Consider the following 132,593-nt stretch of genomic DNA (forward strand, 5'->3'; position numbering starts at 1 on the left):
CTGCCTACCATCCTGGAGTTCGGGGAGAGCCAGGCCGGCGCGGGGGACGACGGGACCTGTGTTGAGAGCCTGGACGAGCTGGCTTCAGACGCCGAGCGAGAGTCACGGGGCCTGGGGGCGGAAGAGCCGGTCCACCCGGGGAACTACGAGACTCCGGGAGGAGGGGAGAAAGAGATGGAGAAGGAGGATGGGGCGTGGGGAGAGAGGGAGCGATGGGGGGCGGAGGGAGAAGAAAGTGGGGGCGGCGATGGTGATGATGTGCCAGGAAAGAGAAATGGGGAGAGGGAGGAGGAAGTGGCAGAGGGAAAGGAAGAAATCCCAACATGCTCTTTTCAACCCCCCTGTACTGTCCAATCGCAGGAGTCCACTGGGCACACTCAGCCAGTAGGGGGACAGCAGGTGTCTGATTGGGGAACAAGCAATCAGACCTGAAACAGCTTTTTTTGAGGTTGTGTTTGTTCGGTCAGATTCCTGGCTGAGAAAAGGAGAAAGAAAGGGAGGACGAGGAATGGTAATAATGGCAATGTCCCTTTATAACCAACCCAAGCCATGGACTTCACCAAAGGAATGGTAGATTATGATAAATGAAATCCCTCCCATTCCATAATATATACACAACGTGGATATAAGGTAGTGGAGTCAGGAGGGGAATCAGACAAATCATTATTATTGTTACTACCATATTACTAAAACAGGATTGTGAATTGTATTCTTAAAAGTGTATTATAAATATAGTATGAGAATATATTAAAAATATGTATTTTTAGATAGGATTATATGCATCCACTATTGCATCGAAGATGTGGAACTTTCTGGAAGGTGTTAATTCCTGTTGTTTGACCCTGTGTTAATTCACCTGTGCTAAGGAGAGCATATGTGCCTGCTGTTCTGGTTACCTGCATGTCTGAGGGATAGTCAGTCTGGGGTCACGGTGGGCTGCCCAGCCTAGTGTTTGGTGACTGGATGGTGGGGCTCAGTGTCGGCTGGTGGACTGTATTCTGCAGGGGGGGGCTGCTCTTCCTGACTGTCAGGCCTTGGCTCCTCACCCGTGCAGCAAGAGGCAGTCCCACAGTCTCATAAAGACCAGGGGTAAGATCCGGCTCTGCCCCCCCACTCCTTTGGGGTAGGAATGTGCGTTGGGCGTGAGGCCAGGGGGACGGGGGGATGGGGGGAACGGGGGGAGAACGGTGTCCACAGACCGCGGCGACATGGCTGCAGCTCACCAGATCCTGTATGAGATGTTTCCCTCGTGTCATCTTATTATGGCATTGTGAAGGCTCATGTCATGTATGAATCATCCTGTCTTCATGTGCCCTGTTTCCTTCGTGTGTTTTCTTTTTAGGTCAATTGTGACATTGGAATTTAGGAGAGGCACGCTGTAAGTGTTTTAATTGTTCTTGTGGGAATTTTTTTGTGTCAGTCTGTTGTCATTTGTCTGCCGTAAAACCGGCACTGGGATATGGGATTGTTCGTTCATGTGAAGCAAACGGATTCTTTACACTTTACAATACATTTTCACATCCTCTGAGTGGTCTCCGATATACCCTCAGTGATCACTTTATTAGGTAGACCTGTACAACAGCTTATTAGTGCAAATATTTAATCAGCCAATCATGTGGCAGCAACTAAATGCAGAAAAACATGCAGACTTGGTCAATATGTTCAGCTGTTTTTCAGACCAAATGTCAAAATGGGGAGGAAATTAAGAAATAAGTGACTTTGACGGTGGAATGATTGTTGATTCCAGACAGGGTGGTTTGAGTATCTCAAAAACTGCTGATCTCCTGGGATTTTCACGCACAACAGTCTCTAGAGTTTGCAGAGAATTGTGCAAAAAGCAAAAACCATCCAGTGAGCAGCAGTTATGTGGGCAGAAACACCTTGTTAATGAGAGACGTCATAGGAGAAGGGCCAAACTGGACAAAGCTGACAGGAAGGACCGTGTAAAACCGTAGCTTTACAACCGTGGTATGCAGAAGAGCATCTCTGAAGACTTAATAAGTATAATAAATACCTAATAATGTGCTCACTGAGTGTATGTATATACATACAGTATAAATATACATAGAAGCATGACAGGCATATCCTTATCGTAAATCTTGAAATGTTTACAACAACCCACCACAATAAAGGTAAAATATGTATGTAAATTGTGCCTGGGAATAAGTTAAACAGAACCAAATAGCGATTTTGATTAGGGAATTACATGTAGCTACATGTTAATGTGTGAATTATTGTTTTTTTTAAAACGCATAACTCTGGACAGTGCAGTGTGTGCTCATGAATTGATAGTAATGTATTTGGCTCTGTGTCCAAGGAAACAGTCACACCTGGTCAGCTGGACTAGAATGATGACCCCCCACCCCAAATTGGAAGAGTCTGTACTGTGGAGGAGTGATGATGACAGAGAACTGTCAGGAGGGAAGCCAAGCGTGCTGAAGTAGCTGAGTGAGCTGAGACTGTCTCAAAGACCTCAGAAAAATCTTTCTTTAAAAGACCAAAAATTATACATACACTAAACATCTATTGCATTGTTTTACTGTGTTATTGTTGGCAGTGAATCATAAAACTGATAAAACTGTGCATTTACAATTTTTTACAAACTCTATTTAGTAACAGTGGCATCAAGAAGTCTCTATGGAGACATTGGTGGATTGGGGAGGAAGCAGAAACTGCCTGAACAACAGAATACAAATGACAGAATCCATCATTTTCAAAACTGGCTAAAGAAATGTGTGTGCTGTTGTGTGTGTCTGTGTGTGTGTGCATGCGTGCGTGCCGGCATGTGTGTGTATGTGTGTGTGCGTGTGTGTGTGTGTGTGTGTATGCATGCCTGTGTGCGTGCATGCATGTGTATGTATGTGTGTGTGTGTGTGTTTGTGTGTATGCATGTGTGTGTATGTGTGTGTGCTGTTGTGTGGTTGCTGAAGGGAGTTTGTGCCTCGCTCAGTGGCAGCAGTAGAGCCATTCCAGAAGGAAATGTGTCTTCGAAATTAATTAAGCAGGAAAGGCAAATAGATGCTATCAGTTTATCAGTAAATGTAAAAATGCCCTGACTTGCTCTCGTGTGGTGAGTGAATAAATGGCAAACAAGGCTGACAGTGTGTGGTGCTTGTGTCAGTTATCCTGTCCATCACTGTTCTTATCACCATTTTCTTTGTTTACTGTCACATTCTAGATGGGGCTTGGGGGGCTGGAGGATCCCATTTTTGTTTTTGGAGTGTGTCTGCAAATGTCCCCAATTACACTAAAGGGCATCCCTGCAGCTGGGTTATGAAGTTAATCATGTACTGACTGAGTCATCTAACAGACAGGCAGGCAGAGCTACACGGTGGGGGAATTAAACTGCTTGTACAGTATATTGCTGTAATTAACCCTTACTTCAATTAAAGAGGCTGCAGTCATTAAAAGAATGGAGGAAGACCAAGAGGCATGACTGGTGTAAGCTAAAGCTAGAGTGTGTGTGTGTGTGTGTGCATGTGTGTGTATGTGTGCATGCGTGTGTGTGTGTGTGTGTATGTGTGTGCCTGCGTGCATGTGTGTATGCGTGTGTGCATGCATGTGTGTCTGTGTGTGTGTGTATATGTGTGTGCATGCGTGTGTGTATGTGTGTGTGTGTGCGTGCCTGTGTGTGTGTGTGTGTGTGTGCATGTGTGTGTGTGTGTGTGTATGTGTGTGCCAGCGTGCATGTGTGTATGCGTGTGTGCATGCGTGTGTGTATGTGTGTGTGTGTGTGTGTGTGTGTGCATGTGCGTGTCTGTGTGTGTGTGTGTGTGTGTGTGTGTGTGTGCATGTGCATGTCTGTGTGTGTGGATGGTGGGGGGAATTCCAGACAAGGACAGCCACCCCCCAGATAATATGAGAACAGCCTTATGGAGTTGAGGGGGGAAGCCAAAAAATGCAGAAATGGGAAAGACAGACCCTCTGGCAGACATGTGAAACACCAAAGGAAAAGATGAACAAATTCATTTACATTATGCCTGTCTGCTTTAGGGAATATATCATGCTCCCCGTCATTTGTTTACCTGCCTCTAACTGTGCGTTTTCGATAGTTTATGTAATTTATGTTCTGGCACTCACCCTTGGCAAGACTGTCGGAAAAATACAGTCCGGATAACACTAATCTGAGGAGCGCAGTAGACACCGTAAATAATCCCTCTATACGTCTTTTGCAAAGCAGAGCAGTTGGCTTAGCCTAGAAAAAAGAAAAAAAAACCTTCAGACTCATGATTCAGGATTTCACTAATCCATTTCCTCTGCAAATAAGTGTTCGGAGATGCACACTGCTGAGACACACAGAGCTTATGCAGTCAGATAAGGTTTCCCTCTCATACAACATCCTCCCCGCCGCACGCATTGATAACACATAATCAGTGCAGAAAACAACAATCATGCCCACAATGACATGCACAACAGCAGAACATCCACCTCAGTCAACCCAGAGCAAACAGTACGCCAGCGTACGTGTAAGGAAATACGACTGAAAGCACACAGGATCAAAAATGTCACGGTGATTAAAGAGGTGCAGGTGTGGAGTGGGTGGACGGGGGGGTGATGTAATTTTCAATATTAAATATTAGAGTAGGATAACATTGGTTTATGCTTTAAAGACTTTCAGTTCATTTATCAGAAAAGTCAGTGGTAAAGAATGTGTTGTTTTCTGTATACTGTCGGACCTCATATTGTAGCCATTGATGTACTGTTTTAATGCTTCTGGGTCAATTTTGGGTAATTAAAAAGCTCAGTAATGTAGACTGTTCTGAAACTTACATGATTCAGGGCCAATGCATCAGTGCTTCCTCTGGATCTCTTCTATATTTTGCTTTTGTAAAAACCAGTAGGCTGTGTCAAATGAAATAACAAAGTGTTTATGGGGACATACTTGTTATATGAAGAAACCATTGTAATTGCAAATATGTGGTAGTTGTTGCCAACATATCTGAAAATATATACATGTATAGCAAGGCGTGTTTAAAAAAGAACATCTCAGATCTCCAGGTCATCTTTGCTGACTGAGAGAGAGCCTGGTTGTCAAGGCCACAGGGGAGAGGGAGGTTACCAAGCGAGACAGTTGCTGTGGAAACAAAAAGGACTTGCTTTATTCCTGTTGTAAATGAGCTGAAGTTTTCATTAGAGTGGGCAATGCTGGCATGCCTCAATGAGGGGGGGATTGGAAACAGAAATCAAAGTTCTGTAATGTGTACAGTGTATGTCATCAATGTGGTTCCCCAGAAGAGCCAAAAGACAAGCCAATAATGTACATCCCATGTTCTGCAACACAGATATTTTGTGAATAATAATAATAATAATAATAATAATAATAATAATAATAATAATAATAGCTTTATTTGTATAACACCTTTCATGTAGACCACAGTGCAAAGAGCTTAACTGGAAAGATATAAACAAAAGGCAAAAAACAGGGAAAAGCACTTCAATAATAGTCAGTTATAAAGGTTTAAAAAATGTGAAAACATTCATCCCAAAATAAATGTTCAATACATTCAATGTTTTCCATTTGCTGTTTTATTTTTTTAATATAAATTCACAATTCAAAATGTGTACTGGTAATGTGGGGAAAGACTAGCTTAGACAAAAGCATCTTCAAGCCTGATTTGAGAAATATTTGCAAAATTGGCTAAATATAAACCGATCAGCCACAACATTACAACCACCTGCTTAAGCCATTTCTTTCATGATTGAAAATGCTTTAAACTGTATAAACTTGATAAACACTTAATATGTATTTATATGACATGTGTACTTATATAAGCAGATAATTATAAGTGAAATCTTTTTTCTTCTTCTTGAAAAGCTTGTTTTGTTATTTAAATATCTTGGTATGTACTGGTGTTCATGATGACGTCTATCTTAACAGATGCTCCAGGACCTGTACAATTTTTCATATTTAAAAAAAATAAAGACCAACTGCCATATTTAAAATTGCATGGGATCTATTCCTACACAAATTTCACAACATGCAGTACCATGTAATTCCAATGGAAGGACAAAGGGTGAAACTGATATAATATTAGATGCTAATGAGGTAAGAAAACATGCTTGATATGATTCTAATATAAATTGAATCAAACCAATCTTATTGGTAAAATACTGGTAATAAAATGAATCTTACATAAGCAATTAATCTATAAAAACAGAAGCTATTATCTCAGTTTCATTTTATTACCCATTAAGATTTCAGGAGTATTATAAAATGACTGTGTAATAACAAACATTCTAAGACTCTTTTCCCGAAGAACAACTGAAAATATTGTAAAAACTTTTTAGAAATCACAGTGGATTTGGCCATTTAATTGCTTTGGAAAAACATTGATTCTGATGATTCTTCCCCTGTCTGACCCCTCAGCAGCTGCGGCCATGTTGTCTCCTGTCTTTCAGGCAGCGTGCGTGGGTGGGGACTGGAGGCACGTCTGATGTTGCAGCTCCTCTGTGTTCAGGTGTCTCACAGAGACTCTCACAGAGACTATGTTGTCACATAAATGATTTGCCATGTACCTTGATGAGAATTTAAACTCTTAAAGAAAAAAACTTTTGAAAAATTACTTCCTGACAATTGGTTTTAACATTTATACGATTCTCTTCATACAATCAATCAGTCTATATAGCTGGATATTTACTTAAGCTATTCAGGTTAAGTTCCTCTCTCAAAGGTTTAATGGGAATTTTCAACCTGTAAATCCACCCTACAGTCACACACACACTTGTCCTTTTCTGTTCAAAAACAACATTTTAATTTCAGCAGGACTTGGTTGCATAACAATTCAGTAACAATCAAATAACATTAGCATAACAAGTCCTCATTTCAAGTTAGCATTTTCAAAAAAAGAGCTCAATCCTATTCATACCTCTTAGCAAGAGGTTCCTATGGCAAGAATGCAACACCGCTCAGTTTTTGCCATTAAGTGTAGGACAATGATTATTTTTCCTGCCAGTCAGTTCGAATGGGTAAAGAGAAATTACCAGTGGTTTTATGTGTGAATGAGTTTACACATAAATGCACTGCTTTCAGAACAGGAACTACACAGACATTCTTTATTATAAACATATTTTGTGGTAAAAAAGTATATTAAAAAATGATATATCTCCGAGACCCAAACGGACAAGAACAGCAACACAATGAGGGGTAGGGGTAGAATGTCTGTATACAGATTAACAAACAAAAAACTACATATTAAAGCAAAGAATATTAGATATGACATTACACTGCTTAACTGGCGACCTGTCCAGGGTGTATTCCTGCCTTTCGCCCAATGTATGCTTGGATAGGCTCCAGCCCCCCTGCGACCCTGTTCAGGATAAGCGAGTTAAGATAATGGATGGATGGATGGATGGATTACACTGCTTAACAAATATACACTCGGTGAGCACTTTATTAAGTAGACCTGTAGGCTACACCAGCTTGTTAATGAATGCATGTGTATTCTGCTAAAAACATCCTGAATTGCTAGGCAAATGAAATTAACTAGATCAAAATGTATGAAGGCCATGATGCCCTTTATACTGTGATTCAGGTTACTTGCTTGGCTCACAAGGTTCAGGTTGCGAGGGAGTATTTGTGCAAAATTAGAAGGATAATCATTTGTCACAGTGCTGCTGCACTCAATCTATCCATTTCTGGCCCATTATTTTACCAAAGCTAATGAAGCCCACATCATGATATTATGGAGAGAACAGTATTTATGCATTGTATTTATTCACATCAGGTTATTTTGCACCAACACAGTCAGTTTGTCTAAATATCGTTATCTAAATGTATTTTATTGATTTAATTCGCAATTACGAAATTGCTTGATTTCTGTTTTATACCCGATAATAGGCCCAAGCTACGACAAAAACAGACGTGAACTTCTGTGACTGATAGCCACTTCGGTGAATTACGTTTGACTGACATCTGGCGATAAATGAATGTAACTACACTTCTATATAAACGTGATGACATTAGTTGCGCAAAAAATCACAGTTCTTGCCCGGCTATTGTGTTTGTGTGAGGGTGTGTGTACGCGTGTAGGTACGAGTGGGCGTGTAGTCGGCAAAACATGAAAGTACATTGTAGAATTTTTCGGAAACTTCGGACACTACTGTTATATGTTAGCTATCTACTCTGTGTATTTGGTACGCAATAATGGTTTATATTTTAGAAAAACGCACGACCATGCACTATTTACGACCTTCTCATCATGGGTGCGCCGATAGACCACTCCTACATTCATTTTGACTAACCCACTTACATCATATCCGGTGGATGAGGTCAATTTTTCTCCCAGCTCCGCCATTTCAGTTTTTTTGAAGTTTCTGTTAGAACTTCAGAGATTGTATTTTAAATACCTGATATATATACATTTAGTATTTGATTTGTTATTTTCTCTTCTGTCTGAGGTCAACTATTTTTATTTGTCAGGGGATCCCGCGAATTAAGTTTTAAGAAACGGCGGTGTGGATGTCGTGCATTTTCTGAGCGTGTTCCACAAGGAGCCAAAGTTTTTTGTATGAGTTGAATCCTGGTTGCGGATAGGGAGAGGCGAAGGAAGGCCTTGAAGCCTCGGTGTTGGAGTGGCAGCCATGGCCGGTAATTTTGACGCCGAGGACCGCGGGAGTTGGTACTGGGGGAGACTAAGCCGCCAGGAAGCGGTCTCCCTTCTCCAGGGACAGAGACACGGCGTATTCTTGGTCAGGGACTCGATCACTTGTCCTGGCGACTATGTGTTGTCCGTCTCCGAGAATTCTAAAGTCTCCCATTATATAATCAACAGCATCAGCAACAACCGGCAATCTGGATCAGGTAAGGAGGTGCGGGTTGTGGGAAAGTTCGAATTTGGTTTTGAGTACAGATCAATAGCTAAGCTGAAGATGAATGAGAATCTGGTAACTCGTATTAGGCTCACCAGGACGGCTAGCGTTAGCCAACTAACGTTAGTAAACTTGGCTAGTATAATCGAATGATTATAATGTTAGCTAGTCTACATTACTGCCTATCGACCACTTTACTGGCTAGCTAACCAGTGAGTTAGCTTGCTATTCCCAATACATTTTAGCCATTGTTTCATTTTTTCTTCAATTCTTCTTCCAATCGGTACGGGCAAGGTAACGTTAACGGAGTTACCTAGACTAAATCACTAGCCATGGTTTTGGTAAACTTTTTATTAGCTAACTAATGTAAGCTAGCTAGATAGCCATCTAACTGTCTACCTGACGTTGGAAACTAGCCAGCGTTAGCTAGCTGGATAGCTAACGCTAGTGAATCTCAGGTATTCGACAAGTTGTCGAATTGTGTGAATCTGATAGAACAACGTTAACTTGGTTGTCCCTCGTTTTCAGTACCGGGGGCACAGGCCAGAAATGTGTGCCTGCAGCATATAGCTAGCTAATACATGATTTGCTACCGAGTTAGCTAGCTTCCTGTGCGAATGAGCGAATGTTTGCCAAGTTAACGAACGTTAGATACAATTATTGGTTCTAGCTCGGATGCACTGAACCCAGGAGAGGGCAAGGCTGCGCGATTTGTTGTTGGCTAGCAGCGGGGCCAGACATGCTAGGTAAATTGGTATGGGCGTTGCACTAATGGCCCGGCACGTTAGCAAGACCAGAACAATTTTGGGATCTCTGGCTAGCAACGTAGCCGGCTAATAGTAACCGATTTGCAGTCTGAACCTGAATTGTGACATCTTTGGAAAAGAACGCGGCATTGGTTGGTGTCTTGGGCTAATGCTACCTTACTTCCGATTCAAGTAATGAATGGGTGCACTCCCTTTTATGTGCCCTAAGGCAGTTTTAGTGCTATGCTAGATAAGCTGCTGAAGCATTCCTTTTTTTCTCAGGCTAGAAAAGCTGTTTTTATTTTGGAATGGAATCTCAATTATCTCGTTAATGACAATTGTTTCTGTTGTCTCACATGAATTGTATTATTATTATCATCATCCCATACTTTTCTCTTTTAATTTCACATACTAAATGTTCAACTGTTCTATTGTAACCCGAGCAATCTGACAGTAGCGTCTTTATTATTCTTAAAGAATAATACAAAAATATCTGTCCTGGAAATATATTTTCTTGACTTCAGTCGAGACAAATTGAACATGTGGGTGTGTGCAACAGGTGGGTTGCGCTGTTCAATATGAGTGATCAGATTATGGGATTCACAATAGACCATAACGACGTCATTCTGCCTGTGGTACGTAAAAACTAAGAGCAGTTGGTAAGAAGAGTAAGTTACGTTACTGCATGAATTGAATCCCAACTAAGTTCAGTTTTGTTCTCCCTTTGTGGCCCTTTTGTAGTCCTGGCTAGCCTAAAAAACATATTCTCCAGCCTATGCTCTTGAGCTGGCGTTTGGTGACTAAGATTCTATGTGCCGTGGAGTAGCCGTGCACTAGTAGCTCTTCTCCCTAGTCCCTAGTTTCATTCATGAGTGTCGATACGACTGTCTTCAGGTGAGTCATTCACACACCCAGTTACGCCTAGACCGATCTGTGCTAAGAGAACAAGCGGTCGTGTCTAACTGATTTTACGGTTCATTTTATAACTGCCGTTGTAAAAATAGGAAGCGCAGATGAAAGTCGTACAGCTCTGGGAATGTCTGCCTGAGACGTCGCCGTGTGGGGCCCACGGTACTGCTTTTCCGCCTTCAGGTAAATCCTTAGATAAACAGAGGGGGAGGGTGTGGAGAGTCTACAGACTTCATGAATGGGCTGGTTGGCACTATAGAAGGGTGACTGCTCACAATGGCGTTTGTGGAATGCGTGTCATCCGTGCTCGTTCCCCCCTCGCCGCTAGCCCCTGAGTCAGAGCAGCATCCGTGCTATGGAAAAAAGACGCCTTTGTACAGAGCAGACCGGAGGTCTATCCTCCACCGCTAGTCATAACTCCCCTTTGAGTTGGCTGCATTGCACCTTGAACGTCCTGTTGATACCACTTGATTCCTCACTATAGTGGCTGCTGGGGTGTGTTTCGTGGTTTTGGGATTAATTGAAAAAGCAGTGCAGACTGCTTCTGCCCTTTTGTTTGGCCCTTCCAGGTTTAACAGCTAGCAAGAGTCAACTTTCCGTTGGCAACAGATTCATACATGGAACTCGAAGATGGTAGATATCCAATGCAAATAGCAGAATATATGTTTTAAGTTGTATGTATTCATGCAAAAAAAAGGTCAAATGGATAGTTCAGTAATAGTCAGCAAGGTTATAAAAAGGAACATCCTGTAGGTGCTTGTATAGAAGAATGACTATTCCATGAACATAAACAGTTGAAAATATAACCAAACTGAATAACACATTGAGGGCGACATGGCTCAGGCAGTAAGAGCAGTCGTCTGACAGTTGGGTTGCCAGTTCGATCCCCCGCCCGGGCTGTGTCGAAGTGTCCCTGACCAAGACACGTAACCCCCAAATGCTCCTACGAGCTGGTCGGCGCCTTGCATGGCAGCCAATTGCCGTCGGTGTGTGAGTGTGTGTATGAATGGGTGAATGAGAAGCATCAATTGTACAGCGCTTTGGATAAAGGCGCTATATAAATTCCAACCATTTACCATTGATTGTAAATATCGGCTGTTCAGCCATTAAAAACACAATTTCAAGCTGCTGTAGTTGGCCTAAATGCTATTGAAATTCATGAGGTACAACATTGGTGCTATGTGTTATCCAGGAACAGCAAGTTGTGTGATGCAGTCTGTAGCGCAGCCAACTGTCAAGCGTTGTACAAATCATGATGTTTGAGCTTTGAATCGCCTACCATGGCACTTTCTGTACTGTGGTCCCTTTGGTTATCCTCTCTGCTTTCTCCATTGGAATGAAGTGAAACATATCAGTTAAGACCTAAAAAGAAAAGCTCACACCTGCCCCGGTCCTTCTCAGATTAGAAACCCCCGAGGTACAAAGCTCAGGTAGTGTTGATGTTGCTCTTCAGAGGTCTCGCTTTTTTCTCAGAAGGTTGTGTTGGACAGACTTTACTCAGTCAAAAGCCTCCTCCACTTCTTGGCAGATTAGAGGCCATGTTATCACCGCTATGCGTTTGTCTGTCTCAACAAAAATTGCAGATATATTTGTAATAAGCCATGTGAAATTATTGGTTTTGGGGGATAGACTGTTCTTTGATTAAAAAAAAATTCTTTTTCAGAATCCATGTCAGTTATGAACACTGGTAGATTTTAGTTTGTTGCTATTCACATCAACTAATTCATTCATTTGAAAAGCCTGTTGTAATATTAGGATACATTATGTAATTGCTGAAGCAGACAGTACAAAGTGAGCTGGCCTGAATGAGTTGTTGAACATTTTCAGTTCAGCCAGTCTGCCCTGGTATACAAAGAGCCACGACAGTCCCATTGTTGACTGAGAACTGTAGCTTTATCCTGCGTAAATGCGTTCAATTCAGTTATTCTTTAGCTCCATTGTAGCAGTTGTCCATATCCAGGGGCCTTTTACATAAACACACTGTCCATTGATACAAATGGATTGCTGCTGAATTAACGTCGGTCTAGTACTTTGCTTAGCGGCAATGTCAACCGGAGGCCCAAGCTTGGTGGAAAGTGTACCCTCAGTAATTGTTTTACAAATCACGTTCCTTAACTATTGCATACTACCTCCTCCAAAGCCTCTTGTCTCACTGTGTTGAAAGTAAATGCAGATTGGAAACAAAATGGAATCTGGTATGTAGCCTCGATATGTAAGCCTATTCTGAGATAAATGCGATGTGTGCTTTATCACAGTGTTTAATGGGTTGAAATGGCAGTTCCAGTCCAAAGCAGGTGGAGCCATTGCAGGTTTGGTTAGAAGTCTGCTATTGTGCTCAGTTGAATGAATATGAGCAGCTTGCTGAAATGTGAAAGCTGAATGTAGTCCCACATGCAGCCTGTAGCATAGTGGTTAAGGTAAATGACTGGGAGACACAAGGTCGGTGGTTCTAATCCCGGTGTAGCCACAATAAGATCCGCACAGCTGTTGGGCCTTGAGCAAGGCCCTTAACCCTGCATTGGTCCAGGGGAGGATTGTCTCCTGCTTAGTCTAATCAACTGTACGTCGCTCTGGATAAGAGCGTTTGCCAAATGCCAATAATGTAATGTAATGTAACATGCTGTGTGATGCAAGCAAGTATTACGCTGCTATTGTTATAGGTAGACATTGTTTCTCCTACAATAAAAATCTAGTTAACATGCTGATTGCTTTCAGTTTGTGTTGTGTACAGTGTGGAACAGCTGAAATTCCCATGCTTTTGGAGCACTGTTACCATCTCTGCCCTTCCTCATTGCAAACTGTCCTGTGTCGAGCAAAATGTAAGGAGCGATAATGGTGTGGAGATGATCCAGCCTTCAATATCCCGTTGCTCTCTGTCCTGCCTTTCCCTCCCAGGCCTGGCTCCTCCACGTTTCCGCATCGGGGACCAGGAGTTCGAAGCCCTCCCCGCACTGCTGGAGTTCTACAAGATCCACTACCTGGACACCACGACTCTGATCGAGCCCATCAGCAAGGCCAAGAACTCTGGGTTCGTCAGCACAGCCGCCGGCGGCCCCCAGCGGCTGGAGGAGGCCGAGTACGTGCGCGCCCTCTTCGACTTCCCGGGCAACGACGACGAGGACCTGCCCTTCCGGAAGGGCGACATCCTGCGGGTGCTGGAGAAGCCGGAGGAGCAGTGGTGGAACGCGCAGAACTTGGACGGCCGCGCCGGGATGATCCCCGTGCCCTACGTGGAGAAGTACCGGCCGGCCTCCCCGACCTCGGGGGGCTCCTCTGCCCCGGCCGGCGGGCCAGGGACCCCGGGGGCAGGGGGGAACGCGGACGGACCCGGGGGTCAGCCGCCGTCGCTGGTGGGAGAGCCGGGCCAGTATGCCCAGCCCAGCGTCAACACGCCCCTGCCCAACCTGCAGAACGGACCCGTCTACGCCCGGGCCATCCAGAAGAGGGTCCCCAACGCTTACGACAAGACCGCCCTAGCTCTGGAGGTACCCCATTTCTCTCTGCTTTCTGCTCCTTTCGTCTCAACCACTTCTCTTCCTAACCTTTCACCATAGCAGTGCAGAACTCTCTTTTATGATGCATACAAGGTCAGAATCAACAGAAATATCAACTAACTTCTGGTTTGTTCATTTGAACGTGAAGGTTTGTGTGCTTTTTGCTTCCTTTTGTGAGTTTTAGATCCGTGAAAGGGTGCCTCAGGCTGGCCGCTGCTCTGAGCTTCTGCAGAGCTGCAGCGGTCTGCCCCATGCCAGTGGAAGACAGGGCGGCTCTATTGATTTAAACGGCCTTGTCCCTGAAAAACTGCTGCGTAGGTGCAGGAGCAGGCAGGGCAGTTTATATTAAAGGCCGTACGAGTTGCACGTAGCGACCTAGGAGGGTGTCAGCCATCTCGGGAGAGTGATTGCGCAAGTCGCCAGTCGGTGCGACTAGCCTTCACTGTTCCAATGTGCCCTTCCGGCGACTTCTCTTTCAGAATTGAAAATCTTTCACTTCTTTCACTGTTGTCAGTGGTGTGTTCACAACTGCCAATTATTCCTGAGCAAATTCAGAATCTGTAGGACGTGCCTCTGAAAGAATGCAGTAATGGGGCTTAACATTTTTATCACGAGTGTAGCCAATCCGTGAGCAACTTTTTAAGGGATGAAATTTAAAGCGGTGCTGAGTTGAGCTGTTATAAGTTGGACCTAAGCTGGTCTGGTAGGAGCTGCTGAAGCCTCAGACCTGATTGGGCCTGTGCCAGACTGCAGCCCCCCTCGCTGACCTCCAGCCGACAGCAGGATGCACATTCCTGTAACAAACAGCTCGGGGAAGACTGCGAGAAGCAGCTCTGTCTGCCTGTTCTCAGGCCCTGTGTCCCACGCACGTTCTCCCTGGCAGACTGCCTCAGTGTGTACAGACACGGACACACAGACGGACCCACAGGCGGACACACAGACACACACAAGCGGCGTTTCCAACACAAAGGATCAGCGATACTTGGAATACGGGAAGGCGAAATAGAAGCATTTTTCTTCACTGTAGGTTTGGAACAATGTTTTTTTTTTTTTTTTTTTTTCTTTCTGCTGATCGATTGAACCAGCCATTTCAATCACTTCTGTCACTTTAGCCCTGAAGGTCAGATGAATAGTGCTCGTATTTGGCTGCTGCACTAGAACAAGTGAAGGCACTCCTTCTCTTTGCTGGGTGAGCTGTATTCATGTATGTTCCAGGTTCTCCATGACTCACAGGAGAATGGTGCTGTTAGTTTCAGACTTTCCCGTGTGAAGTGGAAAGGGGGGGGGGTGGGGGCTCCTGGGGGGAGGCGGCTGTGGAGAGGAAATGCTTTGTGTGGCAGTAAGTTTCCTAACAGAGAGTGCTACACCCAGCCTTAAGTGCTACTGTTCACCCAGCTAGGACTGCTCCTCACCCAAGAGTTACTGTTTGAGCTGAAACTGCTGCTCACCCCAGAGTTAATGTTTCTGAGCTAAAACTGTTCCCCACCCCAGAGTTAATGTTTCTGAGCTAAAACTGTTCCCCACCTGAGAGTTACTGTTTCTGAGCTAAAACTGTTCCTCACCCCAGAGTTACTGTTTCTGGGCTAAAACTGTTCCTCACCCCAGAGTTACTGTTTCTGAGCTAAAACTGTTCCTCACCCCAGAGTTACTGTTTCTGGGCTAAAACTGTTCCTCACCCCAGAGTTACTGTTTCTTAGCTAAAACTGTTCCTCACCCCAGAGTTACTGTTTCTGAGCTAAAACTGAACTCTCAAACTCCAGTTTTGCTCAAATTTTGTGCAAATGTTCTGCAGAAAAGAGCATGCAAAACATTAGCCTCAGTGGATTTGTCATTAAAAGGCTTCTAAAAACTCACAAGTGAAATTTGTGTTTGTAGTGTCATATCTTTGGCATGAAGGCAGGGAAAAATCCAAAAATGTGTGCTCTGACACAATTTTCTGTCTATTTTAAGATTATGAACACTCGCAAGCAACCTTTTTGTCCCCCCCCCCCCCCCCCCCCAAATATCTCTAGAACGACAGATCCAAGGAGGCTGATGTTTTGCATTGCATTTGTTCTCTGTTGGATATATAAAGACTGAATTCTACTGTATATCAAGAAAGGTTGGGTATTCACCCCCCACACCTCTGGTTGATTTTTCACAGAATGACCTTGTATAACTTTGTTTATACCCGTTTACATCCAGAGAATTAGTCTCTTAAATTCAGGCTTGGCTCAATTAAGTAATCTTTCCAATAAATTATTAAAATTAAAAAATTAAAAATGTTCGACTTCATGACCAACATTTTTCAAGGGTTCATATCTTTTTTTTTTTTTTTTTTTTTAAAGAAGTTCTTCCTAATCGATTACATTCCAAAATCTCATACTTAGTTTATTCTGAATATGATACTTTGTCTTGCATACTTAGCTGTACAATGTCAGTAAGACAGTAAGTAGTTTAGCTTAGTAGGTTTTTACCTTCTTCCCAACTGGGCAAGTATGAAGTAGCTTCAAGTTGAAGGAATCAAAATTGTCCTTAAATTAAGATTGCTGTTATGAGTCAGCAAATCTTTTCTACAGATGACGTGCAGTGATGCAGAACAGACAGAAAGAGGTAATGAAGGTCAGTGAGCTGCAGTTAAAATGCGGTGGCATTTAAGGAGATGAGCCAGCAGCACAAATAACGCCGCAGTTGAGAGCATACAGTCACGGAAGGAGTTACAGCCGGGCATAAGGCAGCCGAGTAGCCTTAGCGCGAAATCCACCAAGGCCGAGTAATTTACCAGAGCAGTCTGAGGACGCAACCTCGGGTGTCCACATCGAATGAAGCAGCGAGTGCAGCTAACCGAACGACCGAATCCGGCCCGCAACTGTACAGTCACCGGTTTTGTTTTTTGTTTTTTTACACTTCGTGTTCAACACATTAGCGATGGGCTTCCCAATCAGAATCGCAGTCAGTTTGTTTTTAGTGGCCTGTCGGCGTCCGCTCCATGCCATGTAAGTGGTGACAGCGAGCTCCTTCGCCACAGATAGCGTTTCCCCATCCCGCTCGTGTAACGACACGTTCCAGATTAGAGCCCTTTATTCAGCAGCGTACATGTGACCGTGTTTATGAAACTGAAGGATCTTTTTGTCTTTTGTGGGATCGAGCGATGATTAATTGGCTTTAATGTGCTGATGGAAACTGGCCGGATGGGCTGGATTGTTTGCAGATCGTTTATTGTTATCCTATGATAACTTCATGTGTTACATACTACCATTTGATATCTCATTATTCTTTTTTTTTTTTTTACGCACAGTAAAATGGGCGTGGGAACAGTTCCAGTACAGTTCACGCGCAGCTCGGCCCAAGCAGTCTGCCGTCACCCATCAGGGCTCCCGGCCAAAATGGCCACCGTCCCGGTTAGGTTTTTTTTTATTTTTGGCTAACAGGGGAGCATCCCTCCTGCTGAGGACCAGTGCTTTAGCTGAACCTGCCCCGCGGGACTCATGGCTGCATTCCATTTAAGACGAATCAAAGCGGGATTAATCTTTAAAGGGATTTAAGATGACTTTAAATTTAAGTTTATTTTATTTTTTTGCCTTCAGTGGTTCTACAGCGGTGGCTTGCACACTTGTGCCAACACAGGAAAAAAAATCTGGGTTATACACCTCCTCTAACAGTGAGTGAAGACTTGAGATTTGCTTTGTTGCATCAAGAGTTGAGCAAGGAGGATTGGCAATTTCTGTATTGCAGCACATTGAGACAGGTCCAGATATGACCGGCTTTAATGGGCTAGTAGTGAATCACGTCACCTCATTTTAGGAACAAGAAAATGAGGGCAGTGAATCTAACATTACTGGCTAATCCTCGCTGGCCTCATTGGCCAGTGGCGCCCTCTGGTGGATCAGGTGGTGACGTGTAGTTGGAATTTGTGTCTGCGGAGCGGGGTAATGTCTTAACCAGACTACTTTCATCTGGAATGTTGGGGTAAAGCCCACCCACCCAACTCGCAGAGGGCTCTAAGCATGTAATTTATGCTGCCTACCCCACCCACCTAAAATGGGGGAAAAACCAATGTTAACTCCAGATGTGTCCTAGGGAGTTCTCAGACTTTGGCTGGAACGTGAGGGGGAACTTACATTCAGCAAAACTTGGACTGACGTTGACGTGCATGCTAGTCTTGACAACTTTGAATGATAATGTCTTTCCAGAGGAGGTATTCTGAAGGTCACTGATCTTGTGCATAGCGTTATTAAATCACATACAGCTGTTGGCAATAATGTTTAACTAACTAACTTGCACATGGCCGCCATGGAAAGCCAGCCCCTAATTCTTCCACTGAAGCCTAGTTTCAGCTAGGCTGTCGCAGGGCTTAACTGGTCAGAAAATACTAAGGCAGTATATTGATATGTATGCATGAATCTGCTCAGTACATGTATGTATATTACAATGTGCTTGTGTTTGACACTGAATAACGTGTGTGTGGGTGCGTGCATGCACGCACGCCAGAGCAACAAATGTTTTTAATGTATTGAAAAGGCCATTGAAGATTTGACACAGAGGGAAATGTCAGTGGGCTGCGTTAATGTTGTGTTGAAACCCTGATGTGGCGCTGTCTCCGCAGGTGGGCGACATGGTGAAGGTGACCAAAATCAACGTGAACGGGCAGTGGGAGGGAGAGTGCAAGGGCAAGCGCGGCCATTTCCCCTTCACACACGTACGGCTACTGGACCAGCACAACCCCGAGGATGAGCTCAGCTGAGATCGGCCTGCATGGACTCCCCCGTCCTCCCTGCTGCACACACGTACACACACACACACACACACACACACACACACACATGCACACGCACGCACACACAAACGCGCACCCTCTTCAGTGCCAGGTTCCTTTACATACCCGTTAGCTGTTAGCGTCTTCTCGAAGTGCGCCTTTATCCTGGTCGTACCCTGCTCTTGGCTTTCTCTCTTGCTGACGCTGAATTGTCTGACTGTGGGACCCGCCCCCTTTTAAAACGTGCCATTCCAGTATTCAGTCCCTGTAGCCACCAGGTGTTTAGCACGCAACAGACAGAACAAACAAAAATGTGGTCTTTTTCCTCTTTCTCTCTATTTCTCGCTCATACATACATACATACATACATACATACATACATAGATACATACATGCACATGCACACACACACACACACACACACACACACACACACACCAATATGGAGCTTCATCTGTAAATTGTCTGTGCCCAACCCCTCATGTGCATATACATTCTCTATCTCTCTCTCTCTCTCTCTCTCTCTCTCTCATACACTCACAAACACACACACACAGACATCCACCCTCATGCTAACCTCCTGCTTCATCTGCCAACATTCCCCAAACGTCTCATGTACAAACACTTTCTCTTACACTAAACACACCAGTCTGCTGCTTCCCTGATGCTGTTCATTCATACTCCGTCTCCCACACTCTCTTACACACACTCACACACTCAATAGTGAGGTTGACCGTAGTGTATATTTCCCTCCTAGCCCTGTCCTCTCACGCGCCAGTTTACGTCCCTCCCACCCTCCTCCAAACACCAAACTGCTGCGAGAACTTTTAGTGCAAACGTTTCGTTTACGTACACACCCACAGAGACCGGTCAGCAGACGGCCTATCACACAGCAGCTCTCCTCACAGGAGGACACACATCCCTAAAGCAGCCCCAGTGAGGCTGCCACCTCCTGACTTCATTGCGCTTTTGCCCAGTGCACCACAGGATCCACCAATGCCACAGGGGGGCGCCTCTCAGAGCTACAATCAACACTACAGTCTCCCAAGAAGTTTTAGAAACCAAGTTGAATCAAGTCAAGTTCTCTTTTTGTAATTACGTGGAATAGAAAATACTATGATACAAATATGATAGAAATATATATTTACCATTACATACCATTTTTTTTTTTTTTTTTTGTGCACATGTGCTTTTTAACCCGTCGTTTTACGTGCGGTCTCTGGAACACTCCGGGCAGGCTTCACCCCCCCCCGTTCAATCCATCTGAGCAAGATTACAAATGGGAGCATATAGGCCACCAGGTTGGACCTCCTCCGGGTGAACTGTGGAATTCTGGGAGTGTTCGGGAGGGGGCTGGTTTCTCGCAGTCGCAGGTTGAGAGCCGAGGAGAAAGGCAAAAGAGGACGCCCCACAGATCCTCCCTCCTCACCTTCTCTCCTTGCACCAGCGGCAGGTTAATATCACCCACCTCTGCTACCCTCTGGGCTGAACTCAACACAGGAGAGCCAGAGAAGTTGCATGCAGTGTGTATGCTAACACACCGGGAAACTGCAGTGCATATGCTAACACACCGGGAACCTGCAGTGCATATGCTAACACACCGGGAACCTGCAGTGCGTATGCTAACACACCGGGAAACTGCAGTGCATATGCTAACACACCGGGAACCTGCAGTGCATATGCTAACACACCGGGAACCTGCAGTGCGTATGCTAACACACCGGGAACCTGCAGTGCGTATGCTAACACACCGGGAACCTGCACTGCGTATGCTAACACACCGGGCACCTGCAGTGCGTATGCTAACACACCCGGAACCAGCAGTGTGTACGCTAACACACCCGGAACCAGCAGTGTGTATGCTAACACACCGGGAACCTGCAATGCGTATGCTAACACACCGGGAACCTGCAATGCGTATGCTAGCACACCAGGAACCTGCAGTGCGTATGCTAACACACCCGGAATCTGCAGTGCGTATGGCAACACACCCGGAACCTGCAGTGCGTATGGCAACACACCCGGAACCTGCAGTGCGTATGGCAACACACCCGGAACCTGCAGTGCGTATGGCAACACACCCGGAACCTGCAGTGCGTATGGCAACACACCCGGAACCTGCAGTGCGTATGGCAACACACCCGGAACCTGCAGTGCGTATGGCAACACACCCGGAACCTGCAGTGCGTATGGCAACACACCCGGAACCTGCAGTGCGTATGGCAACACACCCGGAACCTGCAGTGCGTATGGCAACACACCCGGAACCTGCAGTGCGTATGGCAACACACCCGGAACCTGCAGTGCGTATGGCAACACACCCGGAACCTGCAGTGCGTATGGCAACACACCCGGAACCTGCAGTGCGTATGGCAACACACCCGGAACCTGCAGTGCGTATGGCAACACACCCGGAAACTGCAGTGCGTATGGCAACACACCCGGAACGTGCAATGTGTATGCTAACACACCCGGAACCAGCAGTGCGTATGCTAACACCGGGAACCAGCAGTGCGTATGCTAACACACCCGGAACCTGCAGTACATCGACAGTTAAAACAATGCCGGCTTCCCAGGCTCACTGTGACCGTGTTGAGAGCTTAAGTATTGGATCACTGTCCACTATCCCACCACCCCATATTAGCTTTGTATTTTAAATGTAACTTTTTATATATATATTTGTGTGTATCAAAATGAGAAACATCGCCAGCCTTCAACAGACAGCCCTGTGTTCGGTTAATGAGTTCGTAGTTGTATTTCTGCCATCATGTCTGGCTGTGTGTTGCAGTCAGTCCCTCTGTGTACTGCTTATCTTTATTCACTCTCCCTCTCTTCTCGTGCTCTCTCTCCTCTTGCACCTTCTCTCTTATGTTCTCTGTCTCTTGCCGTTTCCCTCTCACGGCACGCCCCGGGTAGCTCGTTTATCACCGTCGGTTCTCCTCCGCTCTGACGCACAGGGGAGTTCTGTCTCTGCTTCCTCCTCATCCTCCCCACCTGCTCCCCTTTGTTCTGCCCCCCTCCCTCCTCCCCCTTCCAGAGGAAGCATGCTGCCCCTGATGATGTCACAGGGGAGGCGGGCCTTCCTCTGCCTGTTTGCCCCTTACCCCGCCCTCTTGCCTTTTGCAGTAAGTCAGACTGTTTGCACTAAGCAGTGTTCCACTTAAATCTTTGCAGCCAGAACACTCTTCAGATGCACGGTGGCGCTGTGTCTGCTTGTGGGATGCGATTACCTATTACCTGTAAAAAGAGTGGGGACACTGCAATCTGCATCCCACATGACTGGTCTGGACCAATCAGGCCCTGCTCTTAAGAGTAGAAAGTCACCAGTTTGGCCTCCAGAAGATCTTTCTTTATGGACTGAATTCACTACTGGTGGGGCTTGCAGTTATCCACAGGGAAAACTACTACCATATAGACTTGATTTCTACATCTGTTTTGAGGAACTGCAAATAGTTTTGCTTGCTAAAGATTTAAAAAAAGAAATCTAGCAGCTGAAGCAAATGTTGTCACTGCTGTTAAAGGCTCTAAATCTAGCAACAGAATTGCACAGTTGGCCAAAATTGCTAAGTTGCCAATGAAACGGACAAGTGTTTGAAAGGAAGAATGACACTAGTTGTGTACCCCCCAGCCCTCCTCAAAATGTTCCTTCAACAAACCACCATGCTTCATGCTTCGTGCATTTTGCTGTCAGACGAGCGTTCACCAATCCGCTTTCAATCACAAAACTCCAGTTCGCCATTAGTGCACCGCCTGTATTCCCAGTTTTGTCCATTTTTTTATTTAATTATTTCAGTGAGAAAACAAGGCACCTGATATTTTAGGTGTAAATCGGATGCTGGTTGAATGTTAATTTTAGTATCTTGTCGGGCCCAATTTTTAATATGGGGTATACACTCAGTGAACACTTTATAAGGCATTTATTAGATTTATTGGTCTTCTGCTGCTGTAGCCTATCCACTTAAGAGGTTTGACGCCTTGCGTGTTCAGAGATGCTCTTTTGAATACCACTTGTAATGCATATCCATTTGTGTTACTATCACCTTCCTGTTAGCTCGACCGGTCTGGCCATTCTCTGACGTCTCATTAACGAGGCATTTCTGTCTGCTGAACTGCTGCTCACTGGATTTCCCCGTTTAGTTTTTTGCACCGTTCTTTGCAAACTCCAGAGACTAGTGTGTGTGAAAATCCCAGGAGATCAGCAGTTTCTGAGATACTCAAGCCACACTGTCTGGCATCAACAATCATTCCACAGTCAGACTCTTAGATCACATTTCTTCCCCTTTCTGAAATTTGGTCTGAACAACAACTGAACCTCTTGGCCACATCTGCATGCTTTTATGCATTTAGTTGCTGCCACATGATTGGCTGATTAAATATTTGCATGAACATGTAATGGTCTGCCTAATTAAGTGCTCAGTGAGTGTATATTAGTATATACACCAATACGTATAATGTATGGATACTCACTACTATTTACAGAATGTGCATTGTTTATCGTGTAATTCGTATGTGACTAACCAGGGATGAGCTTTGGGGAAAACATTTTTTTTTCCTTTTCCTTTTAATACATTTGTGCTGTCCAAGGTATAGTCTAATAAACCAAGTTACACAATTACACATTCAACATTTATTGAGAATACCATGGAGAACAAGATTTTAAGTAAAAAAATAAAAATCATATATATAAGGTGGATGTGCTTCCGGTCTTTGAAGACTGGAGTTTAGCCCAACCCCCCCCCCCCCCCCCCCTTCTTAAACTGAATTTTATAATGATCTGTAAATACATTTGTAAATGATTGAACGCTGACTGAGACTATTCATTGGCTGCAATATGAAGATGTTAGTATCAACCATTTCTGGGGCTGGATTTTACAGAATGGGGCTGAATGGGGGGGAAGAACCTGTGGCTCGGACCTGCTGGCCCATCTGGTGCAGCCTGCCTGGCTGTGTGTGTGTGTGTGTGTGTGTGTGTGCGCGTGTGTGTGTGTGTCCGGAAATGGAACCGTACAGAACCGTGCTGCTGGTGTAAGAGATGCGTCGCCCGTGGTCAATTGCCGTGTGTGTAGTCCCACACTGGGTTTAGATGTACAACTTGATCATCGTTTCTGATTATGTTTTAATATTGCTTGTTGTGTTGTGTATATGGTGTCCTGTGTTAAAAATGAAAGGAGAAAAAAAAACAAAAAATACCCGAAATCACATTTTAGGTGCCGCGTGTAATTCTACCTGAGAACAGAACTGTACCTTACTGGAAGAGATGGTCCAATAGAATCTCCTAAAAATCAGTGGTCTAATTGCTTATTGCACAACAACTTTTTTTAATTTTTTTTAATTTTTTTTTTATATATCATTGTGATCCAGGCAATTACCCTTGGAGTAGGCCATTGACTAACAGTGGTCCATTCTGAGTGTCGTGTTTTTTTTGTTTTTTTAAATGAAATCCTGAATTATGCAAATTGATGTACGTTTCCTGACTATTGCAATCTTACACAATCATGTGCTTATGGTGATTCCATTAGTTCTTCATTGGTTACGATGACTTGGTTCTAAGCAAGGTTCCCTCTGATTTCTGCACACTACTAGTACATTTTAAGTTTGGATCAAAATAAAATCTTTGCTGGAAAAACAAACCCGCAACCCCCCCCCCATCTGAATAAAATGGATATAACTACACTGTATATAGTGTGTGCTCTGCCTCTGTGTTGCATTTTGCGACAGTACAGTAAAGCGGCCTGATTTGCCATGGCAATAGAGAAATGCCTCCCCCTGGACCTCCTGTTTATATTTTTGTTTTCATAAGTGACACTCATTTCATTTGACTTTGCACTTGAACAACAATACGAGTTGTTATACAGTCTCATGAATTTTCAATTATTCTGATGAATATATATATGTATATAATATATATTATATATTATACATATATATATATATACGTACATACTCCTTGACATTTCAACTTCCAGTGACTATTGTATTAAGGTAAATGACGTAAGGGAGAAACGGTGTGTGTTTGCTATACATTGCTGTGCTGCACGTATACCCATAAAGACAACCCTCTAAGCAGTACGCAAGGAAATGGCTACTAAACAACTGAGATTGAGGTTGGCAGAGGTTAACATGGTGGCCCCATGTATTAACTCTTACGGCCAGTGTGAAAATTTGGTTAAACCACGTTCCAAATCGGCTATGATACATAGTATAAATGTTAGTGTATTTAGCTGGTCTAACCCATTCAGTGCTAAGCAGAATCCTGCACACTGGATCTACTGTTAGACATGCTACTTTGCAAATTAGATGCCTGTGTCATTGGTAAGACACCAAGCATTTGCCTATTTTGAAGTGCTAAACACCTTAAAAGTTTTCCTGCTAATCAAATGAAGTGTGTAAAATGCCCAAGTTAGCCGAAGTCCAGATCACAACTTTGCTCTGAACCCACCCACCCCAACCCAAATGAATCCAATTTCCCAGCATGTTAATTGCTCTTTATTCCATGGTTCATTTTTTATTTTATTTTTTTCTTGTCATTGATGCCTAAATATTATTAAAGTATATTATTTTTGTAATACCCAATACCCTTGATAATTTGTTGGCATTGTTTCTTCTTTGTTTTGTGGGGGGTGGGGGGGAAGGTGGGTGGGGTGCAAAAAGATATTGTGATTAAACCGATATCGAGATGTGCCATTGTACTATAACACTATATTCTTTCAAGACAATTGAAATTTTACCTTTTATTTTCTGTAGCATGTAATGTGTTTATAATATACTTAGAAAAATAAACGCCTGATTGCAGATAAACAACATTTTTCCTTTCCCTGGTCTCTTATTTCTTACTGAAATGCAGGTAGATATTTTGTTGTAGTTTGGACAGTTCTGAATGACTGCTAAGTGTAGCACCACAAATTATGAGGTTGTGGAAATCACACTTCCATCAATACGGAGTTGAATGTTTTACAAAAAGGACTTTCCTTTATTGTATAGTCAGGTACATTGGCAGTATTATGACCTCCACCCTATTATGTGCTTCGAATCTGAGAAGCGGTAAAATGTAACCAGTAATTATGGAACAAAGCATGTTGAAATAAAGATACTACTTTTAGACAAAACAATGCAGTAAGAACATGATGTGGGTCCATTTAAGAACCCATATTACGATCAAAGAAAGTGCGATGCCAAGATGATGCACTTTTTAATGGACAAGCTCGACATCTGATTCTTCCTCCATTTGCTGCTAAAAGTGCCTGCAGCCAGCTTGGCATCGACATTACAAGAGCTTTTATTTCTCTCTGGGAAATCATTATCCTCTCAGCAGGAAGTGTGTCACGCCGCTCGGCAAGCGCACGCGGCCGTGGTCAGGATGGCATACGTGCTGCTGGAGAATCTCCGAGATGCTCTTTAAGGGAGCGTTTTTAGAGAATTGGACTGCTGGCCTCTGACACTCGCTGTTCTTTGCCATGAAACTGAGAGATGCCGGCCATGTGCAGTTGTGTGTTGCTCATGTTCCAAATGGTTTATTATGGTAAGCCTAATATTTGGCCTTTGTCTCTTCATTGTTTTTGTTTTTTTATTGTTGTTTTTTCTCAGCCTCATCGTGGCTTCCTTGACTTTCTTTGGCACAACTCTGGTCTGATGAATGCCAATAACAGACTCCAAAGGCGATCAAAAGCCTAGAATCAAGACTAGATACTGAAAGCTTTCTTATACCTGCAGAAAGGAAGTGATTGAACACACCTGACTAATCAGAAACCCCCTGTAAAAGCATTTGTCCCAAAAGTGATGGCACCCTGAAATGGGCCTGTGGATACAATGTGCTGTAATTTCTACATGGTGAAATCAACATGTATAATCTTTAATATATACATATAAGGTTTTGTTTTTCAATCTTTAAAAATCATAATTTTATTGTCATGTAAACAGAATTGTCCCTATTAACTAAAAACGAACTAGCAACGGTGCCTTTATTTTAATTACCTTTAGTTTTATTTGGTTTAAGAAAAATGAGGTGACAGAAGAAAGGAAAGATTGAAGAAAAGCTGTAGATTGAAATACGGGGGGTGGGGTGTTTATAGGTGGTGGTGGGGCTTGTATATTGGATGGTTGCCATAGTTCTGCAATGGGAATAAGCAGACACACACACCTTACCTGACCCTACACCATTGTTCACCCTTTTTCTTTTTTTTCCTACACTGCAAATACATCACCAAAAAAAAAAAAAACTGGGCTACTAAATGGGTCACTGTAGTACCATTGAAAGGAGAGCAAGCTGAAATTACCAGACTCACTCAACTCAACATATACATATGGAGGTCACCTGATTACATTCACAGAATCTTTCATCAAGATTTTGCTATACTGCTATATTTGTCATTTTCGTGCAGGATTCATATTAATATAATTATTTGAGTGTCACATTATGATCTAAAAATTGATTTTTATCGTGAATTGCACACTTCTAACAGCCATGATGACCACTAAGTGTAATTTGAGGCTGCAGGGAACATTGCAGGCTTCCAGGCACTGTGCAGACATAGCAACAAATCTAAATTATATCACATTGAATGTGGGCACATTGGTGGTCCAGTAAGCAGAATTAGTGACTTCAAACCAGGGTAAAATGGTAAATGGTTGGCATTTATATAGCGCCTTTATCCAAAGTGCTGTACAATTGATGCTTCTCATTCACCCATTCATACACACACTCACACACCAATGGCGATTGGCTGCCATGCAAGGCACCGACCAGCTCGTCAGGAGCATTTAGGGGTTAGGTGTCTTGCTCAGGGACACTTTGACACAGCTCGGGCGGGGGATCGAACCAGCAACCCTCCGACTGCCAGACAACTGCTCTTACTGCCTGAGCCATGTCGCCCTAAAACTAGTGTGAATTGTTTTCACACAGTAATCTCCCTATGAGCTTGTCAATATTCCAGAAGACCTTACATTTCTTTTAAAATGTTATAGAAAAGTACTATTTAATTAACCCCATAACATAGTGGACCTACACTTTATTGTCAATGACTAACTTATTTGATTTTATATCATAATCATTTGCCTCCACAACAAAGTACTAGGATTGCCAGGGGGTGGGGTCAGTAGAATGCAAGCAAAGCTATACAGCAAATTGCAAGTTTTTTTTTTTTTTTTTTGGCCCTTGCAATATTTGGATAATTTGTGCAGTGCCAAAAAGAATGGAAAAAAACTATATAGGCCATCGTTATCGAACCGTGCGATATATTACTGAATAACCATGATCAGTTCAGGTAATCTGAAATGCCGCTGAGAAGGAAAAAACTAAAATCCCTGTAATGTATCGAAGGAGAGCAAAAAAAAAAGAAAAGAGGAAAAGCGCTAATTGTGAGGCTTCACAAACTATGCACCACACACAAGATGATGGGGAGAGGGAATCTTGAATTGGGCAATTGAATTGGGATGATTACATGGTCAGATTGGGAGAGCCAGGTTTGGAATTTGGCCATCACTCTTGGCAAAACTGTTGGTCATTAAAGTGTCATTGGATCTTTGATATGAACACAGGTTGTCCCTGCCACTGTACTAGTAATGGCCTCACGGCAACACTTTCTTTTTCAATAGGACGTCTTCTATCCAAGTACCAAGAGCAGCCCAAGAAATTTCTGCTTTCAATACAGGCTGTGACCTGGTTTAAGCCCATAGTTTAAACAGTTGATTAAGTAGTTACAATTAACAGAACTCATGATGCCAGTTGAACTTCATTTATTCTGCATGAAGTGTGCTGGCATACTGTTTGCAACAGTTAAAGGAGTTCATGTAAAAGGCCTTTCATAGTGTACCTGTGTGAAACGTACTTAAATTTGTAGTGACGGTATATTGCTATATAAAAGTAAATGATTATATACAAAACACTGCAAACCTCTATCTTGTTCAGATACCTTTATATTATTTTATAGCTACCAGACAAAGCCGAGTTTTATGATTGTGGACTGCTTATCGAGGTGTTTGCCTGCCAGTAAAAACGAACAGATCAGCATCAATTTTGTGCTAGTATTGCGGATTGTCCTTAACCTAATTCACTTGTTTCTTATCCCATATATAAGTGTTTACGTGCAAGTGGCAAGGTATAGCCACCTATCGTGTATATATATATATATATATACAGGTGTCTTTCATCTCCGCATTGCTGTGTTTTTACAGATAAGGGATTGATGTTTTAAAAATCGTTTTACTAACTACCCAAGTTACTTAGTAGGTTAAAAATAACCACTGTGGTTAGGTTCCCCACGTTCCTCTCGTTTCCATGGAGTGGTTGCTATAGTGGCGAATTGGCGCAAGATAGGGAGGGGTGGAGATCTAATATGTGTGTGAAGAAGAAGGGGAGAGAGGGTGGTGTGTGGCGAGGACTGGGTTAGTTTCCCGGATGGAGTTCCGTCGCCATTTTTAGTCCAGTGCTACCGGTAGAGTCGGGACGCTGAGCCACTGTTGCTCCGCTAGGAATCGCCGACTGAGACAGACGCACCTAACGTCGAGCCTCTGTTCCTCCGCCCGGAAAAACGCCAGCCCCGGCACCGAACACCATGTCAGAAGATCGAGACATCTTAGTATATCAGGCCAAACTTGCCGAGCAAGCTGAGAGATATGACGGTAAGGGTAAAAATCGAATGGTTTTGCGAGAATTGTCGAGGTTGCTGAGTAGATTTCTCTCACATTCGCTCGTTCCGTGTCCCTTCACCCTCCCTCTAGCGGGGGGCTTGGAAGAGAGGGAGAGGTGGTTTGAAGATGGATACGCTTTGTGAGGGATCGTAGAAGAGACAAAATGGCGGGCAATGAGTTTCAGGAGGGCAGAGAAAGGATACTATATGATATGGACACACGCTAGCGAACATTGCTTCCTAGATGTGTCACTGTAAAGAATGATCGATAATTGACACAGGCCGCGCACCGTCAATTCATGTCTTATGCGTTGCGACCGTGGTTTTGTAATGGGAATAACATGCAATTAGCCAAGGGACTTGTAAAATGGCGGCTAGCTAGCAATGTAACAATGGGTGAAATTTCGTTAGATGACCATTTGGTTAACCGTTTGCTAGCTAGCTCGTAAGCATAAAATGGGGACAAAGTCGAGTGTCGTTTTATTTTATGAACTGGGGTAACGTTAGCCTACCAAGTGAACTTGAAGCAATTCTCAGATTTCCAGTCCAGTATCTTTGCTATCAAGCACGTTATTTAAACAAAAATACCGTTGCATATTCCTACATTTATACGGTAACATAGCGAAGTTAACTATAATTGAAACAACAATTCATGCACTGACAAACTAGCTAGTCTATTGTTTTCCCTATCGTTAATTTAGTAATGTTTTAACGTTAGCCATTAACGTTAGACGAGTTAGCCGATCAGCTAACGGATTTCCAGCAGCATGTAATTAATATTTTAGGTTGGTAAGTGTGGGCCCTACTATGTTCATCGTATATAAATAAAGAGATCAATATGTAGTTGTCAGCTTAGTGTTTAGATTTCACATTTTACACTTGGTTGGTAACGTTCTGCTCTGGTTTGGAATGGGTTCTAAAGCATGGCTCGGTAGCTAGTTTGTCACTGACGGGTGTGTGGAGAGTTCAATATGGCGACGGCGATGAAATGGTTGCTTGCTTAGCTAAGTTAGCTAGTCTAGTATTTGTATTCGGACCCCTCGATTTCTCTTTCGTTTTGAGTGATTTTGGTCAGTGTTCTCTAATAAAATGCGTTGGTCGAGACACGCATTACCTCTTAATTTGACGTGGTTAGCTGGCTATGCTTCCAAGACTGCTAGCTAGTAGCTATATAGCTACCACTATTCCGTTATTCTGAGAATGTAGCTATCTTGCTTAGCTCGTTAACCGGTTCACATGCGGCTGGCTAACGTTAGCTAGCTAAATGTCATGGCAGGCACGCGCGCAGTCTTGACACTGCTGACAAGTACATATTGCTGCTAATTTTGGGTAGCTAGCTATACATATGCTACAAAAAACCCTCTGCTAATCTCTTCTACCTGCCAGCTAACTACTAATAGGAATTTCGTTTTTATTGCAACTAGCAGGTTAGCACTACGTTTAGGTATGACAGTGAAATTGATACTTGGCTTGCTATTATGGCTTAGAAAGGAAATCTGGCAAATGATTAGTGTTTAATCGTTCCCTAGTGCCAACTACGTTTGGGCAAATTATTTATTTTCAAGTCAACAATAAATTATTTGCATCAGCTGTTTGTGAAGAGTGCTTAATCTTGGCAAATTTTGCGCTGTAGAATGTGGGTGTGGTAGTTAGCTGGCTATGGGTCCTGCGACATGCTTGCTAGCTACATTCGCAAGCTAGCATTATTGAAGTGTGGTTTAAGTGAACAATACTCGGGAATGATGCGCAATTTGCGAGCGTGGTAGTTGTTTTGATGGCGTGGATAGATATTCCTTATGACAATGTACATGCCTTAAATGCCACGTTAGACGGTAAGATTCATTTACAGTCCATGTTAACCAGGGGTTTGGAATTTATGCTAAAATGGCGGTGGTGAAGCTGGCTAGCACTACCTTGCTCTGAGTACTAGAAGCTAGCTAGCAAGCAAATTCATGCGGACTTGGCTTTATGCAGTTGAACTCGTTAATTAGATGTCTTCCAGTGCACTTTAGTTATAGCTATGGAAAGGTAACGTTTGTTTTAACCTGTTCGTAATGCGTTATAATTAAGAGCGTTAAAGAGATTGAGAGAGGCCCCTCCCTGTTTCTGTCCGGCCTGCAGCTTTCATTCATAAAACACTTAACACACAAGTTATGTGGGAAACGTCTGCAACGCTCATGATCTGTCGGCTTTGAAATACTTGCGCAATTGATTTCCACGTTTTCATATTTCATCTTTACTTATTGGCTAGTTTTATTGGACCGCTATTATGGTGCTATGGAGGCTGTGATTCCTTTATTAGCAAATACAGGTTCGCTCTTAAATTGTTATCCGAAAAAGCATGCCCGAGGCGTCGCTACCTTGATGTGCTTTTGTCTGGTTATCCCAGTCAAGCCAAGTGACAGGTTAATTCATTCATGTTGTAGCTTAGAATAACTTTACTCCATGGTTGCCACCATTAAGTACACAAATGAAATGCCTTCCTATCCCTCCTTTGCGCAATTGAGAATGCCAGCTAAATTGTGCCAAAACTGAATATAAATAACTAACATTTTTTGTGTATATTGGACCAATCTTTGGTCAGTTCTTAGCTGGTATGAAAACCAGCCCCTTTAGTTTGCATATAATGGCTGCATCTAATGCATTTGGAATTGATATTGGCAGCCATTTGCAGGGGCTTTATTGAATTAACAAAGTCTTTCGTAATCAAGTCACAGGCTTTTACGGCGTCTACAGACCTATATCACCCAGTAGCCACCCTGAGTTGTGTGTAACCTGGACTACAATGAAACATTTTTTGACTTGATAAAGGAATGCCTTTCATCGAACAATTTACAGATGGTGAGCATGGTAGTTTTTGCTAATTTCCTCTTCAACAGGAACAGCAAGGGATATCCAATTGTGCTTTTCTGCAGTCACTAGTAAGGCTATTTCCAGGCTTTGCAATCCTGTAGCTAGACAAGTTTAAATGCCAGCTCCAATGCCTGGCTCAGGGTATTGCCTCAGTTGTATAGGTGCAGATGAGTTCTAAATATTCATAATCTTGTGTCCCTTGAAAAAGTTCTCAAACCCGTTATACACCGCAATCACGTTCGTTCTAGTAAATATTTACTATGGTATGTTCTACATTGACTGCCTCTAGAATGTCTGAAATCTGTCAAGGTCACATGATGTATATATGCCATTTTTGATTGGTTACCCTTGATGTGAAGCAGAGACTGTGAGCTCGACATGACTCTAATGCTTGAATGCAATTAGGAGTCTCCATTCACTAGTGGGTTTCTATAAAAGGACAGCTGAGCATTGGGGATAGATATTAACTATTGCAATGTAATTTTTTGCTCTGGCCTACTTTGTCGATTTAGCGTTTGTAGACCCAATCATAGGTTTTCGCTCTAATGCAAAATACTTTTAAGTGTAGGGAAGACATACATTTTCAGCCTCAATTGAAGCTTTTCCCCTTCAAATCAATAGATGTACGTAGACAATGCCACCAGGGGATTATGTGTGCTTGGTAGTGGCATAATTCTTTCTTTCTAATTTTATTAACATCCGTAGGGCAGAGAGATTTTAATTGCTTTGAGTGTTTGTTGCATGTACATGCACACTCTTTTGCTGTTGTCCATTTGGCTTCACTGTCCTTACCTTCACTGTTTCCTGTTTATGAGCGGCCGCAGCCCCCGGTGGTCTCCCCTGCAGGAGGGAGTGCTGGGTGCCTGAGAAACTTAAAAGAATTCCATGTTGTGTCGTCATGGCAGTTTCCCCCGAGGCAACTGCCGTTAATGTGCCAGTCTTATGTCTTGAGTCCGGCTCCAAGGGAGTCTTGGATTAAAAAAATATATATATACAAAAACCCTTAAAAGCACTTAAGCTTGGATACAGTTTCATTTCTTATACAATTGAGCCTATAGCAAAAAAATACAGTTGAAGGTGCTCTGTTTCTCATTCCTGTGCAGACCAGTTAGACAACTACAAAAATGCGTACAAAGTAGAGCTATTGTGTCCAGGAGCTGTGGGGAATTCTCCTCAGTGGCACAGGGTATGTCTGCTTTTAGTGCCCCCCGTGGGATTCTCTGACTTCTCATGCATTGTTTTTAAGGTGTGGGAATCAGATTGTCAGTGGTGGGAGGGGGGCTCAGTAATGAATTAAACTGAATCCACATCACTCTGGTCTGGGTTTGCTTATGCATTTCCCCTCCCCGGAAGCTTGCCTTGTGAAATGGCTGAAGTATGAAGCTTTTTTCTTTTCTTTTTTTTGAGACCATGTGGGGTCGACCCTATGGGTGGGTGGGGGGAGTTGGGGTTTAAGTGACGTAGTTGCTCATTGATTGCGTTGATATGTTGCATCCGATTTCACGTTGGTACACTTTTGGAACATGTTTCACGGAAAGGCTGTCTAAGCAAGAAGTCCAGCTTAATTCAGTGGGATTGTATAAACTGCACAATTTCCCATGTGAGGAAAAACATGCGTGCACAAAAATCAGTTCATAAAACCAGAAGTAATTCTTTATTTTATTTATTATCATTTTGAGGGGTAGAGCAGTTTTAAAATGTTTGTTTTGGGCCAAAAAAACAGGGCTATGTTAATGTACTTCTAAAAAAACAAAAATACGTATTGAATATGTTGTCCAGATGATATAGCTGGCATCCGTAACATAAAAAAATTAGAAAATAATTAAATGGATACAACTTACTCCCCAGATCAGCCCCTTCCCAAGATGCATCCCTGGTTGAATTCCAACCCTTGGAGGAGGGAAAGAAATCACCCTACACCAAATAATTACATTCCTTACATTAATCCTATAAAACGACTGTTGAATGCTTGTCCCGTTTTTCTCGGTTCGAAGTATGAAATTAAGAGAGTGGTAGATCTCCGCTCTTAATCACGGATTGTAACTGTATCCCGATGGGAATGCAGGAAGGGTAATAGACCGAAGTGCGATGATGGGAGATCAAACCTGCAACTGTGCAGGTGGTGGGGATTGGTTTCTGGCAGGGCTACTCGACTCCCGGCCCTGAGGGCATTTGCTCCAACCGTGCACTACACCACCTGATCTCAGTAATTGTTTTACCCGTTTGCTTCAGGAAGTAAGCTTGTTTGTGAAATGAGGTGGTGCAGTACGTGGCTTGAGCAAATACCCTCAGACCTTACGGCCCCAAGGGCCTGGAGTCAAGTCGCCCAGGTTTATGGCTTAAGAGTTTGCTGCTAAACAAACACCCCCCTAATTACTCATCGCAGTGCCTGAAACCGTTGGAATTTGTGGGTGGGGGAGTCTTGCAGGTTTGCTTTCAGCAGGACAAAGATGGCGCCATCAGCATTGTGCCGTAAAAGTGTAACACATACAGTTTGCTTTTCAGATTAACAAATCATCCTGCAGATTTGATGGAAAACCTTAAGGCCGACCGCAGCAACAATAGGCTCCCTTGGTTTTGTTCAGTCGGTGAGAAAGAGCCTGTAATTTGGCCTGTCTTTGTGTGGCGGAGTGTTGTTCCTCTATGGTGAAAGCCTTCGCCACTTACACACCAATAGGATTCCACTCTGAGCTGGCAGTGTGCCAGTTCTGCCATTAAAGTAGTTGGCAATTTGGTGTAAAAGTGCATTGGAATGTATCAATTTTATTTGCTACAATAAAAAATGTACAGTGGGAGTGCTGTCATTATCTTGTGTAATGTATCAATGCATCAAAGAGTGAAAATAACATTTATTTAGATCTTGAACATGCAACTGAAATCTGTTGGCTAGATGTATATGCAGACTGTTCCCAATACCTGACCATGAGAGCTACAATTGATTACTCTGATCAGTATTTGGATGAGAAATAAAGGAAAGCTTTGGTGTTATTCTTTCTCATAAATATTCATTGGTATATAAATCCCGCATTAATTGGGAGCTCGTAGATATAAATTTTCTTGCCTGGAAGCGTAGAATATTTCATTATCCGCTTCATACAAATGAACTAAAAAAAATAAATAAAAAAAAACTGGTTAGTCCTGAGGTGCATTCTTTTTCAGTAGTTTGCAAAGTCCTGTTAGGTGGATTTACATACTTTGCTGTAGTTTGACAGGCTGAGGCAGGATCACCATTTGTCAATTGTTTTTACTGTCTAACCATTAAAAGCAAAAATTGTTATGTTTGCCGTCTTCAGCGACCACACTTGAGTTTTTGAAGAAAATTAAAGTAAAAAAAAAAAAAGAAGAAACGGTAAAGAACAAATGTTGATTGGTAAGGTACATTGTTTTACTACACCAAAGAATCACTATGCATAAGTCTAACGCTTCATGTATTTGTAAATCTGATAGTGCTTTTACAAATTGACCAATCTCTCAATTCAATGCATTTAATTAGAAGAAACATACAGTAAGTATTAAGACATGGCCCTCCATCGAACACTGAGCAATATCTAACCTGAAAGCCTAGGAACAGATGAACAGTGCGCTTGCATGAAAACAGGAACTTTGGCTCAAAGTTAATTAGTAAATCCATTGTGGATTTACTAATAATGGCAAATGATAAAGTACATAAATGAAGTTGTGGTAACAATATTGATGCTGATTAGATATAATACAGTAAAAGTAAAAGGTATTCATTTTTATTAATGCAATTAATACATACTCTGAGCACTTTATTAGGTATTTGTTAGACTTTATTTTTTTATTTAATTAAATTATTTTTTGCAGCTGTAGCCTATCCACTTAAGAGTTGTGACACATTGTGTGTTCAGAGATGCCCTTATGCATACCACTGTTGTAATGCGTGGTTATTTGCATTACTGTCGCCTTCATGTCAGCTTTGACCGTCTGGCCCTTCTCCTCTAACCTCTCATTAACAACGTGTTGCTGCCTGCAGGACTGCTGCTCACTGGATGTTTTTTGCTTTTTTGCATCATTCTCTGCAAACTAGAGACTGTTTTGCGTGAAAATCACAGGTAATCAGCAGTTTGAGATTCTCAAACCACCCTGTCTGGCACCAACAATCATACCACGGTCCGATCACATTTTTTCCAAATTCTGACATTTGGTCTGAAAAACAGCTGAACCTCTTCACCATGTCTGAATGCTTTTATGCATTTAGTTGCTGCCACATGATTGGCTGATTTAAATATAATTAACAAGCTGGTGTTTAGGTCTACCTAAAAGTGCTCACATAGTGTATGTTTAGTGATCGGTGTCTTTGTGAAGCAATATCAGTCCTTTTCAATGACCAGTCTCTACTATATCAGAGTAGTGTTCATAGTTTATTTTTATTTTTTTATTGTCTGTCGCCATGGTCAGTACGTCTCCGTCTCGCACGCCCGCTTCCCTCTGTCTCCCAGTTTTACAGCTTAGAGCCAGCCAGATTACACAATCAACTCCGTCCAAGTAGTATTAGTATTCTGCTCTCGTTCCTGAGAAGTACATTTGGGGCCTCCCCCTTTCAGCCTCTGGCTCCTCCCCTTTGCCTGTAGCTGTGGTCTGTGCAGGCAGCCGTGTGCTGAGTCCACTTTAATAAAAACCGGCGTTGTGTCGTTTTTGGGCTGTGACATTTAGGTCTAACTGGTGTCTGTGCAGGCAAGTCATCTGTAGGACTGATCCTGGGAATCGGGGGTAGTTCTTTATTTTTATTTGGTTACGGGTAGGGTTGGCCATGCCATTCTCATTTGGAGTCAATCATTTGAACCGGTGAAAATAGTCTGGTGCCTTAAGCACCTGTTATTTTTGTATGGATTTCTGATTTTAAAATGCACATGTTTCCCACATTGTCCATAAATACCTTCTAGACTCTCGGGTAAAAAGGGCAAAGCACGCACGTTTGGTTTAGAATACTGACAAGCTTTATTGAATATGCATACTAAGCATTCATTCAAAGCTCACCACCAGTTCTGACAATATGCAAATGTACCGTAGTTCTGCTTTTAATATAGTGGCAAAATCAGTCACCGTTGGTTGAAATATTTCAACTAATCAAGGCTTTCAATGCGAGAAACACTGGTCACTGGTTAAAAATGACCTGCAATGCCCTTTCCATGTCGTGTATATCATTATTGCTGATATAGTGAGGCTAGGTCTCGCCCCCCCTGTATTCTACACACTTTGTAATAAAGAGTTAATAATGGCTAATTGTCCCCAGAATCTTCAGGGTTTTTCTTTAGTTTTTTCTTTTTTTTGGGGATTGATTTTTATTGTGTTCTTGAGAAAGATTGGTCATTCTTTGCAGCATAATGGTATGTATGTACACTTAAGGTATCACCTGCATATTTGTGGCACCTGCATGTGATTGACCCCTGTTGAGCGGTTGCATTTCTGCTTCTGCTGATTGTGACATTTGCTTAGGTGTTTGGCATGTTAAACAACTGCCATGGTCCATTCTGGCCTACAAAAATGGCCACATGTCAAGTGCGGCCAGTTCCTTTTGGTTTAAGCTGGTTGACTTTGGAATGTCATTCCAAAGGCAACAGCCTTGCGCATTATTCAGGGTGACCCCACCCACCGCCCCCCTCCTTTGACATACTTTAAATATGAAAGGCTTGCTAAGTATTTGTATTTGGCTCTTGGGGGGGGGGGGGGGGGGGGGGGGAACTGCAGTTTTCTTTAATGGTATTTGGGGTATGGAAACTACATTGAAAGACCTGTTCTCTCTGGCCGAACAGGAATAGCCTGACCAGTTTCACTGAAGCCAAACCTGGCTTTCCTCTTTATGTATTAGCCTTATATCAGGCCTCTGCGGTCAGTGTTTGGAACAGCTTGGAAGTGTCCAGGAATGCCCGGCTGTCTCACTGAGCTTGCCCTGCCTTACCGAGCGGCTAGCTGGGAGGTAAAGGCCAGAGTTCCACCAGGTTAGGCATGACATCATCGGAATTTTCAGAGGCCAACTGCCATTTCCTCTCCTGCGCACGGGTGATCTCTGTAGGTTATTCTATTAGTCCATGTTTTGTCCAATTGTCCATGTTTTTTTGTTTTAGTTTTTTTACCCACCGTTAAAAATGTTAAATAAATGAAGAATACAGTTTTAAAGATTTCAGCATTGGCTGTATTTGCTTAGTCACTTGATGTCTAATTCATGATGCGTGGAGCCAACCCGATGCTTCACTATGTTTACACTATGAGTAAATATGTTTTTCAGTAGTGGGTGGAACGATTTGTATATAAAGTCAGGCTGAACGTTATGCAAGTTCAGATTTACATTTGGGGCAAACATGCTTGTTCGCAACGCAAGTGCGGGAGGAAATTCAAGACCTCTGTGCTCTGAGCACGGTTTTAAATAAGGAAAATGGTGGATTTAAAAGCAGGCATTTAAAATATTTGTGCTCCTAAGCCCCTGGGCTAGAGTAAAAGGTGTGTGTACTGTGTGGGGGTGGGTGTATCTGTTTTAGGCCAATCTGTTCAAGTGGTTAAAGATTTTGAAATCAAAATTCACCAGTCAATTATTCATAAACATACGAACTAGTCTTAAAATATATACCAAAAATAAATGAATACTTCTGTATTTTCTCAAGTTGTTTTTCCATCCACTTCCTCAAACTAAATAAATTTTACAAGATTTTACGCCATTGTGTACCAGTGGACGTGTATGGCAATCAAATATGTAAATTTCACGTTCCCCACCAATCGATATCCTTTTCACGCAGTGGTGAGTATCCACATTTGACGTTAGTCGAATAGGCTCCCCGCCCTTCATAAAGTTCCCCCGACAAGCATCTCATGTCCGCCGCGGTGGCCGGTTCCACTCGTCTCCACGACACGGCGTGAGCGTGCGCGCAGGGTGACTAGCGAGGGGGCTTTTCTGAATGACGAGGAGCCCATCACCGCTGTGCATTACCCGGGTCCGCTTAAGGCCTGTGGAGCAGCCAGCCTGAAGACAGACACTCGTCTCCACGACGCGCCATTAGCGCGCACAGGGTGACGAGCGAGGCGGCCCAATCCACCGATGTGCGTGTGCACACTCTCACGTGCACACAATGCTCAATTTTATTTTTTTGAAATTTTTTTTAAAGATATTTTTTAGGCCTTTTTCAGCTTTATTGGACAGTATATAGTATAGAGAGACAGGAAGAATGGGAGCGAGAGAGAGGGGAAGACATGCGGCAAATGTCGGACGGTCGGATTCGAACCGCCAACGTCGCGGCTCGCAATGAGCATGCGGTCAGTGCTCTACAGGCTGCGCCACCGAGACACCCGCCCACAATGCTCAGCTCAATCCGTTGATCACTTAGGCGCTGCGGTTATCTGCTGGGTGTCCGTGGGATGTTTAAAAGGGCTGCGTGGCGCACTCCTGTCACGTTTGATTCGGGACGCTCACATTCCATGTAAAACGCAGTCGCTTCATACGCCACGAGCTGCCTCTTGTACCTTCGCTTCCGATCCGTAAGGGGAGACGTTTGCAAGATGGCCGTCCGTGTTTTATTTGTCTTTTCATGTGGTGGTTGTTTTTGGCAGTTTAGTTCTCTACAGTTTCGCTCTGTGGTTGATGCTAACTCTTCCAGCATCGCTCATCCAAGATGAGTGGCGGTTATAAACGCTGGTATTCACATTCTGATAAATAGTCTTTCTATTTTAAGTACTTTGGTGTTCTGGGTGATTTTGCTTTGCACAATGGCTATGGTGGGATGTTCAGTTAACAGTGCCCGTCTACAAATTTAGAGCACTAATGTGTGCAAGCGATCACAATAACGCATTACTACTAGTCATTACTTTTTACTTATTAGTGCCGCTCCTTGTCACTGGGATCAGGCACTAATGTTGGCACTCTGCATTGCAAACATTGCGTGTCATATGTTACTTCCTTTTGTCAGAGGTTAATAAGGATAAGTGTGACGCATGTTACTTCCTTCTGTCAGGGTTACTAAAGTTTCAAAGGCATTTCAATCTTATTGCCTTTTGTGATGCGTCTTGGTACAGTCGTGCTGCTAGCTATCGATGTGCTTCCATCAGCTCTAGGTGGAAATATTACATTACATTATTGGCATTTGGCAGACGCTCTTATCCAGAGCGACGTACAGTTGATTAGACTAAGCAGGAGACAATCCTCCCCTGGAGCAATGCAGGGTTAAGGGCCTTGCTCAAGGGCCCAACGGCTGTGCGGATCTTATTGTGGCAGATGGGAGGAAACCGCAGAAATTAATTCAGTTTTACAGCCAATGAAAGGCTTTATTTTCTTATTCATGCCGTTACAATGCGGTCCAAACGTGCCTTGTAGTGATCGAACTTTGTGCACACTTCCAGTGGACGCAGAAGGAATGGTACTGAAAATGTAACCACGGGTAGGAGAAATGGTGTGGGGAGCATCTGGCAGCTGTTCGGGAAGGCTTACCTGGGTTCTCACTTGTGTCCCGTGCTTTTTATTCTGCTGCAGAAATGGTGGAGTCCATGAAGAAGGTGGCAGGCATGGACGTGGAGCTCACGGTGGAGGAGAGAAACCTGCTGTCCGTGGCCTACAAGAACGTGATCGGCGCCAGGAGAGCGTCCTGGAGGATAATCAGCAGTATTGAACAGAAGGAGGAGAGCAAGGGCGGGGAGGAGAAATTACGGATGATCCGGGAATATAGGCAAACGGTGAGCCACGGGGATGACGGGAAGGGAAGCTTCCGGAAGAGCCCCTTTTTTTTCTTTCTTTTTCTTTTTTTTTTAAATGTAAAAGTGTGCCGATTTCACGCACTCAGCCGTGTAGCTTTTTCACATACTAACTGCCAACCGTGTTGCATTTCCTCTTAGTTCCCACATTTGGAACATTGCACACGCAATAAAATAAGAATAGCTGGAAGGAAAAGGGGAATAACGTTTCAGGGTGTCAGTTTGGCGGTGACTGTCACTTACTGGAATCCTGAGCATCCTTTATTACGGCATTGCGCTGTGCGTCTTGTCCGCTGATGTAGCGCCGGCAGTGCCCAGCGAGCATGGCGTGTTTGGCTGCGCTCTCGCGCCCGCCCCTCGTCAGTGCTTCCCCCACCTCCCCCTCTCCATGGGAACGGGCTCCCTGCGCTCTGTCTGGCTCCTGCAAACGGGTGGGCTCAGGACAGGCTGCATGCCAGGCTAAAAATGTACCACAGCACTGCCTGCACCGGCTGCACATTAACAAGCTGGAACCATGATTCTCTCTCTCTTTCTTTCTTTATTTTTGGAGCCCCCCAAAAAAAATAAAAATAATAATAATTCACCCACTGTGAGTTTGTTTGCGTCTTGACAGTATAGAGAAGAGCGTATGCTGATTGATACCTTGCTTGTACCTTCGTGGGTGGGTGTTAGATATTATTATTATATTATTATATTATGCCCCCACCCTCAAGGCACAAAATAAATGTTAATCATTTATTATTCAATTACTTATTATTTATTGTTTCAGCTTTTGTTTGTGTTCTCACATAAATGCATTGACTTATTTAATTTAAAATGTATTTTGCACCTACAATTCTTGTGGTCTTAATGTTATTATATTTTCCCTGCAGGTTGAGACTGAACTGAAAAAGATCTGTGGTGACATTCTGGATGTACTGGACAAGCATCTCATTCCATCTGCAACCTCGGGAGAATCCAAGGTTTTCTACTACAAAATGTACGTCAAAAAAAAATAAAAAAATAAAAAAGCCTTCCTGTACCACATCTAGGAATCCTCTTTCTCGATATATACATTGTATATGTATTTGTATACTCTTACTTTTGTGCATGTAATTGGAATATTAGCATTTAATACAATTCGCGGCATGGTGGTATGAAAACAATGTTTAGTATGTCGTTTACTTGCAGCCCGGAGAATGACATCACACCGAGCCTTAGCTTGTGAAAGACGAGGTCACCCTGCAGTCAAGTTTCACTTCGTTTAAAAAAGAAAAAAAAAAAGAAAAGGCAAGAGGCCTTGCAGGGGGAGTCGAGCCTCAGCCTTTCCTGTCATTGTCTCCCCAGGAAAGGTGATTATCACAGGTATCTGGCAGAGTTCGCCACAGGGAACGACAGGAAGGAGGCGGCAGAGAACAGCTTGGTAGCCTACAAAGCTGCGAGCGACATCGCCATGATCGAACTCCCACCCACACATCCCATCCGCTTAGGTCTTGCACTGAACTTCTCCGTATTTTATTATGAAATCCTCAATTCCCCTGACCGTGCGTGCAGGTAAGACCCCTCTGCTTCCCCAGACCCTGCTTTTCCTCTTTGTATTTTTAGTTGGTTATTGCTTCATGATGTTGGCGTTTTGTCAATTCACATCGGAGTTATAAATATCTTGTGCAAAAAGCAAAGTATTTGATTGATTGCAAATATTCTTTGTCACCTTGTGCAACCGGTGAAATTGGAATTCCTGTAGATTTTCTGTTTTTCTCTACCTATAGCTTCCTAAGGTCTGTTTTGGCATTCAAATTTGGTCTTCAGAGGTGGGCGCATACTTTTTTCCGTTCAAAGATACAAGCGGGTTTCTCTGTGTCCGGTGTGTTACAGGTTGGCGAAGGCAGCATTTGACGATGCCATTGCAGAACTGGACACGTTGAGTGAAGAAAGCTACAAGGACTCCACGCTCATCATGCAGTTGTTACGCGACAACCTGACACTATGGACTTCAGACATGCAGGGAGATGGTAAGAACGAGAGTGCTTTGGCCCGCCTCAATGTGCATCTGACCCCACTCTACTCAGTGAGCTTCGATTCGGTTTTTACCGGCTCAATCAGGAAACACTGATTTTCACACCTTCCATTTTCAACCAGAGGTCAAGAGCTTTTGCACTATGGTGCCTGATGGCAGAACATAACGTTAAGAAGCAGAAGCTCCGGGGACACCTATGGTCTGAAGATCAGTGTTTCCTCATAATAATCTGGTGCAGCTGCATCCCGTTAATGAGCCCACTGAAGCCCCTGGTCCTGGAGACCCGCAGGGTGTGCTGCTTTTCCCTGGGCCTCGGCCCTTCATTGATCGATGGAAGCAGTTTTACGATCAACTCGCATCGCCTTGTTTCTTGTCTCTGAGTTGCTTGTTTTATGGTGAAAACTCCAACCAGCCCGCCCTGCGGGTCTAGGCCCAGGATTGCCGACCCCGGCCGTACTCATGACCGTTAAGGTGTGAATACGAGGGTTCGTGCTGGTTTTGCTAAACGGTTTGCCAGTGTATTGACTGCACTGCATTGCTGTGACATTTAAAAATGAGAATATGGGAGGATGAGAAACTGCCTTGTGGTGTGCTTGGAGTTTAATTTTTTTTCCCGGAATTGATTGTATTGTAATCTCGCAGTTCATCTGTAAATGGGGCGGCAGTGTAATAGTGGGGGGAAGGTGGAGGTGCCTGGATGCTGCAGAGCCGGTACTTTAGTAAAGTGCTTTCGTCGCTGTCCTAACGGACTGAGCAGCTTCCGTGGAAGCAAATGAGCCAAGATGGTGCCTCCCTTTCATCCTCTCGGGATCAAACTGCTGTGTGCTGAAAGGCTTGAATTGCGTTTTGTGTTTTTACATGACAGCTTTCAAAGCAGAGGCCCCATCAGGTTTTATAGTATGCATGCATGGTGTACATTCCTAAAAATGTAGAGGGGTCTGGAGTAAAATATTGAAATATTCTTAATGGTACTAAATGATAAGTGATTTTGTATGCTTTTTTTTTTCACTATACACATATACCTTACAAAATATATATACAATTAAAGGTTTGTAAATGAGGAAAGAATGTCATTTTTATTTCATAAATTTTTGTAAAGGCGGAAAACTGCATCCATCATTGGATTTTTGCATTTGTTCCAAGGTGTAGTGTTGCTAGGGAACCTGATGTCACATCTGCTAGCTCAGAGTTAGGCTCCTCTGTTGGGATTTCTGTTGGTAAGGCAGCAGGGGAGAGGTGTGGCTAATGGAGTGGCCTTTCTCTCTTCCCTCTTTCCCAGCTTCCTGCTTCTCTCGCTTCACGCCAGCCGTTAATGCCCCACCGCTGCTGCTCTCCCTCCCTCTTTCCACCTCTCCTAACCTGCCGCATGTCTCAGATCTCTCTCTCTCTCTCTCTCTCTCTCTCTCTCTCTCTCTCTCTCGTACTCTCCTCTAATGACACTTTCACTTCTCTCCCCATTTATCCTTTCATTCCCTCTGTGTAGATTCCTAAGGACAAACATCATTCCCTGTTAAAAACTCAAAAAATCTAAAGCGTACGTTGTAAGTCATTCTTCCCGGCTTTCGGTGTTTTCTGTTTTCACTAACTCACCTCTGCATCGTCTGCCTGCTCCGTAGGGCTGGTCAGCCCAGAGGGCGCGCTCTTGTCCCGGGACCTGGGCTGTCTGTTTGTGGCCGTCGGCTGGTCAGCCCACAGGGCGCGCTCTTGTCCCGGGACCTGGGCTGTCTGTTTGTGCCCGTCGGCTGGTCAGCCTAGAGGGCGCGCTCTTGTCCCGGGACCTGGGCTGTCTGTTTGTGGCCGTCGGCTGGTCAGCCCAGAGGACGCGCTCTTGTCCCGGGACCTGGGCTGTCTGTTTGTGGCCGTCGGCTGGTCAGCCCAGAGGGCACGCTCTTGTCCCGGGACCTGGGCTGTCTGTTTGTGGCCGTCGGCTGGTCAGCCCTAGGCACCAGTGACGGCCCCTGTGGTGTGAAATGAGTTTCCTGCTCCGTGTAACGTGCCGTATAGGTGCATCTCTGCAGAGCTCCTGTTTTAACAAGGCATGGTGGTTAGCGCTGGATTCTGCCTGGGCTAGCGGCTTTGATTACATTGCTTGCTGAGTAAAACGGGCTTCAAATAGTGTGCCCTACTGTTTGATAGCCATGTTCACAGTCAGTACGTTTCAATTTAAACGTTTAAATGAGTTCAATTGATCTAAATTTAGATTGACGTACAAAGAGTGAATTGAAAGTTTAGTCAGGGACGGAGCAGTTGTTGTGACGTAACTTTTAATTGACTGTTCGGTGGATAGAGCGGACCGTAGACCCAGCCAGGCAGCCTGAACACAGCTCCCTGATCTCAACTCCTAAAACCAGGCCCTGTTTCACGAAACAGAATTAGAGTTTGCTGGATAACTGCGCTGAGAAACTCAGAACCGCTCTTTTTACTTCAGTCAATGTTCCAGGTTTGGGAGGGTTCTGGGTTTTACTCTGTAATCCTGCTTCATGATACAGGGCCCTGGTCAACTTAATAAAATTGTTTCAAATTAGACGCTCTTGCTAAATGCACTGCAAATGAAGAGGAATTAAACTAGTATCACAGACTATTTTAATCACCTGGTGCGAATGGGAGTAGTTGGTCAGTGGGTTTGCCTGGTTCTCCTGTCACTGTGCTTCACCCGTCCGTTAGAGCCCTGTTTTTGCCGTTTTTTCGGGATCGGACGGCGCGTTGGACTGATTTGATGAGCGTTGCGGCTGTGTTTGAGCCGGATTGTCGTGTGTGTGCCGGTGGGTGTTGTCAGGTTCCTGTTAGCATGGCGTCATCTCTCTGACTCGAGCTGTATGCAGTTCAGCGGTGGTGCGGTCGCTTGCCCCATAAGGCTCAGCTCAGCTTTCTCCGGCCGCACTGTCGGACATGGGGACTGCAGCCCTCTGGGCAGGGTGCACAGCGTCACCTGCCATTTTCACTGTACATTTCCTACTGCTGGACGAAGCGCCCTGCTTCAGAAAAGGGCCGACTTCTTGCTAATGTTGACTGTCTCCAAGCATACACTGACATGACTTCCTGGGCTAGGTTACTTCAAACGGTCATCCACAGCTTTGGATGTTGGCCATATATATATACCCTTGCTTCAGTAAGCAAATTAGACCCCGTGTTGTGGAGTGTAAACTCAGCCAAAGTGCTACATCCTGTGTATTACAAATTGTTTATTCAAAAAAAAAATATATATATATATATATGTATATTCTGTTCTAATGAAACTGACTGAGGTCTACACACAGAAGTTTTTCTTTTTTGCCAGTAGATGGTAGCAGCATTCCAGACTGCTGGGAGTCTCCCAGCAGCTTTCTTGATAAGGAAATTAGTCCGATGGCAACATTCCTAAACTAATAGTACACTAATACCAATGTGTTGATTGAATGCGAAATTCTCAATGAAGTGTAGCTTCAGGATACAGTGTCTTGAGATAATTGTTTGTCATTCATACTTGTATATTTCCCTGACACACATTCATGTCATGCTGGGTGATTAAAATTCACTGTAGTTTGGGAATATATGCATGTGTCATACAGGGAGCATGTGACTATTTTACACTCTCCCAAAAAGGTGGTGTATATTCCTGAGTGCATTTGGGAGCTGTGGTAGATCAGAGGGATCTTATGAAAGGGCTGATTGGCTGTATTCAGGACCCTTTAAGAGGAGGGAGGACGTGGCTCTCTTGCATCGTGTTGTCCTTACTTTCCCAGTGCACATTTTGTTTCCCTTCAAGAAATGAATTAACTCTTAGAATAATTGATTTTACGTTAATTTCAGTGCATTTTCTTAGTCGACTGAACTTAAATGGAACTGGCCCAATCCCTGATGAATAGATCCCCTGGTTAAAAAAGAAAAAGGAAATAAATGAAGTTCATGGTTATGTAGAAATACTAATTGCATTTTTTTAATGGCTCTCCTGCATGGCTGTTTCTCCTGTCCCCAAAGCATTTGTCTAAAGCGGAGTACATGGGCACATTTTGTGTATTGGAACGTACGTGATCTTTCTTTTCTTTCTTTTTTTTGCTGGGAAGGACTGTTGAAGCATCTGTAAGGAAAGGAGAGGGGGGGGCGGTATGCGATGACAGATTTAGCCTGTACGGCTTCCTGAAGCTCTCCCAACTACACCGGTCTCTCGCCTGGGCCTAGCAGCATTACGTCTGCATGCGTGCGTGGCCATTAGAAGCCTCCACACGGCTGTTTTCCTTCCTCACACGGCGCAGGGCAGCCTTCACGCAGCACACCGCTTCCTCCAGCCCACCTGGCCCTGTCACTTGGAGCGCTGCGGCCTCTGTCCGGTGCAGCCTCCCGTGTTTTATTGCCTTGTAACTCGGCCCCCCTGCGTCAGCTTGCTGACGCGCGCTCCAGGCGTCAGCCCGGCGCTCCCGACGCCTCGACGCAGTGCCTGAGTCATCCCCGAGCCTGCCGCTCCTTCCCCGTTCTCTCCGTGTGTGCTGCTGAACCGCAGTGAAGGACTCTTGGCCGTTTTATTCTGTAGCGTTTTTGATCGTATGGCAATGAGGCATAGGCTTATCATTGGTGACTTTTCCGTAATGCGAAATCCAAAAATATGCATTGACCGACTGTGTGACCGGCCGTCTAACCTAACCATATAAATTGTCATTTTCAGCCATAGAAACGTCAGTTTAGCAATCACATTTCTCTATTGGTAAGCCTGTGCCTCATCACCACATGGTGGAATAAAGATACATTTTACACCCTTGAAGAAACTGTCGTATTGCCCCACAAAAAGATTGCCCCCCGCAACGCAGTTGGCAGTAGTGTAGCCCATGGTTGGGGATGATTCTGTTAGCTGAGATCTGCCTCTTGTTACTAGTGACCCCTGGTGCTTAAGCTGCACCAGAAGCGTTGTCCTCTGACTCATGTCTGTGTGAGCCTTTCTTAAGTGGTAAGAGGCATCGTGCTTCAAAGGAGAGCACTACTTTTCTGTACTCTCCTGAGGTTCCTGCAGTGAATACGCACACACGCACGCACGCACACACACACACGATTGGGCCTTCAAAATTAGGAGGTGGGGAAGCATAGAGTCTTGATTTGTTGCATGACATCAGGTGGATTTTCTTAAATGCACACATTCATGAAGGCATTTGTAAAACCTTCCGTGGTTGGAATTATTTAGCCCGATATGTTCAGTTGATAATTCCTAAGTTACTTTTCTCTTCTAAAATAAATGCACCTTATTTGCTGTTGCTTACCGTGTTGCGTGTCCAGGGAATACAGCTGTAGACGCATGCAGCACATTGCAGTGGGATTACTGGTCTGCAAGCGGGAGGCCATGAGCTTTGTAACGGAGCGCTTGAACGCGAGCATGCGGTGTATACAGTCTCACAAGCCCCGTTTCTGTGCGTGTCGATGACGGAGTTTGTTTTTCCCCGCTTCCCCCAGGTGAAGAACAGAATAAAGAAGCACTGCAAGATGCAGAGGATGAAAACCAGTGAGACGTCATGGCCAATACAAGACCCCGACCCCAGACTCCTCCATCCCCACCCCCCGTGTCACAGAGAGCCCCCCACCCCGGCTTTTACCCAGGCTCTCGTTAGATCTACGCCCCACCTGGCCTCTTAGGGGCTCCATTCTTTTTTTTTTGTTTTTGTTTTTTTATTATTTTTTTTGTTTAGTTTTTTGTTTTTGGTTTTTTTTTTTTTTTTTTTCTCATTTGTTTCTTTTTTTTATTACCCCATTTTCTTCAGATACGTAAACTAAACTTAATAACCGGTTTTGGAAAGGCAAACGATTAGAGTCCCTGGATTTGTTCTCTCTCTCTCTCCCCCGGTACAGGCTGTCTTGGTAATTGATAGACTCGGATCCCTTTGTTCATTTCTTTCTATTTGCTTTTTTCCACAGCATTTTATCAGTTTGCTGGATGTATTTTGAGTATTGTTCATGTAATTACAGAAATTAATTTTTATTACCGAAACATCTGCTATAATTAGATGTGGGAACTGTAATATTTCTGTGTTAGTGCAAACATCGGTTGAAAATTAGAGAATACAATTTTTACAAAGGGCATTCGTGTTTTAAGAGAAAAGAACAAAGTGCCCTTTCTTTCATTGTTTCTTTCTGTTACAGTTTCAGAGGAAGTTGGCAGAATTCTGAATATCCAAGTGGAGCAAAAATGCCTAAACTTTTACAGTTTTAGTGGTTATGTCCTGTAGTGATTTGGACTGTACATTGTGCTGAAATACTGTATTGCGCACACTCTTGCTGATTTCAGGAAATGGCTGGTAGCAGTTTAAAAAAAATAAAAATCTGAAGGAGCCTTGTTGCTTTGTTCCCCATTCAGAAAAATAGCAGGTTTGTATCCGCATTTGGAAAAGATAAAATTAAATAATCAAGTCAATTTAAAACCTGCATCTGTTCAAACTTAAGCATACTTTATTTTTTCTCTCTCTACCCCTCTTTCTCTTCTCTTTTCTGTCTCGTTCTTTCCTCTGTTCTTTTTTTCATTCAGTATATGTAACTTGAAGCTAATTTGTACTACTGGATATCTGACTGGAGCCACAGATAAACAATCTGTATTCTTACTGAAACACAGCATGGAATTAACATTAAACTTAAAATAAAAACAACCTGAATTAAAAAAATTACTTTGTCCCTTGTCTTAATCCAATCCCATTTGTAATCCATTTTTATTGAAAATAGAATTTGACCCTTGGAATGGATATCAACTGTTTCCGTTTCTACAGCTATAGTAATGAATTTGAAAAAATGGAATCCAAGTGTCAATGAAGGGGGAAATTAAATGGGAAATTTGAACACAAGATGTGAAATGGAGTATATTTAGCAAGTCCCAGATCTCCATTAGGCTCACCCCTCCATTTTCAAAATCAACAGTCATGGTAAATTCCATGATGGTGAAAGCCCAGCCTAATTGAGTGGATGTATGAATGCATTGCTAATATCTCACCGAATGATCTCCACTCACGGAGGGGCAGTCCTTCAGTCTGCTCTGGTTCAGTTCGCCACCCCTTCTGCACCAGGGTATTTAGATTCTTATTTGTTCATGTACCAAATCATTTTCTCCTGCATTTCTTTCTATTAGTGACGCATAATACGTGGCTTTGGAGTTACACAGTGTATTTTTTTGCTTTCAGCCACAGACCCCAAACTTCCCCTATACTAGTCACTGTAAAGCTGGCTGGTTATGAAATTTTTTAGAAATTTCTAAAAATGTCTTGCACATGGACAGTGCCCCCCAAGGTTCAGTGACTATGTGAACTACCCTTCAATAAAGTGAACTGTCCTTCAGGCTTTGCTTGTTTAGATGCCCTTTACTACCATAAGAGGGCAACACACTCCATAAAGCAGAACAGCAGTACAGACTTGAATGCTGCATTTCTGGATATTTAATTCAACACTGACGTAGTTACTCCTTGCCCACCCCCCAAGCAGTGCTGATCTGTGATCTGATCTCTCCAAGGTAAAAGAGGAAACCAGTGTTCAGGCTCCACGCGGAGAGCCTATCCAAGGTCAGAATAGCTTTGGGCTCCTACGTAAGCAGTCTGGAATGCAGTGCAGTGCAGCTGGACCCCAGGTTATCAGGTTTCCTACCACCTTAGAGGTAGAATTCACCACAGAGGGTGGTTTCAGTTTAGCCACATTTGAGGAACGAGCGCTTGGGAAGGGAAAGTGTAAGAGAAATTAAACTGGGTGCTCATGCAGGTAACAAAGGCCGTAAGCGTTTAGTACTTCTAGTAATCATGCTTTCTCTGAATAAAATGGGTGAATGGACAGGAGAGAGAGGCTGTGGAAGGGGGAAGCCCACAGCTCATGTTAATGAAAAAAGCAGGTTAACCTGGGATTTACTTCCTCAAAAGGTTAATAAAGTCCCTCTTGTAGAAGGACGATAAAATATGGTTTATTTAAAATGCCTTTATTAACCTGTCAAATAGAAAGTCAGGGCAGGCCCTGGAATTTCGCCTGGAAACTATGTAGACAATACTCAAACTTCTGACAGGTTAACGGCCATGTGCTTCATTAAGACATTGTCCTCATTAAGAATGCATTGGTGGGAAGTGCAATAGGCTCCTCCTGTTAGAGCAAGGGAGAGTGATCTTCAGGGAGGCTGCTGAGAATGAAGCAAACGAGGACAGGCAATGTTTTACAATGCCGTGAGTAAATATCCACCAGGATATAGGCTATTCAAACTCCTGACGCTTTTAATGGCAGTGCATTTGGGGAAGATGGCCTTCGACTCAGGCGAATCTGGAGCAGAAGGCAGAAGCTGGGGTGGGGGGTGGGGGGTGGGGGGTATTTTTGGGAAACGGATGGGAAAGGAGCACGGCAGGAGAGAGGATGTCCACAGGCGGAGTCGAGGGCAGAGTGCGACTCGCAGGAGGAAGTGTGGCAGCTGCCTATCGCACAGGACCCGCCCTCCTGGTAAATGTGCCCCACTGCTAAATTTGCTCTTTCTATTTCTGAGCCAGGGAGGTTTCTTCACATATTTGCATTCCGCATAACAGATAAAGATGTTATTTTCCTTTCAAAAAAAATAATGAATTGCATACTTTTTGTTGTACATTCTTGTAGTATCAATGGTGCATGTGTCAAGCTCTCTGACTTGACAAATGCACAAATAAAATATGAATATACTAATAGTATATGCATTCATATTTTTTATATTATATTAATATTGTATAATGGTCCTTGCATTACTTATTCCCCCAATGTTTGATAACTTAATTATAATTTGGTCTTTAGGTAGTAATTTGGTCTTACTAAAGTGCATTTCGCATGGTATTCATTTTGGCTAGCTGGAAAAGCACTGTTTCCTGTTGACAAGAAATTTCTCAGAGGTGAAGAGGTCAAAGGATATGTGCCGGTATTCCATCCCTTCCCTCCGCCTCCCTGCATATCATCTCAACTGCATAACAACACATCCATCTTTGCTCACTTACATCTGCCCAGATCCCTGCTGCGCCAAGCAGACAAACACATGCTTACAGTACCTGTATGAGCTGAAGTTACACATACAGTGGGGTCTAAAAGTCTGAGACCTGCAGAAAATGCATCTATTTTACATTGTTTTCTAATTTAATACAAACTTTTTAATTACAAATTATATTATCAGCATATAATTTGAGTGAAAAGTTGTCAAAGTTGAGTGAAAAAATGTACATGAATTTCATAATTTCTTAGTATTTGGTATGTCCCCCTGTTGCTTTAGTGTCAGTGTGCACTCTGGCATCTGTGCAAAACCTGTTGTTCCAGCATTATTTGACAATATTCCAAAAAGAGCATCTTGTGATGTTACTGAATACTTTGCTTTTGTCAGTCTTCAATTGTCTCCATAAATATTCAATGGGGTTGAGGTCAGGTGATTGTGGATTTGCTCTTCTTTGGTCTTCAAGTAGTTCTTGCAAAGCTTTGAAGTAACTTTAATTTGTTTAAAAATGTTTAAAAAATCTTATTTTATAGAAAAAAGACCCCCAGATATTCAATGTGGTCTCAGACTTTTGGACCCCACTGTATTTGTAACACACATTGCTGGACAACGTTATGCAATGAACACTCAAACAAATAAGATACTGTGAAATGGCAGTCGTGTGGAAGCACTGTTGGGCAGACTGAATGCTACACCAGGTCCTGTGATCCCCTCTCAAACGCTAGCATTGAAAAGAATAAAGGGGGATAGTCGGGCCTTTGGAAACCAGCTGACAGAACAGAAATGTGTGAATTAGGAAGTGAATTCCTTTGTCACACACCACCCAGCCCACTTTTGCACATTCAACCTGCACACACCAGCCACAACAAGTGCAGGTTTCTCCCCCTCCATCTCACTCACTAGCCAGCCAGTGTTACTATGCTCATGTTTATCATTCAACTACATGCCTGAAACATGTGGCCACTTTTTATTTATTGCCCTGCACTTTAGCACTATGTCTGGGTAATAAATATAGTGCAGTCTGGAAGTATTTGGACAGTGACATAATTGTTGCTTTGGCTTTGTACTCTAGCGTACCGGATCTGGAATGAAACAATGAATATGAGGTACAAACTGTCTGTTATAATTTAAGGGTATTTGGTTCCATATCCAGAGATCTATGAAATATGCGTCCTTCAATTTTGGGGGACAAAGGTAATTGGACAACTTAAAATAATCTTAAATAAAGTCAGTATATTTAGTACATAGTTACACATTCTTTGCACTGGGTATGTTCGCTGGTGATGCTCTGCCAAGCCTGTATTGCAGCCATCTCAGTTCCTGTTTGCTTTGGGGATTTTTGCCTTCAGTCTTGTCTTTAGCAAGTGAGACTTGATTGTGAAAAGTGATTGTTCAATTGTATTCAGGTCAGGTGATTGACTTGGTCAGTCAAGAACATTCTACTTTTTGGCCTAGAAAAAGTGTGTTTGGAGTAGTTGTTCTCCTGCAAAGTGAAACTACATCCAATTATCTTTTTAAGGAATTTGGCTGGATCATCTGAGCAGGATTTTTCTCCAAACTTTCATAATTCATCCTGCTGGTGCCTTCAGCAAAGACATCAATAAAGACAAATGAGTCAGTTTCAGTAACAGCCATACATGCCTAAGCCCTAACTACCTCCACCATGTAATCGCAGATGAGGGAGGTACATTGGCTCAAAAGCAGTTCCTTTCTTTCTCCACACTTTCCTGTTTCCATCACTTTGCTATGGGTTCGAATACTCATCCCAACTGTCTGTAAGTTTGTTCCAGAACTCTACAGTTTCTATGTACTTTTTAACAAGCTCTGACCTGGCTGTCCTGCTCTTGAGGCTGTCCAGGGGTTTGCATATCTGCAGAGTCCTCTGAGCTTATGCTGGTGTCATCCACTTTATTTCAGTCTTTGACACATCTATGCCAACATCCTAGAGAGTGTTCTTAAACTGTTCAACAGTTTGAAGAATTACATTGTTCTTCAGTCATCCACTATAGTGTTCTTCTATGGTCTACCAGGTTTTTTGCTATCGTTGAGCTCGCCAGTGTTCTCTTACTACTTGACAATGTACCAAACAGTTGATTTTGACACACCCAATGCTTTGGCTATCTGATCAATTTATTCAGATTTTCCAACAACATGATGGCCTTGCCACTTATTTGAGATACAGGCAACAGACTCAAAGTGAAAAAAAACTATTGATGTTTTCTTAGCTCTCTTGTGAACTATGAACTAACACACAGCTGGACCACTTTTTCAAACTAAATGTTTAACCATAAATTAATTAATAGATCACACCTCAGATGTAATTCTATTATAAGAGGACTGCCAAGTTTGTGTGAAGTTTGCCACGTTTGTGTGATACAGGAGGTCACTCCTAATGAGCGATGGAATAATTGTCAGATGAAGTGAGATACAAACAAACGAGACCTGAGGTCAGAAGGTCATCAGTTTCAGATTGGGCATGCACTTGCGCAGACCAGCAGTGGGGGGACAACAACAATATTCCAGGTTTCTCTTCTCTCCTATTTGTTCACTCCATCAGCCTGTTTATGTGTCTAGCCCCCAAACCCCCACCATACATATATTTCTAAAAAACGGAGGGAAACGGAGAAAAACAACTTAAATGTAAAAACAATCAATAGAATACCAGTGACTGAAGAGTGCCTGTGCTTCCCGTTGTATATCCAAGGGAAGTGGAGTGGGTTCCTCCAATGTTTACCGCATAAAGCTGGAGACAGGATGCAGGGTCCTGGAGGAAACTCTGACAGCAGTCCCGGTGCAGGGAGGGAAGCAAGCCCAGAGAGAGGGAACATTGAGTACAGTGCGTGGCTGGCCGTGGGAAGACCGTCCTGTTCATTTTCCGTGGTGAACACATATCGTCATCTGTCGAGGGGTTCACATTTGGGCTCAAGCTTCTTTCAACAACAGGTAATGTCCTATCTCTCTCTTTGCATCAGCCTTTAAAATGTACCTCTCCTTATGTACAGGGGAAAAAGCAAACAAAAGTGTCTCAACGGGGGGCTGAAATTCCAATACTTTCAGACCCTTTGGTACTCTGTCTCTCTCTCTCTCTCGCTCTCTCTCTCTCCCCCTCTCTTTCTTGCTCCCTCGCTGACGGTGCCCGGCTCTCCCCCACACAGAAGGATCATTGGCACCAATGCGGGAAGCTACGCCGAGACTGCCAGGCACACGCAGACAGACAGCGACCATGATGGAGCTGAAAGTCCAGCTGATCCCTACGGGGGAGATTATCCTGTCACCAGGGAGAAATGGCCACAGCTTTGGCCAGGTGAGTGCTCTGGGACCCTGCTCATTTTCAGCTCTTTCCTGAAGGGAGCCAGGCATGTGCATTATGTCATAGTACACCTGGGAAACATGTATTTAGTGGACATTATCCACAAAATTATTTATTATGTATTATTTATTTACATGACATCAATCTGTACGTGTTGATGTAGTTTGATCAATAATACCTTTAATTTGGATTGTGTACCTTGTATATTTTAAGATCATTGCCACATTATTGCTATTGTATCATTGCTGTTGATATTCAAAATAGTAAAAAATAATAATAATAATTGGGATGTTGGTGTAGGGCTACTGTCATTAATGTTTATTACATCCATGCCTACTGGTGTCAGTGGAACAATTGAAAAAAAAAAAAAAGAGGCTCAAATCCTGCTGTGGTGAAGTCACATGAGTGTGTGGCTGTGTTTTGTGACTTGTGCTCTGGTGAAGCCATTGTTCTCTCAGGAAAGCAGGCAAGCAGGCAGAAAGACAGTGTGTTCTCTGTTGAAAGACAGACAAATTGATGAAGACACAGCTGTGATGAGGGTCAGGGACCACTGTGGAGAGTAGGGAGATGATTCTGAAGTGTGTGGTCATGGCAGAGATCACAGAACACAAAGCCCCCCTTTGACTGACATTAGTTGTTACAAAGACCTTGTAAACACAGAGAGAGAGAGAGAGAGAGAGAGAGAGAGAGAGAGAGAGAGAGAGAGAGAGAGAGAGAGAGAGAGAGAGAGAGAGAGAGAGAGAGAGAGAGATGGGGGGGGCAATGTATGAGTATGCTTGAGTATTTTCTGCCAATAATTATATCATGTTATGTATTTATTGCATATATTATACCAAAATATCTGCATGTAGTATGTGTATAGGTTCTGTTGTGAAACACATATTCATGTTCCTCTAAAAAGTATGCATCTACTTTCAGCACGTCTATACTTTCAAAACCCATCACTTCAATTGTGTTTGTGAGATTCGTTTTGGGTGTGGGGCAGTTGGCTGTAATAAGACAATCAAGAAGAAATGGGTTATGGATATTTTCCTGTGTAGAGCAGAAAAAACGAGCAGAAACTGCTTGCAGCTGAATGATAAGATTACACGGCTTTTTTGGAGAAACGTTTTGGATGACTGGTCCTTTTTATCTTTATTTTCTGCCTTAATCTTTGGCCTACCCTAAGATTTGCCCGCGAGAATGTTGTTCCTTAGTGCTAAATGGTCTGATGATCTAACGACTGTGTGTATGGGTTCTGATGGTTGGTAGTACGACAAACCAACTTCTAAGGTTCAACCTTTTCATATCACTCAGTCTTAATGGATTTGCATGCGCAGAATTATGCTAATCTGTTCAATGTATTTTAAACACAGTGGTGGAGGTTCGGGAATGGAATGTAACCGGGCATCGAGGAAACAGCAAAGGGAATTCCGCAACGAACATGCTTTTTCCAACATTCCGTCCAGTTCGAGTCACGCAAAGAGTGTGAGCATTTTCAAAAGGAGGGAGAGGGCAGGGGCGGAGAAAAGGCGTACTAAAGTAGCCGGAGGGGTGCGGTCAATAAAGTTTACTTGGTGGGAGTAACAGCAGGGTATACGTTGGGTGTGTCACTGTGCTTAACGGTGCTGTGACTTGATAGCAATGGAACACCGATGTAGTGTGAAAAGTAAGATCCGCTCCAGTAGGCTATGCTAAGACGATCAAGGGTTTCTCTAAAACGTATTAGAAGAGTATTAGTGAACCTCTTAATTTGAACAAAACGAATTGTGATTTCTTTATATGTAGGCCTAATTGTTTGCAAGCACAGTTGGCTAACCACATTATCAACATGGGGATGTTATTCTTCTTAGCTTGCATTGCTATTTCTGACATAATGGGACATTATCCTCGTAAACATGAAAAGCACATAATGGGATTTCAATTGCGGTTGGAACTGAAACAAGAATAAGACTACGCAAGAGTGCCCCAGGACCGAATTTGGAAATCAATAGTTTACACGTTTGCGGGAATAAACCCAAAAGATTGATCAACTTCTCAAAAACAGAATGCAACTAATCGGATCAAACGTGAAAACAATGGAGCCTGTGATAGTTAATAGTTTTGAGATGTTATAAGCCTGTTGTTCATCTTTAAAAACGCTACATTTTTACATTTGGTACGCCGAACTTTCTTTGCCTTTAAGAACGGTTTTAAATCGGCAGAGAAGCCACACCCGTGGACTCGCCGACCTTGGCTTCAAATTCGACACAGCCTGTGTGACATGGATTTTAAACCAGCAGATGGTGATATAACCCACGTTCGACATCATGTGGCACGCTTATATCCTGAGCAGCAAGTTCTCGCAATCTTAACAATTTCCCCTGCCATTCTATGACCCATTAACTTTTTCTCCATTTACCGTCAGTTTGTTCATTTGGCCTACATACAGCCTTTGTTTTGGTTCACTCTATCAATAACCGAGACGAGGGCGTAATCAGCCAGCTGCATCAGTAAAAGCAGTAGTCTAGACATGTTCGGAATTTTATTTTGAAAAACAACGTATACATTACATGTTTGAAAGAAAGACGTAATGGTCGTATTTCTAGATTATAGTTAACCTGTCCAAAACAGTAGACTGCACGTTAAGCGACCATCGACCCAAAAGAAACCCATGTGTGTGCTTACGTGCATAATATGTTCACAAAAACCAAAAAAAAAAAAAACCACGCATTCAATGTATGTTTTCACGGAGTCTACTACTCGTGAAAAACGTAGCCTACATAAACTATTTCCCACACTTTAGAGATAAAAATCTTCATAAAGGCTTAATAGTAGCCGAATACATGTAGGCTAATGTAACATTGGTGATATCACCCTCGCGCGACTTAGGGATTGGTTACAGAACTTCCTGGTAGTAAAGTCGTGTTTGAAGGAGGAGAGAGGGGGGAGACAGTCTTGCAAACATTTGTTCCATGAGTCAATGTGGAGCTGTATTACTGGCAATATACACCATCTGACAATTGGGAGTCAAAGGAATTATTTCGTATAGGATACTGCTAATTACTTGCACTAATATACAAACTAGAAACTGCTGGCAGTTCGGTGTATTTTCTGCGAAATAAAAAGCGATGGCTAATTACAAAAATTAAACAAGCACACAAGCATGAGTGTGATATGGGCTTGACTAATACCAACTAGACGCTTAAATAGACGCAAACGGTACAGTTCTGTGGATTAAGAAAGTTAGTCACTAAACCGAGAAATATCCAGCGACGGCCAAGGAGGGACACTGAAGTGAATAGACACCGGGGGGATTAAATCTGGAGCTCCAGCATTTGAGAACGTCCTGGCTTCCGAATGACTGCATAGTGTCTTTGTGAAATCTGACTTTTTGGAGAAAGTAACCTAGCCTACTGTACGTCGGCATAAAGTGATAACATACAGGTAGGCAATGTTTCGAATGCTTCTGTAGCATATTCTGCTTTTCTGTTCTTAACCTAGTCGGTTTTAGCCTGATCTTGCTGGGTTTCAATTGTTTTATAGTGTCTCTATAAGGTAAGTAGACTAACGTTGAAATTCTGTGGAGCAACAAATTATCCAGCATACAACGTGCCGGTAGCATGCGCTTCTTCGGTTGATCTCATTCTATCGACACAGGGGTGCCACTTAAAACATACGGGGGGTGCTATTGCTCGGCGTTGCACATATTTGTGCCCCCTATCTGTCGATATGCTCTTACTCGTATCGCATTAATAATATGAAAATGTATAACGCTGCGTGAACCAACTGGAACACTGTTTGAATAGATTTTTACCCCGTCACAGCTAAAACATGCAGTCCATAAGCTACTGTTTGAGACAATACCGTGCATCTTCACGAGGCTACGTGTAAGAAGCTGGATGAAAACCATATATTTCCATCTGGCTGTGGTAATACTTGTTGTAGTTACCGCGGCTTACCATGAGAGTCTTGACACGTGTATGTTGGGGTAGATCAAAGTTAAGTTCTGCTCTGCATCACATCATCACGGTCCCCTTTCGCTCACAGGACAGTACTGGAATTTCTGCTTGAAATAAAACATGCCAAGGAGGGTCACATAAAAATACGATCAGTTTCGACACCTACACAAGGCATTGTAGGCCAGGGAGCAGTGTCCGGCCGGAGGAGGGTAATATATTTCGTTCTGGGCCTGAGAACAAGACAAGAATATGAGCAAAACTTTACTGCCAGAGACACATTTTATTTGCCATCTACCATATCTATTACAGCATATTTTGTACATTGAAAGTTTGACATTTTATTTGTGATCAGTAAATGTTTTATACTATGTAAAGATTGCTTTCCAATGTTCACTGTAACGCCCCAGACTGCTTCCTCCATTTATTGAATGCAGAAGATACAGGCCTGAAGTTCATTTCTCATGGCTACTGATTAAGTAAGTCTTTGTAACACTCCCAGGATGAGAGGGTATTACTGGGCTGCTCATCCCTATAGGGCTTATAGGGGTGATGCAACCACAGCCTACCTGTCAAAACGCCTCATTCTGTTGGCTGAGAGGGCTGCAATAAATACATTTTGGTATCCAAATGTACTTGAGCTGGGGGTCAAATAAGTAGGAATACTCCTGTGTTGCTCTTGACATGTGCAAAAATGTAGGAGAATTAATGTCAGTATTGGTCCACACCTTGTATTTGTCTTTGCGCTTTACCAACCCCTCTGGCTACCAAGATTGAAGGATTGTTTTTCTATATTGGGCTTTTTGACTGAGTATTTGACATGTAATTTAGTATTAGTATTCTATAGTATTCCAATATTATGTTCTTGCCTAATTAAGGCACAGCTTTTCAGCCAGGCTTTTTATTTACTTTTTCTTGCCTTGGAGACGGAGGCAATGGCTAGGGTTTGCGGTGGTCTTATCAGTCTTGCATTCCTCTGTTTCGTCTTCTGTTTCCCCTGTCTCAGTGACTGATGCTGTGTTTCTTAGTCGGTGAAAGCTTCTTTATGGCGTGGCTGGTTAGGTCCTTTAACGATTGTGTGGCGGGGCATATCAGTGTAAGTTCGCAAGTGAGTTTTTGTGCGCCTCACGCCATACATTTTTCCGCTAGATTTATTAATCCACTGACAACTCGCTTACATAACAGCTTTGTCAGCTCGTAGTTCTGTATTTGACATGCCGGATATTGCTATTCACTGATCATGTGTGGAAGCAGCTTTGCATTCAGCCCCAATGTAAGATTGGTGGAACAACATGTGTACTTGCGTTTGGTATAATGGCTCTTAGGACACTGCAAGGTCGTTTTAAGGTCTTGTCCTCTCGTACTCTCTCTCCCATTCACTTTCACTTCCAGTGACATTGAATGGGTGTCACGTCCTTCTGACCTCTTGGAAAAATGTAGTCCTGTGTGGAGAGAGGTTATTTTGTCAGTTTGAGATTTTCTGGATGGCCATCAAACACAGTGAAACCGGGTAAACGACGCAGCCTCTGATTCCTGTAGATTTCCGTGGCCTCTGGTGTAGGAGGGAATCGGATATGCTTCATACCTTGTCAGGAATTCTCACACAGCAATAATAACACCTCCTCTCCAGCCGCTCCCTTTTGGAGAAATGAGTGTCTATCCTGCCTGCGGCATCCAATTCCAAAGGCCTTTCTATTTTTGAATCTTTTTAAATTGCTTGAATGCCATAATGCAGTTAAAGGGCTACGTCACTTTGTGAAAATCAATAATTCTCAGATTTTTTTTGTTAGCACTGGAAGCTGGACCCAAGGTTCACATGGTGTCCGTGTGGAGGCCTTGTTTTTGGGATGCCGGTGGTGGTACTGTGGTGTCTGTCTTAATTCACAGGTTTTTCCCATGAGGCACAGTTGAACAAGCTTTGTGGATGCATAGATGGAATTTAGGATTTCTTTTGGTTCCCTCAGATTGTGACTGAGAGTCTCGGCTCAGAGCTGATTGCTGCGCGCTCCCCTGCTTCTCTTCTTCTTTGTTTGCCAAACAGGGGAGCCTGTAAGGCAACCGTTACATTCATGATTGTGGCTGTAAAGAAAACTGTCATGAATGATCAATTCATTAACCATTCTCACCATCCTTTTTACTGTTAATGTTTTCATAGTTACCACTGCTGATCGTGACATGTTGTGGGCCGGCACATCTAATTTGGGGATGTCCGTTCATGTCGGACTGACAAGCAGGGGTCACTAGAGAGCGGTGAAATGCAGACCGCTAGCTGACCGTACGGTCCTGCCCTTGGACGGAGCGATAGCCGTTTGGGCCTCGTCCCTGCGGAGCTGCAGGCCGCAGCTAGCGCTCGCACTCTCTGGACCCCATCGTCTCTGACTATGGGGCTCCAGATGGAACCCTCACCCGTCCATCCCTTCTCTCTCCTCGATCCACCAGCACTGTGCTGTTATTGTGTCACAAGACCGCACGGAGCACACCACCGACAGGCTTGGTCCACTGGTGCCAGAGGCTCGTATTATGTCGCCAGACGCAGGATGCCCAGCCAACCGAAACTCCCCTTAATGTATGAGGCTTCGCCAATTGTGTGTCTCCCCCTTGGGGCTACTTTAATTGATGGTAAAAGTGCCATAAAAGGAGAGAGAGAGGCTGTAGTGAACGTAAATCTGTTAAGTTGGATCAGTTTGTCATTGTTTTCGCCAGGTCGCAGTGCGTTGATCCCGTTCTGCACAGCGTGTGACAGGCGATGGGCCCTTTCAGGCGTCCGGCTCTCCTTGTTTTCCAATTTCATGAGTTTGTGCTCCCCCTGGGGGTTTAAGAAGAGGATACACCTGCCACCCCACCTCTGCGTGTCACAGCTGCAGGAAACAGTCAGGGCTGGCTGCAGGGCCGCAGGGCGTCTCTTCCTCAGTGTACGACAGCGTCCCTCCCCTGTCACGCTGCCTTCAGGGCTTGCAGCTGCCAAGCTGTGGCGGCTGTGTCCGTGTGCGATGAGAGAGCAGGGGAAGGGGTGTGAGACGCTGAGAGATTCTGTGGAAGTGCCTTGTTTGATACCGTGCTAATTGAAGAAGGACACCACTGAGGTCGTTTACTCTCATGTCCTCTAAATATCGAATTCAGCCAAGGTCCTCATGATGGTCACTGTGAAATGTGTTTCGGTTTGTGTCCTCTTTGGGCCTGTCTGAATCACACATCTACTGAGTGCGTGCAGAGCAGGGAAATGCCCAGAGTGATTCAGGCTAATGCAAGGCTGAGGCTTGACCCAGGCTGAGAGGCTGCTCATAATTATTGATTTCCCCATTGGCCATCAGCAGTCCTGGAATATTTCAAATACAGTATCATGAAAAATGCATATGTGCTCCCTCTAAAATAAGTCCCCCCTTGACATTATGTTACAAAAGGCAATGTCCATTTGAATTCATACTGATATTTGTGTAGTTATATTTTTTAACTAAATTTCAATGCATCGTGATGTATTCGGCTGAACAAGCTAGCGACAAGCTAGCTCATTACCTAATGATTCTAATGGAGAGCGTTGTATTATCAATTTAGCTAACCTGTATTAGTGTGGAAATTGTGTTCCAATTTGTGCCCTGTGCATACCCTCCAATTGAAAATGGTTAACTACCTACCTATGGCTATAATGAATTAACAGAACTTAATAAGTATAACATCTATTTATCCAGCTACCACACCGACAGTTTTGTTTAACTGCACTAAACATGCACCGTTTGAAATGCTATGTCTATGTGTGTGTCAGTGTGTGTCCTTGTGTCTGTGTGTATCTTTGTGACTGTGCGTGATTGTGTGCATTTGTCTGTGTTTGTCTTTATATGTGGGTTTGTGTGTATTCGTGTCTGAAAGTGCAGTGTGGTGTTTGTAATGTGTTCGCTGTGGCAGAGTGGAGCCTGTCTGATTTTAGCTGTGGCTTTTCTGTGGGCTGTAGAGGGGCCACGCCCTCAGGTCTCATATTGACGCCATTAGCTCCAACCCCACCATGTCCAGCCCTGTCGGAAACTTTCTCCTGTTCCTCTTCCACCTCTGTTTCACTGAAAATATCTCTCTGACAGTAGAAATCATAATATAGAAACCCCCATGAAGGACAGGTATCTAAAAACTGACTCAATCCCAGTTTCCAAATGCATCGGAGACCGAGACCACTGCAAACGTGGCTGAAGGTTGTGTGTTTCTGATAGAATAAATTCAATTGATGTTGCCTTCATTAAAGAATTCTTCCTCCGCCATTGAAATTTATTTCCTGCTTTGCCAGAGGGTGCAATGTACTAAAGTTCTGTTAATTGTGGTTTCATTGAAATCCGCTGCACACTGGTGCTTCCTGCAATGCAAATTTGCTCGGCTCTCAAAAGCTGCAGGAGTCTTTGTGTGACCAGGGTCACGCCAGTCTACCTGTTTACACACTACACTGGAGATTACAGCACTTCTGTGCTGACTGGCCACTTTACAGATCCCTCTCCATAACCCCATCCCCCCATCTTCGCTTGATATGAGGTGACTGTGTGATTATCCTCTGTAATCTGGCCCTCTGTTCTGACAGGGGCAGGGAGAGAGGACCGGGGCTGAGGGGGAAGCCCCTTCTCTGGGTTCTTCAGTCCCGAGCTGGGCCTGAGCTCTGGTTCTCAGTCCATACAGCTTGCTGGGGAGATCATGTTTTTTCTTTCTTTCTTTTTTTTTTTTTTTTGCTTTCGCTTTCTCCGATTTCTCCCCATTTCCTCCCTCCCGCCCCTTTTTCTCTTTCTCTCTCTCCCTTGCCTCTCCTCCCTCCCTCCCTCCCTCCCTGTATACAGTTTTATAAAAAAAGCTATTGTCCCATTCCGGTGAATTAATACCACTTACTTTACCACCGTTTGTACATGTTCAGACTTGGTTGTTGAAACGTAGGTTAAACGTTGTATTATGCTCACGTGCACTTGCTGAATATTATTGGAAAAAGTCTCAAAATAAAACTGTGATGATGAAGCATTTTTTGTGTACCTGGCTCCATAATGGTCTCAAATGATCAATGTTGTCAAGGTGATATTGCAGCATTGCAGGCAAAATGCAGTGCTTTGCCAGGAGTCTCCTGGGCGTGTCTTTAAACCTTCTGATGATATTGAGTGTTCAGACTCGATCCTGGGGACTCAGTGTGCATTCTGGGGTTTGTTCCTACCATAATTACAACCTCTGAATAGTAATGAGCTACTAAATGTTGTTAATTAGACACTTTGCATTTGCTGCAGGATGGTTTAACCTCAAGGTCACATTATGTCAGAAATGGCTATGCTATTGTTGTGTGTTCTATAACACTGGCATTCTATTATGTCCATTGCACTGACATGGATCATGGTATTTATTTGATGTAATCAAATTGTAAGATTTTACAGGTAAAAACAAGGAAAGTATCGTTACTTGGTTTCCTTCAAGATGGAGGAATGTATGTTGAGAAACCGGCTCACAGTAGGGCAGTCATTTTTTTTTTTTTTTTTTGGGTAGAGAAGCTTCTTCAGTGATGAACCTTCATTAAAATATCCTGCTGTAAATGGATCGTTTGTAGAATGTGTGAGCTGAGTAAGACCCCTAAATGTGCGGTTATGTAGGATGTGAGAGAAATGAGGGCATGCAGGTGTGTGACCTGACTCTGCTCTGTCACGTTCCAGCCCTGCTGCCAGGCCGAGATGAAGGTAGGTGTCAGTGAGGCGACCTCTAGAGCCTCTAGTCATGTCGTGTGTGGAGCATGTGCGCCTGTGTGCAGTGGATGGACAGACAGACAGACAGACAGACCGCAAACCAATGCCTGTGCTTCTCAGTGCCTACCAGTCAAACTAAGGTCAAGGGTCAACGGGCACTAGCCATTTTAGATGAATGCCTTTAATTAATTTAAAAACAGTTGCCTTGCAAAATCTTATCTTTGATATAGTTTCAGAAGCTTTATTTGGCTGAAATACACAAAATCAGAAAAGGTCTCCACTTACAGACAGGCTATTATCTGGACATCATGGATGAATTAATTCATGTTCTTAAATAAGCACTGATAAATTGGACAGTTTAAAAAAAAAACCAAAAAAAAAAACCTACCTTTTTGTGTAATGGAGCACAATGCCTTAAAATGCTACTGGGTTCCAAGAGTGACCTTCTTTGATCCAACATGGCTGAAGTTGCCCTTGGACACAGGCTGAGTTCATTCAGAGTCAAGCTGATTATTAATAAAATACAGAAATGTAATTTTATTAATAACAGGTGTGTTCTCCTCTTTTCCGTAACCTCTAATTCTGATCCCTATGTAGTTGCATATTAAGAGGTTGTGTATAACACTGCATTATAATCCTGCTTGTGTGTGGTGCTGTGATTGATCAAGTCATCCATAGCTGTGCAGTTATGCTGTAACTGTGTTTGTTTGGAGCTGGACAGAGGAATTCCCCCATGTCTTCTGAGATGGTTTCCTGTACTTGGGTTGTGTAATTTCTGGCATGCCCTTGGTTGTGTGTGTATGTGTTTGGGGTGTTTGTTGTTTAAGTAGTGATCCCTGACATACACGGAATTGTAAAATCCATGTTAACTGTTAACCTGCACTGCACTGGACTAGACTGCACAGCAGTACACTGTACTGGACTAGACTGCACAGCAGTACACTGTACCGGACTAGACTGCACAGCAGTACACTGTACTGGACTAGACTGCACAGCAGTACACTGTACCGGACTAGACTGCACAGCAGTACACTGCACTGCACTGGACTAGACTGCACAGCAGTACGCTAGACTGCACTGGATTGCACTACTGGATGCAAAACTGATCCTAGATCAGAGTTCATGAAGGCATCTCAGAATCTGAGTGCTGATTTATGATCATGTTCCCCTATCCTATTGGTTGGCGAATGAGGTGTCAGGAAACCATGAATAGTCAAAGCCACCACAACCAGTTACATACTGATTTCAACCAATCATTGTACGTTTCTGTGCTTTTCTGTCTACAAGTGATTGACTGTACATTTCATCTCCACCCATTAGAGGTCACAAAGCCTCATTCTTCAATCAGTACTCTGGCCTCATCCCAACCCTTTACAGTAAGAGTTCAAAAGGCAAACCGACCCTAGATCAGGGCCTAAAACTTGTTTCAGAATGGGACTACTGATCCAGTATCAGTTTTCTGCTCATCTTTTCCACTATGAGTTTAATAGGCAGAGCTGGCTATACACTCTGAGATACTGTATGAATACATACCCTGATCTGGGATCAGCCTTTTAGTTCATAATGGAGACAGTTGGCCAGGACAGTGATGGGAGGAGTAGGTTAGGTTAGATGAGCAGTCTGTGGTGATAGGTAGGCGATTGATCTGCAGGGAGGAGTCTTTACAAATGAGCGGAAAAATACGTTAAGCTTTGCGTGGCTGGACTGCAGGGCGGAATCCCTCGGGACTCTCCTAAAACAGGGTTTTGGAATTCTGTTGCAGTGCTCTTCTGTTTGCCTTTCCAGCAAACTATTGATTTGAGTCCTGCCGCAGAGCTTCGTATCCACAATGACGAGTTCACAGCGCATGCATGCTGCTTGGCCCAAATGCAGACTTTTTAAAACAGAATATGTCTGCCCGGGAAGAAACAACTGAGCTGTCCGGTGACTGGACTGTTTTGCTAACACACGCACACACACACACACTGCCCTTGCTCTCCCGAGATAGAGATGGACATGTGCCACACCATAGTATTTATTTGTTAACATGCTTGGCACTCACTCACACAGGAACAGTTCCGGGCAATTGTGTTTACGCAGTAACATCTGTCTTTTCGGTCTGCGTTCCATAATCTGCAAACAGCACACACTGACAATGCAGAACACTGGCAGTAATGAACAGGGGGATGTCATGGGGCCATTCCATGCCAAAATCTTCTTTCTCCGTGCCACTGCATCTTCCACATCTCCACAGAGGACTTTGCGTCAGCTGACATCAGAAAAGTTTGAGCTTTATGTTTCAAAATGTATAATTTAATAATAATACATCCTTATAATTGGAAGGTTTGCCCCTTTGAACTGTGACTTGTCAAGGCTAGCTGGAAGTTAAAGAGTAACCATGGCTCGTTAACCATTAGTCAGATTTGTCAGTTGAAGAAATGTGAACAATTTGCTCCAAATTTTGTCATGGGATTTTGCACCCAGAAAGCAGTTGGCTCTGTTGGCTCAACCAACAAAGCAAGCTCTCTGTTTTAAAACTATCAGCAGCCCGCGTCATCATTTTTGTTTCTTTCCAAACTGCAATAAATAAGCCATAACAATCACAGCAGACCAGTTTGATCTATTTTATAAACTGCTGTAAGGTATAGCAATTTAAGGTATTTGCATTTGCATTTGAAGAGAAGTGAACCCATTTCAGTGCAGTTGATAGCAGTCTGAAGGCTGTGCCACACCTGTGTTTGTTCAGCCTGTTCAGCCTGTTCAGCCTGTTCATCTGGGCAGCATGTAAGGTAGGGCTCTTCAACTGCCTGCCCCGGGCCTGCATCTGGCTCTCAATAGAAATAATCTTGGACCTTTGATCCCGGAGAAGAAATGAAAGCGTATTATTCAGCTGCGTGAAGAAATGGTGAACTGTGTCCAGATCCACATCTGCACTGTGTCCGCATACCTCCCACTAGTGTCAGAGTAATAAATAAGAGCTCTGCGCACTGGCAATATGTCTTATTCATACATTTATACACAGTGCACGGACACACCTTGGTGGTAGACACTTTTTGAAGAAAGGCTTTCTAACAATTCATCAAAATGAGTCCATGGGAGCCGTTTGGCCCAAATGCAGACAAAAAAAAAAAAAAAAAAAGCCTCCAAAAAAGAAACAACCGTGCTGTTTGGGTGCTAGACTCTTCTGCTAACCTCGGCCTGCAGAAAACTCTCCGTGGCTAAGAGGAAGCGGGCGTGTTTAGCGGCTTGGTGGTGGCTCCGCTCAGCCGGCGTCCTTGGTGCGGGGACGTAGTGTGCTCTGGAGCTGATGGGCGACAGCCGAGCCTCAGCCCCCTGGGCGGGAGATAAGGGAGGCCGCGTGGGACAAAGGTGAGGAGGCAGCGCTGTGCCAGCCAGCACACCTGATACACACTCTACGCCTCCTTGTGTTACTCAGCGCACACGCACACGTGCACAATTCAGCATTCGGGCACACGCTGACTTCGCCTCCGTATGGTACTCGACACAAAAACACACGTGCAGACACATGCGCTCGCACACACTCTGTTTAGTTTGTTTGTCCTCTTGCCCAGCTCCAAGGCCTAATCGAGCACATGATTCAGGTCTGCTCAGAACAGGTTATTTTTCATTCTCAGTGCCACTCAGTGAAAATGAAATGCCTGTGATGTTTGTGGACCCGTTTCATCGCTGTAACACCCTCCATCATTTTCGGAGAACGCACATGAAAACAGAAACGTGCACCCCCCCACCAGCCCCTTCTGAGTAAGATGAGACATCCCTGATCTACACCATATTTGTCTGGCTGATGCCAAGTCTGAATGCGGAACCTTTGTCTGACTTCGATTTAGTGTGACGATGCCGTAAAATGGATGCCCTTCGCCGACTTAAGTCTTCCCTGCCCCCGGCGATGCTACGGCTTATTACACCGCTAACACTGACAAAGCTGAGGCGTGACTGCCCTTTCACTGGGCGTGCCTCCCAGCAGGCTATAGCTTTCAGCCTGTAATCGTTTGACTGTTCCTTGGACCTGAAAGGCCCAGTTCAGCGTCGCTCACTGTGCTAGATGGCGGCCCCACCCTCGTGCGTTTCCTCCATACCTCCTCCACTCATTCCTCGCCCTGTAACGCCCACCCTCGATCCATCCATATTTTTCTCCCTCTAGGGAAAGGTTGTCCTCACTCTGCACATTCCAGTGAATTCTGGGTATCTATGTGCTATGAGTGCAATGTCTGGAATGGGAGGGCGGGCTGCCTGGATGAGCAGGCCAGTGTTGCGTTGTAACGGCCACCGCTCTGTCCGCCATTAGCTGCTAATGCTGCCCCATGACCCAGCACAAAGCGGCTTTTTTTGCGAAGAAACCCTGCTCTCGGTGTTTGACAGTAGCTGTGTTTGTGTATGTGTGCTTGTGTGCTTGGTTGTCCATCTCAAACAAAAGTGTACTTTTATAAACACCCCATGACTCCGTTTAGTTGTTGGTTGATGTGGGGAATGGATGGAGATAACATTGCTCCGCGGTGCCAGTCCAAAAATGTAATAATCTCAAGAGGTCTGTCTGTAGCCTTTAGCCTTTAGTCAGTTGGTTGGGCAGTTTGGAAAGAGCTCACTCTTGCTCCAGTTCCAGAGTCTGGAACTCTGTCTGGAAAGACCAGTCAAGTTTGGGGCAAGGTTATTATGCTTTTTTTTTTTGGACTCAGCTTTGCCTTTTGCCTACCAAAACGTTCATGCTAAAGTGTTCATGCACTCAAATATTCCAACATACACCTTTAACACAAGATTTTGTTTGTTGAGTGTTTAATCTGTGTATCCATGGCCGTGTGTGTGAGAATTTGTGCATCTTTGCGAGTGTGTGTATGAATCTGTGTGCATGCATTAGACAGAGAACTCACTACACCACGTGTCTGGTTATTGCTGTGCGTGGCGGTGCCAGAGACTCTCGCACCTGTTGCACTCGAATGCCTTTCTCCACCGAGTCACTCCTCAATATTTAATAAGGCCCGTTCTGTCTGTGTGCGCTTTGTTCTTAATTACACCCTGTAAAAGTCCACTCTACCTACATGCTCTCAAATTCACTAATTCAGCACGCTCCTTAGAAGCCTGATTCTGTGTGTACTTGTGCGTGTGTGTGTTTGCTGTTTGTGTGTGCGTGCGTATGTGTCTTTTATAGCAGGAACTCTTGTTCAAAACACTGTAAGGGGAAGTGGGATGTATGGCTGAGGATGTTGAGGGAGATTATCAGATCAATCAGAATCAATATCCCACACAATTCGCTCAGTTCAATGTTGTGTACGTTCATTAGCACAAACAACAAAAGAGAAGAAGTAAAGTAAATAGAAATATCTTCTATGTTTCCCGGTAGAGTTAAAATGGCGATTATAAAGTGAATTAAAGGGGAAGAAGCTGTAGATTTTTTGGGAAAGTACCACATTTTTCCACTTGAGGAACGGGAGAAAGGCATCCAAGTATCCCTTTAAGGCTGGTTCTGGGGAGGCCAGCACTCTGCTCCCTCTCCGAGGGGAAATCCTGCGGTCTGGAGAGAGCTATCCTTTCCACAGTGGCCTGACCTCTCCTTATATGGGCTTGTGGGTACTGGTAGGCCTGAGGGGGGCGTGTCAAAGCTGAGGTAGGATGGGCTAACAGAGACAGCCTGTGACTTAATGTGTTCTGACTCACTCCAGGGTTGCTGGGTAAAACTGCACTTGGAGAAAAGAAGAATGATAGTGGAGGGGACTAGCAGGAAGCAGAAAATATTTTCAGTTCCTCCTGCTGCAAGCCCCATCCTGTCGGAAATATCCCGTACTTCATTGTTGCATACGAACAAGCGTGTGACCACATGCCATACCTAGGGTAAATATGACCCAGTGTTTGGTGTTCATAGTTCCAAGTATTCTTTAAAAAAATCAAACATTTTTTTGGTTTATGCACATGTGACACTTAGTGTTCCCAACATGTGAACACACCACTCATGATCATGTACTGTAATTTCACACAGTTTACAGAAGGGCCAATTGATTATTTTGTTTAAAATTAAACTGCCAACACACACACATTCACATGCTCTCACACACACACACACACACATTCACATGCTCACACACACACACAGGCACACACACACACACACATTCTCATGCTCACACACGCACACACGCACACAGGCACACGCACACGCACACACACACACACACACACATTCACATGCTCACACACGCGCACGCACACACACACACACACACACAGGCACATCCTTGGGCTCACTGCCACAGTCATGCATTGTGCTTGCTCTGGTCCACATGTCTGGCCCTAGAACATCACATGACCCCTCCCACTCAGTGTTAAACATTGTGGGCTAAAAGCTTCTGAGAGCGCACAGTTACAGTTATTCAAATTTTAAAAAGAAATGTTATTATTTTTTTTTACTGTGGGTCCCATCAATGGGTTAGATCGAGGACGATCCCTTAGCCGGATGACCCACCCGACAGCCCCAACTATTTTCATGAATAGTTGAATATCTTGAATAACATACGGTGTATATGCAAACCCTATCTAACACTTATTAATTTTTCTAACTCAGAGTATTGCATTTTAAACAGTAGAGCAGGAGTGGACAACAAATGAGCAATATGCAATTTGACCGATTCTCTCGTTAAAATGCTACAAGAAGGGGTGTCTCGGTGGCGCAGCCTGCAGAGCACTGAACGCATGCTCATTGTGAGCCGCGACGTCAACGGTTCAAATCCAACCGTCTGACAATTTGTCGCATGTCTTTCCCTCTCTCTCACCCCCATTCTTCCTGTCTATATATACTGTCCAATAAAGCTGAAAAAGGCCTAAAAAAAATCTTTAAAGAAATATCGCAGAATGTGGCTAAAAATGACAGATTATGTAAATGATTGGGCTTATTAAATGGTTAAGAGTTTGGTCTGAAATCCCAGAAAGGGGAATCCTTGCCCTTCCCTGCAGTAGAGCGTCTGTATTTGTGGAAAATCTGGCCAGTAAGCTCCCTCCAGCAGCTGCCTTCTATTGTGACGGATTGATTGCAGAATTCCATGTGTACAGTACCCACCTGAATTCCTTTGATTTACATAACTTTGTTTTAACGCAGAGGGCCGAAATAAGACCACAGTCCACTTCTATTTCACGTTTATGTGCCTTTTTTATTTTCTGGCACGAGTGGCCTACTGGAATGTAGAGGTTGGATTAGTCGTTCCTCCCTAATTAGATTGTACTGTCGGGTTCATAAGACCACCATCAGGACAAATCACTGATAAAGAAAAATCTTTTAGACCATCAAAAAAAAAACTATCCTCGGGGCGGATCTTTCTGGAATGCAATCGGTTAATACAGCGATATGCTAAGAGGAATGCAGGCTACAGAAAGCGTGTTTCTCCCGCTGACTGCTCGCAGTTGAATGCCACGCATTGCCTGGGGTTAAGCATTAGCCCCAGTGTGGGCATTCTGAGCGCGTTTAGGGCCGGTGGAATGCCGGCGGTAAATGTGGAAAGGGCTCGAAGCGGCCTGGCTTCTGTCAGCTGTCACTGCCCAACCGAGTCAGTCAGTCAGACAAGTGAGTTCAGCCTAAGTTACTCATCAGTTCTACACTGCTGCTTACCGCTGGCCTCTCTTCAACTGTGCGTTGTCAGTCATGACTGCAGTACTGTTAGTTTGTAAAATTGGTTAGGGGATTTATTTGGTAATTCTTTATCAGGAAGCTAACTTAAGATTTATTGTATTTGCTAAGGCATAGGGTGTAGGATACTACATAATGCATGCGTATATACTTTGTCATGGTAGTTAAATAGATAGATTGATAGATGCTTCATGTAAAATGAGTATTTGATAAATTAATCCAATTATCAAACCTCCCAAAATCTCTGGAAAATTCCCCTGTACAGTGATTAAATTAGTGATTAAAGTGATAGCAGAGATCTGTGCTCCCAGAGCCAATCTCCATATGGAAGAATTTGGGAACGCCTGTGAGCCATCAGGGCTGTCGGTCTCTCTCTCTCTCCCTCTTTCTCTCTTTCTCTCTTTCTCTCTTTCTCTCTTTCTCTCTCTCACTCTTACTCTCACTCTGAGAGGGTGGGATATAATGTAGGTGTGTGTAGATTTGTAAGTGAAATGTTCATTAAAGTCTCTCTCACACACATGCAAGTGCACACACACACACACACACACACACACACACGCACACAGGGCGTGTGTATGTGCACGTGTGAGGAGAGGATCCTGTTCTGGGAAGGTCTTCCGGGTCGATGGTGTGAAAAAGTTTTCTGAATCCAGCAGGGCTCGCCAGGTTGGCCGTGTTCTGCTCAGGCTGTGTGGAAAAGCTGACTGATTCCCCTTGTACAGTCACGCCGGCGTCTGACAGGCCTGTGGTGACTCACTAAACCCGCAGGTGGGGTGGGGGGGAAGGGCAAGGTGCAGGCGGCCGACTGCCTTCTCCTCTGGTGCTATGCCCCTCTCTCTCTCTCTATCGCCTCCCTCCCTTCCTCTCTACCCTTCTTTCCTCTATCTCTTTCTCTCTGCTTTCCCTTCTGTGTTCCTGTCTCTCTCTCTCCCTCCCTCTCCCTCTCTTGCTCTGTCAGGTTGCCAAATCCCGCCCACAGAGCTTACATTTCTTTGCTCTGACATCACTGGAGCCTTGCATTTTCCCTCTTCGAGTCTCCTGCTTTTTTCAGACCCTCCTTCCTCATCTCTGTTCTTTTCCTCTCCTCTGCAATGCTTCCCCTACTTTCTGCTCTCTGCCTTCTCTATATCAACGTCATTATTTGCATCCACCCCCCTTCTCCTCTTGAAATACATCTCATCTTCGTTGTCTTTAATGTCTCATTTTACATCCGCATTTCTAGTACTCTCTCCTCACTGATGCTCAGTTTATAGGCCTGAACATAGTTTTCCCTTAACCGCTGACCCAGTCTGTATCTCCATGCTCCCAATGACCGGATATATTCTGCGCTCGGAAGAAAGAATCATTTATAAGCAATCATTTATAATGTTTTCTCCTGCCAAAAGGCAGCGACAGGGCCATCCTTGTTCGGCGTCTGCAGGGAAAGAAAGAGGTGTTTTGTTTGGGGCGAAGCAGAGGGTTTGAATCTGGTGAGGTTCATTTACTTCAGCTTCCAGCACATTTCCACAGTGTGTACAATCGGGTTCTCCCGGCTGTGCGTTTGTTCGAGCCGGGTGTCGAGAGCGCAGCGTTTGGGTACACTGGTGATTCATCATGGCTCCTCTCCCAGTGAGGAAGCTTTGGTCCCTGGCCTTTCAAACCCCCTGCAGGTCATGAGCACCAATGAGTCAGCCAATGCAGTGGCACCGGGGAGTGGGGTGTCATGAAACCGTTTCTTTGAAACTTTCTCTTTCTTTCTTATTGTTATTTCTTCCTCTCTTTCCTTAATTCTTAGTTTCTTGCTTTTCTTTCTCTGCCTTTGTTCCCTCTTTTCTCTCTTTCGCTATGAGCTTGCCATTTCATAGTTGCTAGGTCTCCCAAGTTCTCTATCTTTTCTTACTTTCTCTCCTGTTCATTCCCTGTAATTGTCTCTCGTTCTGTCAGTTTATCCACGCGATACTGTGAGAGCCTAGGCAGTCTCTACAAATAGCTCTGCCAGGCAGCCAGAGTATAAATAGCCCAGCTGGTGAGAGAGGGCGGAGGAAGGGAGGGACAGAAATAGATGGAAGGAGGGATTAAAAGGCAGATTGAACGAAAGAAAAGACAAATGGTCTGATTCTCCTGAAGGCGTGACTGATGAGACTGAGACTTTTATGACGCAGAAACGGCAAAGCAACGTCCATAAGTCTGGCACGAACTCTAAACAATGCCAATAGCTCAGCTGATAAGATAGTAACTCACGACTGTAAAGCTCCATAGTGTGAAAAATACATATATGTACTCACTAGCTACGCAGTATTAATCAGAAATCAGTTGTAAATATTATGACAACTAATTTTTACACCCTTGATGAGCAAGATTAAAAATGCAAGTAATGAGCTTTTGGCTGGAAAATGTGGGAAAACCATGTTCTTTCATTCCAATAAAACCACATATTTTCATTATAGTCTGGAGACTAATGGTCATTGAAAATGTTTTATATTTTGTGGTCAGTTAACCATTTTGTGGTTGATTTTGAGGCAAGATCATTGTCTTGTTGACGTTTTTGATCTTTCTTGTGGAAGAGTTCTTGGTCTTTGGACAAAATGTCTTGGTACTTGCTGGAATTCATAGTTCCATTGACTTAACCTGATCCAAGAAGCCCAGGGGATGCAAAACAACCCTATAACATCAACATCCACCGTAGGTTTTCAGCAGAAGAATCCAATTTCTGATTGCAAACCCACTGCTGATGTAAGTGGACGAAAAGCAAAAATGTTCTCTATAAAAGCAATCATAGTTCAGCAATGTTTTTCAGTCGATGAAGTTTAGCACCGATACTCCGATAACAGTGTCAGATAATTATGACATAGTTAGATATCATAATCTATGATTTTGGCTGACTCATTAGAAAGTATTATAGCACGGCCCTAAAACTAGCCTAGTTGTTGTTGTGGAAGTTCTGCAGCCCAGAGGACTCTCCTGGTCTTTGTAGTTCTGGGCTCCTTGTTGGGTTGAATTTGGATTCAAGTGCCTCAACTGAGCCTCTGTATTTGAATGCTCTTTCTCTCTCTGTCCCTCTCCCTCTCTCCCTCTCTCTATCTCTCTCTGAGTTGGCTTCTTTCTTTTGTTTCCCCCATCTCTCCGTTGCCATTGCTAGCCCCCCCCCCCTCTCTGGATTACTGTAACTCTTGTTAATTGGAGTCAGGTCCTGCACGCGCTGCATGAGGGAGTGAGGCTTGCATGGCAGGCCAGGAACCCAACAGGGAGGTGGGAGGGGAAAAACCAAAGAAAGAAAACAAGACAAAGAGCTAAAATGAAGCTGTAGAAAGAAGGGGGGGGAAGTGGGATATAAAAATAAATAAAAATGAGATGGGATGCCATGTCTTATTTCCCACGGACCTTCGGCCCCGTGGCCTCAGCAGGGAGTCAAACCGCGCGTTTTTTCCATAACCGGCTGATGTGCAGTACGACGTTTACAGAAGCCTCGCAGCGCAGGAGCGGAGGAGCGGGGGGGAGGGGTAGGGGGCCGGCAGCTGGATATTTGAACCGTTATGCCGGCTCTCTGGCTGTCGCTCTGTCAGGTTTTAACGCCTTGCGTCTCGTCTAGCGCGTTGTTTGTCACACCCCAGCTCTACTCTGTAGCTTAGCAGAAGAACAGCAAATACTCTGCTGTTCTTCTGCTTCCAGCTGGCTGGGCCACCCCAGCTCTACTCTGTAGCATAGCATTTGGCCGGAATACTCCAATTGGGATGTTCTCATCATTATTAATTTTTATGTTCTTAAAATTGAACTGTGCTAAGACGATAGCAGTGCAATGAGTTTGGACTTTTTGTAAAATATAACTGTTGTGAAATATAATGCATATAGTAAGTATTCATATTTAATATAAATAAAACTATGTAAATAAATAAACATACACAACATGTATTTACCAAAGATTTGTATTTGCCCATATATTGTGAAATGTATACGCCTGCTCTGGCCCTGATAATAACACTCACTGAGCTCTTTATTAGGAACACCTGTACACCTACTTATTAATGCGATTATCTAATCAGCCAATCGTGTGGTAGCAGTGCGATGCATAAAATCATGCAGAATCAGATACGGGTCATTCGCTTCAGTTAATGTTCACATCTACCATCGGAATGGGGGAAAAAATGGGATTTCAGTGCCTTTGACCATGGAATGCTTGTTGGTGCCAGACATGCTGGTTAGAATATTACTGTAACTGCTGATCTCCTGGGTTTTATTCATAGTGCAAAAAAACTGAAAACATCCAGTGAGCAGCAGTTCTACAGGCAAAAATGCATTGTTCATGTGAGACGTCAGAGGAGAAGGGCCAGACTGGTCAACGCTGACAGGAAGGTGACAGTAACACAAATGACCACGCATTACAGCAGTGGTGTGCAGAAGAGACATAAGGCACAACATAAGGAGGAACTTGGCAATGTCTTTGTGCGGGCCTGCCCTTTTCCTGTGGCTGAGGTGTGTGTTGTTGCACAACCTCACTGGTGATTAATTGTGGGTTGTTTGTTTGCAAGGGGGGAGGATTTGAATAAGCTGGTGAGAAGTCATGGTGTTGACACAGCGAGAGCATTATGAGAGAGAGAGAGAAAAAGAGGAAGAGAGATAGGAAGACAGCGATCGAGAGGATAAGGGGACAGAAAGAGTTGTGAGGAGAAATGAAGCCCAGACGGGTTGGTATTCCAGGAGAAAAAGTTCTAACTAATAATAATAATAATAATAATAATAATAATGACAATAAAGTTGCTTATGATGTAACCAGTTATAGGCATTTGAATAAAGGTAACATGATTCTGAAGCATGAGAAGCATTAATTTGGTGAGATGCAGCATAGTTTGTCCAACAGAGGGCGCTCTTCCTGCCTCAGAGGGCGAAGCAGGTGACCTTGGCCCAGGCTTTACCTGTGGAGGACAGGTGGTGCTGTTCCAGGGAGGCCTGAGGTGTGTGTGTGTGTCTGAGGCATTAGCCTGTGCCAGGGCCCTGCTGGTCCACAGCTGCTCAGAGCCGCTGCAGCAAACATACTGTAGTGCTGTTCACCCTACTCTGTGAGCACAAAGAGCACTACTGCCCTGCAGTAACCAAGATACTGCCAGCGTTTATCAATTCACAAAGTCACTCACTCACACACACACACACACACACACACACACTTTCATACACATACATGTGCTCTCGTGCGCATAGAAACGCAGACCTGCACGTGTTCATAAACACAAGAACATACATGTTTGCTCTCACAAGCGTAAAACACTCAGACGCACGCTAACGTGTGTAACGGTCTGACTTGCCAGTAAGAAAGTTGGAGAGAATGTAGCTTGTCAGTATAAGTATCTGCTGCAGATTATAAAACTTGCAAAACTCGGAGAGAGGGAGAGAGAGTGAGAGAGAGAGAAGGACAGCACAGAAGGAAGAGAAGGAATGCATTTGGGCTTAGTCCTGTGACATTTGTTTTCATTTTGTGAAGGAGATATTAATGGTCATGGGCTATTAGTGGATTTTTCCTGGCCTTTCATATTCTTTCGTTCCCCTTCTCTCCCTCTCTCACTCTTTCATCCGCCAGCCTTCCCACACTCTGTGCAGGCAGACAGCATATTTCTTATTTCCCCCCCCCCCTCCCCCTTTCCCTTTTTCCTGTGCGAGCGGTGGTCCGGACCAGATGTGGGGTTCACAGGCGCGGCTGTGGCTTCCTGTCCTCTGCCTCCGGGTTTAGGAGGAGATGAAAGGCGGGGTGGGAGAGGGGAGAGGCGTCGTAGTCGGCTGTTCCTTTTACCTGTGGCCGTGAAAAGCCAGCGTGAGGGGTGGGGAGGGAGAGACCGACTGATCCTGCTGCTCCTCGCGTAGTTGGCGGGGTGTGTGTGTGTGTGTGTGTGTGTGTGTGTGTGTGTGTGTGTGTGCGCGCACGCATCGCCCTTCAGAGTCGCTGCTTCCTCCGTGCTGAGGGACTAGCAGTAACGGGACAGATCATGGCAGCTGGGTCTGTCCCACACATGGACGGACAGAAGTTATAAATATGAGCACTGCGTGAGCTCTCTGTGGTGGATTTTTCAAGGACAGACTGCCGTAAACCAGGAGCACAAAAAGAGGGGGGAAAAACTGACTCGATCATGAAGTATCGAGCCTTGGTAAGACTCTGCGCACTACACAGTGGTGCACTTTTCTCTCTGCTTGTGTAGGAGTTTGTGTTTGTGTGTGGTACTCTGCCGGGAAGGACAGAGTGTTTGGGCATAAGAGGGCAGAGTATGGCTTCTTTGGGCTGGTAAATTCGAGAAATATGGAGGCTGCGATTTTTGGAAATGTTCTTGAAATGTGAGAGTGCAAGAGTCTGAGTGAGGAAACTGTGAGTGTGTGTTTATGGTCTGAAAGTATGTGCAGTATTATGGGGAGTAGTGTGTGTGTGTGTGTGTGTGTGTGTGTGAGCCTCACTTTCTGTAAGCTGGCTGTTAGACGGCTGCTATGTGCATGTTTCTGTATGCTTGTGTTTGCGAGACAACAGTGTGTGTCCGTCTGTCATTAGTTTGTCTTCATCAGTCCAGCCTGTGCAGTGTTTGTCAATGCTGTGCCTTAACAGTGACTGACAGCTGCTTATTGTGCATATCTGTCGCTGAAGATCACATCGCATCTTGAATCTGAAGTGACAGGAAGGGAGCGAGGTATTGACAGAGTTGCATGAGAAAATAAAACCAGTTGACAGCTCCTGGGCCTAAAACCACAGAGACAAACGAACATAACCACAGGCGTGACACCAGACGTATGTCACAAGTGTGTCACACTGGTCAGGTGACATTCATCGTGATTTTGGCATCCATCGCTCCCGATGTCCCTGCTTGGGTGTGACCGGGCGGGGACTTTTCCTGATGAATAAGGAATACCGATTTCCCAGCGCTAAATGTTTTAACCAGTGGCCAGGAAATTGCTTTTCCATTGCTTATTTACATGTTTGTGTTAATTGTAGGCAATTTATGTGGCCAGTTCTTCTGTTCAGTGTGAAGGAACAATATTCCGGAATGAGACTTAATTGCAGTGTAGGTGGAGATAGTTACAGATGGTTGTATCTCAATAAAACTGACTTTATAAAGTGAGGTTTTCCCCTGTATTATTTGACTTGTTTTTTTAGTGTAGGTCATTTGTTCCATTAAATAATAACTTGGATTATGCTGACATATTTGCTGTGTGGACAATGTAAGCCTTAGTTTAGTTTGAAACCCTTTTTGTTCATATTGCCAGCCACAGATTTCCTCCAACAGCCTATCCCCAGTTCTCTCTCCTATGAAGGGTGATCCCAGCGTAAATAGTCTCACATGTCTCTTCCCGAGAAACAGTCCGAGACATGCTTGGAATTTACCTACCCGGACACCGGGGCAAAGAGCAAAATAACTCCGAGTACATTTTACACTGACGGAGCTCTTTTTAACAGTGTACCAGATATGAACTCTCTTGGTATTGATTCAACAACGCTGGCGATTCTTCTGTGACTTGGACTGAAGAAAAGGCGGAGCTGCTCTGTGCGCATTTGCTTGACGAGCTAATTGAAAGTTCACTTAATTTGACTGGGCCGAAATGGGAATGGAGTCGGTGATGTAATCTCCGCTCGGCGGCGCGGCGCTGAGGCGGTGGGAGAGCGCCGCCGGGCTACGGGGCCGCGCAGCGAGGGAAGCCTTATAAGGAGTACGCGGCCGAGTCTGGAACGGGAGGCCTGTGCCAAGTCCCACACCAGCAGCTCTCGCGGCACTCTGAAATGAAGAATGCGCCGGCGGTGGTTACTTGCATGAATGTTTACGGCTAACACTGCTACTATTGTTATTGACGGACAATAGGCAGAGCACAGCCGGGTCCCTGTGTTGTTATGGGCAGCGTCATATTGGGCCTATGTTGCTTTAATGCTGTGGCTATGTGTACGCCGTGGCTATTGCTAGTCCAAGCACAGTGTTAATATGGATGAAACTGTCCTGGATTTAATCCGCTTTTTTTTTTTCGTCCTTAATTTTCACTCGGAAATACGTTTTTGCTTTATTTCAGAAAAGTACCCTTTGGTGATTTCTGAACTTATAGTCATATTGTGTTTATGAAGAAAAAAAACAGGCGCAATGAATTCTTCATGTGTCCAAGTGAAGCAGTGAGTTTCCTACAGTATTATGCTTAGACCTTATCAAAACTCCATGGGTGTCCTCTGGAAAACGCGTAGGCGGGGTCACGGCCTCCTCTTCCTCCTGCCGTCGTCATAAAATGAACCGTTTTCTCTGTCCGACGCGGTCATGCCAGAACTTTCTGTGAGAAATTTAAGACTGTGTCCCTTTTTTTTTTTTTTTTTTTTTACATAAACAAATTTTTTGGTTTTATTTATTCAGAAGAGAAATGCTTAGTGTAAGTTTAAGTAACAGAAAAATGCCGATACGCTCATATGTGTGTAACTGAAAGTTGAGGTCACTCTGCTTTCACATGGATTTCATCACCCGGACTGCGATAGCGGGCTACAACTAACACGGGTCTCCTGGGAGCTGCCACGATCACAGGCTGCACAGAATGGTGTGAAAGTTTTAACAAAGCGCAATGCAGTTCACCAATGTTCATTTGAATGAATAAAATTATGCCAAAACTACTTTGTTATGAATATTGATGACACAAAAATGAGTCCGTCTACTGATTCAGACTGCTTATTGTCAGGTAGTTATATTACTGTATAATTGTTGTTTTCATTTTCAACCTGCGGGGTGGGCGGAGGTGGTGTCCCACCAGAATCATTTCACTTGCAAAGATCTCACCTGTGAACCAGCTCACCTGCTTCTTCCCATCTTCCCAAAGTTATATTCAAAACCCTCGCCTGAGGGAGGCACACGGATGTGTTTTTAATTACATGAATTTTAATAACGGCGCATTTTTCCCACTCTCCCATCCTCCCGACTATTTGCCGAACGAGTTTGTCTGCAAGGGGGATTCCGGGTAACGGAGTGAGAAGTGATGGAGAGAACGCTGATACATGGGGAGCTGAAATGAGCTTTTAAAAAAAATTGACATCGGAATACTGAAAGGGTTAAACGTGGTGCCGAAGCACAGCGGGAGAAAGAGATGTAGAGGAAGGTGTTGGCAGAAAAGGAATGTGCGGTGGGGGCCGAGTTCAGCCTGTCCCAAGCCTACCCCTCCCAAAAAAACATTTTGTTATGAGCCGGGGTTTGGGAAAACCTGACGGCATTGCGGTGTCGGGGAGATCCTTTACGGGGGAGGGGGGTCCGGAAGGCCAAAAGTATGGATGCCTATCGAGGAACAATGAAGTAATGGAGAGGGCGGGAAACGGAGGGAGAAGGGGTTCCTCTCTGGCCAAAGGTCTACCTCCGGCCTCCAGCTTGGGCTCTGCTCCACTGTTGTGTTGCTGTTTTTTTAAGGACCTTTCCTTTCTATTTGTTCCATGGAGCAGTGTAAAGAGATGCCAAGATAAGGACCGCCTTAACGAGTTAAAGAGCCCTTAACGAGTCCTGAGAGGACGCCGTGTTTCTCTGAGGGCCCAAAACCCCGCCAGGAACTCCAGCTCCATTGTTTCTCTGAGAGCCTGGGAGGGACAATGTCCAGTGACAGCACAGGACGTCAAGAGTGGACACTGGAAACGGAGTTACTTAAGGACACACCGAGGGATAAAATAAGATCCTCGCTGGCAATCAAGGAGCGACGGTAATGTAGGTGTTTTGAGGTGATGTCCTCAGTGGGCCTCTTAGGGGGCACTGCCTACTGACGAGGAAGAAAGGCACTCAGTTTCTTGGCACCAAACGTGTAGCGGACCATGTCTGATTCCCGCCCTGGTTTGGAATGTGCAATTAGCTGTCTGTAACTGCAGCCGTGTGCGTGTGTTCTCCACACTGCCAATTCAGGGGAGTGAAGGCATTCGTGGCTCTCCTCTGAAACACGTGGTGTCACCAGCCTGGTTCTTTTCACACCGCAGCACGATGCCAAGCATCCGAGCGGAGTCTGGAGGGGGAGCTTTCATTTGTGGGTTTGACGTGCAGTCCGTTTGCGCCTGGTCAGTCTCCTAGTCGGGTGCAGCCTCCACGACTCTGTGTGTCGCTGTGTGGAGCTGGCAGTGACAGTCAACCTCTCTGTTTCTCGAGCTGCTGTGTACCGGCAGTCACTGACTTACAGTGCCTCGCCCAATCAGAACTCCTCCTGGGCCCCTTTTCAGGAAGCAGGATTACCGAGTTAACTGCACTGAGTGCAACCCAGGCGGAACCCTCCCCAATCTGGAACACGGACTGAAAGAAAAAGAGCTGTTCTGGGTTTTATGCAGTTATCCAGCTAACTGTAATCCTGCTGTGTGAAACAGGGCCTCGAGTGCCTCCTACCCAGCGTTTATGATATACAGCACTGTGCTAAAGTTTTCTAAAGTTCTAAAGTTTTAGGCAGGTGTGAAAAAATGCTGTAAAGCAAGAATGCTTTCAATCAAAAATAGAAAGGTTAATAGTTTATTTTTATCAATGAACAAAATGCAAAGTGAGTGAACAGAAGAAAAATCTTGGTGTGACCACCCTTTGCCATCAAACCAGCATCAGTTCTTCGAGGTACACTTGCACAAAGTCAGGGATTTTGTAGGCATATAGTCAGGTGTGTGGTTAACCAATTATACCAAACAGGAGCTAATGATCATCAATTGAAGATGTTGCTTGAAACACAATCTGAAACAGAAACAGCTGTGTAGGAGGGTTAAAACTGGGTGAGGAACAGCCAAACTCTGCTTACTGGAGACAGTTTAATGTCAAAAGACATACACCGTGGCAAGACTGAGCACAGCAACAAGACACAAGGTAGTTGTACTGCACCAGCAAGGTCTCTCCCAGGTGTGAAGGCAGACAGGGGTGTCCAGATGTGCTGTCCAAGCTCTGTTGAAGAAGCATTCACTTCTTCTGTTCATGCATTTTGTTAATTGATAAAAATAAACTATTAACATTCTATTTTTGAAAGCATTCTTATTTTACAGTGTTTTTTCCACACCTGCCTAAAACCTTTGCACTGTACTGTATGTATCCCGTTGAAGCACTGGTTATTATGGCAGTGATGGTACAGATACAATCCCGTATCTCTTGGTGCTGGTTATCACATGCTACACAGTGTGGCACCTGATTGGCTAAAGCTTCACTTTGGAAGGGAAGGGGGGGAAGGTTCTGTCAACAGGGACTCCCCCGCCACAGTGCGCTCTAGCGACCCCTCTGGTTAATCGAGCGACTGCAGCCTGTGTCATGTAGTGACTGGTGGATTGCAGTGTGAAAAGGAGCAATTGCTTTTGCAATTAGCCTGTTTGGCCAACTCATAAAATCTCCTTTAAATGTCTTGTCTAGGTGTCTGAATTACACACAGGTACACACACACACACCATCAGTAATCCCTGAAATACAAGGACAATGGTTTCTCACAGGTTATATTTGTGTCCTGGCCTGGTTTTGCGCAGGCTGTTCTGTGTCTGGCTGACCAAGCCCAGCGTATTGCAGAGGTAGCTCCTGTTATGTCTCAAGAGCGGAGGCTGTGCACTCTTCTTCGTGAGTATTTACTCATGGATTAGTCACTGCCTGGTGTCTCTGGTGTCTGGAGGTCCCAGGTCTGTGTATATATCTTGCATCTTGAGCCGTATAATTCATATAACTAGTCCATCCCCACTTCTCATATGAATGTGTACCTACAGTGAATTACACTTGCACACTTTTAATCATTCAGTTGGCTGTGTGAAGACTTTGGACATGAGTCGATGTTCATTATTTTGCTAAATTGGTGGGGTTTTAAAAAACGCGAAAAGGCAGTAGCTTTCCTTTTAACCTTCTATGGACCTCGCTGTAGTTTCACAGTTACACAGGACAGACTGGCTCCAGACTGGCTCCAGGTTGCTCCCACACTAAAAGTGCGGAAGCTTGGAATTTTGTGTAAACTGGCGAAGACTGAAGTGCCCCTATTGCCTATTTACATGTAAGTAAAGGGATACCTGAAAAGGTCATCACTAATATGCGTCATATGTCAGCGGAGGGTAGTGCTGGGAGTTCTGCAGGAACATGTCACGAGAGGAACGAGAGAAAAACGGTCTTGCGTAATCCAAATCTGTTTTTGCTTTTCAGGACCATTTCAGAATACACTTTGATAACATTTATGAGGTAAACCGTGATTATATAAACCTTTATTTGCCTAGGAAGTCACACTGAGATTAAAACCTCTTTTACAAATGAGACCTGGCTGAGACAGGGTCAAATAGAAGCATAACAAAATCACAATCACAAGACCATTGCAATACAGTACTATCCATAAGTATGTAGGTATATACAATTCCAAGTGCATTACAATACACACAGTATGACAGAACATAACACATAAGATTGCATTGCTCTGCTCTGGCGCTGCTACAAAGTAAAACATTCATTTAACTCTGAATGTTTATACGGGTCCAATAGGGACAACATGTCACAGTAAAATGTACTGTACCGCTGGTGATTTAACATTTTGTGCTGTGGAGCCATCGGATACCAGCACGAACCCCTTACCCTCAAGGCCTGTTTTAAACCCGGAGAAAAGCCTTGTGTGAGTTCAGGCCGTGTCTTACCTACTGCCTGGGCAGGAGCATCTGTTAAACGGCTCAGAAATAATAACTAGTGTCAGGAATGCGCACCACAAGTATGCGTGTGCTGGGATCACACGCATGCACAGAGGGGGAGGAAATGGCAGGGTAACCTCAACTGAACGGCAGAGACGCACAAGAAACAGTCTCTGTTGTCTGGGGATATAGTTTAGTAGTGAAACCTTCATATAACAAAGCATGTTCCCTCACATATTGAGGGAGAGTTAATCACACATGTATGGTTATGCATGTTAACAAGCATTTGCTCATACACACACAGAGAGTATATAATTACACGCACAAGTGCACTGAATACAGACATTCACACACATGGAAGGGAGAGGGGATTAACAGTATTTTTGGAAAGAGTTCAGCACCATCATTAAGATGTTCTTTACTGTTGCTCTCCTTTCTTTAAAAACAACCATCTTTGGCTAATGTTACTCAGTGTAACTCTTTTCTTTCTTGACTGTAGACCATCTTTGTTCCCTGATACTTAGAGGCCAAAGTGATGCACTCTCTTTTTTTTAATAAGGCTCATTGGCTGCCTCGACTACCTTTCCCTCACAGTCTGTCTCCTTATCACCATTCTCATCACCCTGGGAACAAAGCCGCCCACATACCTACCCGCATACACACAAACGCATGTATACACATGCCAAACCTACACACATGCCGCACATACACACACACACACACACACACCACCCATGCCACAAACGCATACGCGCATGCGCTCACAGGTGTGTTCCTTTCACCTGTGCAGCTGGCATTAATTAAAATGCTGTCTAAAGCCGACTCACCCCTCGCCCTTTCCCTGGAGTGTTCAGTAGCACATCAACAACACAACAACAGTAAGGGTAGCAGGTGTGTGCGTGTGTGTGTGTGTGTGTGTGTGTGTGTGCCCGTGTATAAAACCGTAACCTAGCACACTCTTACCTACACCCACCTCCTCACACGCACACAAATGCACAAACACATGGACACAGAATAGTGTCTGTCTTATCGTGTGCGTGATTGTGTGCGTTCGTCCACATACCCAGAGCGCAGTTTTGGACTTCACTCAGTTAGTGCGGAGAAGGGTCAGATAAGCCAGGAGCCATGGATTTAAACAACATTCGGAATCTCATGCAGAAAACCCATGTGTCCATTATGGAGAAAAGCAGTCTGGGAAAGTATCTGGAAGAGGTGATGGTCTGAGCTGTGTCTTTAGAATGCTGCGTTCTCTGCTATATTTCATTTTCATTGCGGGGTGGGTGGGGCTTTCAGGGGTACAGCGTTGGTAGTTTTTGCCCTTCTTTCACTGCCTTTCTTCCGTCCAGGAATACTGTCCTGGCTTTATGATTTTCATGCATATTCTGTATTGACACATTGTTAAAAGAATGTACATTTGTAACCATGTCTACCACTCTGCTCCCTTATAAAATATTTATTTATCATTTGTGGGTAAATTCCCTCTCACTTCCGCTAATTCATGGAATGATTTTAAATTAAATTCATGATTTGAAAAATGCTTGTGGTGATCTATGCATATTTTTCAGTAATTGGATTTTGTTTCAGTTCATCTCATGATTTGACTGAACTGAAAAGGAATTGAGCCCAGGCCAGAATCCCTGACTTTGTGGTTGTGTCGTGTTGTGTTGAGCGTCCTTGTTCAGTTTATATGTACACACTGGTGTTGAGTTGGAGAGGCCGTGAGCATTGAGTGTTGTGTGTACAGCTGTGTTCTGGGCCTCGAAAGAGCTCTGCTAGTGCAGGAGAGAGTCGGAGGGAGGCGGAGGTGTAGAATGAGGGAGGGTTGATGGGTAGAGAGTGATGGAGGGAGGAGGGAGGAGGGGGTAAAGTATGAGGTGATAGCTGGGTGTTGTCCAGGCATCTGGCTGTCAGTTGGGGTGGAGCTTCTAGTACTGTAGATTATTCATTTTGCTTTCTAGGTATTCTCTGTTACTGCCTTGTAAAGCAGATCCCAGATTCCACCAACCACAATCTGTTTATTTCAAATTGCACCTGGGGTGAGGTCTGATTCCTCCTGGTTCTTGTGGATGGATATTTTTGGCACATTGTGGTCTATGCTCCAAAGCAAATGTAACTGTGCATGATAAACATTGAACTTTATAAAACCTTTTGGGTGTGTTTAATACAGCCTACAGATATTACTTCTTCCACCTCAGCCTACTCCATACTTCTGTGGCCTGTGGGACTTTTATATGTCTGTGCAGTGTACATATTTTCTCACAGCTCACAGCTAGAGAGGCAGGGTGGGGCAGGTTCAGCCTTGGTCTCCTGACCTTTAACCTTTATCCTCCTTGCAGACGGTGAGCACAGAGGGGGTGCGCGCGATGATGGAGAGTGCGCTGACAGCCAGGGACCGGGTGGGGGTGCAGGACTTCGTCCTCCTGGAGAACTACACCAGCGAGGCGGCCTTCATCGAGAACCTGCGCAAGAGGTTCAAGGAGAACCTCATCTACGTAAGACCTCTGACTGCTTCCGCTTCTCCGCAACGCCAGCTCCTGCAATACTGTGTGAAATTGTACTACCTGAGACACACACTGCCACTGTTTCTGTACCACAGCGTGTGAAACTATATTACCTGAGAAATTAGCACCATCTATGTTCCTGTACCCATATGTGTGAAGTTATGCTGCTAACTGCTTCTATGTTTCTGTATGGCATGGTGTGAAACTTCTACTCACTAGTTGCTGCAATACTGTGCGAACCTACGCTACCTAAAACACAGGCTGATTCGCTGTATCTGTTTGAAAATTGAATGAGTGCGTGCATTATGTGCGTGGGTGTGCATCAAGTCTGTTGCGTAAACAAGTCTCCCATTTTTTTGCCGTTTCAGACGTATATCGGGTCAGTTTTGGTGTCCGTGAACCCGTACAAGGAGCTGGAGATCTATAGTAAGCAGCACATGGAACGATACAGGGGCGTCAACTTCTACGAGGTTTCTCCCCACATGTGAGTCTCCCCTCACCCCATACTCAAGCGTGCGAGCTATTGACTGTGTCTGGTGTACAGTGTTACCCTCTCTACTGCAGGGGATGCTGGGACAGTACATGACATTACATTTTGGGAGGACTGGGGAAGAGCTGACAATCTGCTTTCACTTTCCTTATCATAGCACTCAATCCTCTTGCCTTGCTGTAATGGAATATACTACAATATATTCAATATGAAATATTTTGTAAGTTATGGCAAAAATATTTGGCCAAATATAGAAATTATTGTCTCTTTCAGGTATTGCAACTCATGTGAAATCCACATATTGTTATCTATTTACAATATATTGCCATACCAGCAATCTTGTTCCAGCGACCCAAGGCTAATTTACTGCCGAACACTTCCAGCACATCGGCAACTAGTTGTGAGGCTGGTGTTGTATACATGTGAGACTTGTTACATACATGTTGCTGCTGCTCCTTCCAGTCATAGTGGCTGGGTTGGCCGCAGCCTGTGTTGTGACGGCGCGGTGACTCACTGGCGTTCGCCGGATGTGACAGCGGTGCGCTTGTGCAATGCTCCGCCACCCCCCTGAACTCCTCGCACGTCCACGTGTTTCCCTCTGCACTGCACTTGCGCATTTGTGCGCACGCGTTTGTTTGTTTCTCAGTTGCCAGGGAACAGGGAGGAGGGGGGGTTCCGTTGAATGTTGCGACTTTCCTGCAGTAACAACTGCCGATGTTTCTGCCGGTGAGCAGAATGTTCCGAACCCCCGTCTCCCTTCTCCTGCCCGTCTCTGGTTCGCTGGGGCAGCTGTGTTATGCGCTGTTAGAGGGAGTAGAGGTGTTTTGGCTGTTGTCTGCTGTTGAAGGGAGTAGAGGTGTTTTGGCATCGCTGGGGAGGAAGGAGGCAAGCATGCGAGGGCGGGGGAGAGTGAAAGAGGAAGCTCCTCCCACAGGGGGGGTGCCTGGCAGCAGAGGATGTTTTGCAGCCGCATTGCTGGAGAATGCCGAAGGTGATGACACCATTATCTCCATTACCCCACCCCTCAATCCTCCGACTGCCAGTCGTTTCAGGGGTTCTAATAGCATTTGTTTTGGATTTCAATCCTTTTCTGCATTGGACTAAGCTTGCCTGGTGTATTGGAACAACCCACTGGACACTCCACACAGTTCCACACTGTTGTAAGCAGGGTTAGCACCTCCCACTGCCCCATTACTCCAGTCTCTTCAGGGTTAGCACCTCCCACTGCCCAATTACTCCAGTCTCTTCAGGGTTAGGACCTCCCACTGCCCCATTACTCCAGTCTCTTCAGGATTAGGACGTCCCACTGCCCCATTACTCCAGTCTCTTCAGGGTTAGGACCTCCTACTGCCCCATAACTCCAGTCGCATTGCGTGGAAAGTCAGAAGGGCAGAACATCCCGGTGATTTTCAGCAGACTCATCTCTCAATGTGAGGCTGAGGGTCAGTTTTGCATTAGTCACTTGCGAACAGTGCCTCACTGCACGTCCTTGCTCAGTTTATACGCACACACTGGTGTTGAGCTGGAGGAGTGAGCATCCGGTGCTGTGTGTACAAGATGTCCCGTTTTGTCTTTTGGGGTTTAATTAAGTCACTTAAAAAGCCCTCCAGGCTTTGAGGATGGGAACATTTTTCTGTTTTAACGATGTCACACTCGCTCTGCATTCACCCCGCTCCTCCCCCCTGCGCAGATACGCGGTATCAGACAACTCCTACCGCTCCATGAGGACGGAGAGGAAGGACCAGTGCATCCTCATCTCCGGAGAGAGCGGAGCCGGGAAGACGGAGGCCTCCAAAAAGGTCCTGCAGTACTATGCCTTCACCTGTCCCGCCAGCGAGCAGGTGCAGACCGTCAAGGACCGGCTTCTGCAGTCCAACCCCGTCCTGGAGGTAATGCTCGGGGCAGCCGGGCTGCTCACTTCTCCTGCCCCACCCTCGGGGAGAATAATACCCTTGGCGTGGCCTGCGATTTGGGCCTTAACGGGCCGCTTTTGTCCGTTTTCACAAAAAATCACGTGGCTGGACTACAGGTCGTTCTCCTTATCACTGAAGCGAAAAGAGGTATCTTTTGACTCGTTTTGAGGTGTCTCGTTTAACTGTCACCGGTCTCATTTTCTCTTCACTTCCGGAGATGAAATGGCGATATTTGAGACTGTTTGTGCTTTGCACTCATCTGACCTACAGCCTCCACCGAATTTCCACGGTCCGTCCTCTACGATCGGGGAAAGGGCAGGCGGTATGCCCTGGTGACATCATTTATTGCCAGTGGGGTTTCCTTACAGTTAGGGGATGAAATATTACATGCTACACACTGGAACTGAGGCAGATGAATTATTATTACAGTAAGTGCGTGCTGCATATAAGGCCTGTGTAACAGCGAGGCTCAAACAGGGGCCTCTGGGCACTTGAGCACCTCTTCAGTTTAACCCTTAATCTCTGGCCTGCAGTGTGATCTCCTGCAGCCGCTGTCTGTCCCTCTCATTATAGCGCTGTAGGTCCGTCTGGATTAAGCAGCCGCCAAACATACAATCATACAATTACCACTCCGTTTTTTTTTTTCAGCCGTCTGCAGGTTTTCTTTGTCTGTTTATAGTGAGAGTGTGTGAGTCCTTGATATGTTTCTAATGGTAAACATACATACGCTAGTGATTTGTTGTTGCTACACTTCACTGTTTCTCTATATCACTATTGCTCATATGACTGGTGGATGCAGACATGTTCTTTTGCATTGTAAATTTCTCTGGATAAGAGTGTCTGCTGAATAATGTAATACTCCCCTCTTCCTAATAATGTCTCTCCCTCTTCCTCCCTCCCCCTCTCTTATTTTTTTTTATCTTCAGGCTTTTGGTAATGCTAAAACTTTGCGCAATGACAACTCCAGCCGATTTGGCAAATACATGGATATTCAGTTTGACTTTAAGGTAAATGGTCTTTCTCTTTGCACTGTCATCATGCTCACCCCTTGAGCATCAGTTTAAGTGGCCACAGGACTGTGGCTCTTTGTCTTTATGCAGACTGGACTGGGAGCACTGCATAGTGACTGCGCCCTGTGTTATTTAACGTCTGTTTGTACAAGCCTGGTGACGTACAACTCTCCACTCTCCCCAAAAGTGGATCTACTACTCAATATTTCAATTCATATTTACGGTTTGTATAAAACGTTGTTTGTAAGTAAAGTAATCTGTCTGGGCCGTTCTGCGTAAAATGTAAACATGGCACTTGTCTTGCTCTTTCTTCCTCTTCCCCCCCTCCTTCTCCACCTCTCTTTCCCTCACTTCCTCCACATCTCTGTCTCTCCTGTCTTCCTCTCCCTCTCCCCCCTGCAGGGAGCCCCCGTCGGAGGCCACATCCTGAACTACCTGCTGGAGAAGTCCCGTGTGGTGCACCAGAGCCATGGGGAGAGGAACTTTCACATCTTCTACCAGCTGATCGAGGGCGGGGAGGAGGACCTGCTGCGGAGGCTGGGCCTGGAGAGGAATGCCCAGCAGTACCAGTACCTGGTCAAGGTAGGGCCCAGTCCCTGCGACCGTGCCCAGAGAGCAGGGCTGTAAGCATAGAGGTGTCATGCAGAAGCAGGCCCAGCTGCTGTGGCCACGCCCTCCTGTCTCAGGGCCACGCCCTCCTGTCACAGGGCCACTCCCTCCTGTCTCATGACCACACCCTCCTGTCTCAGGGCCACGCCCTCCTGTCTCAGGCCACGCCCTCCTGTCTCAGGGCCACACCCTCCTGTCTCAGGGCCACGCCCTCCTGTCTCATGACCTCACCCTCCTGTCTCAGGGCCACGCCCTCCTGTCTCAGGGCCACGCCCTCCTGTCTCAGAGCCACGCCCTCCTGTCTCAGGGCCACCCCCTCCTGTCTCATGACCACACCCTCCTGTCTCAGGGCCACGGCCTCCGGTCTCAGGGCCACACCCCCTCTCTCACAACCACCCTTCCTGACTCAGGACCGCTCCCACCATGACTCTGGGCCAGTCTGTCTATGACTCCCTCTGTCTCTCTCCCTTCCTCTCTCCCTCCTCACCACTCACAGGCATGCTGTACAGCTTGGAGACCTCTCCTCCTGGCAACGCAGCATGTTTGCAAGCGCACGCACACACACACGCACACACACACGCACACACACACACACACACACACATGGGCGCTTACACGTGTACATACCTATGCACACGCAAACCTAAACATATGAACGCAGAAATGTTATTGCAAGCTTTCAGTGTGCATGCACACTGTGTCGCTTTCAGTCCATTATTACAGACAAGAACCCGAAGTACTGCTCTGTGTGTGTGTGTGTGTGTGTGTGTGTGTGTCTGTCTGTGTCTGTGTCTGTGTCTGTGTCTGTGTCTGTGTCTGTGTGTGTGTATATTTGTGTTCCTGTGTGTGTCTGTGTATATTTGGGTTCGTGTATGTCTATTTGTGTGTGTGTCAAGTCTTTATTTAAAGTGCATTACACAGAAGTCTCAACAGACTGCACATTTAAAACATAGGATTGTAAACAATTATACATAATGACAACAATAACAGAAAAACAACCCCAAAACCATAACAATATCAACAAATCAAGGTTCATAAGAGAGCTTTTAGTTTGATTTTAAAAATATGAAGTGAACTTGCATGTTGAAGTGATGTGGGAAGAGCAGTCTGGAGAATGTGTTTGTTTTGTGAGGATACCGTGTGTGTGATAATTCATGGAGCACGTGTTTGAGGTGGTTTTTGGGCTGTGTCTCCCAGGGGAACTGCCCCAAAGTGAGCTCCATCAGCGACCGCAGTGACTGGAAGGCCGTGCAGAAAGCCCTCACCATCATCGGCTTCACCGAAGACGACGTGGAGGTGAGGAGAAGCCTCTCCTTCTGACACCTCACTGCCATGTTTCTGAGTAGGACAGAAACACACAAGCGCTGTTGCTCTGATACTGGATACTGGACGCTCTATAAAAGCAGATCCTGTACAGCTTGGCTGTGTAAATGACATGGATTCGCATGACAAAACAGAATCCACCCGCTGGTGTTATTAAACCTGCTCCCACACATGCTGTTCAGCCTGGAGATGGCTCAGATGTTTTTAATAACATGTTATTCTCCCTGTCTCTCTCTTCCTCTCTCTCTCTTTCCATCTTCCTGTCTCTTCTCCCTCTCCCTTCCCTCTCTCACTCCCTCTCCTTCTTTTTCTCCCTCTCTCTCTCCTCTCTCCCCTCTTTCTCTCTCTTCCCCCTCTCTCCCTCTCACTCCCCTCTCCCTCTCACTCATCTTTCTCTCCCTCTCTCTCCCTCCCCTTCTTTTTCCTGCTCCCTCTCTCTCTTCCCCTCCTCCCTCTCCCTCTCTCTCTCTCTTCCCCTCTCTCCCTCCTTCCCTCCCTCTCTCCCCCTCACAGGAGCTGTTGAATATCATTGCCAGTGTCCTTCACTTGGGGAACATTCAGTATGGGGCAGATGAGAGTGGCAATGCCAGCATCACCACGGAGACGCAGGTTAAATACCTGGCCAAGGTGAGAGACCTTCTGCCGCTCCCTGTATGCGCAGGAACTCCACACAAACTCCACATGCGCCCCCTGCACAGACGTCAAGGACACACCCTGTCTCTATTAACGCATCCCAACACACGCGCACCCTGTGCACATACCTCAACAAACACGCAGTACACACGGCTCAAAACACACGTACGCTTGTGCGCACGCACGCGCACACACACACACACACACACACTGTCACACACTGACTCAATCAACACATTGGGCGGAGCCAGTCAGTGTACACACGACGATATCCTTGCAGTAAACACACTGCCGATTAGCTCATTTCCAGTCTGTGCCTTTAGCGCTCTGAGTGACTGAATTGACCTGTTTTCGGTTTTCAGTTGGTGGGGGTGGAGGGGGCAGCACTGAAGGAAGCCCTCACTCACAAGAAGATCATCGCCAAGGGTGAGGAGGTAGGCCTGACCCCCCCTGCACCGAATCAGCCACTGTAGTATGCCATAGTGAACACTTTGAGTTAGTGCTGTGCAGTATGTCGCTTCAGAAAGCAGCTAAAAAAGTGCTCGGTGAGTGTACGTATTTGCAGTGCATCCCACGTACAGAAGGGCCATTATAAATGTACACATACACATAAGATGCAGCCCCACACTGCCTTTGCAGAGGATGCTGATCTGGAGTCAGTCTGAATGTCTGGTTGTGTGTGTTCCAGCTCGTGAGCCCACTGAACCTGGAACAGGCGGCCTCCGCACGCGATGCCCTGTCTAAAGCCGTGTATGGCCGCACCTTCACCTGGCTGGTCAACAAAATCAACCACTCTCTGGCCTTCAAGGTGAGCTCACAAAATCAACCACTCTCTGGCCTACAAGGTGAGCTCACAAAATCAACCACTCTCTGGCCTACAAGGTGAGCTCACAAAATCAACCACTCTCTGGCCTACAAGGTGAGCTCACAAAATCAACCACTCTCTGGCCTTCAAGGTGAGCTCACAAAATCAACCACTCTCTGGCCTACAAGGTGAGCTCACAAAATCAACCACTCTCTGGCCTACAAGGTGAGCTCACAAAATCAACCACTCTCTGGCCTACAAGGTGAGCTCACAAAATCAACCACTCTCTGGCCTACAAGGTGAGCTCACAAAATCAACCACTCTCTGGCCTTCAAGGTGAGCTACTGCTGCTGAGCTGTACAGAGCTGACCTGTCCTGGCTCTGATCTTACCTCTTATGGTTACTGCAACAGATACTGATCTGTATAATATGATATTAGAGATAGTATTATTGAATGTGTGTTACCTATAGAACTCCAGTGTATGCTCCATTACATACAAACAGCAGAGATTTTATTCTGTTTTTTTATTCAATTTTTTAAACTACAGGACATTCCAGTTAGCAGCAGGAGTTTCTGCTGCCTTCTGAACATGGATTGTAGTTTTACTATGCTTAACGAGCATTCGAGTGATTCATGAAATCACAGTGATTCAGCTTCAAGAATTTAGAACTTTCATTCTTAAAGAGCGGGGTGTCTACCGTATGTTTAGCCTGGAGTAATATCAGCTGTGGTTCTGTAATGAAGTGTAGATTAGAGTCTGTAATCTTCTGCCCAACATACCAGACTGTGGAGTTTTTTATGGAAAAAACTGGCTGAACTAACAGTCATAGAAATCGAGATTGTGTTAATGCAATGATACGTTCAACTGATCGTTTTCCACCGTTTGTCTTCAAGTGGTTCTGATTAACATCCACAAACTCCCCCTTGTGGACTAAAAATGAAACTGCAACATGTATTGAATTCCATTCAGTGGTCAGTCTTTGCCAGTTGATGTAGCCTACTGCACTTATTATTATTTTCTGTGTAAATCCATTCATCCTTTTTGTGTGACACCCTGTGGCACGCAGTGTTTTATTGTGTGTTATTCTTTTTTTTTCTTCTCAGGATGAAGTGAACCACACCGATAAGAGTGCTACAGTCATCGGCCTCCTGGATATTTATGGTTTTGAGGTCTTCCAGCACAACAGGTAGGATCTCTATGGTTTTGAGGTTTTCCAATCTTGGGATTCTTTAAAGCTATTGAAAACATTGTGTTTCATAACTTTACACTTTTTATCTGACTGGTTGAAAAGCCCTTCATTCGTAAGATTCATTTGTGGTAACAGTTACATTATGTCAGAAACAGGTCAACTGTGTTTGACATTGCAAGCCTGTTTTACGGACACAGGTTAAGTTTAGTACTGGAATAAATTGAGTTTTGTATGTAAAAATCTCCTTTCATGATTGAATTTAGTTTTGGTCTAAGCTTAACCTGCTTCTGCAGAACTGGGCAAATGTGTCATTACTCAAATTATTCTATAGCATGAAAGTCTTATAGCACTTAACAGTACTTTGTGCTTCTGGAATTCCAGAGAAATTCTCATTAATAACCAGCATGCACAGGGGTTATGCTCATGTGCACCATACTGCTCTCCCGAGCCACACTGTCCACCTGCTACTATATCTCTACCTGTGTTCGTTTTTCTCTCTGCTTGTGGTCTTTGTCAGTGCCTGTTTTGCTCCTGGTGCACTGTAATGATGTTATGTAATGGTAAACTAACTTCAAGAAGTGGTCTATGTGCAGAGATATTTTATTGAAGTTATTGTTATGCTCCACTGTGAAACGGCAACATAAATGTGAGCGTCTCGTGGTGGGCGTTATTGTATGTACGGCGTGAGCCCATCAGACTGGATGGTCTGTTCTCCGGGTACGAGGTGGCACTATTTTGTGCAAGCCAGCGGGAACTTTCCCCCACCTTGGGATTTAGAATGAAAATTTCTCTGTGTAAAGTTTTCTTGTTATAGTTTTCAAAGTGTTGAATGCTAAATGTAAAAGAAATCTGAGTGGCATTTTGCACAGTTGTGTTTTGGAGGGAAAAGTAGTTTTTGGGTTGTAGTTCCGGAGCTCTGTGTGGCAGATCAGATCCAAATGCCCTCATTTTGGGACATTTTTTCAGTTCATGCTGGACCGTCTCTGTCTGCCCATCTCTCTCGCGACTTGGCCTTTCTGTAGTAATGGTCATGGCTTTCCGAAAAAATGTGCATCCCTGTACATTTATGCACAGCTCACATTGTTTAACAAACAATCCATTCATACAGCTGCAGATTGACTGAAGCAGTTCAGGTTAAGTACCTTTGCTCGAGGATACAACATCAGTTAGAGACCGGCTATAGAATCAAACCTGCAGCCTCTAAGTAACAATTCCCTGTTCCTTAGCCTCTCTCTCTCTCTGTCTCTCTCTCTCTCTCTCCACCTTTTAGTTTTGAGCAGTTCTGCATCAACTACTGCAACGAGAAGCTGCAACAGCTCTTTATTGAGCTGACACTGAAGTCGGAGCAGGAGGAGTACGAGGCGGAGGGCATCACGGTGAGAGCGGGAGCGGGAGCGGGAGTGAGAGTGAGAGTGAGAGTGGGAGTGGGAGTGGGAGTGAGAGTGAGAGTGAGAGTGAGAGTGAGAGTGAGAGTGAGAGTGAGAGTGAGAGTGGGAGTGGGAGTGGGAGGGTGGGGGTGGGGGTGGGGGTGGGGGTGGGGGTTGGGTTGGGGTGGGAGTGAGGGTGAGGGTGAGGGTGAGGTTGAGGTTGAGGGTGGGGGTGGGGGTGGGGGTTGGGGTGGGAGTGAGGGTGGGGGTGAGGGTGGGGGTGGGGGTGGGGGTGAGGGTGGGGGCGAGAGTGGGAGGCTTGTGCCGCACGTGGCCGCAGCTGTTCCTCCCAGTCCATGAAAGTGCTCATTTAACGCAGTAATGTGTGGTGGGGAGGGGGCGGGGGCGCTGTGGGTGAGGTCATAATCAGCCCCTCACAGGGAAAAGAAGGCATTGTAAAATGGTGCGAGTGGCCTTGTGAACCAGCGCTTTGATAATGTTGTGACTGCAGCCGTGGGGCAGAAGTGTGGTCCGCTCCGAGTCACAGATGGAGCGAAAGCCAGAAGAATTGTTTGTTTGTGAGCGCAGGTCGCGAGTGGGCTCGGGAATATGCACGCTGAGCTGTTCGCATTATCCAAATTCTGGAGATGTTTTTCCGACCATAACAGTAAATATTTATGGCAGCCCTGATGTGAGAGTTTCAACAATGTCCTGTTTTCCTCTATCAGTGGGAGCCGGTGCAGTACTTCAACAACAAGATCATCTGTGACCTGGTCGAGGAGAAGTTCAAAGGAATCATCTCCATTCTGGTGGGTTTGCCTACACGTATGTCTGCCTGTCTGATTTTGTGGATTTGGGTCTTCTGTAAATTCTGATTCATATTTTTACTTTTGAATCTGCCTCAATTTTTTTACCCCTCTTCCATCCATTCATCCACCCAATTTCTCTCTCCCTTCCTCTGTCCTCCCATTCCTCCCCCCTCGCCTTCTCCCCCTCTTTTTCTTTCTCTCTTTCTCTCTCTCCCCCTCCCTCTCTCCCTCTCTTTTCTCTCCCCCCTCCTTCTCCCTCCCTCTCCCTCTCTCTCCCCCCTCCCTCTCTCTCTCTCTCGCTCTCTCTCTCTCTCTCAGGATGAGGAGTGTCTCAGGCCGGGTGATGCCACAGACCTCACCTTTCTGGAGAAGCTGGAGGACACTGTTGGAGGCCACGCCCATTTTGTCACGTGAGTATCTCCAAGAAATAGCAGAACAGGCTGCCATGGCCACCCTCATTTCTAAAGATAACACCCTGCTACGGTCATGTGACCTGTAGCCTATCTGGCTCTAAATGTTCCCCGTCTCCCCTATGACTGAGCTTGATATTGATGCTACCAAACAAAAAAGTGTCACTAACTTGCCTAAAATGTTTGTTTTGCTTCTGCTCAGACAGAGAAGTGTGGGGCCTGTAGTGTAGTGGTTAAGGTAAATGACTGGGATACGCAAGGTCGGTGGTTCGAATCCCGGTGTAACCACAATAAGATCCGCACAGCCATTGGGCCCTTGAGCAAGGCCCTTAACCCTGCATTGCTCCAGGGGAGGATTGTCTCCTGCTAATCAATTGTACGTCGCTCTGGATAAGAGCGTCTGCCAAATGCCAATAATGTAATGTAATGTAATGTAAACTGTGCCTTCCCTGCCCTCTGGCAGTGTTACATGCAGAGCGCCTGTCTCAGTCAGAGCTGTCCATCATATTGCTGTGGCTTCAAAATAATCACGAAGGTCTTTCTATCTGCTTATCTGTCTGTCTGTCTGCCTGTCTGCCTGTCTGTCTACCTGTCAGTCACAAGCTGGCCGATGGGAAGACCCGTAAGGTTTTGGGAAGGGAGGAGTTCCGGCTGGTGCACTACGCGGGAGAGGTCAACTACAATGTCAATGGTGAGGGAGACCGGTGTAGCATAGCGGCTAGCGCACAGCTGCAAGCCACGGACAAACTGATGTAACCTCAGCCCACTGTTTCTCTTTTTTCATTTTGCTTTGCTTTCTCTCTCTGTCAGGATTTCTGGACAAGAACAATGACCTTCTCTTCAGGAACCTGAAGGAGGTAGGTCGCTTGGCAAGAGTGTGAAAGGCTAACAGGGAAGAATAAGACTCCTGGGCGTTGGTACAACAGTGTGCTGTGGCAGCACTGGTGTGCTGTGGTCAGTGACAGTTGACCGTGTGACTGTGCCTTTCTCTGAACAGGTGGTGTGTCAGTCAGAAAACAAGATCCTCACCCAGTGCTTTGACAGAGAAGAGCTGACTGACAAGAAACGACCGGAGACGGTGAGAACAGGCATGCATACACGTACACACACACACACACACACACACACAGTCATGCACACACAGAAAAACCACACACACACAAACACACACACACACTCTCACGCAAACAAATACTTGCATACAGTCACACAAAAACACACACAAACACACACTTGCATACAGTCACACATGCACACAAAAACACAAACAGACACTCGCATACAGTCACACACGCACACAAACAGACACTCGCATACAGTCACACACGCACACACAAACACACTCTGGCATACAGTCACACACGCACACACAAACACACACATACGAACACACCCTCTCTCACGCATGAACAGTCTCTCTCTCTCTAATTCACACACAGATCCATACAAGTGTATAGACCGACAAATGCTTATAGGCTGTCAAAGACAGGCCAGCACTAATCACGCCCATGCTAAGTGTGAACACTGCATTGTGTAAAGTGTGAAGGTCTATTCACATGAATCTGCACGCGTGTTGCATGTTTATCTCCATGGGGAATTGCGTGTTGCAGAGGGCTGCAGGGGCAGCGCTCCGATGCCCACACGGGCAGGAATGCTCTGACCTTTGACCTCTGGGATCACGGGAAAACTCCACCCCCCTCCACCCACTGTGCCTGAAGCGCATTGGTCAGGAGTGGGTGGTACAGCGCCCTATTTGTTGTCAGTTAGCCTGGTTTTGTTATTTGGGATCCTCTCCACCAACGCCGTCGCTGCCTGGCCCATACACACACTGTAATATCTGTTCCTCCTTTCCCAGTGCCTTTGTGCCTTCACACTCGTGGATCTCTCTCTTTCTCCGTCACTCTCTCGGTGCACAGACAGCCACTCAGTTCAAGACCAGCCTGGCCAAGTTGATGGAAATCCTGATGTCTAAGGAGCCGTCGTACGTTCGTTGCGTTAAGCCCAACGATGCCAAACAGTCAGGTAACCAAACGCCTAATTGTGTGTGTGTGTGTGTGTGTGTACATATTGTCTCTGGCCTGTTTGTCTTTCTCTCTCATTCCATATTTTTCTCTCTTACTCTGATTTTTAAATTAATTTTAAGGTCTAATGTTTTTTTAGCAGTAAGTACATCTAAAAATAATAATCACTAAATGCTAACAACATATCTATTCCCCCTCTCTCTCTCAGTCTCTGTCTCTGTCTTTCTGTTTTCTTAGTGCCGTTTTTGTGTCATACCAGGCATCTTCTTGCTCCGTTCAGTTGTTGTTTTTTTCCTCATAGCCTCTCTTTGGTACTTACCGTTCAGGGTGGTCATGGGAATTGGAGGCATTATAGAAATTTATAGGAATTTATGTTGCAGTCTTTTCATGCTGGGTGTAAAAGCTGTGATAAATGATTACAGTCCAGGGCTTTGTGCTGTGTTGGCGTGACTCTGGCGCTTATCAACGGAACGGAAGTAACGATGGCGGTCGCACGGCAGTTGACTGAGGCGTCCACGCCTCACTGTCCTGCTTCCCTCCCCAGGCCGCTTTGACGAGGTGCTGATCCGCCACCAGGTGAAGTACCTGGGTCTGATGGAGAACCTGCGCGTGAGGAGGGCGGGTTTTGCCTACAGGAGGCGCTATGAGGCATTCCTGCAGAGGTGAGCTGCTGCCAGCAGACTTCTGCGTGTGTGTGCTACTGAGTGACTGGGCTTGCGTCACGGTGGGGATTTCCATGCTAGTCACTGCATTACCCACAAACGCTCTACAAACACCACCATGTGGTCAGTCTGTGTAATAACGCTCTGTAAATTCTGAACATTCTTAATTACTGCTGTTATTTATTTATTTATTGTCATAATACGGGCCTATCAAACACAAGCACTGTTGCTTTATATTGACTCTTTTTGCAGTTATATTTATTTATTGAATTAGTTACTATATAATATACACCCAGTGAGCAATTTATTAGATAGACTTGTACATCAGCTTGTTAATGCATAAAAGCATGCAGATATGGTCAAGAGGTTCAGCTGTTGTTCAGACCAAATGTCAGAATGGGGAAGAAATATGATCTAAGTGACTTTGACTGTGGAATGATTGTTGGTGCCAAATAGGGTGGTTTGAATATCTCAGAAATTGCTTATCTGTATGCAGAAGAGCATCTCTGAACACACAACATGTCAAACCTTTAAATGGTAAATTGTAAATGGTAAATTTATATGCTGTAGCCTATCTTTTAAGTGGATAGGCTACAACAGCGGAAGACTAATAATTCTAAAATATATGTCTAATAAATACCTAATAAAGTGATCACTGAGTATATTTAAGGATAATTATTAAATTCAATTAATTATCTGTCATCATTTAGCTTGCACTCCAACTGGAACTGATGATACTCTGTGTGTATTGCTGTGATATGGGAGGTCAGGATACCACAGGCACTGTGGGGACCAAGAGCCCATATGAGTCAGATGAATACTGTGGGGCTGTAGCTGCACTGAGATGCTGTAGGGCAGGGCTAGTCCGCTGACGGGCCGAGGGCCAAATCCAGCCTGCTCTTGGGCCTTGGGCTCAAATTATTCAAATTAATCAAAAAAACTTGCTTCAGGTCTGCACCCGAACAGAATAATAATGAACATCTGTGGGTCATTTCAGAAAGCATCTGCTTCTTTTGTGGGCATTTACATTGTATCTTACTTGTCCTTTGTTCAGTATACGGCATGCAGAAAATATCCGGAATAGTTTTAACAGAATCTGGCCCATCAGGAAGAATTAGATGAAGAGCCCTTGCTGTAGGGTATTAGAAACCCTTTTGAGTGAATCCCGTTGTGACGTTGGCCCGTGTGTGTTCCTCCTCTCTGCAGGTACAAGCCCCTGTGCCCTGACACCTGGCCCAACTGGCATGGGAAGCTGTCTGACGGCGTGTCCACCCTGGTCAAACACCTCGGGTACAAGCCTGAGGAGTACAAACTGGGCAGGTGAGAGAGAGAGAGGGACAACCAGGGACACTAAAGACCTGACACTTATCATTTTTATTGTTAGTAGTAGCAGAAGTAGTAGTAGTAGCAGCGGCAGTAATAATAGTTTTAGCAGCAGCGTTAATGGTAATGCTAATGCTAATAGTAATAATAGTATAGGTAGTAATATCAGTAGCAGTCTCTCCATAGGACCTTTTTAATTGGTCCCTGATTTATAGTTAATTGGGTTGTTTTGCATTGTGTTTCCACAGGTCAAAAATATTCATCCGTTTTCCAAAGACTCTGTTTGCCACAGAGGATGCCTTGGAGACGCAGAAGCACACCATTGGTAAGCTGGGATGGGGCAAATGGCGGCTTTGGTGACAGGGCTCCCCTCGCTCTGCAGACCAGTGACACACTCTCTGTCTCTCTCTCTCTCTCTGTCACTCTGTCTCCCTCTGTCTCCTTCTCTCTCTCTTTCAGCCACCACCCTGCAGAAGTCCTGGAGGGGCTACAGTCAGAGGTCCAAGTACCGCACAATGAGGCATGCTGGTGAGGCCCCCGCCATTTTGTTTACTCACCCCCGGGCCAGAGGGAGGGAGGGAGGGAGGGAGGTCATGGCAGTGGGCCAGGCCTTCCTTATTTAGGAATGTAGGAAATGGGGAATTAATCTATGTAAAGGCATTGGCACACATGCTTTTTGAGAAGATTAATGAAAGTGCACTTAATCAAGGGCACAACGTTTATGTATAACAATAAGGCAAAATATTACTGGGGAGGCTGTTCCCTGAAGATGCAAACTGAAGATGCTACATATGTGACAGCGCTTGAGCTTGTTTGCCTGTCTGCCTTTCCCTTGTGCAGCCATTGTGATCCAGTCCTGGTGGAGGGGCGTTCTGGCTCGCAGGAAGGCAAAGCAGAGGAGAGAAGCGGCCAACACCATCCGCAAGTAAGATGGGTGCTCGTATCGGAAATACTAGGGCCATCGAGGAAACACTAGGTCTATGGATGTAGGGCCATTTCACCCAGTGAAATATTGGTTTTCTCTTCAGGTTCATCAAAGGCTTCATCTACCGCCACCAGCCACGTTGCCCGGAGAACGAGTTCTTCCTTGACTACGTGCGCTACTCCTTCCTCATGAAGTTGCACAGGAACCTGCCCAAAACTGTCCTGGACAAGAGCTGGCCCACGTCTCCTCCAGCGCTGGCTGAGGTATGCCCGCAGGCCCTGTCTCAGACCACGGTCTCTCAGACCGTGTTCATCTCCACAGTCACTCAGACCATGTTCATCTTCACGGTCTCTCAGACCGCTGCCATCTTCATCGTCTCTCAGACCGTGTTCATCTCCACGGTCTCTCAGACCGCTGCCATCTCCATGGTCTCTCAGACCGTGTTCATCTCCACGGTCTCTCAGACCGCTGTCATCTCCATGGTCTCTCAGACCGTGTTCATCCCCACGGTCTCTCAGACCGCAGCCATCTCCACGGTCTCTCAGAGCATGGTTACCTCCACGTTCTCTCAGACCGCAGCCATCTCCACGGTCTCTCAGAGCACGGTTACCTCCACGGTCTCTCAGAGCATGGTCACCTCCATGGTCTCTCAGACTCCGGTCACCTCCATGGTCTCTCAGAGCACTCCTCCATGGTCCCACACATGGAAACATGGGTTGCACCTGCATTCCTCACACTGTGAACAGGGAAAGCACTGTGAACACAACATTTTAGAAGCACTTTTCAAAAACCGTTTATGTGTTGAATTTCTAAGAGCTGCCTCTAGGGAATTGAGGCTGATTAGAAAGGACAGAACTGAAAGAGTATGTATGAAAAATGTAGAAAAGACGAGAAGTGCATCTTCACACGGTGCAATACCAGTGAATGACGTTGGTGTGGCCTTTCTGACTGACAGGCGTCCGAGCACCTGCGCAGTCTGTGCATGAGGAACATGGTGTGGTCCTACTGCAAGAAGATCCAGCCCGAGTGGAAGAGCCAGGTATGGCAAGATCGGGGGTGGGTGACAGAATGCTTACTGTCTGCGTGGGTGTATGGAATGTTTTGGTCATTTTCTTGTTTTTGGTCGGCGGGGGGAGTTTGCGAGCACACGATGGGGAGGCGCAATGCCTTTTTTGGTTATTTCCTCTTTTTCTTCATCAAACCCGCCTCTCCCGAGTTTCTCAGAAATCTCCTTCCTCCTTCCTTTCATTGGCCTTGAATTTGCTCTCCTCTCTCTCCGCACCCCCTCCCTGCCCTCCCCACTCCTGCCTTCTCCTCTTCCAGATGGAGCAGAAGGTGGTCGCCAGCGAGATGTTCAAGGATAAGAAGGATAACTATCCGCAGAGCGTTCCCAAACTTTTTGTGAGCACCAGACTGAGTGAGTGCTCCATGCATGCACACACACCTCCTGAATGCCTCCTGAATTGACAGTGGAGTTTGTACACAGTTTGAGGTTGCCAATAATTGGACATTCCTAGTCGAATATGTACAACCTCACATTGGGTGCTAAATTTTAAAATAAAATGGGAAATCCACAGTAAAAATCCCTCCTCGTTGTATTTGGGTCCGTCTTAATTAACACGTGATCAAACAGGAAGTGGATCTTCCATTTGAAGTTTTTCAGTAGGAACTTTTACAAGGTGTGAAACATTGCATTTGACCATTTTCATGAATGAAACAACACCCGGATCACAGTAAGCTATTCAGACACATGTAAATGTTTGTATATCCACTCTGACACACATCTTACAATGCGTGTACTGAATCTGCCCTTCTCCCCCCATCTCTTCCATTTCTCCTATCCCTCTTTTTCCCTCCTTCCATGTTTCAGACTCTGAAGACATCAACCCCAAGGTGCTTCAGGTTCTGGGCAATGACAGGGTGAAGGTAAGCGCTTGTGGAGAGTGTGTGTGTGTGTGTCTGTGTATATGTATGCATGTATGTTTTTCTGCACATGTGTATATGTGTGCATGTATGCATGTGTTGTGTTGCTATTTCTATGACAAAATGTATGCATGTACAGTGCTGTGCAAAGGTTTTAGGCAGGTGTGAAAAAATGCTGTAAAGTAAGAATGCTGTAAAGTAAGAAAATAAGAAATAGAAATGTTAATAGTTTTTTTTTTATCAATTTACAAAATGCAAAGTGAGTGAACAGAAGAAAAATCTAAATCAAATCAATATTTGGTGTGACCATGCTTTGCCTTCAAACCTGCATCAATTCTTCTAGGTACTCTTGCACAAAGGGATTTTGTAGGCATATAGTCAGGTGTGTCATTAACTGGAACAGAAACAGCTGTGTAGGAGGGTTAAAACTGGGTGAGGAACAGCCAAACTCTGCTGAGCACAGCAACAAGACACAAGGTACTTATACTGCATCAGCAAGGTTTCTCCCAGGCAGAAATTTCAAGGCAAACCGGATTTGCTGTCCAGATGTGCTGTCCAAGCTCTGTTGAAGAAGCACAAAGAAACGGGCAACGTTGAGGACCGTTGGCGCAGTGGCCGGCCAAGGAAACTAAGTGCAGCAGATGAAAGACACATCATGCTTACTTCCCTTCGCAATCAGAAGATGTCCAGCAGTGCCATCAGCTCAGAATTGGCAGAGACCAGTGGGACCCAGGTACACCCATCTACTGTGCAGATAAGTCTGGTCAGAAGTGGTCTTCATGGAAGAATTGCGGCCAAAAAGCCATACCTCCAACTTGGAAACAAGGCCAAGCGACTCAACTATGCATGAAAACACAGGAACTGGGGTGTAGAACAATGGCTGCAGGTTCTCTGAACTGATGAGTCAAAATATAGAAATATTTGGCTGTAGCAGAAGGCAGTTGGCATGTTCACCGAAGGGCTGGAGAGTGGTACAAGAATGAGTGTCTGCAGGCAACAGTGAAGCATGGTGGAGGTTCCTTGCAAGTTTGGGGCTGCATTTCCGCAAATGGAGTTGGGGATTTAATCGGAATTAATGGTCTCCTCAATGCTGAGAAGTACAGGCAGGTACTTATCCATCATGCAATACCATCAGTGAGGCATCTTATTGGCCCCAAGTGTATTCTGCAGCAGGACAACGACCCCAAACATACAGCCAATGTCATTAAGAACTATCTTCAGTGTAAATAAGAACAAGGAGTCCTGGAAGTGATGGTATGGCCCCCACAGAGCCCTGATCTCAACATGATCAAGTCTGTCTGGGATTACATGAAGAGACCAAAGCATTTGAGGCTGGCTAAATCCCCCGAAGAACTGTGGCTAGTTCTCTATGATGTTTGGGACAACCTACCTGCCGAGTTCCTTCAAAAACTGTGTGCAAGTATACCAAGAAGAATTGATGCTGTCACACCAATTTGATTTAGATTTTTCTTCTGTTCATTCACTTCTTCTGTTCATGCATTTTGTTAATTGATAAAAATAAACTATTTTTGAAAGCATTCTTATTTTGCAGCACCTGCCTAAAACTTTTGCACAGTACTGTATATGTATATGCGCGCGCGCGTGTGTGTGTGTGTGTGTGTATATGTGTGACATAATGAACCTTGTCAGACAAACAACGTACTGTCTGTTCTACAATGTATTACTGTCTGTACAGACACATTAAAGTGTAATGTTTGTATGTCTGTGTGTGTGTGTGTGTGTATCTATCTGTTTGTCTGTCTGTCTGTCTGCCCGCCCTTCAGTATTGTGTTGCAGTGACCAAGTACGATAGGAAGGGTTACCGTGCCCGGCCCCGACAGCTCCTGCTAGCTGCCACCTTTGCTGTGATTGTAGAGGAGGCTAAGCTGAAACAGCGCATCGAATATTCCACTCTGAAAGGTGAGTGAGCGTCTGAGCGAGTGAATGAGCAACTGAGTGAGTGAGCGAGTGAGCAAGTGAGTGAGCAAGTGAGCGAGTGAGCGAGTATCAGACTGACTGACTGACTGACTGACTGACTGACCGACTGAGCGAGTCAGTGAGTGACTCATATGCTGCTAAACCTGATTAGCTCCTTCCTCCTTGGCTCTCTTGCATTCAAACCCAAATTCCAAAAATGGCAATAAAGCAAGAAAGAACGGTTGTAAATATTGGCAAAAACACAGCAGTAGAAACTCTGTTTCTCCTGCTCTCTCCTGCTCTTGCTGCCCTTCCTGTTTTTGTGCTGTGTTGCAGTTTGAGCCCTTTGTTTTTATTCCGGGGTGAGCTGTCTGGGAACTTGAGGTTCTTTTTGACGCGGGGATTTTCTTTCTGGGAGCTCGACACACTGCATGAACAAACACCTGTGGTTTGTTCATAGATTCATAGATTTTCCATCAGATTTTCCGGTGACAGTTCCAGGGCAGGTGTTTAGGGATGTGGCCTCTTAACACCTTCTGGTAGAATTTAGTATTTATATTTGATGGACAGTTAAAATGTCCAAATTCAGCATGCAGGTAGGCGTAGTATTACCAAAAACAGGCATCTACCATTTCATCAGAACATTTCTCTGCCCCCTCCCCCTGTCTCTCTGTCCCCCGCAGGTATCTCTGTCAGTTCCCTGAGCGACGGCCTCTTCGTCCTGCACGTGCCCTGTGAGGACAACAAGCAGAAGGTGAGGGAGGCTTGTTTGGAAGGTTGCCATGGTGGCCTCATGACCACTCCATAACAGCTGTTCAGCAAGGAGAACATCTGTGACCGACTCGGATTCCTTGTAATAGTCACTGCTGAGAAAAGTCGAGATTCCATTTTGTTTTTCCGATGACATCAATTTAATTTTGATGGACACAACAAGGGGTGAGAATCCCTTTTTGAAGTTGGCGACGAATACTAGATTTATTAAACAGTTCCAAATGATGTTGGACCCATTCCCTCTGTGTCTGCTAAGCAGACATATTTGTTTGCTGCACCTTTTCAAGCTGCAATCATTATTGAATGTGGCAAACAGAAAAAAACGTGAATGTGTTTGCAAGCGTTAGCAGTAATCGCAGTTCACAATAGCTAGCTGTTTGAAGTTGCCTTCTTGCCCTCTGACCCCTCGTTTCCAGGGTGATGTGGTGCTGCAGTGCGATCATGTGATTGAGGCCCTGACGAAACTGGCTATCTGTGCCGACAAGATGAACAACATCAACATAAACCAGGGGAGGTAAGAGGAGTGGCAACCACCAAGAAAGTTTGCCTTTTGGTTCCTTAGACTAATTACGTTTATGAAAAAGCAATGTAAGACAATCAATGAATTAAACTTAATCTATCTCTCCACTCCATTTTCTTCTCTCTACTGTCTTTGTCCCTGCATCCCCTTCTACCCTACTACCTCTTTCATCTCTCCACTTCTCCCTCCCTCCCTCCTCTCCTCCTCCCACCCCTGCTCCCCCTTTCCCTTTCTCAGTATAAAGTTCACCGTCGGCCAGGGGAAGGAAGGGGTCATCGACTTCACCGCCGGCTCAGAGCTGCTGGTGGCTAAGGCTAAGAACGGACACCTGGCAGTGGTGAGTGAAGATGGAGAAGGAGGGGAAGGGGTCCTGGCTCATACTCACGCCCCATATCATCCCCATATCACCCTGTCATCATTCCATAGCATTTCCCAGACTTCCGCATAAATACAAAAAAAGGAGTAATTAATGGCATTTCATTCCCACACACACACACACACACACACACACACACACACACACACAATGACCAGCCAAGCATAACGACCAAGAGGTGTTAGTGGCAGACAGGGGGTTAAGTAGGGGTAGAGTGGGATTGACAGGAGAAAGAATGGAAGTTTAACTTTTTTCTCTTTTTTCCCAGACTGCACCACGACTCAACTCTAGATGATGATGTGGGTCGACCAATCCAGACCTGCAAATTACAGAAGGTTCCTCCTTGCTCACTGGGGCGATAACAGCAGATCACCCGATCCTCGTCACTCTAGCCACTCCTCAGCCAATCACAGCCCAGCTCTAGTCACGCCAAAGGCCTGCACAAGTAGTAATTTTGCTTATATACATAATAAATAGTTATTATGCTGCTGTTATAATTCCATGTTTTATATTCACCAAAGAGACACATCCATAAACAAATTGTAAATGCACACATTTATCCAGAACCTTCTGTTCTAAGCCTGTCCATTTGACAGTTGTGTACCATTGATAGGACATGGAGGTATGGGAGGGTGACCAGTTGGATTCTTGAAGTCTTTGAAATCAGGGATGAGTACCTTGTTAACTGTCCTCCATGGCTTTCTCTCTCATCTTCTGTCTTCTGTCATATACTCTGCACAAATGGGTTTTTTTTTGTAAAATGTAATAACAACCACCCCACACGCACACACACAAATACATGCACAAACACACACATATACATATATAACCCCATTTTTATAATGCTATTGCAAATTTCTAGTTTTTATTATGTTGTAGTTTGAAGCTGACATTGTCATTCAGAGGTTGAGAGATGGAGAAAATTTGTTGAGAGATTAAGTGAATTTTTATTTTGTATTGCCCCTCCCCTTCCAAATAATGTGCCTTAGATAAAGTGATTCCAGTTGTTTCTTATATTTATATTTTGTTAATATCGATCGAGACATATTTATCAGTGAGTAGATATGTTTTTTCGGGATGACAGAGAAATCAACTTGTCTCTTCCCTTTCTCAGGTGTCTTGGAAATGTGTATATGGGCACAGGCATAGGGCACACACACACACACACACACACACACACACACACAGACAACCTCTCTGCTCCAGTCTTCTAGTTAGAGGATTGAGCACCATCTAAAATGGAGTCATCAGCCCTAGCCCTGGAGAGCCGCAGAGTGTGCCAATTTCTTTTGCTTCTCAGCTCTTAATTGATCCCTGAAAGCCATCAATTACACATCAACAAGAGGTCAACTCAACTCACCTTGTTTCTTGGTGAAAGTGGTTTTAAGGCGCGGACAGGAACCAATAGACTACTCTGCTCTCCATGACCAAAGTTGGCGGCACCTGATTTACAGCAAAACAACCATTCCTGAAGCTTTAGCCACATCCCTCTTTTAAATAATTATCTTGGTCTGTGGCAGCCATTTTGTTTCTGCATCATTTTAATATGTTCCCGTATCTTGCAGACGTCTTCATTGTATGCGTGCTGTCTAGAAGGAATTTTTATCTGCTTTGTAACTAAGAAACGAAAAGGCAGGAAGGCATGTGCTGACTAAAATCTGCCACTGAATCTGCTATTGACACAGACTGCATATATGCAGATATATTTCTAATATCCATGTAAGATAACCAAAAGAATCGATTTGCACTTTTTCTTCCAAAAGCCACAATTGTTCTTCCTTCAATTAAAATGATTACAATTGATTGTATTTTTGATATTGCTTGTGTACTGTAGTTTTTTTGTTTGTAGTGGTTTGGCTAAGAAACAGTTATACAAGTATGTACACCTTTTTTTTGGTTCAGTTGGATTATCACAAAGGCAGCAGAGCCAGAATACTATGTGTGCCAGGGTCAGTGGGACAGTAGAGGGTGTAAAATGAGATGAAGGATGTGGAAGCTCACGTTGTCATCCTTGCCAGCAATGTGCAATTATCACCATGTAAACAGGAACGTAATTACACATTGCATTCTCCCCATTTGGTTCCTCCAAAGTGCTTTTACTCCTTACTCCTTGTTTAAACTCACCCCTCCACCCCTCTCTCTGTCCATCAGCTGATTGAACTCACTCCTCCTTTCCCAGTACATTTCCTTGTACTTTCATTGAACTCCTCTACTGGAACCAAGTTCCTTCAGCATGGTTTTCAAAAAGCAGTTGTTATAAAATCATTTTACTTTGGCCTTTACTAACTTTTCCCTGCAAGCTTTGATCACTGTAAGGGATCCTTTGCTTGGTCGATTCTCATTAGTGGTGTGCACTTTATTCACATTTCTTCATCATTTGGCCTGGTCCGGGAGCTTTCTGTCCCACCTTTGCCCAAAACGTACGACCTGTCTCTCAGAGAAAAAGCCATTGAACAGTGTGATGCATGACCAAGATATGTCCTGCAGTGACCGTGTATACCAAAACTAACGCAAGAAAAAAAACGTAAGAGCTCAAAGGTGATTCACTTTTATTATTATTTATTGTCAAGTATATTTACTCATTTTCTGTGTTTTTCTGATTAGAGACCGTTTGAAAATAATGGAAGTGGAGCCAATGGAAAATGCCAAGTGTGTGCTGTTGCAACTGTATCCCATCCAAAAAAGACAGAGATCCTGTAAAGGTTCCTTGTGCCTAGATATTAACATAAATGTAATGACACATTTTTACTAAGCGATGCAGATTACTTCCGAAAACATTACATTTTTTGACCATGCCTTTTTTTGCAGTTTTATTAGTTAAAGGGATATCACAGTGCCTTCTTATAGTTTGCTCAAATTCATAATACTTTTCTGATATCACTTATTTTGGGTGTAGCTGGTTCAATAGTCTGATGGTTATAGAGTAAACATGCATATAAATAAAGAAGATATGAATACATGTATGGATATATTCATACAGTATATGAAACCTAGCAACCAGCAACACATTTCTCTGTGCTCATTTTAATTGTTTTTTTTTTTTCCTTTAAAGCCTGTATTGTACCAAATTATATGCTAAATGATTTTTAAAATGCAAACACTTGGTATCTGTTCAGTTGTTATTGTATACACTTTATTGTATAATCAGATTAACACACTAAGATTTAAACAAATGGTAATTTTCAAAATAAAAAAGTGAAACTGAAATTTGCCTTCACGGTCATGATTCTGAATGATCAGCTTTGTTTTTGCTCTTGTCCCTACTGTTTTTGTTTTTTGAAATAAGCTAATAAGGCAGCCTGTTGTCATGCAAGTTTAGAGTTGTCTGTAATACTGTAGGGGCTTGTAGGCCCCTTTGGTAGCAGTCAAACCAAATATGTATGGGTGCTACTGGAATTGCTCATTTCCTCCTTTCCACACGGTATTTTTCCTGCCAGCTTCGTAGCCTCACGGATCTGCACTTAACCTGCTTCTATGAACATTGGTTTGTATAAAAAAAGTGGTAGTGTCCATGTTTTTGTGCTGTGCAAGTTTCATGTCTGTTCATTGGTTTGCAGTTTTACCCAAATGAGACTACCTTTTAAGTCTAACACTGGAGCATTGTGTGAGAGCTGTGTGAGAACATGCCTGTGGAGGCCTGTTTCTCCAGGTATTTACACGGCATGGGTGCGTGTTGGAGCTACAGGTCCCCCTGCATGAGAACATGCGTGTGGAGGCCTGTTTCTCCAGGTATTTACACGGCATGGGTGCATGTTGGAGCTACAGGTCCCCCTGCATGAGAACATGCGTGTGGAGGCCTGTTTCTCCAGGTATTTACACGGCATGGGTGCGTGTTGGAGCTACAGGTCCCCCTGCATGAGAACATGCGTGTGGAGGCCTGTTTCTCCAGGTATTTACACGGCATGGGTGTGTGTTGGAGCTACAGGTCCCCCCTGCATGAGAACATGCGTGTGGAGGCCTGTTTCTCCAGGTATTTACACGGCATGGGTGTGTGTTGGAGCTACAGTTCCCCCTGCATGAGAACATGCGTGTGGAGGCCTGTTTCTCCAGGTATTTACATGGCATGGGTGCGTGATAGAGCTACAGGTCCCCCTGCATAAGAACATGCTCGTGGAGGCCTGTTTCTCCAGGTATTTGCATGATATGGTACAGGTCTCCCCCTGTACCTGTCCTTCAGAAGGATGAAGTCCCGGGTCAGTCTGAACAGGTAGCGCTCTAGGTGTCCCAAAATTATGTAAACCTTCTGCCGGTTCCCCCAGAGATCCTGTTTGGGAGGGAGGTCGTTGGGATGGGTCAGGTCCTGGGGGGCAGGGCTGGAAGATACTTGGGCAAGGGAGGTACTGTTCAGGCTCCCCAGCTGCAAAGCGAAGAGGTCGATTTTATTTGCTGTTCCAAATTTCACCCACAGTGATTGATGCTAGCCAGCTTTTGCAAATGACAGGAATTTGAAGAGGGATAATGATGGTAAATGTAGAAACAAATAGGCTTATCAGATTATATTAGTAGCACAATTCAAATGTTTTCACAAATTTCCTTCATTGGTAAAATGGTATTATGAATTTCTTAGATCTATACAATATACAATCGGTTTAAAATGAATACCATATAGTTAACAGATTTGAACTTTAGCAATGAAGTAAACACAGTACAACATAAGTTATATGCAGTTGCATTCAAATAAATAGCAGTGGGTAAAAAAAAGTGAATAAAGTGCAAATATTTTTAATAGCTTTTAGTTCAATATTTCAAATGTAGTGGAAACATTACACACTCAATTCCAAAGTAATCGACATTTTTATCTTCAAACTAAATCTTGAAAAATATCTTCAATTTATATAACTTCACTTTAAATTACTGAAGTAATATTTAGTTGCATAACCATTGTTTTTGGCACCTAGAAACAGGTATTTCAGCCCAGGATGAACGAACTACATTCCACAGTCCGTTCGAATTTTTGGGTTTTGTTTCAGAAACTGCACTCTTCAAGTATTTTATAGGATATCTATATTCTCTTTTTTCGGTTTCTTTTTTGGGTGTTTTTTTAAGCCAGACTCAGTCAGTAGTATAACTCGTGAGGTAACCACTGGAAGTTCCGTTACAGTTGCTGGCACATGCCGAGTTACGTTGCTTTTTGGGCAAATACTTACTATGCTAATTTAGGTGTTTGTTGTTGAGGGGGGATTTGCCCAATAATGTTTCACTTATCAAGGCGCTGTCTCAAAATTCTGAACATTTCAGAATGTGTCTTTCTGCTTTCATGCTAACGGTACCACAATTCAGATAATTCCCTGATGCATTCTACATTTTTTAAACTTGAATTGTCCCTAATAGCCGTGGTGTACTTGTATGCAGTTATAACGGACGGCTTGTTAAGGATTATATAATCGGCAGTTAAAAACACCGAGAGCAAATCTGAAACTTGCTTGTATTCTTCCTTAAAATAAAAATTACTGCAGTGACTCACAGTACTCCCACTTTCACCACAGACCGAGGGAAGCTCACCAGAAGAAACCTAGACCAGATCGGAGGATTCCCTGGCTGACGGAGTAGTCGGTTGCGTCACAGGAACCACAACGAAGAAAAACAATGAAGCAAAATTATGCATGTAGAATGACTAGATGTGTCAGCCCTTTGCGACCTATAGTGGCAAAGGGCTGGCAGAAGCTGCTTCTATTGTTGCTGCTAAAAAAGAAAGTTGGACAGTATAATTCCTTTAATGGATCCTGGTTGGTCTCAAAATAGCTTTATAGTGTGTGAAGCTTCTATGCAGAAACGGGTCTATGAGATTGCATCATACTGTGTTTGAATCCTGGCTGGCACCATCTCATGTACGCCAGGATACTGTAGGTTCCGGCCCCCCGCAACCCTGACCATGAGTAGTTGGGATAGAAAATGAATGGATAGTTGTGTTTCATGTTTAGTTCTTGTTACCATTTATTTCTTAGTCTTGCCATGTCATGTTATATAGTTTATTGTCATAATTTCACGAACTTGTTATGTCATGATTTATGTTTGTTTCATGTTATGTGGTTCTGTTCATTGTTTAGCATAGACTTTTTTGTGTCTTTCTGCAAACCTTGCATTCCTGCTTTCTCTCTCTCCCTTTCTGTCACTCACACTTCCCTAATTGTTTCAATTTCCCTTGTCTTCTTACTAATCTACTAATTTTAGATCAGGATTGGGTAATACTAACATTCTAACCATGTGTTCATGTTTCCTTACGTTGTCGTGTCTAGAAAACGACAGAGTCCAAATCTTCAATTTGTCAAAAAACATCTTCGCGAGGGAAAAGACGACACCAGGCAGCAAGATCTTCAGGAAAATCAGACTTTATTAGCACACGTGCATAAAGCCGGATCAGCTCTCCAGAACTGAACCCCGACTGTCATTTTTACACCCATTTTATACACAGTTACACCACCTACAACTCCTCAAACCTCATTCTGACAAATCACCCACACTTTTCTTATTGTAACTCCTGCCAACGCTCCTCCCACAACGTCATTGTGGCAAATTGCCAACGGTCCTTATGCTCTGCCAACTCTGTACAAAGTTCAGGGCATTCTGCCAACTACGTGTCCTCACTTCACCCCGCACCTGCTCTTAGCAAACCACCAGACCTCATAAAGTTCTGGATGCCCTCCGTATAACACGTCATCCATACACGTCACTCTGTATCTTTCGCTTTTATAAGACGAACTAAGCAGCAGTAATCATTGAAAATATACAGACAAACTAAACATTTCATTAATATTCACTTCTAATATACTTTTCTAATATACAGACATACTAAACATTTGATTAATTATTGTCTTCTAAGGGAGTAAATGTACGTAGCATTCTTTGCTCTCATTTCAACAGTTTTCACTGTGGTTTCTTGCGTTTTCATAAGCTCAGCTATAATTAATGTTCTAGGTCAAATAGATACACTTCTGGCATAAAACATTGAGAGTCCCGGAGAACTCAGCTGTACAGTCATATCTTGCTCTGCCCGTGTCCTTGACAGTTTGGTCTACACAGTTCAAGACGGGCCCCCCCCCCCCCCCCCCCTCTGCCAGCTGGCTGCTGTGTAATTCTAGCAGAATTCAGCAGTTAATCAGTTTGAAACTATACAGGGTACATATCATACTTGAATACAGATATATTGATAAACTTTTAGCACACATCGGTGAGAGTTTTGGAGGAGCCAGCCTGCTCACTAAGGTGGAGTCTGATTTTGACTTGTGATTGGTTATCATGCTTTTAGGAGGGAGATCTTTTGTTCTGTGAATTTTCCCCTACAACGCTTCTTGTGCATGTCATTTACTAATTTACTAACGCTAGGGCAGGATAGGTTTATTACTAACGATTACTAATTACCTTGTTAACTTGTCAATCCTCTATACTTGATTTCCTTTCTCATGCTGCTCTCAAACTAACTGTCTACACCTGGTTTTGGCAAGCCATTGTCTACCTGTTACAATCCAAGCCTGTTTATTGACCAAAGATTATTGACTTCTGTTATGTTGACCATTGCCTGCCTGTACCACAACTTTGCCTTCTCCCTCGGTACTGTACTTTGGTTTTGGCTGGATTTTACGTGTATGAACATTGCCTGCTTTTTGACTACGCTCACTGGACATTCCCTGAATAAAGCCCTGACGGGACTTTATTACACCCCTGTTTCGTGCATTTTGGGTCCAACCCCCCACGCACCCGTCTCAATAGTAAGTCATAAACAGACTTTTTCTTAGGTGTATGCAGTATACCTACACACAAACCTGCATGCAGTCTCATACATACAATAGATATGCAGATACAGTTGTTGTGAATTTGTTTATTAGCCAGGAAAAGTATACAGAAGTTCGTTAGAAAATATAACTAGTTTGCAGTCCCTGTGTAGCATTTTCATCCAGAGGGGCCTTAGCTACCGACTAGTAGTAGTGGTTTCTCTTCGTGTCCCATTTCCCTTTGCTGGGGGCCGACTGGATGTCAAGGAGTTGGCTGTTAATCTCATGTTGGAAAACACCTGCGTAGAGGTCCGCTAATCTGCACGTCTCAGTTTTTCCCCGAAAAAGCCTCAGAAGAGTGCTGTGGACTGGGATTGTACAGAAAACCACATCCCCTTTTTTGTTTCTCACATGCCCCTTAAGACACTCTCTCCCTGTTAAACCACATTCTCTCTTCTGTATCACTACGATTTGGCCGTTGTACTATACTACAGGCTTTGTTTTCCTTCACTGTCACCCTTTCAGCAACAGTGATTAATCCAGCTCCCCCCCCCCAAGAAAAAAACAAACAAAAAAACAGACATAAGACTCACCAAGCACTTTATTAGGCACATTTTTACTTTATTACACCTACTTATTCACGCGACTATCTAATCAGCCAATTGAGTGGCAGCAGTGCAATGCATGCAATCATGTAGATACGGGTCAGGAGCTTCAGTTAATGTTCACATCAACCATCAGAATGGGGAAAAAAATTGATCTAAGTGACTCGGACCGTGGAATGATTGTTGGTGTTTTGAGTATCTCAGAAACTGCTGGGATTTTCACGCAAAACAGTCTGTTTCTTGAAAACATTCTTCAAGAGAAACCAGTGAACAGCAGTTCTGACGACAAAAACACCTTGTTCTGCATACCACTGTTGTAATGTGTGGTTATTTGCGTTACTGTAACTTTTGACTGGTCTAGCCATTCTCCTCTCACTCCTCTCACAAGGCATTTCTGTCTGCAGAACTGCTGCTCTCTGGATGTTTTTTTTTGTGTGCCAAGATATATTTAAATAACAAAACAATGCACCCCCAACCCCCCTCCCAATGAACAAGATTTCCATTTTCATTTAAAAAAATGTAACCTTTGAATGCAATTCACTGATGATTATCTGCTTTTAGTACACATATCATATCATGAAATATTAAGTGTTTATAGACATGTTTATACAGTTTAAACCATTTTAAATTATGACAAACAAAATTTCTATGAATAATAATGTATCTGTGACTTTCTGAGAACCGATGAAAAGCCACTTGTGTTTTCAGAATGTATTTATTATTTACATAGTTATTCATGTAGGGCAAGACTATGTTATAGTAGTTTTGTCACTGTCTGTGAATGACAAGGCCACTGAGTTTAATCCAACAAAGGACATAAAAGCATTTTACTGTATGTTTTCAAGTACGATGTTATGTTTAAGAAAGGTTTGCATCTATGTGTGGAATTAAAACCAAATGACATGGGGACACTATGTAACATAATACAAGTTGGATGTGGTCATTATTTTAATGAGGTTTTTTTTTTTTATGATGATGCTGATTAAATTTTTATTCTACATGTAAATTCTACACATAAAAAGCCACACTATAAATACCATCTGTATTCATAAACTTTATATTTTTATAAGTACTTATGCATAGTTTTCTGTGCAACATGAGCTAATGTGTAAGGGTCATGATACTGAAGAAACTCTTCCCACAATGCAACTTTTGAGCAAATGGAAAAGACTTGAGATCAGGTAACAAAAAAGCACCAATACAAGAAAAGATAATTTGCAGTCTTTTAATAAATATGAGTTTTCATGTACAAAAATTCTTTATAAAATATTAAATAAATAAATAGCTATGATTTTCCAAGTTATTTCCATTCATAAATATAGATGCATAGACGGACATTTCCAATTATTTCCATTTATAAATATAGATGCATAGATGGTTTTTAGTCACACGACACATTCTCACACACACTTGCACGATGTTACACACTGTGATGTCACTTCCAGCTATTTCCACTGTGGCACACAGTAGCAGATGTAGTTGCAGTGCTCTACAGAGCTCCCATTTCACATCTACTAATTGCGATTCATCAGTCAGCACCAGAATGTTTTATGTGCTCCTTGGAGAAAATGATTGCATAGAGCCCTGAGTTACAGACGGAGGATGGGGGAAGGGATGCCTGGGAACTGCCTGGTAAGCGCCTTTGTGTCCATCTGCTCGTGTGTCCGTCCTTGCGCTCACTACTGTTGCTGGTGGCACAGCAGGGTATAGTCCCTCACCACCTTCTGCGCACACCTCTCCAGGCCCTTCAGCACAATATAGCCCTCCATATGGCTGAGCCACACAGACCCGGTGTTGCACACCGGGGCCGCAGTTAAGGCTGCTGTGGAGACTGCGGGCTGCTGCAGTAACACCAGCTGTGCGTGCGACAGAGAGAGAGATGTAAGTGTCTTCCACTGACAGTGGAATAAACAAGTCGGACACCATTAAAATACTTGGCAGTTAAAGTAATTGTGTATTTTCCTTTATTGAGAGAGATGCCCAATCATCTGGAGCAGTCCTTGGCGATGACCACTTATATACCACACTGCAGGAGAAGGGAATATCTACAGAACCACCCTACCAATTACAGCATAAACGTCTTGCAAAGGTTTCCACAGTTCTACAGTATATACACAACTATGCAAAATTTGCCATTGAAAACACAAGTAGCTTTCGTTGAAACGAGCTAGGTTGAAGCTAGGTGAATGGCGCGTGAGTTCCCCATGACAGTGACTGAGCTGAACATCTTACCTGCTGGGTGATCAGAGCCTGTAGGTCACGGATGTTGAGCTGCAGCAGCTCCAGGGCTGTGCTGAAATTCCTCGACTGGTGCTCAGAGGAGTAGCAATTGTTGATGTGATGGTTGAACACCAGCAGGTACTCGCTGTCCTGCTGCAGCCGAACTGCATCCTACGGGGAGGGGCGATAGAGAGAGCAAAGTCAATGTGCTGCTGAGGGGATCAGAATCTCTGCTATCTCTGTCTTTCTCCCTTACACACAAGTACAGCAGACCTGGGTTCAAATGGTACTTGTTCAAATACCTTTCTGTATTTGAGTAGTCTTGCCTGGTATATAGGAACAAATGATGTGATCCCAAAAGTGTAAACCCTGTCCATCTGCTTTTCCTTGCAAGCTTAAATGGACCAGACAAGACCAATAGAGCACAGAAAAGGACTGAAAAAAAAATACTGTTTGAACCCAGGTACAAATAAAGACACATGCATACACATATGTAAACATGTATGCACAGACAGACACACACACACAGAAAGACTTGGTTAGTACATGGATGAGACCGAAAGCTCCTTGGAATGAAGTATTAGCTGCTAGTGAGGTTTCTGAGCCAGTAAGATTGGTCTTCCCGCTGTTCCAAATAAACACTCTGCTCTAGTGCAGTGATGGGGATGCTGTGCTGTAGGAGATGCTGTCTTTCAGGCGAGACATTCATCTGAGGCCCTGACACTGTGGTTAAATTGCAATGGCACTTATTGCTGAAAGGTCTCTCTCTCTCTCTCTCTCTCTCATGTTGTGGGAGTTTTAGTACATAATGGCTGCCACACATAGACATAAAAGCATGCACACAGCACAGGGCTCATCTCATACCTCAAGTGAAAGCCAGTCTGTGTAGTTGAAGTCGCAGGAGGGCACAGTTTTCATGAATAGATTGGACACTTGTGAATCCTTAATACCAAGCTGCTCCTCCTATACAAGTAAATACACATGCTGTCATTGATATTCCTCTTCCTTTCTAACAACCTCCTCTTCACATAACATATGCTATGTCACAAATTTGGCATAGGATACGTATGGCTGCAGGATAAATACATGGGTGTAGAACTATCCTTATAATAAAGGACCTGTGCAGCCAACCGCTTCTTGTATCTAAAGTGTTTTCATTTAAGACATTGATATCATGATTAATCTTAAAATCATACATAAAATAACACACAGAATAATTTAAATAAAAATATTTGGCATGCTACCTGTTCAGTTATAGTGACTGAATAGAAATGATATGATTGTAATGTGTAAATATGAATATGTGTAGGCTCACATATGATGGCAGCAGGTTCTGCACATCCTCGTGTATCTTGTAAGCCAGCGTCAGGCTGTGGGAGTAGGTGTCATGAGGGTTGCGTTGCACATTTGCTTTCATATAGGGAGCTGTAAAGGCCAGAGTGCACATGCACAGGAGGAGCAAAGTGTGCAGCATGGTCCAGAAAATGTGGGTTGCAGGAGGTGAATCTAGAAGGTGGGGGAACAGAGAGAAAGTGAGTTAAATATTATCTCCATTGAGAAAAGCATTGGTGGACCAGTACAAACATAGTTTAGCCACGATAAACACACAGCTGTCATCCCTTGAGAAAGGCCCTTAACCCCGCCTTGCCCCAGGGGGGATGGGCCCCCACTTAGTCTAATCAACTGTAAGTCCCTTTGGATAAAAGTGTCATTTAAGTAACAAATAATTTTTATTATCATTACTATTAGATGGAAATTACACAAGTTTAGTGATCTGTTTCTCTGACCAAGGCCTTGCATTATCGAGACCGCCAGCTTGTGATACCGTCCTAATTCTATTTTTATGAGGTCATAATTTCACCTATGGTACAGAGGTACAATTTCAGTTTTTTGTTTTTTTTTGCTCTCTGTACTCCAGCACATTGGATTTCAAATGAAATGATGAGGTTATAGTTCAGACTGTCACCTTTAATTTGATATCTTGGTATTTACATTCATATTGGGTGATCCATGTAGGAATTGCATCCCTTTTTATACATAGTTCACAAATTCTGGGGACCAAAAGTTGCCTTCACAGTTGTGTCTGATTAGTCTGTTGTATTCAGTATCTGCTCTCTATTCTAGGCTTTAATTTCAGCCATGAGGAGTCTTTCAAATAAGTAAACAAAACATTCAGAGACTTAAGCAAAACAATAGGCTTTGCACAATAAACTGTATGGTACATCATTAAGAAGAAATAGAGCACTGGTGAGTTCAGCAAATATGGAGATATACAGTTAGTATTACAGAAGTAAGAAAAGAGAGAAAGAGAAATTGAATATTTCTCCAAAGTGGGGCATCTATCATGTATCTCCCTTGAGTACAAAGTGGCCTGTATTAGAGTCATGATAATGGGTGATCAGACCCTAGGGCATTGACAGCTAGGATCCTACAAAATCCAATGTACCAGCACTGGCACAGGAACAGAAACCCTGCACTAGAAGCTCCTCTACAGCTGTGTTAAAAAAATAGCAGTACAACATCAGTAACCTGATGAACCACTGTTATTAGTAGTAGTGATATTTCTGCATGACAAATACTTTACTTGTAGATGTTGTAGTGTAATAGAAAAGCAACAGACCCAACTGTCATGACATGTATGCTGCTTGTTCTGAGTAATTGACTCATTCATTGAAAGGGGCATGTTCAAAATACCAGTGTGAAGTTTAATTAGATAATTCATTCATTGGACAGGTATCATTAATTGTCCTTTATTAAGGAAGAAGGGAAGCAAGTGTTTCACACATTGTTATAAAATATATTTCCTTCTGAATTGTAAATAAAATGGGTCATTTCATTAAAAACTTGATTGGAGAGGGGAAAACGTATAAAGAACTGTAGCAAACTCTAGGATGCTCAGCTAAAATGATCTCATATGCTTTAAAATGGCAACAAAAACCTGAAACAAGTGGAAGAAAACGAGCAACTACTGTTAAAACGGATCGGATAGTCAGAATGGCAAAGATTCATCAACTCCAGAAAGATCAAAGATGATCTACAATTACCTGTAAATGCTGTTACAGTCAGAAGACATTTGATCGAAGCTAAGCTATCAGCAAGAAGCCCCCGTAAAGCACCATTGTTGAAAAAAGGGCACGTTCAGAATCAGTTAAAATTTACCATGGAACACATCGATTGGCCTAAAGAGAAATAGTGTAACATTCTGTGGACTGATGAGAGTAAAATTGTTCTTTTCGGCTCTAGTAGGCATCGACAATACATCAGACAACCCCTGGGTACTGAATTCAAGCCACAGTACACTGTGAAGACTTTTTGAATACATCAAAATACTTGAAAAGATTATGTCGCCTTATGCTGAAGAGGAAATGCCTCTGAAATGGATGTTTCAACAAGACAATGACCCCAAACACACAAATAAGCGAGCAACATCTTGGTTCCAGACAAAAAGATTGAGGTAATGGAGTGGCCAGCTCAATCCCCTGACCTCAATCCCATTGAAAACTTGTGGGCTGACATTAAAAAAGCAGTTTCTGAAGCAAGACCCAACAATTCTAACGAACCGTGGAATGTAGTTTGTTCATCCTGGGCTGAAATACCCATTTCTAGGTACGAGAAGTTGGTTGACTCGATGCAACGCAGATGCACAGCAAAAACAATGGTTATGCAACTAAATATTAGTTCAGTAATTTAAAGTGAAGTTAAATCTTGAAAAATCAGCTCATACAGTTTATACAGTTTGAAGAGAGTTTAAAGAGAAAAATATCAACACTGCCATTTAAAAAAAATTTTTATTCCTTTTCTTTGCTTCCTGTAAAAGAATAACGCAGACTTGATAAAATTTGCTAATGCTTTGATTTGGAATTGAATGTGTAATTTCCACTACATTTGAAATATTGAACTGAAAAATCTTTTTAATACTATTTGCACTTTATTCCCTTTTTTTGAATGCACTGCTATTTATTTGAACACAACTGTATGTCTGCGGTAAAAGGTCCTCTAACATCATCATCATATTCATGAACTAAAACTTCCATTGTGGGAACAGCCTCAGTTAGGGGCCCCCAATTTTTCATAAACTTCTCTGCCATATTTAAAAAAAAATGAATGCATAACTGCAGACAGCTGGCTTAGTACTCACATGTTCGTTCCTTCAGTGGGTTTTCGGGTGTCCTTGCAGGGGCTGGTGTCACTGAGCCAGTCTTTGCTTCTGTTTACACTTCAGCGAATGATCCAGTTCTAAGACTTCCTTAGACTGCTCCTCTATTTAACCAAAGAGAGTTTCCTCAGCTGTAATGAAAGAAGAAGTGAAATTTTCGAACCTCAGCAGGAACGCTTACCTATCTCTCCCTGAGGGTGCCAGGGGGGGTTATTTATTTTTGGGTCTTTTCAAACTCCTCTGAATGGATGTGCACATATTTTGCATATTTCCAATGTATTGAATGAAAATGAAATTACTGGGACAGAAGTGGAGGTTTTGATGGGGATTCCTTGTAAGGTGCCTTGGAATTATGTTTCAAATGGGTAAAAGAAAGCAAAAAATTAACATCTTGGTTCATAAAAAACTGCCCAGCCTCTAATAAACAGATTTATGCTAATACAATTGTAGTACTACCACCATTAAAAAGTGCTACTAATAATGTTTAATGTTTAATACTGTATATAAAGTGGGCTCCACAACTAAAATTAAGAATAAAAGCTGTATTTAGTAAACAACACTTATAATAATCTATATGGTATGTTCAAACATATAGGAACACTATATAGTTTTATTTCAGGACATTTATTCTCATGTTTCAGTGTTTTTAATGAAGTAATCTTTTTTCAGAAATTTGGTGTCCAAATTTATTAAATATTGTAAATAATACTAACCGAAGTGAAATTGGCAATACAATTTGTTGTCTTTACTTCTGTTATTATGCTAGAATGATACCTTTGCTAGTAATATAAGATATAAATACAATCCATTAATCAAATAGCCCCTAGTCCTTATCTTTGTTGTACTGTTAGCACTTGAAATTGTACCTCTACGGCCTTTCAGCGAACTTATCCCTAGTATGTTGCTCTGGATAAGAGCGTCTGCCAAATGCCATTAATGTAATGTAATGTAATGTAATTTCACTTATTTTAGTTCATCTCTGTCTAAAGGCACTACAGTATATTGTGTCATTCAATCACTTCCTGGAGTTGGTAACAAGCATGCAGAAGTCTGGTAATGGGTGCAAATACATAAATGGTTAAATATACCACTTAGCACTATAATGGAAATAAAAACATATGGAATGGTTGCAAACTTGACAGGAAGAGGATACAAGTCCACCTTATTGGTTGGTTGCATCTTGGGGGTCACCAAGTCTTAAAAAGAACCATAAAATAGCACCTCTATACCCCACAAATCATGGGAAGGGTGTCACAAAGGCAGCCCTTACTGAGCACAATACAAACCCAAGCATCTGGAGTTTGCCAAACGTCCTTGGAATTATGACTGGAAAAGGGTGCTATTGTCAGATGAGACCAAAATCCACACAAAAATAGTTAAGTGAAAACAACATCCGTGTTCTGCAATGGCCATCTCAGTCTCCAGAATTAAAACCCATCAAAAATCGATGGTCTGAACTGGAGAGAGGGCTCTATAAGCTCAAGCCCAAGAATATCAGTGATTCTGAAGTTCTGCATAGAGGAATGGTCAAAAATCCCTCCAAATGTGTTCTCAAATTTATCAAAATTATAGGAAATGACTCCAGGGGTGCAAATAATTGTGAAACCTATTTTTTGGTGACACATCATGGCAGTCATCTTTGCCAGGGGTGTTTACACAAAGTATTAAAGCAGATTTGCCAATAATTGTGAAACCTGTTTTATTTGAAAAAATACCAATAAAAAATTATTTTGTGCATTCACTGGCTCAATTCAGAAGAATTCTGAAAATGAGAGACGTTCTATCTTTTAAAACTACCTTCAGAAGGTGCGTGGATCACTACTGAACCAGCAGAAGATGGAGGAGGATACATGTGTGTTCAGCAGTTATAGTCACAGCCATCTAAGTTATCTGAAAACAAAGTCTCTTGTTTTTACGAATTTTTGTCTGAGGAGCAGTTGGTGGTGCCAGAGCAGTTGTGCAAGTCCATTACTACAGACAGCGACAGCATGAGCCCACTTCCATCGTTTTTGTTATGTATGGTTCCAAAGACCCAAATGCAGACCAGGGGATATTCCAAAATGTTGTTTTTTATTACAGTCCAAGTCCAAAGCCAAGAGATCACAAGACAACGAAGCCCAATCAAAATGCAAAAGGAAAGTCGAAAAAACAAGCAGGGGTCAAAAACCAAGAAAATCAGAAGGCAGAGGTACATAAGGGTTAGGCAAAATCAAAGTCGATGAAAGTAGAAAATAAAATCCAAAACCAAATAATCAGAGGTGCAGACATAACAAAGGGGCTAAGCAACCTCGAAACAGGCAGCCAGTGGAGGTTGCTGAGCAGGGGGGTGACATGAATGTCTGGGAACATTGAATACCAGATGGGCTGCAGCATTCTGGATCAGTTGTAGGGGTCTGATGGCAGATGCTGGAAGGCCAGCCAGCAAAGAATTGCAATAGTCCAGGCGGGACAGGACCATTGCTTGGACAAGGAGCTGAGTGGAGTAGGTGGTGAGAAAGGGTTGGATTCTCCGGATGTTGTACAGGAAGAACCTGCACGCCCGTGTCACCGTAGCGATGTTCTCGGAGAAGGACAGCCTGTTGTCTATCACCACTCCAAGGTTTCTTGCACTAGGGGATGAGGTCATCTCCACTGAGATGGAAAAATCGGAGAAGGTAGAGGTTAGAGCACGGATGAAGATTACCTCCGTCTTACCTGGGTTGAGCTTTAGATGGTAGTTGCCCATCCAGCTCTGGATGTCTCTCAGGCAGATACGGGTAGAGACCTGTGTGTCTGATGGGGGAAAGGAGAGAAAGAGTTGGGTGTCATCGGCATAACAAAGATATGAGATGCCATGAGCAGAGATAACAGGGCCATGGGATCTTGTGTAAATGGAGAAGAGGAGGGGTTCGAGGACTGAGCCCTGGGGGACTCCTGTAACAAGGGGGCGAGGGGTTGACACTCTTCCAGCCCAGGAAACCTGGGAGGACCGGCCAGAGAGATAAGATTTAAACCGGGATTAGAACCACTGACCTTGTCCCAGTCATTTACTTTAACCACATGGGATGACGAATGCAATGGACTGGAATGGATAACAATAAACCAATAAAACAATAAGTAATCATAAATATCAAGAATAACAATAAGCAGACAAAGAACAGGAACATTACAGTTTTTGGCACAGAAAATGTTGAAAAATGGCAGCAGCAAGCTTTTCTTCTTTCTGGAGCAAATCAGTCTGTAGGCATGTACAGTTAAATGAATGCAATGATATAGAAAAAATATTAACTCATTTTATGTGAAATCCATTTGAATTGTTTTGTATTTCTATTTGTTGTTCACCATCTGTAATTGCTTTGTCTTTTTTGAGGAAAAGAGGAGAAATATTTATGAATGTCTGTTATATATAGGTAAATAGCAAATATATAGTTTCAATTCCAACCAAAATTATTTAAAAAGAGAGAAGAAACTGAGAACACACATGTATGATGCTTGCAAGATAACTTTTTGAAATAACACCATATATGGCGTATCTTTTTTCTGTACAGGCCAATAGCACAACATATAGGCTATACACACCTTGACCCCTTACTATGGCAATTATTTTTTGACAGGTTTCTGATTCAATTTTTTAAAAGTGAATCTGAATCTTGAGTAAATCTACTATTGCACAGATTATCTGAATCTGACTAAAAAGTACACATTCCAATAATGTCAACATCCTCATGAAAACTTCTCAAAACTCATATATTGACCCAAGTCTTGGTACTGGCTTGAATGAGAGGAACTAGAACATTTTAATGTATATGCCAATAGCCTTAGCAAGATTACTATTTTATCATGCATAAAACATACAGTATGCAATAGACAATTCATATTCTGCAGTCATGTGTGGCTTGTGTGCACAGGGCATCCGTGTGTGTGTGTGTGTGTGTGTGTGTGTGTGTGCGTGGTGTGCGTGTGTGTGTGTGTGTGTGTGTGTGAAACTACATTTTACTTTCAAAGACTACCTGAGATGTTACTGGTAGGAGGATGTCAGTCTGAAGTTACTCAAGGTTTCAGTTTTAGAACCTCAAGAACTGCAGTGATTTCCCTAAAATATCAGTTTATCTTAAAGTTCCCGCTCATTTTGGTTGAGTAGTATGGCTTGATAGGGAATACCCAAAATATCCCCTTTCTGTGGAATTATCCATAACCCCACGATGTCATTTCAGACTACCACTATCGCTATTGCGTGTCTTCGACACTCGCTACGTCACGGGATATATACGTAAACTCGTTTAGAGCATTTGGCGAAGACAAATATTTAAAAAAAAATATTTGTACCATAAGGTAATTTTTTTTGATGACATAACTATTTAAAGGAAATGGACCGATGTACATTTCTGATTTTTTTTAACAAATAGCAACAGTTAGTGAAAGCGAAGGAATTTGCGATCATTTTTTATGCAATACAAGCATAAACCTTGAAACATACAGGATATGAATTAATTTAACAGAGGATTATGCAGGGAACATAATATGCTTTATGCAAGATCGTTCTGGAATTCTAAATTCCAAAACATTAAATTAAAACCCGCATGGAATAATAAGATAGTTAGTTCATGATGTGTCTTATAAAATTACTCATTTCATATTTCGTTTAAAACAGGTAATGAAAAGGTATATAAATGACGTTGATGAAAGCTGTGTGTAAGTAAGAAAGCATTGATCAACATTTTTTAAAATTGTACTCACGCCATGTAATTTTCAGCTGATATTGAATATTAATGTACTACTGTGTAAAGATAAAACTTCATGTAAAGGATCTATTACTTTACTATGATGATAACGAATTTAATAAAAATATCAAATCTATATTATCTGTTAATGTTTGATTACAGCAATACATAAATAAATAAAAATAAAAGACCATGTGGGCATCACGACATGAAATTGAAATTTGGAGCATTGGTTTCAACCACAAGATGGTGACATTGTACTTTGTTTGGTATCCCCGTCCATACCATTTCACCTTGCTTTTCTTGAGAAACTTGCTTATGAAAAGCTGGTATATCAAGGCGAGTCAGAGCACTCGCAGCTCTATATTTTCTAACTAACTATATTTTCAAAAAAGTTTAACAGACCAAATTTTGCAAGAATATACAGTATCACGGAAATCAATTAACTCTCCAATAAGCTGAACAGTGAAAGGTTTATGACAGCAAGCAAGAGCCAATCGCTGATACAAAGAAGTGTAAACGATGGCGTATTTATGTAGAATAGTTTGAACCTGAAACAGAGAACAAAGGAAAATCTTTGAAAATTGAGTGCTCAGTGACAATGGTGTTTATTTAATAACTAGTCTGATTTTAATTGGAATTGATTTTTAATAACTCTGATATGTTCTATGTTTTTGAAATTTGGGACCGAAAATTAAAGTATTGTAAGTAAGCAGCTTGTAATATTGTCTTAGTGGTTGTAATCTTGTGGTTTAAAGGAACAGTATATCACTTCATTGGTCAAAATATGTCAGAATACCACTTCAATTTTAACTCAATAATCTTGATTATAATATGAAGATTACCTTCATGCACTAGTGATATTGAACTATCGAAATGTGCCTTCTGATTACTTGCAAAAAAGTTTCTATTTTGATCAGTGACCTTCAATTTGGCAGTGATAATGCTGTGCGGTTTTATGTGTAGCACAATCACTCAACTGAAACCCTTCTATGCTTGTCTGCTAGCTGTGGCTGTGTAGCTAACTACAAATGAATAAATAAATACATTTCAAACCATGAAATAAATATATGTAGCCAGCAAGCTAATGGTAATCAGTTAAGAACACCTCTGATAGCAATGATGAGCAGTCTCCATTGCTGTCATTTGGAGCAGTGGGTTTCAAACTAGGTACTGTGGCCCCACTATGCAATCCCAGATTTTTAACAAGCTGTTCATTTTTCTATTGGTACTTATTATTTTCCCTCTTAAACCACATTAAGAATGGCTATACATGCAATGAAGAATGACTAAGTGTCCACACTTTCAAACCAATGAGGAACCTATTGAGTCTTCAATTTGTTCAGTTACTCTCTTTATGCAATGTCTGTAATATAGCAAAATGTGAATATGAGACATTTCATTTTCAGTGCATGCATAGCTATGTCTGACATGGCTTAAGATGGTAAATAATGCCTCTAAACATGAAAATTCTGGGATTGAGATTGTGGTTGGAATGAAAACCAGCATACACAGCAGGCCCCCACAAAGTTTGGGAACCACTGTCCTGAAGCACTGTTTGGAACTAGGGAGCTACTTCTAACAAGCAAGTGTGGGATTGTATTGTATTACATTTCTATGAATCTTCTTTGCTGTTGTTGTTTTTTTGTTTTTTTTCCAAGAAAATCTTTTTAGGCTATGCCATTGTCTGCCATTGTCTGCCATACCCAACCGACCGGTGGGTGTGTCCAAACTGCCACTCCAAAGTAGCCTGTCACTTGAAGTGTAGATCCTGCCCACTGGATTGTGTTCTACATTCAACCATTTAAAGCACACTTTCAACAGGCAAAACCTTCACACAGCCAAAACTTTCAACACCCTACAAAAATGACATATAGCTACAAGCTATATGTTACATTTTTGATTGCATAACAAAGACACAAACTCTTGAATCTGGCGTCCAATCTGACTGACAGCTGTGAGAGAGGAGCAGATGTCCTCCAGCGCAATGTCTGACCAACTCAGCTGGTGGGCTTCACCCATGGACTGCAAGGTGGAAGTAAGATAGGAGTGGCTGCAAGTGGTTCGAATGCAAGTCTGCTTCCCTGCCCTTTATGCAAAATATTGACCGGGTTTCCAGCTTGGGAGGATAACTAAAAATAGGCCGTTCAAAAGAAGCACAGATTCCACTGTAGCTACTGTGGCACTGTGATTTACAACTTCTGCATACGCAAGGTTTGACATGTTTGACACAACATGTCAAACCTTGAAGTCATTTGAAGTGGATGGGCTACTACAGAAAGCTGTGGCTGCAATGGACACAGGCTCACAAAAACATAGCCTGGTCTGAAGAATCTCGATTTCGAATAGTAGGGTCAGAATTTGGCACCAACAGTATGAATCCATGGACCCAACCTTCCTGGTGGCAGTGTTGTAATGGTGAGGGGAATGTTTTCTTGGTACACATTGGGCCCGTTAATGCCAATCAATCATCGCTTGAATGCCACAGCCTATTTGAGTATTGTGCATCCCTTCATGGCCACAATGTACCCATCTTCTAATGGCTACTTCCAGCATGATCATGCACCATGTCACAAAGCAAAAGTTGATTCAAAATGATTTAATGAACATGACAATGAGTTCAATGTTCTTCAGTGGCCTTCCCAGTCACCATTAGGACACCTTTGGGATGTGGTAGAACTGGACTCCAGAGATATTAAACTTTATCCTGCAATACCCAGTCCAGATGCAGCTCACCTAACCCTGCGGTGTTCAGGTAAATGTCGGGTTTATTGATTTATTTATTTATTTATTTATTTATTTTTTTTTTACGAAACATGATATAATAGGCTACATTCTTTTTTCAAACATGAATCTCCATGGCCGTGGCTTATTTTATGAGTGGAACATGTAAAAGAACACATTTCCACTTAGTAAACGTCTGCAACGCATCCCACCTACACATTTATATCCCACAATATATCAGAACACGGTTTAAGAATAATATTGCTATTGGCGTGTACTTCGTCGATAGACTGGATGGAATCCTTCTTAACAAATAATGTTAATGATAACTATAATGAGAGACCCTTTCTGGCTAGCTAACAAACAGTGCCACTTACTGGACAAACGGAGTTTTGGATAATTAAATAATGAGCATAATTATAATAGATTAGTTGTCGGCTACTTTATTAAGCTAATGCTCAAGGGAAATTCATTTGTCATAAACATGGCGAAAGTTAGGTAAAGGGATGTTCACAGAGCATTGTGGTTTATATTCACCTTTCTAGTGAACACAGTTGTTCGATGAATTATTGGATATGTCCAGTCAAAATGTGAGTAAAATGTGTTTATTGAATTCGGACACTAGAACAAGATCGCTGACGACCAATCTAGTCTATTTAGAAACTATTTAGTGCATAGTGAGCCATTTCGTACACAGCCTGTTTCTCCTTTGTCTTACACAAACAGGATATACTGTATATTCTGAAATAGGCAACAAGAACGCGACAGCTTTCTACAGGTGGTACTTGTTACTGACTTGCACGTTTACAATAGGCCTCTAGGAGGCATTGTCCGCTAAACAATCATGTTTACTTTTAATACATCAACTCAACAACGCAAACGCTTCTCTCGTTGATGGTAGCTATGTAACCGGTTTCGTCGCATCCCTTGCTTTCTAAAAGTAATAAAGGAAAACTTTACGCGATACGATATTCTTTCTCATCGAAAAGAAATAGGGTGAGAAATCTGCGGCAGCGAAGGAGCAGTTATAAAAAGCTATATATTTTAATAGTATAAAATAAAATTAAGTGTCTAAATGAGCGTTTTTCGCATCTGTTTCAACCGAAAGAAATGTGTATTAAACATATCGACTTTCGTTTTTATTGTTGATTTATTGAACTGTGCTTATTGAAGAGCGGTTTATTAAAGAGTTCGCTTGGAGTGCCTGCTGTTTCCGATTGGGTAGTAGCCTGCGATAATAGGTTTGCGCATGCATTTGCACGGACGCCTGCTTGCCAGGACATTCCGAGTTCACACACGCACATAGCTGTCTTACTGCAGCTACTGAAGCGGTTCGAGCTGTCTTGTGTGAGTAATGACCTCAATCTCTCGTCACCAAGGAGACCTGGTGGCAATGCCGGAGACCGCCTGCATGTTGTTCGTTAAATGAGAGAATAACTTATCTTTCAGCTAAATGGTAGAAGGGAAGACAAAACACTGATTTTTATTTAAACGACACGAATTCGCCATGTCATTTAATTAAAATAAGAGGTTCCATTTTAATTTGTAAACACACGGATTTGAGTATTTTGCGTTTTACACAGAAAGCACCAAAAATGTTACAGAGGCATTTTTGTATTTAATTTAAAAGTAACATATTACTGTAAGCAATTGACTACTTTTTACATAACAACTTGATCAAGGCTGTCTGAGATCAAAAGCAAGGAGCCAACCAAAGTCTGCAGAAGAACTGTGGCAAGTTCTCCAACATGCTTGGAACAACCTCCCTGCTGATTGTCTTATAGAACTGCAGGACAGCGTTGGCTATCTCAGAGAAGTGATGCAGTTTTAACGCCGAAGGGTGGTCACAAAAAATATTGATTTGATTCAGTTTTTAACTATTCTGCGAAATTACTAAAATGTAATGTAAAATGTATAGTATGTTTATTTAGGACCTTTCATTTAATTCTTTTTTGAAAGAATCTTATCTGTACAGAATGTTATACAGGTGCCTAAGACTTTTGCACAGTACTGTATATATATTATTCGGATCTTAAACCATCACATTTCAGTTTAATAAATATGATAGATCATATTTAATAGACGATTCAGTAATTGCAAGGTGTGGAATAACACGTGCTGTAGTATTTGAATTCGCAGAATTCGCAGTGA

General features: G+C 43.8%; 4 protein-coding genes across 9 annotated transcripts in view; all 4 read left to right on the plus strand.

The window, feature by feature from the left end:
- The window catches only part of LOC133133269 (leucine-rich repeat-containing protein 75A-like), a 32,307-nt gene extending 31,828 nt beyond the window's left edge, over positions 1-479 (plus strand). The window contains exons 4-5 of the mRNA XM_061249373.1: positions 1-129; positions 468-479. The exon at positions 1-129 is cut by the window's left edge and continues 391 nt beyond it. Of these exons, the coding sequence (XP_061105357.1) occupies positions 1-129; positions 468-479 (141 nt within the window). The remainder of the gene's footprint in view (positions 130-467) is intronic.
- Positions 480-8,269: 7,790 nt separating this feature from the next.
- Positions 8,270-19,848, plus strand: crk (v-crk avian sarcoma virus CT10 oncogene homolog). Its single transcript, XM_061248500.1, has 3 exons — positions 8,270-8,800; positions 13,359-13,948; positions 18,543-19,848. The coding sequence occupies exons 1-3, from the start codon at positions 8,581-8,583 to the stop codon at positions 18,678-18,680; spliced, it is 948 nt and encodes a 315-aa protein (XP_061104484.1). The 5' UTR covers positions 8,270-8,580; the 3' UTR covers positions 18,681-19,848.
- Positions 19,849-29,026: 9,178 nt separating this feature from the next.
- Positions 29,027-49,474, plus strand: ywhae1 (tyrosine 3-monooxygenase/tryptophan 5-monooxygenase activation protein, epsilon polypeptide 1). Of its 3 annotated transcripts, none has more exons than XR_009709133.1 (7): positions 29,027-29,309; positions 40,647-40,846; positions 41,737-41,843; positions 42,191-42,397; positions 42,719-42,855; positions 44,344-44,401; positions 48,276-49,474. XR_009709133.1 is itself a non-coding variant. In XM_061247841.1 (7 exons), the coding sequence occupies exons 1-6, from the start codon at positions 29,243-29,245 to the stop codon at positions 44,349-44,351; spliced, it is 726 nt and encodes a 241-aa protein (XP_061103825.1). In that variant the 5' UTR covers positions 29,027-29,242; the 3' UTR covers positions 44,352-44,394; positions 48,276-49,474. The 3 variants fall into 3 exon arrangements, 2 of the variants coding, with proteins under 2 accessions (XP_061103825.1, XP_061103824.1); XM_061247841.1 differs by having other exon boundaries at positions 44,344-44,394; XM_061247840.1 differs by lacking the exon at positions 44,344-44,401 and having other exon boundaries at positions 29,028-29,309.
- Positions 49,475-54,618: 5,144 nt separating this feature from the next.
- On the plus strand, positions 54,619-111,535 carry LOC133132292 (unconventional myosin-Ic-like). 4 transcript variants are annotated; one of them, XM_061247630.1, is made up of 33 exons: positions 54,619-54,717; positions 54,930-55,078; positions 87,166-87,321; positions 87,699-87,814; positions 89,511-89,709; positions 90,660-90,740; positions 91,146-91,325; positions 92,550-92,648; positions 93,189-93,302; positions 93,671-93,742; positions 93,997-94,116; positions 95,219-95,301; positions 96,575-96,680; positions 97,400-97,480; positions 97,799-97,890; positions 98,487-98,581; positions 98,701-98,747; positions 98,888-98,968; positions 99,807-99,912; positions 100,456-100,573; positions 101,780-101,893; positions 102,145-102,221; positions 102,356-102,424; positions 102,737-102,821; positions 102,925-103,084; positions 103,777-103,860; positions 104,145-104,238; positions 104,692-104,747; positions 106,529-106,664; positions 107,345-107,415; positions 107,849-107,946; positions 108,190-108,289; positions 108,597-111,535. In XM_061247630.1, exons 2-33 carry the CDS (start codon positions 54,947-54,949, stop codon positions 108,621-108,623), a joined length of 3,249 nt encoding a protein of 1,082 aa, XP_061103614.1. In that variant the 5' UTR covers positions 54,619-54,717; positions 54,930-54,946; the 3' UTR covers positions 108,624-111,535. The 4 variants fall into 4 exon arrangements, with proteins under 4 accessions (XP_061103614.1, XP_061103616.1, XP_061103617.1 ...); XM_061247632.1 differs by lacking the exons at positions 54,619-54,717; positions 54,930-55,078 and adding exons at positions 57,986-58,489; positions 64,656-64,679; XM_061247633.1 differs by lacking the exons at positions 54,619-54,717; positions 54,930-55,078 and adding an exon at positions 57,986-58,489.
- Positions 111,536-132,593: the final 21,058 nt, after the last annotated feature.

Source organism: Conger conger, chromosome 7 (genome assembly GCF_963514075.1).
Source record: "Conger conger chromosome 7, fConCon1.1, whole genome shotgun sequence".
In the NCBI taxonomy this organism is placed as follows: domain Eukaryota; kingdom Metazoa; phylum Chordata; class Actinopteri; order Anguilliformes; family Congridae; genus Conger; species Conger conger.

Coding starts and splice junctions, on each gene's coding strand:
- crk (XM_061248500.1), top strand. CDS start 8,581: ATGGCCGGTAATTTTGACGCCGAGGACCGCGGGAGTTGGTACTGGGGG. Junction 8,801..13,358: donor CAACCGGCAATCTGGATCAG/GTAAGGAGGTGC, acceptor TTTCCCTCCCAG/GCCTGGCTCCTCCACGTTTC. Junction 13,949..18,542: donor AGACCGCCCTAGCTCTGGAG/GTACCCCATTTC, acceptor CTGTCTCCGCAG/GTGGGCGACATGGTGAAGGT.
- ywhae1 (XM_061247840.1), top strand. CDS start 29,243: ATGTCAGAAGATCGAGACATCTTAGTATATCAGGCCAAACTTGCCGAG. Junction 40,847..41,736: donor TCCGGGAATATAGGCAAACG/GTGAGCCACGGG, acceptor TTTTCCCTGCAG/GTTGAGACTGAACTGAAAAA. Junction 42,856..48,275: donor TTCAGACATGCAGGGAGATG/GTAAGAACGAGA, acceptor CGCTTCCCCCAG/GTGAAGAACAGAATAAAGAA.
- LOC133132292 (XM_061247630.1), top strand. CDS start 54,947: ATGCGGGAAGCTACGCCGAGACTGCCAGGCACACGCAGACAGACAGCG. Junction 94,117..95,218: donor ACCACTCTCTGGCCTTCAAG/GTGAGCTCACAA, acceptor TTTTCTTCTCAG/GATGAAGTGAACCACACCGA. Junction 103,085..103,776: donor CTCCTCCAGCGCTGGCTGAG/GTATGCCCGCAG, acceptor TCTGACTGACAG/GCGTCCGAGCACCTGCGCAG.